We start from the raw sequence: 123512 nt of genomic DNA on the forward strand, positions 1-123512 counted from the left end.
TCTATACCAGGCATTTGCTCTATTCGTTCGCCAAGCAAAAACATGATTATTCTTCTGCAATAACAAAATAAGCTCTTGTCTCTCCGCTTCTGGAAGTTCGGTTGAAATAAAAGTAGTCTCTTTAGGGAGTTGGCCAATTTGAACTTCTAAAAGTGGATCGACTGTCGGGGGTCCTTCAACATTTCTATTAGCAGAGTAAAGTGAAGGTCCCGGATGCTGTAATTGCTATTTGACGACGTTGGAACTCAGAATAGTTCGTCCAACAACTTCAGACTTCTTATAATCATCGAGAACATTGTCATGGCAAATTAGAGATGCCAGTTGATCGATGCGCACCTTATAGACTTTTTTATTGAATGGGAACTTGATGGCTTGATGATATGTTGAGACGACAACTTCCATATAATGAATCCAATCGCGACCAAGGATGACATTGTAAGGGGATTTACAATCCATCAATAGGAAATCAATATTGACTTCCTTTTACATAAGAGTGACCGGGAGAGACACCTTTCCAACGCAATGAGTAGCGGTACCATCAAAACCAACGATAGGCGCATTTTCAGGGGTGACCAAGTTATCAATAAAAGGAATACTACGATAACACCCAGAAAACATGACGCTAGCTAAACTACCAGTGTCGATCATTATACGTTGTACGCGCATACAGCTGATATACGCAGTTATCACGACAGCATCATAATGAGGAACATGCACGCCCATTAGATCTTGGTCAGTGAAACATAATGGTTCATCTTCAATAGTCTCCGTGCGAAAACCTTCCACGAAATTGATCCCGTTAACTTCGTACAAATTAGACAGATATTTGACTTTAGAACGACGAGCAGTTTTCCGCTGAGTATTGGACAATGAATCAATGATGGCATGTCCAACCTTAATGACATTGTGATCAGTGATAGTTAAAGCTTGAGTTGTTACTTTCTTCTGCACATATTGATCAAGTTTCCCATTCTGCACAAGCTTTTCAATTCTTCCCCGCAAAGACCGACAATTCTCCGTCTCATGACCATAATCATTATGAAATTTGCACCATAACGATTTATCACGAGTTGTTTTAGTGTCGTCGCGCAAGGGAAACGGCGGAGTGAGCAGACTCTTATCCTTGATTTTGTCCTAAACTACCGCATATTTGGTATTAAGCGGAGTTAATTCAAAATCAATAAAAGGCTTTCCGGTCCTGATCGTGGAGTCTTCTTTCTTATCACGAGGCTTCGACCGGGTTCTTTGTTGATCAAAAGTCGAATTCTTTTGTTTATTTCGCTGATCATTGAAATCCTTTCCTTTATTATCTTTGTCACGAGAAGTTCGAGCGCCCGGTCGCCTTCAACATTAATAAATTGTTGAACTCATTTGGTATAACACACGCCGGAAGATGGAATATCCCGAACAAGAGAGTTGTATAACCCATCTTTATCAAACAAGATAGCTTCTTTAAAAGCGTAAACCACCATTAGATCGGATTGTTCAGAAATCTCAGCTGCAGCTTGGCGGAAATGAGCGATAAAACTACGGAGAGTTTCCTCACGTTGTTGCTTGATGTTGAAAAGAACTCAGACTCCATTTGGACATTTTAGATTATGATGAAAACGTCTTGAAAACTTTTCGGTTAAGTCCTTGAACCGATGAATAGAGCGCGGAGGTAATTCGCTAAACCATACCAACGCTTCTCCTTTTAATGTAGAAGGGAAAATTTTGTATTTTATAGCATCATCACCTCCTGATAAAACCAGTTTGTTTGTGAAATTAATCACATGAAGCATAGGGCAACCCTCGACATCATCATATTGATCAAACTCTGGTTGTTTGAAGTCTTTGTTATGAGTAGCCCTTTGGACGGCGAGAGAAAATTTGTCCAAAATACCATCTTCAACTGCCAGATTTTCTAGTGTCGATTCAAAAGGATCGCTGTCCAGAAGAGCTTTTTTAATCATTTCTCTGACACGTTAAGGAGTCATCAGATCCGTATCTGTTAGATCGTAATTATAGTCACGATGATGCCTATGGGAGCGAACAGAACGAGAAGAAAATGACGAAGATTCATCGTTTCCGTGTTGAGATGATTGTGGATGGTACGTTGGGCTTTCAGTACGATAATGTTCGGAATGATAAGAACCGCGTTGCTGAAGTGTTTCACCATACTGATGGTTCCGATCATGAGTGCGATCATTATTTTGTTCTCCACTCGAATTCCTCGGGACTTGCCGATAATTTGTAGGACCGTGGGGTGTAGTCGGACGATTATTAGCAGTACCTTGCCTACCGAGAACGTGACCAAGTGGGTGGAGATTTCTCGGCGGAGGTCGGGGAATTCGTCGCCCATTACTCTTAACTCGTTGATGGTTGTTGCGAATATCGCGAATCTCATCCTCACCACTTAAATGATCCCACACACTATTATGGCGTTGGCGTGTGTGACGTTGTGGTGTGACAGATACAACATCATCTGCGAGTGGAGCGAGTCGTTTAAGATAACGCCTGTAGTAATTATTCTGTTTGCGGACAGTCTTTAACTTTTGAAGAAGTGCTTCTCGAGACATATGACTTACATTATCCGCATCAGATACTGGAGAATCGTCAGAGGCAACAACCTCACGCTGAATAATTTGGCGATTGGTGGAACGACAAGTATTATAAGGTATTATGCTGTCCGCCAAGTTGTCCTTGACCATCATGTTCGTGATGATCGTCAGTAATCACATCGGGACTTTGAGCTCTTCGAGTATGCGTCATAACTTTCGCAGAACGTGGTCGTGGGTGTAGTATAAGAACCACAGACGGCGCCAATTATGTTTCGACCAGATATGATCAAAACATCAAGTGTTGATAAAAGAGACGAAGAACGTAGAAAAGTAATTGGAAAAATGATGGTGATCGGGGGAATGATGAGACTGTACCTTGCGGTTGCCTACGTACCCAAATTATCAATGGGATCAAGTCTCAAGAATGTAGTTCTGAATGAAAAACAGTTTGGTATTTATATAGGTAGAGTAGAGAATCCTTGTAGCTCAAGTAATCTTGTAGCTTGAGTAATTGTGATAGACTATAACTTTCAACTGATAATTATCTCTTTGATAAGAAATGAATCTGGACATAAATCAACGTACATTAGTGGCAAGCCATGTGGCTAAGGTTCAGCCTTAGACACATGAGTTAATGGGCCTGTACATTGATCCATGGTATTGCGAATTGGGCTTTAGCCCTGTCGATTAAACGAATAAAGTGGAGATTCCTACCAATGGACGTTCGCCACGTAGGTAGGGGTCGAAACACTTTCAAATTCTATTGAGTTGTAAATTGCAATTTTTTTAGACATCAGGTTGTTAAGGCAAGGTCGGATTAGGTTGAGATTTTGTTAGTGGGTAGACAAGTGTATGGTGGATATTGAAACACCATTGAGGAGTCAAGTTTATTAAAACCAACATTATGGTGGTTTTCCATTTTTTCACTTTGTTCCTCCTGGGTTTAATGTTTTAAATTTACGTTGTGACTCTTATAAGTGCACGCCATGTTTAGTTAGTTTCTTTGTAATGTTTATGGTGTATGTATTTGATTTATGCTTGATCAGTTTGCCGAATAGTTATGAGTTTTTATTGCGCCTTATGCTAATCGTTTATGAAACCGAGACGGATATTTTTCCTGTTGAATTTTAAGGCATTTTGACACATTTCCCATTTTCCCAGTTTAACGTATTGAATTTTCTAAATAATAGCTTCTGGAGAAAATGTCGAATCAGCAATTCACCGATCTCGACAAACTTCACACTCGAACAAACCGGTGGAAGATTAGGGTTCGAGTCACACGAATGTGGAAACCAATTAATTTGAAGAAGAATTGCACCATTAGCATTGAATTTGTAATGCTCGATTCTAAGGTAATGATTATCTGTTAGACTTGGGTGAAAAAAATATAATTTTTTCAGAAACCCATACAAAGATGCTTTTTCATATGTTAAATGATATGTCCTTTACTAAGCCTGTTGTATCTACATTTTCCTAAGTTTTCTTTTTCTATTCTCATTACAACTGTTCCGATAATATAAGTGAAACATTTGGAATACAAACCACCGATATACAAATTTAAAGGGACACCATTGACAATACAAGAAGGATCAGAACATTTAGCTGCCAGAGGAGCAATTGACTTATTGCGTCATGTGTATACATTAGAAGTAAAAGATTACAACTATGAAGAACTGGTAGAAATTAAAAAGACAAAAGCTTAGAATTGCAAAAGCTAAAACATCGTCCTAATTAATCTATGTTTCAAAATTGTCCAAAAAAAAAGTCGCCAGTTTTGCGTAGCAGATTGAGGATTTAAAATCGGGCATAAAAAATAATTTCTTACGCAGATATTCAAAGAAATATAGGTTCTATTATTCATAGTAGAATATTACACTATGTTAGGTTCAATTTTTTTTTTTTTTTTTGGAAGAACTTCTTTCCATTGAGAGCTTTTAGTAAGTCAATTCTGGTTGTCAGTTCTTATTCCAGTATGGCAAGTCAAAGGACACTTTTTTACATGGGATCACAAGGTGTACATGTCTTTAAAACATAATAAGCAACTCCATTCGATATATTTAGTGCCTAATAACCAACTGTGCCATAGGCACGGGTTATACCTAGTGACAAAAATATCAAAGCATTTACTCTTTGGAAGACTTTGAAACATGAATAGACGATGGAGAAGCCAAAATTGAAAGAAAATATTTTGTAACATCAAAAGCTGAAAACAGTTGCCAAATCTTTTTTGTAACACCGTACTAGTAAAGTAGGATGGAAAACTAAGGTCTTCACAGACCATAAATCCTCTACACAACCCTCTAGCAGTCAGAGCATCCCATAAATCACGACGCACCACAAATACGAATAGACGAAGTCACCTAGCTAGCCTAGTTCCTAATAACTCCTATAAAAGTTCAAAGATCCATTGATCAAAAGGAAACAGTAGACTAACACAATGCACTTATGTTCACCATTATTTGTACATTGAATTAGAAATGTTTATGTCATTGACCAAAACACTCTCCTCTATTCAACTCTACAACAAGACATGTACATTATGAAAACTAGCCAAAATGCACGTGGTTCAAGGTATTTAAGAGTACATGCTCCACTTTCTAAGTAATATAGGGGTTGGAAATCTTTGAAATTGGTAGCTAAAAGCCATTACAATAAAAACTTGTTCTTTATTTTCTTAGTATATTTTTGTTCGAATTTTCCAAGGTTTGGTGTTTGAAAGTTATACTCCACCACATGTTTGAATGGGCCTGTGTAAAACTTGGAAGGTTGCTAAAGGGCCAAGGATAACTAAGAAAAAACTGTTAGATGAACTCAGTGCAATACATCCACTTTCCTGCGACAACACCATTTCAATGGAAAAGAGGTTTCAACATCATAAATATCTTGATGAATATTAAAAGATGTTATTTGAGAAGATAAAGTCGGAAGTAAAGAACATACTAATAATAAAAATTCCAAACATATCCATTTTTACAATTTGTTTCTCTTTGTGAAAATGTAAACAAAAAATACCAGCTGAATATATTCCTTCTTGCTTAATTAAATGGACCTAAGGATGTCCATTCTGCCCGAAACCCGAAAAAAAAAACCCGCACCGAATCATGTCCAAACCCGACAAAATCTGAACCTGAACCCAGACTGAAATACATAGGGGTCGGGTTTGGTCACACTATCTAAACCCGGACTGACCCGAACCAAACCAGATAATTTGGCCCTAAACCCGTTAAAAGGGTTAAAAAGCCCGAAACCATATCCAGACCGAACCCGAACCCAAAACCCGGTTATAGAGGGTAAAAATGCCCGACCAAAACCCGAACCTGAACCAAACCATAAATTCCCAACAGACTCTATTTTCATTTATTATCTATTTATTTTCAACAAACTTTTGGTCTTTTGCTCATTATTATTTACTTTTTGGTCTTCAAGACAAATTACCTTTGATCGTTACCTTTACTACTATTCTCCCTCTTCCCTCCAACAACTCCCCAAGAACAAGACAACCTCGATCACACGTCCTCGATGAAGAGATTGGTGGGTTTGATGGTCTTCGCTAAGTTTGTATTCACTCAGAAAATCTGCAGCACCTCCTCAAATATCTCTTTCTAAATGTGGTCACCAAGGCTGAGCAAATCAACAGGTCGGATTCACACCACCACAAGAAGCCGAAACTCTCAAAAAGCCATCAATCTTATTGAGTTATTGTCTTGGAATTGCTTGCCTTGCTTGGTTTACTTTTGACTTCTTCTGTTTTTCAAAAAATGCAATCCTGTGTGCTTTGAATCTTTGATGACTATTGGGTGGCTTTACGATATTAAAGTTAAACAGATCAAATCCAATAAAAGAAGATGGCTTTTGATTAATTAGATGAAAAAGAGGTTTTTCTTGAGATCTTATAGCTGAAAATGACGTTCCTGATGAAGAGATCTAATATTCTTTTATTTCATATATTTCGGGTTTTATCATACCCAAAACCCAAACCTGAGCCCGACGGATACCCAAAATATAGGGTTTGGTTAGGGTAGGGTTACATGTATCCAACAAATACCCAAACCTAAACCCGACCCGCAAAGAACAGGGCCGGTCTTGCATAACCTAATACCCATTCAAAACCCGAAAAATCAGGTTCAGGCTGGGTCGGGTACCCGTTTGGACATCTCTTAATGGACCTAACTACATTGTATATTTATGTAATTAAGCCTAGTTTGATGCCCAGAAATTCATTTTTTCCCTTTCTCTTATAATAGGAAACACATATCTATAGTTTGATCCATAAACTTCATTCGGAGAATGGGCCGGGGTCGTTTTTCAAGTGGAGCCCTATCTAGGGGGACTGGGCTCCTTTTTCAAGTGGGGCCTACCTGGGGGGGATGCGCAGTACGGTTTCATACTTGTTTTCTAATTCTACTAGTTAACCCAAAAAGTAATACCAAATTATCAGTAAGGAAGGTAAAGGTTCAGAAAATGATAGACATAGGGGTGAAATAGTACCAATTTGATATACATGTCTAGCTATCATTTTCTACAAGTATGTGAACCATACTACGCATTGGTTTTTTTCAAATCTTTAAACCTGTCACTCTAACATTTTTAAAAAACAATATAAAAACATTAGGAGGGGTTGATTCTAATTTCAGTGAACGCTAATTCTAATTTCAATGAGGTGATGGAGTTTTTTGTAAATTATTTAAAATTGAGGGAGCTTATTAGAATAATTGAGGGAGGTGTTTCTAAATTGTAAAACATGAGAGATTAGAAATAGCTTATTCGGTTGAGAAGTGTGGTTCCTGATAACTGTGCTATCATATGGTGTAGAGATAAGAATTAGATAGTTCAACCGAGTCAGTAGGTATTTTTCTTTAATGGACCATGGGATTATTTTCTTAATGGGAAGCCCACAAGGCCTAGTGTGTTTAAGTCCAACCAAGGGATCAATCAAGATTCAAGAGGATCCGTTTCCTCGGTCTTTTTGAGGTAGGCTTGCTTATTGTCTTCTCGTGATGCGGTATATGTGGGTTACACTTTATTCGGGATGTAAGTATCATAGTTTTGTTATTAGAGTACAATTAGGGAATTAGTGTGCGTGCATGATTAGGGAACTTCTTCTTAGCTTCACCTAGCTATATATATTATGCCTTGTGATCTTGTAGAAGAACGTCGCCCTCTTTTCTTTCTAATAATAATATATCTTAGTAGTATTATCAGAACATATATATTACGATCTTCTCGCCTTAATGGATCGATTAAGGATGGAGAGGCAACATGCTTTGGAAGTCGCTCTTTTTCCTGCCCAATACCCCATGTGATGATGTTGTTACGTTGGTTGATCTGGTCGGAACTTCGACCATATTTTCTATGAAATTGGGTAAATTGGTCGATGCCAAGTGTTGGAAATAAGGTTGGATAGATTTCACCAAGATAAGGATAAACCATCGAAAGTATAGGACTCTATCCTATCAGATATTAGATGAGTATAGGACTCTATCCTATCAGATATTAGATGAGTATAGGACTCTATCCTATCTGATATTAGATGAGTATAGGACTCTATCCTATCATATATTAGATGAGTATATGACTCTATCCTATCAGATATTAGATGAGTATATGACTCTATCCTATCTGATATTAGATGAGTATAGGACTCTATCCTATCCAATATTGAGGAGGTGGGAACCTCTATAAATAGACCCCCCACCTCTCACATATTGATCATCCGAACAACAAGAAAAGCTCTCTCTCCTTTAATGGCAGCCTCCAACATTTTCTAAAGTAGAAGCCAGTAATTTGTGGAGATTCCATAGGTGGTATCCTCCCTAGCCATTGTCAGTTCTTGGTTCTTGGTTCGTGAAGAAAAGGTTGCTTCCCGTTCGTGGTTGGAACTTGACTCCAGCAAAGTTAAGAAGAAGAAGATCTTGAGTGTGCCAAGAACATCTTCTCCTGTAGATCAAAGCTTGGAACTTCAAATTGAAAGTCGCGGACCAAGGCACGATCTTCTGTTTCCGCGCTTATTTTATGCATGTGGTATAACGTAATTGTATATATCGTTGGAATCATGCATGAGATATCGATAAAATCCTACATTGGCATCGAGCCAGTTTTCCATGGTTTGCATACTTTTGTTTGCGATTTTGATCTTGTGATCTACAATTTTTGAAAAACTGCAGTTTTTTCAAAATCTTTTAATTAATTTTTAAATAATTAGGTTGTTTAAAATTAATTAGATATTGCTTAATTTTTTTGCAAAATAAATTATTTATGGGAAATAATTAGTGGAAATTTTTTTCTAGGAAATTTTTTTCTTAGAAATTTTTACATGGAAATTTATTTATGAGATTATTTCTCTATAAATTTTAAGTTTTTTTCACATGTATTTTTCCACAATTAAAAATTGACATTAGGATGTTTATTTTTACCATGCAAGAATTATTTGAATCTGGATTTTTACTATTGCATGAATATAAAATTGTTTGTTTTCTATCAACGGTCATATGAAAACTAAGGCACAATGCCTAAGTCACATAGACCAAACTTGTAGGAAAATCGAACGGATCTTGGGGAGGCGGGCTTCCAAGAAACGCATGATCGCTAAGCAATATAGGAGAACTTTCAAGAAATCTTGCCTTGAAATCGATAAGATAGAGACAGAGCCACCATCACCGAATATACACCAAAGAGCCCGGTCCCTATTCGGGATAGGAATGAGGCTCGACCACTTAAATCTCTCCTACATCGATTATGGGACGATGCTAAGGAACAAAATCCATATGATGTGTTATCGGGGTTTATTTTCCCACCTCACGGGAAACAGAGGAAGTGGCTAGTAATTTTCAAATGGCCGATAGTGATCGTGGAGGATGAGGATGACTCCCACAGGCACCCGGGACGCTTCTATGTTCATGGTTGACTAGCTCTGTTTTAGTTCTACATTGTTTTTGAAAGATAGGAAACTCTTTTTGTAGAAACAATTTTATGAAATGGAAATTTAAGTAGTAGATTTTTTGCATATTCTATGTTATTGATAGTCAAATGCATTGATTTTTATTTAATGGCTAGAATCATGCTAGTAGATTATCATGATCATCTCATATGTGAAAATGTGGATTACTTAGATTTAATTTAAGAGATGATTCTTATTCGTAGTATCTTATTTTGGAATTCAAACTTGATAGAATGGCACCCGATGGAAAATCCCCGCTTTTTGATGCTACCCGAAAAGGACTTGTTAAACGATAAGAATTACTTAACTTTGGTCTAGGAAAGTTAGGCTAATTACAGCGCGATAAGAAGGTCATTGATGTAATAACCGAGACAAGAGCGTAACCTCCATTTGAAGGATTAACACAAGTCGCTTATCTTTCGGCCAGACTTAAAAAGTACAATGAGTATACAAGCAAAGATAATGTTGCCCGAATTGCCATACTTGGCACCATGAGGAATGACTTCATGATGCGGTATGATGGCCTTGGATCGGCTAAAGAGCTATGGGAAGCAGTAAAGGCGGACCTTGGGGGTACGACTACTACACAGCTGAGGAGGCTACAAATGAGTTTTGACAAATTTATCAAGCTGCCCCATACCTCTATGACACAACATTGCACGGTGATGAGAAACATGGAACCATATCTAGATGGCAATGCATACCGATCACTGGTATCCACCTCCTTCACAACTAGCTAGGAGCCTATGCATTCAAAAGTGTAGGGCCTAAAATCACCCCTTGCCTAGGCTAGCGCCAATCTCGGAAGCTAGCCATTGTGCATTAAATTGCATACAGCATGAAATGATTTTATATGGGCCTCGGTGAAGAACTTAGGTGAGTAAGGCCAGGTCAACTCAAATATCACACTTCAAGCAAACAGAAACAAGGATTCAACAATAGAAAAGCACGTCTAAATTTTCAAAAACATCAAGAAGAATCGGTTATTCTAAACAATGGGAAAATCCAAGGATAACACCTGCATTAATGTTTACTCAAAATGTAAATCAGTATACAACTGAGGAGTTAAACCCAACAACAGCCTACAGTCACACATCCCCCTGTGCCTATTTCTACACGTCTTCTTTCTTCTTTCTACAGTTTCATTGACAAACTAAATCCAATTGGTGTAATGCATCTTTTTGGCATTTACAATGGTTATACTGCCGAAGTTTAGTACCTTGAATAGTACTCACCTCAGACAAATGTGTAGGCGTAGAATTGGTAAAGTGGATACTAAACTGAATTATATGAAGACAAACTGTTATCGAGACTAGGATGAGTATTCTCACTCAATAAAACGTCAAGGATCTTCATTCACCATAATTATACACATACCATTTATAACAGCTGATTAAGCAATATATACGAATATGGAGCAACTTATAAACGTTTAGTCATTCCCTCAAGCTCATTACTGTGAGAATCAAATTGATACGAAAGTAGAGGAAGGCCAGTCTGAAGTTTCCATTGTTAGTCAGACTGCTATTTTGCCACTTTTCTCAACTGATGAAACAACCTCTTATACAGTTCCACCTTTCACATCAGAAGACTATGATGACCAGTGGTTTTTAACATGCCATTTGCAAAGGAATGTTTAACTAACATCTGCATCCTCAACAGATTTCTTATATTCTGGCTTCAGCTCATATGCTCCTTGATTTGTTCCTCTCTTGTTGTAGACACAGAGCTCTTGCAGTATCTCTTTCAAGAATTGCTAACAAAATAAATAGAAGCTTCAATGAGTAAAAGATTAAGGTATATGCATATTACTTAAACAGATTATCCCCCAATCACTGCTACAAGAGTCTATAAGGTGATTGGACGATAAGAAGAAATACCTACAATAAAAATGCAAAAAGTGTTCTTTAATGATACAGACAAGACTCAGACGCATTGAACAACTCCATATCATTTGTTGTGTATGAAACACACTTTGCAACAAATCACGCTGGCCCATGGCTTGGATTACTCAGATTTTAGCTGCGTACAACAGGCGGGTTAGGGGGTTGGTATTAACTAGGTAACACCAGTGTGCCTTATTACATCCCCAGTCTTTCTTGGCTCAAGTCAGCCAGATAATTCGGAAACAACATATATGATAGTTCAACAATTCACTAGTTACACTAATTAGGAATTTCCGTAACAAAAGTAAAGGTAAGACCAGGAGACCAGTTGTACACAAGTCTTTGACATAAGCACACAATTCGTGTTCTTCTATGTAACGTGCATACCTCAGGTTGATCAGTTTCATGAACAAGCTTCTTCAACGACCAGTTTGGTTGCCTTTCAAATAGCTTAAACATAATATCTTCCAGTTCCCCACGGTCCCTTCTTGTTCTTTTCATGTCTGATGCCTTCACTGGTGCTGTCTTCTTCTTATCCTGACAAGTTTACAGAAGACCCACAAATTTATGAAAATTACATCATTCATTCATCTAATTTTGCAATAACTGCTAGAAAATTTAAAGAAAAGCAATTCGCAAGTCGCAACATACTTGGACAACAATACAACATAGCCCGTCCTTTATGAGGAAGTAACAGCGGATTCTTTAAGTAATATAAGAAACTAAAAGAAAAACTACAAAACCAACAGCAAAATATAAGCCAAGGGAGCAGTGGGGGATTTTTTTTTTTGTTTTTTCAGGCAACTTGTTAAATACCTTAGAAATGGATGAGATCAAACCAACTGTTCCAGGCCTAATCCTCATATGTTCTCCTCGGTCATTGTCAATCATCTTCCAAAATACACAGAACATGACCAAATTGAAACAGATAAATGTTAGATTTCACTTCACACCATATAGACTGGGGAAAAAAAAGGGAGGGAGGAAATGAAATTGTATTTCAGCAACCTGAATTTGCCTATTTTTAATCTTAGACTTGTCTGTCCTCTCACGACAAAATCCAATATTTTACAGGCTCTCAATCTCTCATTATAATGTACTACAATGTATTACGCAGAAACCAAGAACTTTGGAGGATAAAAAATGAGTCTGTAAATCATTGCAGATTGCAGCAAATGACCCAAATGAACTCAATACAAAGTAATGTGGAGCAAAGAATCAATAGGCATAAATACTATAGAAGGAGAAATTTATCAACTTACTAGAATCAAATGAATGAGATCTTTTCAGATCATATGATTCATAACAAAACAAAGGCAACAATGATCATAACAGCAACAAAACAAAAAATTCCCCAATTTTCCCAATCAATCTATATAGAACAGTACGAAACCAATGGAAACAATTTGGTAAAAAAAAATCTCCCCAGCTTCTTCAAGGCTGCTGCTGAGCATCCATATATCCAGCATCAACAAGAACCTTCTCCCTCTTGGCCAACTCCACATCTTCATCAACCATCATCTTCACCAACTGCTCAAACCCAACTTTAGGCTTCCACCCAAGAACCTTTCTCGCCTTACTCGAATCCCCTTTCAGATTGTCAACCTCAGCTGGCCTGAAATACCTTTTATCAATCACAACATGATCTCTCCAATTCAATCCCACATACCCAAATGCCACTTCCAAAAACTCCTCAACCGAATGCGACTCCTCCGTCGCAACAACATAATCATCAGGTTTCTCTTGCTGTAGCATTAACCACATTGCTTCAACATAATCACCAGCAAATCCCCAATCTCTGGACGCAACCAAATTCCCCAAAAACAATTTACTCTGCAACCCAATCTTAATCCTTCCGACAGCTCTAGTAATCTTCCTAGTAACAAAATTCTCCCCTCGACGAGGCGATTCATGATTAAACAAGATCCCATTACAAGCAAACAACCCATAAGCTTCTCTATAATTCACAGTATACCAATGTGCAGCACATTTCGAAGCTGCATAAGGCGATCTAGGATGAAATGGGGTGGTTTCAGATTGTGGGGGTGGTGTAGATCCAAACATTTCTGAAGATCCAGCTTGATAATACTTAATATGACTCCTCCCTGTCGTCGCGATATGAGATCGGACCGCTTCTAGAAGGCGAAGAGCTCCGGTCGCGACGACATCGGCAGTGTAATCAGGAATTTCGAAGGATACTGCCACGTGTGATTGTGCGGCGAGATTGTAAACTTCGTCTGGGAGTATAGAATCGAACCAGCGGCGTAAAGAAGACGCGTCGGTTAAGTCGGCGTAGTGTAGCTTCATTCGGGCCTTTTGAGAGTTGTGTGGGTCGATGTAGATGTGGTTGATGCGTTGGGTGTTGAAATTTGAGGAACGTCGGATTAGTCCATGAACTTCGTACCCTTTTTCTAAGAGGAATTCTGTCAGGTATGAACCGTCTTGCCCTGTTATCCCTGCGATTAATGCTATTTTGTGTTTGGGCGTTTCTCCACCGTTTGAAGAAGATCCAGATTTGGGTGTCTCATTTTCAGATGCCATTTCTTTTTTTCTTTCTTTTTGTTTCTGTGTGGGGGGTTCTTACGGAAATTTCTTTCTGGTTTTGGAAATGGATATTTAAGGACAGCCCAAGCCCATGAATGTTATCTTAGTGGGCCCATGGAACATGATACTTGAGGAGAGTGTTATACACCGTTGGATGATTTGAAGATTCGGTTTAGGAGCAAGATAGATAGAAGAGGAGGACTACAAAATCAAGAGTGACTTTCTTGTTTGTTGTCGGTGACTCTGTAGAATCGATGGAAAACACAGAATATGACTACAGACTTACTGAGAGCATCCAGGAATATTGATGATTGATTTGGTTCTAAAATACGTAAGCTGTGTAGGAAATTTGGGGTAGAAAAGCTGCATGCGTGATGTGATAGTAAGTTAGTGACCATGATGATGAAGATGATTGTCATTCCTGTTACTTGACTACGGGAATCATTTGAGACATCATACTGCACTTTTATGAACAATAAAAGCGAGGCAACGACATTTTCCCTGTTAATATTTTGGTCTTCAAAATACGAAAAAACGTAATTTCTGTTTTGAAAACCAAACATCTCCTTTGTCTCCAATTCACAATCTTTCTTCTGGTTTTTCAAATTGTACAAGTCATCAACAATGCAGAGTTTACATAATGAAAAGGCTATGTTCCTCAAGCAGTCAAGCCTCTCATATTCACGCATCATTTGCAGCTCCTGTCTAATTTATTTTCCAAGCCTGCCAGTGCAAAATACAACATCCTTTATGACTTGATATCTAGCCCTAAGAGGCTAGGCTGCTTTGAGGATTAGATTACCAAATTTTAAATGAGATTCCCTTTCCGATCCAGATTTTTAAAAACTGAACAGAGATAATAATAATCGTAGAGGCACATCCGACTCAAAGCAAAGATGGATGTACGATCCACCGGGTTATGTGACTCCAACCTAAAATATAGGCACATAGCCAAACATTCGACATTAATAATGATGGTTTCATTCTTAATACTGATGGTTCGGTCAGCAAGGATATAGAGGGTGGATTTGGTGGCATCATACCAGATCAATTTGGGTCCCCGATCATGGTCTATACGGGTGGTGACCAGAACATGTCAATACTTCAACCAGGGGCTTAATGCTATTCTATATGGGATGAGTGGTTGTCTGCAGATGCATACCAAGAGGATAGCTATACACTTTGACTCCCTTATGGCTGTTAATCTCATTAACAGAAGGGTTGAAGCACCTTGGAGTTCAACTTTGTTAAACTGACCAAAATGAAAACCAAAAACTCCTCAACCGAAAGCGACTCCTCCGTTGCAACAACATAATCATTAGGTTTCTCTTGTTGTAGCATTAACCACATTGCTTCAACATAATCACCAGCAAATCCCCAATCTCTAGACGCAACCAAATTCCCGAAAAACAATTTACTCTGCAACCCAATCTTAATCCTCCCCATAGCTCTAGTAATTTTTCTAGTAACAAAATTCTCCCCTCGACGAGGGGATTCATAATGAAACAAGATCCCATTACAAGCAAACAACCCATAAGCTTCTCTATAATTCACAGTATACCAATGTGCAGCACATTTCGAAGCTGCAGCGATCTTGGATGAAATGGGGTGGTTTTAGATTGTGGGGGTGGTGTAGATCCAAACATTTATGAAGATCGAGCTTGATAATACTTAATATGACTCCTCCCTATCGTCGCGATATGAGATCGGACCGCTTCTAGAAGGCGAAGGGCTCCGGTCGCGACGACATCGGCACTGTAATCAGGAATTTCGAAGGATACTGCCACGTGTGATTGCGCGGCGAGATTGTAAACTTCGTCTGGGAGTATAGAATCGAACCAGTGGCGTAAAGAAGATGCGTCGGTTAACTCGGCGTAGTGTAGCTTCATTCGGGCCTTTTGAGAGTTGTGTGGGTCGATGTAGATGTGGTTGATGCGTTGGGTGTTGAAATTTGAGGAATGTCGGATTAGTCCATGGACTTCGTACCCTTTTTCTAAGAGGTATTCTGTCAGGTATGAACCGTCTGTCAGAATGATGATGTGGGAATAGAAATGGATGGTGATACCGATGATCCACCTCCAAAAATATCATTACATGCGATTGCTGGAATTCATGCACCTGATACAATACGAGTTATGGGAAGGTTGGGACATAAACCAGTCACGGTTCTCGTCGATTTAGGAAGTTCAGGAAGTACGCACAATTTTGTGTGTGCACGAATGGCAAAAAAAGCAGCATTGCAACCAACTTCATCTACCAAACTCGAAGTGATGGTAGCTTCAAGTGAAAGGTTAAAAGGTTAAGTAGTTCGGGTAAGTGTGCTCACACTCAGCTGAATCTTCAGGGTGTTCAGTATATACCAGAGTGGCTTCCATGACAGGACAGTTGTAGTTCAATGAATTGCGATAATATATGAAGCTCTTCTCCATAGCAAGACATTCAATTTGTGTAGCAAGTCATATGTGCTAGAAAGCAAATGCCATTCTAAGTGATAAAGTTAACCATGGCGAAAGCTTTTCAAAGAGATGCTACAGTACTTTCCCAACAAATTCAAAATTGAAGACCCACCAATATGCTCGAAGATAGCAAGTACACAACAACTGTTTCTCTAAATCTTCTAATAATAGAGGTGGAACAATTGGAATACGAACCACCAATATATAAATTTGAAGGGACACGAACAACAATCCAAGATCGAAGCACTGAAAATTCAGTTGCTAGAAGAGCAATTGATTTCATGCATCATGCGTATATGTTTGGAGTAGAATATTACAAATATGAAGACATAGTAAAAAAAGTACAAAAACTTGAAATTGCAAAAAAGAACACCGCTCTTACGAATCTTTGCTTCCAAATTGTCCATGAAATTATCAGTTTACAAAAGTAGATTGAAGATTTAAAGTCGGGCATCAAAAACTATTTTCTTACGAAGAAGTCTGAAGAATTATGGGTTCTATTATTCGTACTAGAAGATTAGATTCGGTTCAGTCCATTATCTTATTAAATGTTGGACGATTTTCTTTTTATTTGTGGCTTATGTTAGTTTTTTCTATTGAGAGCCTTATTAAGGATGTTCTGGTAGTCACTTCTTATTCTGGTCTCGATTACCTAGGTACGGGAACTTGAATGAAATATGATTTTTTGGTACAAGTTATTACCAATTCCTAGACTTATTTGCTTGAATATGATTCTAAATTGAGGAACATGCACCTCTAACAATGGTATTTTGCTTTGTGACAAATTTCTCACAAAGTTGAGCTAAAAGCTTATTTTGCACATTGGATCACAAGATGTACATGCCTTTAAAACATAATAAGTACCTCATAACCAACTGTGCCTTAACTAGTATGTAAAACGAAACATAAACACTTATCTACCAATATCAAACAAAAAAATAGTCAAATTCTTAAATATATCTTGAAAATTGAAATGCAGCGTGCTACCTCTATAGATAGGATCGGCTCTACCCTATAGCAAAACAAGCAGCCGCTTAGGGCCTCGTAGCCCAAGGCCCTCCCAATATATTCTAGCCCACGAACAGTCTATTATTGTTTTATTGCGAAAAATGACCCCACTATTGTTTTTCATTAATTTTAATCTGTTAAATAAACTTTTTTACATTGGAAAATTGGAAATTAGAAAATCGCATTAAACCTATTCATTTCCCTCGCGTTTTCACCTTCTCCAACAAATAAATAAGCACACCTCCATAACTAATTAAACTTCTTCATCACCTTATAACAAATTATCAAATGTGAAGCATTGAAGCCAGCACTTTAATCTTATCTTTATCATTCTTTTGACTTTTTTGGTTTTTCTATATTGTTTAATTTTTTTGCTTTATTTGGTTTTCTATACAAGAACTATATAATAATCTATACAAACTTAATAGGAAAAAGCTTTCTCATAATTGAAAATATCCCAAGGAAAAATCAGCCCAAACGAAAATATTTAACATTGTCAAAAGTTATTTTGAAATTTGAAAAATCTAAACCGTTGATAATTTTATATCATTATAAACAAATTGTAATACGTCTGGACATCTTCAAATGCATTGATTTTTTCTAAGATGATCTATATTGTGGGGAGAACATATCCACCAAAAATCAGCTTCAACTTCATTGTTTTTCACGGTGAATTTTTTTTTAAGTTCATATAACGGGTAGAGAAAAAGATGGCACAAGTTGTTTTGAATTGCCATTCTAGTTTAATCTAATGTTGTTTCATATTCTCATAAGAAAAAATACTCAAACTCGAAATCAAATCCAAGCACGCCAGCAACTTGAATGGCCATAGTAGGCTAGCAGCCGTACATATCTTCCCTTCTCAACTACAAAGGAATCGCTGCAGCATGTATGAAACTTGGATTGCCAAGACACAGCAATATGTTGCAAATCTTCCTCAATAGTATAGTATGGCCAGCAAAAGAATCAATGCTGCCATCTCTAGAGGAAAAGAGAAAGGACCTACAGTATTAATTATCAAACCTTCAAAAGTTTAGCACTTGATCATCCATCTCTATGAATGACCTGCTTATTTTATGAAGGTACGAGTATATCTCTGTTGAGTCTGGTTCCTCTATAACCGGGTACAGAGATTAATATCTGTAACCGTGTTATTTCACTATTAAAACTGTGTCGAGTATCTAATCGAGTTATAGAGGAGTTAAAACTGTTATAGTCGAGTATCTATCAAGTTATAGTCGAGTATCTAATCGAGTTAAAACTGTACCTGGTTATAGAGGAGACGGACTCATCTTTGTTAGTATCTAATCGAGTTAAAGTGTATAACAAAGGGAATGCAATTTTCAACAAACACATAGGTATAGTTGTCCTTCAGTCTTTGAATCTTTTGTTACGAACATCTTAGTTAACTAAAATATGAGCTATTAGTTGTGCTGACCAAATACATGGCACGATAAAAAATTTAGAACAATTATACGAGACTGTTGTGAATAAATTACTGCGGAAACAACGTTACCCACAACAAATAGATCAATCCTACACAAAGATCGATCATTCTCACTAGACAAGACTTCAACACCCTCCAAGTGATATCCCAACACTTCTCAATATCAAATAACAAACATATACAGTAAAGATAATAATGCAAAAGAGAACCAACCACAAGACAAAGATATATTGTGGTTCGGCAATTTGCCTACGTCCACACTGGTGAGATCCAAGTTTTACTAGATGTCCGGAGTAACAGATTACAAGAGCTCTCAATTCACTCACAAAGAATGAACACTCAACTCACTCAGAATTTCTCTCTTACAATTTCTCTCTTTCTTTCTTTTAGTTAGGTTAGGTTTCTACAGAAAAAACCTATATTTATACTATTTCAGAAAACTTTCAAAGAAGTCAAAATTCGTGCTGAAAAATGGTGGAGCACGGGTCGCGCCCTCGACCAGACAAAGTTGAGCGTGGGTCGCATTTAAATCACTGGAGGTCGCTAAAGCATGAGCGCGGGTCGTGCCTTGCCCAGGTGTAAATGGAGCGCGGGTTGCGCCCTTCACACCAGAATGAAAAACATCGTTTTTCTCTACAATTCTCCACTTCAGTAAGGTTTTAACACATAAAACTGAGCCGAACACATCCAACAAGAACACATCCATCCAGAAACTAGCAGTCCATCCGCCCCTAAGGGCCATGCCCACAAAGGGCCACCCACAAAGAGTGTCTTGCTCACAAAGAGCCACCCACAAAGAGTGTCATGCTCACGAAGAGCCACCTACAAAGAGTCATGCCCACGAAGAGCACGTCATGCCCACAAAGAGCTATCTTCACAGAGAGTCATGCTCACAAAGAGCAATTCCGCCCACAAAGGGTCATGCCTACGAAAGGCATCAATCAACAATGCATGAGCCTCCACCATTTGTGGAGTACCTCCAACCAATGTTGGAACTCAACTCCATAGAAAAATTTCTACAACCCAAAGCCTTTTTGCCTTTAGGCAATGAAACAAATTCCTAAGTACAAAACTTGTCACGAGCCTCTACCATTTTCTGCATATCCACCAACCAATCGCTGTAATGAGCATCTCTAACAGCTTCCTTGAAGCTATCTGGCTCATCATCTTCAATATTCAGGTCGCGTATAAAGCGAACCGGTTGACCATAATGCTTCACTGGCTTATCATGCCCATACTTTATAACTTGTTTCACACTTCTCTTTGGCTTTGATCTAGCCAAAGCTTGCTGCTCAGGTTGTTGTAACTCTACTTCTTGTTGAATAGTTCTTTCACTAAGAACATTACTCTCTTTAGCATCCTCAGACGCTTCTATCTCAATTACTTGAGATTCTATAAAATCACTACTACTTCTAGCCTTCTCCGGCCTGCTAAGATGTAGCATCGAAATCTCATCAAAGGTAACCTCACTGCTGACTAGGAAATTGTAGTTCTCTAGACCAATGCCCAAAATATCGAATTCGGTGAATATTTCGGTGTACCCAAAAACCGATATATATCGGATATATCGGAGATATCTCTTTTTTTGTTGACCAATCAAAATTTTGTTTTGTATGTCGATATATCATAAATATCGTCGATTATATCAAAAATATCATCGATTATATCAGAAATATCGTTAATATATCGGTCAAAGTCAACAATATTTAGTCAAAATCAACAATATCGGTCAAAGTCAACAATTTATATCGTATATATCAGTCGATATATATCGTTATATCGGAAATTCCGTTATATATCAGGAAAAAAGGGTTCAATATTTGGTGGATATATATCGGATATATCGATGTCGGTGTCGGTGTACCAAAAAAACGATATACATCGACGATATATCAGATATATCGGCGATATTTTGGGCCTTGCTCTAGACACCACAATCCGTATCTCTTTCCTCCCTTTGCATTGCCCAAGAATATTGCTTTCTTAGCTTTAGAATCAAGCTTACTATCCTTCATGTGATAATAAGCACTAGATCCAAATACGCGCAAAGTACCATAATCAGCTGGTTTCCCTGTCCACACCTCATAAGGTGTTTTGCAGTCTATCGCCGGAACTGGTGATCTATTATACAAGTAACACGTCATGGCCACTGCATTTGCTCAGAACTCTTTGCCAAGATTGGCATTAGAAAGCAAACACCTAACTTTTTCAAGCAACGTGCGATTCATTCTCTCTGCTAACCTATTCTGCAGCGGCGTTCCCCTCACTGTCTAGTGTCTGGCAATTCCCTGTTGCGCACAAAACTCTTGGAAAGGCCCATAGGTATACTCAGTACCATTGTCAGACCGTAGTGTCTTTACTTTCCTATTTGTGTGATTCTCAACCCTTGCCTTCCACTTCTTAAATGTCTCGAAAACTTCATCCTTGGACTTCAAGATATATACCCACACATAGCGTGTATAATCATCAATGAAAGAGACATAATACCGATTACCTCCCTTAGAAGCCACTCTAGAAGGTCCCCAAACATCCGTATGCACATAATCCAGGATGCCTCTCGTCTTGTGCTTGCTTGTACCGAACTTGACTCTACACTGCTTGCCACAGACACAATGCTCGCAGAATTTCATACTTGGTTTATCCAAGTCTTTCAGTAGCCCTCGCTTGCACAACTCAGACAATCCCTTTTGACTCATATGCCCAAGGTGCATATGCCACAATTTTGTGCACTTAGAATCATCATCACATGTACCCACTGCTACATCACCTATCACTGTACTACCCAACAAAGTATACAAGTTTTCAAGTTTTTGACCCTTCATAATGACTAAAGAACCACTAAGGATCTTTAGGACTCCACCATTTCCCACAAAATTGTGGCCTTTGGAATCCAAGGTATCAAGAGAAATAAGATTCTTATTTAACTCAGGAACATGCCTCACATCGGTTAAAGTCCTCACTACACCATCATGCATCTTGACCCGTATAGTTCCAATTCCTACCGTCTTACAAGCAACATCATTACCCATCAAAACGGAACCTCCACTCAAGTTCTCATAGGTAGCAAACCACTTCCTATTTGGACACATGTGGTAGGAACACTCGGAATCAAGAATCCACGTATCGATCATGTGGTCGTCTTGTGTAGACACCGAAAGACTTACATCATCCCCATCGAAGCCGGAAGCAAGACTTGCTTCACTAACATTCTCATTCTCAAACTTACCACTCATCTTGTTACTCTTTTTCGGGCTAGAGCAATCACATAGATAATGCCCATTTTCCTTGCAATTGTAACACTGTACATGTTTTAAAGGCTTCTTCGAACTACCCTTCCACTTGCTTGTGGAAGTCATCTCATTCGACATCATCCTCGCCATCTTTTCTTTTGCTTATTTATCAAACTTCTCTACTTTAAATCTAGCATTTGACATCTTGGGAGTTTTTTTTTCAAATCACACACAATAACCCAAAAAATATCTCACTTAGGAATTTTATCGAACACTTTGTCTACGCAAATTTCGAGCACTATGGTTATTTACCAAAACTCAAAATCATAGGTCGTATACCTCGCTCTAATACCAATTGTTGTGAATAAATTACTGCGGAAACAACGTTACCCACAACAAATAGATCAATCCTACACAAAGATCGATCCTTCTCACTAGACAAAACTTCAACACCCTCCAAGTGATATCCCAACACTTCTCAATATCAAATAACAAGCATATACAGTAAAAATAATAATGCAAAAGAGAACCAACCACAAGACAAAGATATATCGTGGTTCGGCAATTTGTCTACGTCCACACTGACAAGATCCAAGCTTTACTAGATGTCCGGAGTAACAGATTACAAGAGCTCTCAATTCACTCACAAAGAATAAACACTCAACTCACTCAGAATTTTTCTCTTACAATCTTTTTTTTTTTTTTTGGTTAGGTTAGATTTTTACAGAAAAAACCTATATTTATACTATTTCAGAAAACTAAGTCAAAACTCGTGATGAAAAACAGTGGAGCGCGGGTCGCACCCTCGACCAGACAAAGTTGAACGCGGGTCGCACTTAAATCACTGGAGGTCGCCAAAATATGAGCGCGGGTCGCGCCTTGCCCAGGTGTAAATATAGCGCGGGTCGCACCCTTTTTTTTTTATTAATAATAAACCTTTATTATACCAAACGTAATGTACATAACCCTAATACATCATAAAGGACTTGCATATTTACAACCATTGGGGGATCATGCCACCACACCGACGAGAAAGGCGGAAGGAAAGACAGATCTCGAACAGGTCCAGATGAAAAGTGTACATTGGACTGATCTGCCAGACTAAAATTCTTTACTTGATGAGCTACATGCGAAGCCAGTGCATCTGCAGCACCATTTGCTTCCCTATAAACCCAACTGAAGTGCACTTCGTGGAATTTTCGCAGCACTAACTTAATCTGAATAATAATTCGAGCTAATAACCAGTTACAATTCAGGATTTCATCCTTTAAAACTTTATAAAGCAATTGAGAATCTGTTTCTACCTCCACATTCCGATATCCCGCTTCTACCACAATTTGGAGTCTTTCTCTACAGAGACAAATTTATATGAGCAATTTATACGGGTAATACTGTAGCAAGAAGTAAAAGATAGGTCAATTATTTTATTGAATATATAATTTGAAAAGGCAAAGTTAGATAAAGTGCAAATTGTGAAGGATAATGTGCCAAATCAAAAGTTATTCCATTTAATAGGTGCAAAACTGTCAAGGCTCTAACTTGCGCCCTAATCCATTCAGAAAGAATGCATTCGCATGCGTGCACTACCCACACACGTACATGCAAGAGAGATAGAGAGTGCCGCAAGAAATTCCAATCAGCTACGATGTAATTAAATCTGAATGTTTATTCTTCACAACCTGGGATTTCCAATAACGGAAATACACAAATTGAATAAGTATCTGGAAAAGCTGTCAAGGTTCAATATATAGAGCTTCCACAAATATTTTTTAATTTTATATTTACATTAACTTCAACAGTAAAATCATATTTTCCTCCAGGACCTAATATTAAAACATTAGGTTTGTATTTAGAAACAATATCTATGATATCAAATGTTTCCTAATTAAATCAAGTATATTTTCTCTAAAAGTTTAATCTCCTAATATGATTATATATGTTAAAGTGTTAAACAAGGATACACAAGTGTCTAGAAGAACACATCCTCCTGCATCCACCAGCCAAGGAAGATTGGCCATAATTTTAGACCGTTCTATGCTGCTCACGAGTATGCTACAAGAAGCAATCAAGTTTAGTTGGTACACTGATAATCCATAAACCAGAACCCACCAACATAGAGCAGAAACGAACTGTAGAGAAAAACATGTAATGCTAGCACTCACCTTGCAACATAGGTCATGTTTCCAACTAAGGCAAAGATGAACATTAACGGACTAAGCCCCTGTATAATGAAAGAGAGAATGTTAATTTGTTACATGGTCTATATATAGCTATCAAAAAGACATAACCGTTCTCCCAACTACTCTAGGCAATTCAGGTACCCTGTCAATGTCCTTGTTCTTATTTTTAAATAACATCTCAAGTAAAGAATGGGAAAAGAAAATTAATTATGTGTTCAATAGGTCTTTATGTGGTGGGAGTCCTGATATCCCTGTGCTGAAAATTTTCACGTAAAATTTTCTTTACAACCAGAGTGCAAATTAATATTTCATTGCCTCAATTAGGAATTTCTATACCCACAAAGAAATGTTTTAAAAACATAATCATGCAACCAAAAGCAACTCAAACGCAAGATTTCTTTCCCATACAAAAGTTCTATTTACCAGAAACCCTGAATAATCATGAAAAAAGATCTATAAGGTTACCCATTAAAAGGTATATGATCTAAACCAGGATAATATCGAAATTTAAAAATGACCACAGCCAGTCAGCAGGGAATGGAGTCCCTTGGTACAATAACAGAAATCATGCCACAAGAAAGAAAGTCTTACCTCAACATTGCCTCTCTTAATCTGCAAAACATATTAAAAACCGAAACAAATTAGAACCAATACAATTCACTAGTGAAGATTTAAAAACTAGATAACTAAAAACTCAAAAACAAAAACAAAAAGAACATACAAAAACACCAACTAGAACCCTCACTCTTTCTCCTTTGATTAACCACAGTTATCAAGTAGAGGTCTAGTCGATAAGTGAAAAGTTGGAAAAAATTATCTTTTTGAAACAGAGCAGAAGACATTAGGAAAAAGGATTAAAAAAGTATTTCGAGTATCGAAATAAAAGTGTAACTAGTATAAAGATCGTTGTGGAATGACTAATGGAAGATGTCAGAACAGGACACAGGAAATCTGTTAAGAACGAAAAATGACTTCAACTTTATTGTAAGAGGAGGTCAAAACATAAGAAGCACACACATTTAAGCAAATTTGTGGAAGCCGGCCACCCATATAAATAATTGCCATGGCCCAACCAAAGAAGGTCCCGATCCCACTGCTCACATCGTCCCCATGCCTCAATACTGACGTGGCACTGTCCTGAGAAAAAAAAACACAAGAAAAACAGACAAAATATGAACAGACACTTCGCAAAAACAGGACCATTCCATTGCATACTACTTTATGGAATATTTATAGTAAATTAGTTTCCATTGCAGCTTGTGAATGCAGATATGGGCCACTCTTTGCGCTGGTCTCTTATAGATATATATTTAGGCTATCATGATGCGAAATTGCATAATTTGAATTGTTGAGAGGTAAAGACTAAAGACTCATCCAGATTTAAAAACAACCCCCCCTGGCCGCCAATCCCTCCCTTGTAATAAAGAACTAAAGCTATTTAATCACTTACCTGCAAGAGCTTTCTTCCTACTCTAATCACAACTCCTTGTGGAAGTTCCTCTCTTATTCTGGTATGTCTGTTAGTAGTGGAGATATGGAGATTAAAGCCACTAAGAAATAATGTGACTGCAGAAATCTGCAACCAAAATAAAGTTGAGACACAAAAACATTTCAATTTTATCAATAATTCATTGTATCCTCTATACTCACCACACATAGCATGCTTTTAGTGTTTGATGGTGGTGCAGATTGTGTAGAGACAAGGGCACCAAGCAAGGGCTCTTCTATGGAATGTGGATCATGAATAGCAACTGGAAGAGTTATCCCACAGTCACTTGTTTGTGCCAGAACAGACCCTGCTGTAGGTGTATGACTTTTTGATAAAGACCTTGCTGACCTGACCAATTCAGTGTCTCCAGTATATAAATATATGAATTCTATAAAAAGAAGAGTAATAAAAAAGCACGTAAATGCATGAATGAAAGATTCCATTTTAAAGAACTTTGTTGAGTGTAGTGGAAACTCTCAACAGAAGGGTTTAATTACTTTACTTCTTTTTTTCATTTTCCCTTTTACTGTATCCGGCAACCTTAGTTGATCTGTATTTGGCTATTTGCCACACAACAATCCAATTCCACTAATCAGCGGCGGAGCAGAAATTTGTTTTAAGGGTGACCACTTTGGAAACTAAATGTAGTTAGCCATTGTGTAACCCTTAATGCTAATTGATTTGACTGTGGCCACTTACTATATACTATATAGCATCTTGCGATAGCCAAAGTTATTGTCTAACCTTAGAGTCCTTACTACCCAGCAACTTCTACTACATGGGGTACATTACATCAGTATATGATCCTAATTACGTGCTGTACATCAGTATATAATCCTACATAGGCAGATATGTTAATAGTTGTTTCAAGCTAGTGAGGGTGAGAAGATGCTAACCCTCAGCCTCACTTCTGTCCACCATTTCCACTAATTAAATGGATTGTAGCTTTAACATGTCAGACAGTCTGACCAGGTACTATATTTCCATCACTCCAGTAAACAGAAGAAGAGCACAAATAGTTGGATGATAACGACGTTAATTGCAAGACGTTTTTTTTTCTATTCAAGTGTTCAAATTCCTTAACTATATAGATTCATTTTCGGTAGTCCAACGAATTATTTAACACCTGTTAATGCTTGAGATTGAGGTTTGTGATCCTTATTCCTGATCTCAGATTCTCAGCAGATTAATTTTACCAACATAGAATTGAAACAATTACATGTAGTACAGTTCTCTTCCAAGAGAACCATATCGTGGAAGAACAGGGGCAATGACAGGTAATGGTGAGCTTTGAGGTGCCCCCTGAGAGACATCAGACCCTCTCGTCCAGCTGTCCCCAAACTTAACCTGCTCCGCATCAACATTATTATCGATACAATTATCTTTATGCTCTGTCATGAAAAGGTTCAGGACCTGTATTACAGTCAAAAGGTTATGTCATCGCATAGACCATTAAGAGAGGAAGAAAACCCTCCAGCCAATGAATAAGGAAGAGTTTAAGCAACTACATTGATGTGACTTGAAGATGAATGTTCCAAATTGAAAATGTCATTTTTTATGTATATTGGCATTTTACTACTATTTCTATGCCTTTTCGTCTAAGTTCCATTGACACATATGTGTGTCCGTATCCGACACGGAGACGAAGTGTCTGACACGGTGAAATATAAAAAATTGAGGTATATTACATACAATATGTGTCTATGTGTGTCCGATACGGACAGGTGGATACGTATCCGAAATGGATTATTTTTTAAATATGTTGTGTTCGTGTTACATAGCTTTTCGTGATCCCAATACCTCGGGCACCAACTCCACAAGGCCTGACCAGCAGGCCACTAAATATTCTCCCCTATGGTTTTGGTGATAAATTGAAGACATTCTTCCAGCTACAGGAGATTAGTAATCTGACTCATACTAACTTCATTAACTCAAGGAACACGACTCCCTCGCAAACTATGAAAAGTGAGACATTAATCAGATAGTCACTTAACATATTTCATATCTGTCAAGGTTTTCAGACTTAATTTTCTCAGGCTCCAAGTTCTTCAAGTCTAAGCTTTCTTTAGAGACGCAAGTTGTGTGCATAAATGCAAGAATTACTCTATTTATTACAAGAATTCATGTTATTTCTAACATTTTGCATTGCTGGGATGGCTTAACAGACCCTACAAGAAGTAGAAAAAGAAGAAAGAAAAAAAAGAAAAACGACTTCCACGATATAATAATTCAAATCTAGAAAACCAATTTCGATTCATCACCTCCAGAGCCATGGACAGTAACTGAAAAATAGATGAAATTCCCAACTCATCAAGGAAGTCTATACCCTGCTGTACCTAACGCATGTTTCCTAGAATATATTCCAATAGAATTTTACTAAAGGATTCTTCATTTTAACTCAAAATTTGTTTGTTCTACAAGTAAAACCAGTGAACATATAAAGACTACAAAAGAAAGGACTAGTTATGATTTTAGAAATATAAGCTCAGCAACACGACTGATATTCCAAAAAACTCAAAGTTGTGAAATAGGATGCCAGACATTCATGGGCCCAAGCTGAAGTCCCCAGATTATGTGTTGGTAACTGAAATGACAATTTGTCTCAACTATCTGGGTACTACTTGAGTAAAAACTTTGGAGCTTCCAGACTAAAAACCAATTGGAAAAGAGTGGAGAATTTATGAACTATGAAGCAAGATTTTAAATGTCCCATGCGGGACTATATATTGCATCATTTTTTGGTTTACATTTATAAAAATGTAGGATAAATTGTGCTCTTCCTACAACGATATATGGCTGCAAATAGGCTTGTAGATGCAGAATAAATAAATGAAAAGTAGGCAAAATGTAACGCTGGATAAAAGCTGACCATATTGAGAAGACCTCGTTTGTTGGCTTTTGGATGGTGATAGATATGACCATAGTATATGGACTGTAACGCAAGGATCAAAGTAGTGATAGTGTACAACTGCAAACACAACGGAGTACAATAACAAGTTATCTTCATAATCTCTCATAAAGACATGAAAAAAAATGGTAAAAATAATGTAGCACAAGGACTGCTGCAACTAAGTAATACATAGGATACACTTCTCTAGTTCAAAAACTATGTGTGAAGTCCATAATTATTAATCGAACAACTCAGATGATCCTACCCATTGAACAGTTTTCCTAATTTGGGCATTTAAATGCGCAAAGAGATAACTTGAGTTAAGTACAGTTCACACTTACGACAATCCAAAATGTACCTTAATCAGACAATTCTAACGATCAACCGAAGCTAAGTACTTTTACATGGGTCAAAGAGATCTCTCCTATTTGTGAACAGTTCAAAACCCCATATGCTTCTTATCAATGGACTATAAGTCTGCCAGATTTATACTACCTTCGTATGTCTAGCAATAATTGCACTACTTGAACAAAACCTAATACTCTAAAAGTATGATAAAGATTTTAGCTGAAACTCTTACCATCGCCATATAGCGCTGGGTTGGAAGCTGCAAAATAAAGAAGAAATAGTTTAGTAAAGGTTATTTATAACCCAATTATCTCATAAGCCTTTTGTCTTAGAATGGGACTTTTGTTTTTGAGGAACAAAATTAAAGCTATAAATTGAATTGATAACAATCCACAAAGTTTTAAGTTGATAGGCAACTTGTTGAGTAAAATTCAATTTTAGAAATATTGCAGATTCAATTGACAGAGGTCATATTCACACAGTCAAACATCAAACGTATGTAGGAGGAAATACAACGTGCATGGCATCCATTTACATGATGAGGCAGAACAAGATATCGTATTTGATGAAAGGTAACATCCAGCCAATATTTCCAAGTCCTTAATTTTAATCATCTAGACAGTGACTCACTAAATAGATTTTTTTTAGCTATTAGATTGAAAAAATTTTGTTTTCATCATTCAGCCTAGTTGGTACTTCATCAGTCAGATTTAAGTACTTATTCATTAATCGTCCTGGTCAATGGCTTTCAGACATTGAATAAGAAATTCAGCAACTCATCCTGATCCATGCTCTACAATTCCATCTATCAGGTGAAGCTCTTTTGATTCATTACCCTGAACTCTAACCATTGATTCCAAGAAATTCCACCACTCAGTTTGCGATCCAACACTAGAATCAATATTTTTATTTATTAACCTGAGTGACAATTTTCCCAGATTCAAGCATTTTGTTATTAATAAGCCTGATTGGAACCATCCTACCTTTTGAAACTATTTTCAGAAATAACAGACGGTTTTTTTTTTTCCTTTGAAACATGAATAAATGCAGAATGTTGAGAATATTTATTTCAATCTCTGTTTGAGTTCAGTTGATCTAAACAGTAATTTATTGTGAATCATTTGGTGACAGCAAACTTGTATACCAATTCACAACAAACAAAAAATAAAATATTTACACGAAACACACTAGAACACTTTAAAACTTGAATGCTAGAAAAAAATGAAAAGGATAAACTTATCTAAGAGAACGAAATTACTTACAGTAGCTGGCTCCAGCATACAGCCAAAAAGGTTGAAAAGATCCCTGCAATGGAAGTAGTCAACAAAAGTCAAGAACTTCAAATGATTCTCATTTTAGTGGCACATTCACTGATTCACAACATAAGGAAAACCCATATACACATGGTGTAAGCTTGTACTTCAGTTTTCTTTCCAGAATGATTCGAAGAAACTTGTACAACGTTGACTCTAATACTGGAAGTTTTCCGAACGTGGCCCGTGGTTTTTCCTCCACCCATTTGAGGGAGGTTTTCCTCCATAATTCAGAATTTGGAACCTACACCATTTTGGATCACCAGACCCTAACAAGTAACAACTAAAACCGTCTTTCTCCACTCTTGGGTTAGGTAACCTTTGCCTTTCTTTTATTATACCCTAGAAGATGGCAGCAAAATCTTCAACAAGGTTAATAAATCTAGGACCTTTAGATTTAAATTCTGGTTTGGAGAATTTCTTGAAGGTCTGAATGCATAGTAAATGGTTTTAGAGTTCAAATTCTCTAGGTTTCAATGATTGTTTGAAGAATTTAATATGTTGAAGGTTTGCAGTTCAATTGCACTACGTTTATTGGAGAAAGCAACCTCCAAGATTTGGGACCTAAAACGATCAGTTGCGACTTGCGAGCATTGAACAAGTTTCTTCCGCTTGAGGTGGGTTAAAAGCACGAAATGTATTTGCAGAGTCACCAAACTTTACTCCCTACTTCTTCCTTTGTCTCACTTTGTTGTTGTATTACTTGTACATACCACTATAGTACAAAAAAAAAAGTGGCCAGAGGTAGGGGAACCTAGCACTTGGATTAAAAATAAAATGAACTTCCTCACACAAGAGAAAAGGTAGAGGAATAAATTATCAGATTGCTCATATGATCGTCAAAACTTAGAATCGCAAGCAAAATCATCTTGAAGAGAATGACATAGAGGATATGTTGCTAAGGAGAATATAAAGTGAGTAAACAATAATGTGGGGGGGAAATAAGTAATACATACCCAAGAATCCAAGTGATCAAGAAAGTAATAGAGAGGCCCTCTGCTGACTTCTGCCTGTAGTTTGTGAGGATCTGTGGGACCTCAGCAACACCCCAACTAAGAACACTGAGCAACCCCAGAGCTAATGAGATGCCATCCCTCCTAGTGCAGAGACAATACTTGATGTAGGTTTGGGCCCACTGAGAGCAGACGGTTTGTGCGACAAACGGGTGGGGAAGATCCTTTGAAAAAAACAGACATAACTTGCCTGCTTTTAAATTGAACATGCTGCTTTTAAAATCAGTTTGAGAAAATCCCTACATTCATACATTGATACATACATACATACATACCACTCTCCTAAAACATGTCTCCTCTCTGTTCTTCTTCTGTTAGTTAAATTATTATGATAAACATGAAACTACAGCAAGATCAGAAATTGCACGGACGAGATAAGCAGCAATAATATAATATGACTACGCTTGGGGGCTGGGGCTGATCATGCAAATAGAAAAAAGAGTTAAAAAAGTTTACTCACTTTTACTTGAGAGTTGAGACTTAGAGACGACTGAGATATATATCTCAATCAGCAGCAGCAGCCTTTATTGTTGTTGATGTTGACAAAGTTGTGCTGTTTGGAGGAGATAACGACGCTTCGTTTGTCTTTTTGTTTTAACGAATATAAAAGAAAGATAATAATGATAGAAAGGGCGGGCACCCTTTCCAACCAACAAGAGAGAGAGAGAGTATACTGCGAACTCACACGTTGCGTGCAGCAGAAACAGAAGAACGTAGGCGCTGGCTATTTCGCTGGGGGATTACCTTTTTGTTTTCTGCCAATAATATCGGATCTCTTATTTATTATTTCCCCAATTCCAATGTTACATTCAAATATTTTTTTGCCGCGCCAAACTTTGCCCCTAGGTTTCACCTTAATATTTAGTACTTGCAAATCTCGTACGGGTGTCTTAGGTGGCGTTTGTTTTAGCAAAAACTAGTGGAAAGGAAAGGAAGTCCGTCTTTTCCATAAGTTTGGTGTATTTGTTACAAAATTCTATAAATTTGGTGTATTTATTACAAAACTATTCCATGGAATAGGAAGGTTTTTTTTTTTTTTTTTTTTTTTTTTTTTTTTTTTTTTTTTTTTTTTTTTTTCCAAAATATTATTTGAGAGGAAAAGAAAGTAAAAGGATTGTTTTCCTTTTATTTATTTAGTTTTTGAATTTCGAACATTTTTATATATTTTTTTGATTAACAAACGTGTTTTAAATGAGATCAATACTCTTTGATGCTAGCATCCCCCAAAAGTTTGATTGACTTTGCTAGTTGGCACTTGCAAAAAGAAAAAGTTTGATTGAGTTTGCTAGTTGAGTTTAGAATAAAAACATTTACTGTCAGAGTTTTTGTGCTCGCTCAGTTTCAGTTTTTCCTATGTCGGGTTATTTTTCTCATCCTATGGAATTCTTAGGACTGGTTAGATGTTAGTATATTTATTTACTTAATCATTGAAACTTTGAATTTAATATGTTGGAGCTTGGACGAGGCTGTTAATGGCGGCACTGAGAAATCGCTAGTAAAATTTGTGTGAACTGTTTTTGTTGTTTTGTTGTTGATTGAAGATTAGTGGTAGTAAGGGGATGAATGTTGGGTTGCTGTGGTATATTGGTTGAGTGATGTTGGGGCAGTCGAAGCTTGGGAAAAAAGCTTGGAAATGGCATTAATGGCGTCGATCGCCATTAGTGAGCAGTGAGGGTTTTTGGGTTTTAAGTATACCCTAAAGTTTTGGTTGTTGTTGGGGATCAAAACCTAATTGTTTGGTGGTGGTTGGAGGTTGGCAGTGGTGTGGATGAAGCTTCGACAGGCGTTAATGGCGGCGCGATGGAGTTTTAGAGCAGCGAGGGTTTTGAGTTTTGATGGTACCATAGTGTTGGGTTTTTCATCATGATCAAAACCGCTGGGATGAATGGGGAGGAGGAGGAGAAATGGTGGCCGGAATTTGGGCTGGAACATGGTAGAGGAGAGCTGCTGAGGGAGACGATATTGTGTCTCTTCCCTTGGTTGGGCGTGGGCCTAAACCTTTGTTAGTTGTTGGGCTGAAATTAATCTTTTGTTTTGGGCCAGTTTAGATTAGTTTTCTTGGGCCAATTTGGTTAGTTTTGTTGTTGGGCCGATTTTTCTTTTATTTTGTGGGCTTGGTCTTTTTAGTTATGTGGATCCGGCTAACACTATTTGAATCTTTTGTTTGAGTCATGGGCTTGGCTAGTTGGGTCCGAACCATGACCTTAGCCATGAGCCCATAAGCCATGCACCTTTACCTTAGCCATGACATGAACTATAACCTTATCCATGAACCATGGCTATGACACTAAACTTGTTGAACATGGAAATGACATGTTGACTTTGACATTGACCATTGACTGTTGACCATTGACCATTGACTGTGGAATGTTGACTTTTTCCTTATTTTCACATATTTAATTTTATGGAGAATTGTAATAATAAAATGTTGTCAAAAATGGTATAACCTTGTTTGTTATTATCTAATTAAGATTTGACGTGAGAAGTGTGTAAAAAATATAAATATTGGCACATAACAAGAGGAGAGTTTTTATAAAACTTGGATATATACGTTTTTATGATAACTAGGGTTTGCCCGTGCCGTACGGCACAGATACCGGCGCCTTCGGCGCAAAGGTGTCTTTAAAGAGTTTAAGCAACAAAACATATCAACACCAAGCTAAAGCCAACCTTAAAAAACAATGGAAATTGTTTTTAGCTGTGGGCAGATTATGAATAAAAAATCATATAGAATTTGACGTTAACAAAAATAAATGTTTCCTCTTGATTTGCGATTTAGAACCATTTGTTTCAGATTTGAGTGTGTCATACTATATGCGTAAATGATGCGCTATAATATGAAACGTACCCTGTTTCATATTAATTAATCGAGGTGTGTCCCCTGTTTGCATCTGTTGATTTTATATGTTTAACCTTAATATTCACCCGTTACCGTTTAATGTCCAACATCTCCTTCATTCTACTTAATATATATACTCGCAACTTTTGTATTAAAATAGAGAAGAAAACTAAGACAACAACTTTACAAATTTATTGAAAAACAAGACATGTCTCTAGAATGAATGCACATATATAGTCATCGATCACTTGTCCAGATAGACAGAATGAGCTTGGAGTCGGATTGGAAGGCCTTTTTCTGGCATGGCAAGTGGTACAAAAATTGTTTTCTCCTTTGGAAGCGCTTCTTCCCACCTAAACTTGGTCACAAGATTGTGGATGAAAACCAACATTACTAACCAAGCATAGTCTATTCCAGGACACATACGCAGTCCTCCACCAAACGGTACAAATGTGTATGGAGCAGGACCTTTTCCTTCAAACCTTGAAGGTTCAAATTTTCAGGATTTGGGAAGTGTTTTGCATTTTTGTGTGTTGGGAATTTGTGCTCCAGAATATCTGTAGAAAAATAATTACTCCATTACATACAACTTTCTATAAATCTAGTAAATGACTTTTCAAAAATAAATTTATGAATAAATAACTGTCAAGCTACACTGCTACAGTTGAATTTGGGGTGTCAATGTAGCCTGAGCAAGCATTTCATCCAATCAAACTCCCGCCAAATGTCACAAGTATTTGCGATAAGTTTATTTTTTGTAAAATTAATGCGTAGATCAATAATGTCTTTCTTAAAACCCAAGTACCAGAATTAATTGGTAATACAAGAATTGAGGGCCAAACCCACCCAAAAAAAAGAGAAAAAAAAAGAAGAAAGAACATTCAGTACCTTCCACCCTTTTGGAATTGAAGACCCTGCATAAGTAAAGTTGGTTATTGCTTCTCTAAATGCTCCTTGAGAGGGAGGCGTGATTCTCATCGCTTCACATGCAACATTTCGTGAATACCTCATCTTTTTAATGTCTTCCCAGTTTAGCAGTTCTCCTTATTTTTTGGACTTCAAGATCTCCATTTGTTCTATAATGAAGCACACATTAGATACATTTGAAGTCCTAATGATTCCAATCATAGAATAATGTCGAATTCATGCATGCCCAAGCCCAACCAAAAGCTTACTTTAACCCGTTAGGCAGGGGATTAATATTTAAATGTTCATGGACAAATATCTTCAGTCTGCAGTCACTTTCATAGTAATGCTATCTCAATATTTAGTGACTTTTAAACGATACATCTATTGCATTTACTGCTCACTCATTATATATTATTCAAAGAAGTTTGTCGAGATGGAATAGGAAATAAAGGGAGAAAGTGACACATGAGAATAAAATCACTTGAAAGCTGTTACGATGCTGATGCTTAAATAAAAAAATTAATCAGCAAGACATATGTTAATGATAGATATAAGAAAGAAATGGCAACGGAGAGATGGACTTACCCTTTAAGACTTCATTGTAGATGTGAGGAAATTTTGCAAGATACTTAACAACAAAAGTAAGGGCAGTACTGGCAGTATCATGACCTCCAACAATCAAACCCAGTATTTTGTCAGCTATGTCCCGTTCCTCCATTGGCTGCCCATCCTCAAAGGTTCTTAACCACATATGTGACAATATATCCTGCTTAGGCGACGCCTTATTCTCAGCTAAATCCAACTTCCTCTGCCTTATTATCTCAAGAATATCTTTGCTTTTTATGTTTGATGCTTTACCCGCTTTATTCATTGCCGTTCCAGGTAAATCAATCGGTATACCACGATATACCCGCCAAAAAGCCAAAAAGAGCGAAAAGGATCGGATCAACAAATTTAGGTAGCTGAAAGGGATCCTCTATGCTCATGAACACCTTGCAAGCTATAGATATGGTGTAAGCTTTGGCTAGAGTGAAAGCCAGTACTTCCTTCTTGTCATCCCAATGCTCTTTTAGGAGTTTTTTGGCAATGGAGTCCATTGTTGGAATATACTTTTGAAGTGGTTACGGTTTAAGAAATTTTGGAAGCATCTTATGCATTTTACCGCATGTCAAGAAAGGAAATCATTAGAGGATTTGTTCAAAGATGAGATGGATTATAGCTTTGCTAACAGATACTTTTTTTCAAATAAAGCTAGGTGACATCACACTATTGCAAGAGGAATAGAGTAAACATCAGTGTCGGGTAGGTCTTTTCCACCATTTGCAATCAAGTAGTGATGGACCCACTATCTTGTGATAATTATTCCAAAAATTTATAGGAGGCGATGGGATTCCGTCAAGATTATCGGGGAGATTTGCCTGAGAGAGCTTTGTTAAGTAAAGCCTAAACAAAACTTTTGTGGCTAATATCTCTAAATATAAAGGAGATGGCAGTAGGTTTTTTATTTTTATTTACTAATAAAAGAGTATACCCAAACTTTTACCCTCTAAGTTGAGATAATGGACTCATAGGGCCGGTCTAGCTTGAGTAAGAGGCATTTTGCTTCCAAGGCAAATTTCGGAGGAGGGTATTAAGCTTGCAAATAAATGTGAGAACATAAAAAATAAAAGCCCAGATTTTTCAGTGCCATAACAGAATGCATATCTAAAATGGTACCCTTGCGCTTGCAAAGGTTAGCTATCATAGTAATGACTCTCAAAGTTAGCACACATACACACCACAGACACCTATAAAATATGCACTCGGGGAATTTTGACTTCTATATGCTAGATGGAGAGCATAAGATTTGATATGTGTGTCTGTGGTGTGTATAGACAATCTATAGATAGATTTAACTGATAAGATACCATTGTCACCGCATCCTTAAACTCATAGATCAACCTCTACGATGAAACCCAGGAACAATGTTCTAACAATTTTGAAATACTTCAAACCTATACGGAAGGCAAACTGCCATGCAAACAATCACACAATGGAGCTTATATAAACTATGAAGGGACCATGCATTAGGAAAGGGGAGAGAAAAACCCTAGCTATAATCCTTTCGGATCATAACTCTATGCATCTCACGAGCTTGGTTTGTACCAAACCAAAACTGCATAAAAAGGATTGACCCAAAATTCAATATATTACGTATTAAAAAAGATCAGTAAGAACATATGGCATTATGAAGTATATTGAACGCCCAAATTAAGCAAAGTTCAAGAGTCACGCAAGCTTGAATGTTGAATAAGAATTCGGGTCATAGAGAATTGCAACACAATCTAGAGAATATCATTAGCCCATAAAATCTAAATATGTAGTTGTAGTGTACTTTCTGACCTTGTAGTGCTGAATATCTTTCCTGTGCAGTGATGATGAGCTTTCAATCTCAGTCAAGGCGCACACGGCTCACAACAATCAAACAGTTGAACCACCAAATCAAACCAAACATTGCAGTAACCGACGGCAACTAAAATTTAATTCCGACCTTTCCAAAACCAATTTAAATGGGTTAAATGAAGAGTAAAGTAAACATCAAAGGTAGATGGATGAGGAATTGGAGTGAGGAGGGCGGTAGGGATGAGAGTGAGAGAAAAGAAAAAGGGGGAGGCGGTCTGCAGTAACTAAAGAGACATACCAGCAAATACCCTTAGATTCTGCCATGTCATAAACAGGGTGAAATGGTAAGAAGGTGTTTGGACCGTCGGATCATGCAATTGCCCAGAATTTCTTTCTCAAGTGACGGCGGCAGGAATGATAGGGCATACATAGTTTGTTTGAAGAATAAGATCCAGTAGATCCGAGTGTTAGGGCATAAGGGAGCATACTCTTTGGGATTGACTTATTTTGCCATGTCACAACTTAGAAAAGATAATGGTAACCACTGGATGGAGGCCCTGCGGGCCCCACACCATTGTGTTTTATTAGATAGATTAAACTACATACGGACTCAGATTCATGGACTTTAGTATTGGGCTTTTGACGGTTGATCAGTTTGACTTGACTTGTGATTTGGACTCGAATAATTATGCATGATATTTGGACTTGAGTTGTTCTTTCTTTTTTTAAGTTGTTTCATTTTGACATTGGTAGAATTGACATATATTTTGATTATTTATTTACTATTTATATTGTGCACAAATGAAAATAATGCATGTCTTTGATGGTGACTTGAGTTCACATAAATATATTGAGCGAATACATTATATTATTGATTACTATTATGAGTTGCTACTTAAATGAATTGTAGTATTTATGAATGCTTGAGATATTTCATATGGTGTAGTGCAATATAGGGTTGGCACGTGAAATAATAAGTTTTGAGATTTGATATAGAGATGCTTGGATATCATGCAATGAATAGTATTGGCACGTGATAATGTGGATTTTATTATAACGAGAAACGTTGAGTTTCAGTACAATTAAGTATACTGGCATGAGGTAGAACAAGAATTATTATGAGATATAAATGTATGACACTTAAATAAATTACGTAACGAAAATCCTAGAACCTAGCTACCACAACTTATGTGATTTGGCCTTTGTGATGGGTGTATGTGATATGATTAGCCCTTCGGGCGTTTCAGTGAATCTGAATGGCCCGTCTGGCGTAAGTAATTTGATTGGCCCTTCTAGCGTTTTAGTGAATCTGAATGGCCCTTATGGCGTAGCCGAATAGTGGCTTGATATTCCGTTCGCAAAATTAGAACGAGACACGCGATATTTTATTCCGAAAAGTAGCAGTACTCACATAATAACGTTCGTGTGAGGGTTACCTGGTATGCGATATCCCGCTTAGGGTAACTACGCACGGAGTGGTGCATTATGTGAGGGGAGGCATGTGGATGTATATGTTCGGCGTTGGGTAGCGATTGTGGTAGCCAGGGAAACTAGGTAAAACATAGAGACGACGTGATTCTAGAGACACTTGAAGAAACTCTAAACAATAATTGTGACAATATATCGAAGCGTATGTTAAATCGATAATAAATTATTTATGGTGGTTGTGAAATTGGTCTTTGAGATAGTTCTTGTGGGTTCAAATGAGATGTTTGGAATGAGGTATATGATATGCTTGTTCTATTGTAATGTAGGTTGCATTCACAAGGTTTTGCAGAAGGGTGGGTTGAATTGATTAGTTATGCAGGTGTGACCCACTATGTGATTTGGCCTATACCAGTGTAAGTAAAGAGTAAGTTTATGTTTGTTATTTGATTATTAGATATAGTTGATCTAGTACGGTTTGAAGCTAAGGCGCCTCGGTGGAGGAACTAAATGCCTTACTATTAATGAATTGGAAGCTAAGGCGCCTCAGTGGAGGAACTACCTGCCTTAATTAGTATATATATAAGAATGTTGTATTAGTCGTTGGAAGTTAAGACGCCTCGGGAGAGGAACTAATTGCCTTATGGATTGTGTATATATATGTATAAATATAATTTGTATTCTTAGGCTACTCATACCAGCATTGTTTATAATGCTGACCCGATTTGCATGTTTGTTTATCGAGTGTGTTCATTAAATGAACATAGTTGATAAGTCTTGGCAGGATTAGTGTTGAAGAAGGTTGGTTGCTGCTTGTGGTTTGCATTAGCTTCGCATTCAGGATATGTTTTGTTTTTCCTTAAGGTGTAATAGATTTTAGTTGAGACAATTGTTGTTTTGTATTTTCAGTTGTAATTATAATTAAAGAGGGTTGAAAGGAGATCTGTAATTTAATCATATTTGTGAGTTCTTGGGAAATTAAGAGAACTTTTGTTTATTTGAAAATTTTTATTGGTTTTTAATTATCCACGTATTTAAACTGATTATGGGTTTTTGGGAGTTGAGAGTGCATCACACCTCGAAAATCGAAGAGTCGGGAACAAATATTGTTTTTCCGAATTCTGTCGAAATTCAGGGTGTGACACTAATTCAGCTCGTTGACAATTCAGGGCTATTTCAGCTCGTTGGCAATTCAGGGCTTTTTCAGCTCGTTGATAATTTAGGGCAAATTCACCTCGTTGATAATTCAGGGCAAATTCAGCTTGTTGGAAATTCAGGGCTATTTTAGCTCGTGAGACATTCAAGACAAATTCAGCTCGTTGGAAATTCTCGGCAAATTCAGCTCGTTGATAATTTAGGGCAATTTCAGCTCCTTGGGCATACAATATACAATATGAAATCCACAAACTTAACATCCTAGGCCCTTCATCTTGCGGATAACGAAAAAGAACAAACAAAACATACTACACCACTTAGTCGGGCATACAATATATAATGAAAAATAATGTTCAAAATCGCAAAACCGCCCCACATAATCTCTTATCCTCCATTCTGAGCCACTTCATTTGGCGTATAATATACTCTCTATTCCTCAATATTCCTTGGTATATATAGAGAGGAAACTAAGGATAGAGAGTAGAAACCGCCAGGTTTGTCTCCACCATGGACCAAAATATCGTCGATATATCCGATATACCGCCGATATATATCGGTATTTTGGTACACTGACATCGATATTTCCAACATATATCCACTAAATATAGAACTCTTTTTTTCCCGATATATATCGGAATTTACGATATAAAACTTTATATCGCCGATATATCCGATATTTACGATATATATCGGTTGACTTTTTGACTATTTTTTAATATAAATCCGATATTTCTGATATTATATTTCCGATATATCTGATATATCCGATATTTTAAATAGTTTGAACTGGTCACCAAAAAAATATATATATCCGATATATATCGATTTTTGGGTACACCGATATATTCATCGATATCGATATTTTGGGCCTTGGTCTCCACTATTAAGGGAATTGGGAGCCATTGGACTCATCCTTAATTAATAACCAGGTGTAAGTGGTTTTTGCTCTAATATTATCTTCATACAAAAACAATATATATTGTCTCGATCTTAGAAGTACACAAGTAAAACTTCATCTAAAAAATGAATTCAACCCTAATTTTTTTTGGATATGACCTACTCACCATAAAGATCATCCCCACAAAATTACATATCATTTGAAAACCTCTAACCTAAGCAAAAGATGATTGCAAAAACTCGACATTTCTGGACCGTTAGATTTTTTTTTAAAGATGAAAACAATTTTTAGTTAGGTTAGAGGTTTGCAAATGAGCTCAAATTTTGTAGAGCTAATCTTTATGGTGTGTAGATAATACCCACAAAACATTAGAGTTGAATTCATTTTCTAGGTGATAGTTTACTTACGTACTTAAAATAAGTATGTACTTCTAAGATCGGGACTATATATATAATTTTGGGTTAGGTAGACTTACCCCCCCCCCCCCCCCCCATTTTAAAAAATATTAGTGATACCCCCCCATTTGTAAGATCCAACGGTCAGATTTCTTCATGAAAAAAAAAAAAAAAAAAAATCATCTCAGAGCGTTGGATCTTGCAATTGGGGTATCACTAATATTTTGAAAATGGGGTGTGTAACACTAATTACAACTATTAATGGGGTAAGTCTAACTAACCCTATTATATATTTATGCATGCAACTATATATGTTATACTCTTAACCAATGTCTCCAACCACCAAATATGATTGATCCATCATAAAAGTAGTTGATTAAGGAATGTAGAGGCATACCTGTGAAGCCTTTCCCAATATGATACTGAACCCAAACAAGTTTCGCATCAATTCAGGGTAATTTCCGCTCGTTGACAATTCAGGGCTATTTCCCTCATATTTTGTTGTTTGTGGGTGACTTTCAGGTTTGCTGGAATCAATCTTCGTTACAAGCAGTGGAAAATATATCTATCTAAATCATCTTTGCTTATTCTTTTTTGAGAGATGAAGCAAATGATTGCTCTAGGCTTTGAAGGTTCAGCAAATAAGATTCGTGTAGGAGTAGTAACTCTTGACAAAACCATCTTATCAAATCCACACCATACCTACATCATACTTCGTCACCTCCAGGTCATGGTTTTCTCCCACGAGAGACTACTGATAAGAGCCCAAAACTGTAGTTTTAACCCCTTAATAATACTACTTTTAGACCAATTATGCGAGTAATAAATAAGAGTTAATGATAATTATGTGTTTTTATGAATTTCAGGCATGGAACTCAATTATGTGCAGAAATGTGCCACTTGGGCGATATAAAGGAGCAAAAGGTTGGTTGCTAAGAAGTTCTGTGATAAAGGCCAAGATTCAAGGAGACAAAGCCTTTATGAAGCACGGTCAAACTGAAAAAAAGTCAACACGGTAAAGCTTGATTACACAAGTCAACAGAACTTCCAAAGACCATAACTTTGGACTCAGGCCTCGAATTTGGGCCTACCTTACGTCAAAACGACCGGCTCGGAAAGAGCTTTCCAATAGTCCAGGCTTTGACCCAATCAGATGAGTACAAGTGGACGAAAACTCTGCTGAAGTCAAAGCCAGCTAAAATGGGCTCTGTGGACTGAAGAAATTGGGCTTTGGGCTCGATTTTCTGGCCCAAAACATGAGACCTCAGCCCATGCACGAAATTGTGGATCTGGTCTCCTTCTTTACATAAAACAAGACTTAGCTCTGAAAAAAGATATAGTTAGATAGCTTAGAATAGAAAGTAGTCATTAAAATAGCTTGTAGATCTAGTTTTTGGAATTTCAATTAGTTAATTAATTAGTTTCATACATTGTTTTAGATTAGTTATTGGAATGATTGTTCTTCATTGATTAGATAAATAAAATAGTAGTTCTTAATCATTTCGATTTATGTCATTTAAATTTGTAGATCTAATTTCAATTCTTGTTGTTATTCAATTCTTAGTTATTAATTAGATTTGAAGTATTGTTAGTTAAAATTAGAAAAGTCCAAATCTTTATATTATGTCTAGTTTTAATTCAATGAAAAATGATAGTTTGACGAATCAAGGCTAAACCTCCATTAGAGGGGTTTGATGAAGCCTTGATGAAAACTTGATTGTGCAGTGTAGTATAAAATCGTTGTAAGAATCTATTCTACTCTAGAAGGTCGTTGATTCGCCATGAGAATGGGTGGACGACCTCACATGCTAGTTATGAATTGGTAGAAATGCCATGTATAATTAGGGATTAGAACAACCAATTCTTACCGTAAGAACGTAAGAATTGGTTTACAACAATTCTATGCTAGGTTATTAAGTTGGATTCAAGGTGGAATCAAATTCCCCTAATTCTTTATCTAGATTCAACTCTTAGCAATTTGTCATTTCGTTATTTGTAGTTTGTTATTTGAATTCACATCGTAGTATAAATTCCACCATTACTCTCATTAGACTTTGGATAGACTCGTCAATTGTACCTTAATGTCTAGCTTAGCCCGAGCCCATGGCAAGAGGCATGAGTACCTTCTTATGCCTATTTTAATTTGTCGTATAATGCTATGTTTCTTCCCTATTTTTAGTACCCGTTTCACGGATTGGGTTGGGGTCGACATTGTGAGACCTACTAATTGTATTACTCGATCGTTCCGTGCAATGACTTGGCAAGGGTGGAGGATACAACCTCATCAGGTTGCGCCTTACACCCCATCTGACCAAGTGGCACTTGACAGGTTAGCTATAGTAGACGATAAGTGGCGTGAAGCCTGGCAAATTACCATGGCATGGCAGGATGCGAAGGAACCTCATTTCTTTATTAAGGATGAAGAGGAAAATGAGAAGGAAAATGTTTAAATGGGAGTACAAGTAAGTTTTATTTCAGTTTGTGTCTGCTTATGTCCCAAGCAATCTATTTCTCATTAACCCCGTAACGGGTGGAACTCTTATAGAGTTACGTCAGTTTTTCTATATTAGTATGTTATAACCTTTGTTTTGCGAGATGTTCCGAATTTCCGCAGCGTTTCAATGGCATTTTCCTACCCTCTTTATTTAAAATACTTTGAGGACAAAGCATGTTTCTTGTTTGGGGGGGGGGGGGGGCATAGAAACACGTGTAATTAAGACATTTGTTAGGATATAGATATGTATAATATGCACTTGTTTTCTAGCTAAAAAAATTCAAAAATTTTAATATAAATAAAAAGTATGCTATACACTTAGAAATATTGGTATTATTTTCTTTCTCTATGCTCTCAATAATCTAGAAGTCTCACATAGCTTTTGCATTATAATAGTTTTTAGGGGGCTAATATGTAGGTAATAATCCTTGCATCTGTCTATAAATATGTTACATGAGTATCTATGATTGTTGGCAGTAAGTTTCTGAAATCTAGGCTAGAGTATTTATTCTACAAATCCTGTGAGAATATAGCCTAAAGCCTTATATGAGTGAACATTTGAGAAATGACACAAGGGAGAAGTAAAATCCGGATAGAGAAATCACACGTCCACTTGCTTGATTACTATACCATATCCTAAGCGAGAATTTAGGCCCTCTTTGGATCGATATAGCCAGAAATTCAAACCTATGAATTATTTTTCGTTAGTCGCCCCTCTGAGCCTTTCTTTAGCCTTTCATAAACCACAAATCTTTTACCTTGTTACAAAACAAAACAAAATAAAAAATCAACCTACCCAATTCTTTGAATAAGTCTGAGAATAGAGATGAAGAATAGAAAAGAGAAGAACTTTTGAAATCAAGAATTCGTTAGTCGCTTCAGATAAGAAAATGAAGTTTCCATCCAAATAAATAATAATAATAATAAATAAATAAAAGAAAATAAAGAGTTAGAACTCCAAAAAAAAAAAAATAGAATCAAAGGAGTCAAAAGCCAAAGAAAAGAAAAATATGGCTAAAGATGGAAACAAAGTGTAGAAGCAAAAGTAAGGAACAAGGTCTTCTCTAGTTACATAAAATGAAGACTCTATTATTTCAGACTTGTCCTTTTTGAATATCCATTTTCTTCCTTCTTAAAACCATCTCCTAATCCCCGCAACACCTAATAAAGACCTCTAACTCAATTAGGAATAGGTTAGTGTGATAGTAAGTGGCAGATGTGTTTGATCGACTCCGGCTTCCTTGTGTGTCATATAGATTGTAAGGTAAAGTGTGCCCACTGCACACTGGAGTAGCGAAACTTGAGCGGAAAAATCAGAGTGGTTTTTGTCTTGACATTTATGTGAGGACCTACTTAAGGGCGTTATTCGAGTTTTTGAACGGACCGCTAGTTCATCTCATAGTATTACTCATTGTAAATATGTTTATTAAGTAGATGATAGATTATTATGCATATATTAGCTTAGGTTTTGACTTGATTATTACGTATTCATTCTAGGGAGATGTATAGATAATTGAGACATAGATAAGGAAACAATAGTTTTATTTCGAGTCGTTGTAGTATAGATGAAGTTTGTGAGTACCTTTCACTGGAAAACTCTCACGAGGTTATAACTTCGTCCACTAGGGAATTCCTAGTGGTTTAAGGACTTGTTGCATATGGTCAATGAATCGACTTCGGCAAAACGAGATTAGTTAGAACTCCATTTTGGTCACTTATCTTTGATTTCACGAGGACAAGCAAATTGCTGTTTGGGGGTGGTTTGATAAGAGCCCAAAACTGTAGTTTTAACCCCTTAATAATACTACTTTTAGACCAATTATGCGAGTAATAAATAAGAGTTAATGCTAATTATGTGTTTTTATGTATTTCAGGCATGAAACTCAATTATGTGCAGAAATGTGCCACTTGGGCGATATAAAGGAGCAAAAGGTTGGTTGCTAAGAAGTTCTGTGATAAAGGCCAAGATTCAAGGAGACAAAGCCTTTATGAAACCCGGTCAAAAGCTGAAAAGTCAACACGGGCAGAAATAGTGCACAAGTCAGCAGAACTTCCGAATACCATAACTTTGGACTCGGGACTCGGATTTGGGCCTACCTTACATCAAAACGACCAGCTCAGAAAGAGCTTTCCAATGGTTCAAGCCTTGACCCAATAAGATGAGCAAAAGTGGACGAAAAGTCTGCTGAAGTCAAAGCCAGCTGAAACAGGCTCTGTGGACTGAAGAAATTGGGCTTTGAGCTCGATTTTCCGGCCCAAAATATGAGACCTCAGCCCATGCACGAAATTGTGGATCTGGTCTCATTCTTTACATAAAACAAGACTTAGCTCTGAAAAAAGATATAGTTAGATAGCTTAGAATAGAAAGTAGCCATTAAAATAGCTTGTAGATCTAGTTTTTGGAATTTCAATTAGTTAATTAATTAGTTTCATACATTGTTTTAGATTAGTTATTGGAATGATTGTTTTTTATTTATTAGATAAATAAAATAGTAGTTCTTGATCATTTCGATTTATGTCATTTAAATTTGTAGATCTAATTTCAATTCTTGTTGTTATTCAATTCTTAGTTATTAATTAGATTTAAAGTATTGTTAGTTAAAATTAGTAAAGTCCAAATCTTTATATTATGTCTAGTTTTAATTCAATGGGAAATGATAGTTTGATGAATCAAGGCTAAACCTTCATTAGAGGGGTTTGATGAAGCCTTGATGAAAACTTGATTGTGTAGTATATAATCATTGTAATAATCTATTCTACTCTAGAAGGTCGTTGATTCGCCATGAGAATGGGTGGACGACCTCACATGCTAGTTATGAATTGGTAGAAATGCCATGTATAATTAGGGATTAGAACAATTGGTTTACAACAATTCTATGCTAGGTTATTAAGTTGGATTTAAGGTAGATACAAATTCCCCTAATTCTTTATCTAGATTCAACTCTTAGCAATTTGTCATTTCGTTATTCGTAGCTTGTTATTTGAATTCACATCGTAGTATAAATTCCACCATTACTCTCATTAGACTTTGGATAGACTCGTCAATTGTAGAAAACTTAAATGCTAAAGGACTAGGAGTGGAACGAATTTTCTATTCCAACTCTACGTCAATAGATTCGAGAGTAGAAAACAAATATCTTTGATAAATCTAGTAACAGACTAGTTTATAATTTTACTTGCGTTTAGAGTTTCATCATTTTATTTGTGAATAAGACTATCTTTTTATGGTTATCAACTACTTATCATCACTTGCAACATGTTATCCCACTTGTCAAAGATGCCCTCAAATCTGTGCAGATCACCCCTGATTCAATTGATTGCCTTTGTTACACCATGGGACCTAGCATGGGTGCTCCCCTCCAGGTTTTTGCTATCGTTGTCCGCATTCTTTCCCAATTGTGGAAAAAGCCTATTGTTGGCGTTAACCACTATGTTGCTCACATTGAGATGGAGAGAATTGTCACTGGTGTTGATGATCCTATTGTTTTGTATGTTAGTGGTGGGAATACGAAAGTGATTGTTTATAGTGAGGGACGACATCGCATCTTTGGTGAAACAATTGATATTGTAGTTAGGAACTGTTTGGATCGGTTTGCTAAGGTTCTGACACTCTCCAATGATCCCAGCCCAGGTTACAACATTGAGCAGCTTGCAAAGAAAGGTGATCAGTTCTTGGATATCCCATATGTTGTCAAAGGAATGGATGTTTCATTCAGTGGGATATTGAGCTATATTGAGGCCACTGCTGTGGAAAAACTAAAAAAATAATGAATGCACCCCAGCAGATATGTGTTACTCTTTGCAGGAAACTCTTTTTGCAATGCTTGCGGAAATTACAGAGCATGCCACGACGCACTGCAACAAGAAAGATGTTCTTATTGTTGGTGGTGTTGGATGCAATGAACGATTGCAAGAGATGATAAGAATAATGTGCTCTAAAAGGGCAGGGAGGTTGTTTTCCACTGACGACAGATATTGTGTTGACAATGGTGCCATGATTGCATATACTGGTCACTTGGCTTATACGAATGGCATGTTGACACCATAGAAGATTCTACATTCACACAGAGATTCCGTACTGACGAAGTGCAAGCGATATGGAGAAAGAAAAGTATAGCAGATACAAATGGTCAAGAGAAAGACGTTTTTAAGCCAACTAAGGAGTCTTGAGAACCACTTGATGCAATGGATTTGCGGCACCCCAGTGAGTTTCGGTTTTCAAGCGTTAATTTTAATTTGTGCAAATGTTTCTATATCTCTTGATGGCTGTATAATTCGATCATTTGACAGTTGGAGGATAGAATCTTGTGAGCATGTCACTTTAGAGAATGCTTAAACTTTGATCTAGTGGATGTATTACTGTAATTTATCTTGTTAGTAAACATTGCTAAATGGAAGGTTATGATCTTATTTGGCATAGGGTTTAGGTGTAAATCTGTTGTGGCAGAATACTGTGATAATACATTAGAGGTCTCTAGTATTTTGTATTTGTGTTTTATTTTCTCTAGCTTCTATCCTACAACTTTTTCTTCTGTAGGGTATCATCATACTTCTTTTTTTGATGTACATATATTATACCGACATGTACGTATTGTGCATTGCATGGAAGTGACTGTTGGTGTTAAGGATTAACATGGTATAGTTGTGAGTAGGCAGAACCGTATTAGATTGTAAACCAATACCTTGAATGTTTGAAAGGTGTAACGGTATATGTTCATCAACTATACGTCATATGACATCCACTCCTTTTCCATCTTCTCACGTCACTCTCTCTCTATTCAATTTTGCCGAATAAAAAATTCCTAGTTTGAAAAAAAGTTCAAACAGACTCCCTAGTTTTAGTCCGTTCAAGGCCAGAAAACTTTTAAAGTATGCTAAAAGTAAGAAACTTGAATGTTCAAAATCCATAAGATAAGGAAATAGCGCAATATACTTCATAGCAATCTAGCATCTACAGATATTATCGCGCACATATGTAAGACAATAAGAGAAACCGTGCACCAAAAGTTCAAAGTCAAACAAACAAAAGTTCAAAGTCCAAACAACTAACAAATATACCAATGTCAATGAATCCATGCAATACTAAGTATATAGTTAAATTGTTTCAACATGCTCTCACTACTCTTGTTTGAACTAGCAATATTAGCATCAAAATGGCAAAATGAAATCAATAACCAAATGAAATAAACTAGCAATCGAAATAATAGAAATAAAATGAGTTCAAACTGCAATAACTCAATCGAACAATGAAATGAAATATGTATGTTACCTACACAGCAGAATATCAATCAACATGAACAACTCGAAATCTTCTCGAATTTGATGAAGAAAACAGATCGATCTGCTCGAAATTCAATTTGATCTACATAAAAACGTAAGAAATTAGTAATTATCACCATTGAAATCCCTAATTATCAATTTATCACCATTGAAATCCCAAATGATTAAATCTGAAATCCCTAATTTTCACTCGCCTCATTTTCGCTTGGTTTATGAGAAATGAGTTTTCTCTCTCCACAAAATAAAAATAGGTTTTCTCGATTTTATGTGAGTAAATAGTGAAAAATGGGAAAAAGAAACTCGATATAGGTTTTTCCTCGATTTTTTGGTCTCTAGAGTTTGGAAACCCGGGGAGTGATTTGTGCTTGTGATTATTTTTTTTTTTTGGTTTCACTTGCAGCATTCTATTTTTTTTATTTGGTAAGAGTTGAAATAGCGGGCAGATTACGTGCGCTACTGTATCAATTGCGAGCAGGTTAGGTTCGCTACTATTGCTAGTTGAAATAGCGTGCCCATGAGGTATAGTAGGCTATCTTATTGTTGCTACTTTTTGTAGTGTGAGAAACCTCAATTTATAATTTATATGGTTATCAAATATAATATTCTAACTTCACACATTCTCTCAAAGGGAACACATCAGTGCTTGAACAGAACCATGATAGATACAGGTAAGTATTCTAACACAGCAGCGTCCACATTAGTATGTTTCGTTCTTGTGATTTGTGACATCTGGTCTACTTTTCTCAATAAGAAATCATGTTTACCATGCCGTCTATTTTCGCTTAATGCAATTACTTTAACACTTGTTGCAATTGCAACAAAACTACCAGTAGATCTCACCACTGCAATGCCTAGTGTCCAGGATCAATTATCTAAGCTCACTGGTACTATCTTTATATGTGTATCAATGGGAGTTTTGGTACCTTCAGTTGGAACCAATAGGGAATCTGAATGCCAGGCAAACTTGGGGGCATTGACCATCTTTGTGGTTACTATTGTTGTCAATATTTGTGTACAAATGGGCACTGGTATCATATTCTCTTTCATTGTGGAACATGCCATTATCTTGTTCTACATGGTGGCGCTGCTCCTTATTTTGTGGTGGGAATCTTCTATTATAAATGTGTACAAGGGGTCTGCCAATGATCGTAACAGAGATCTCATTAGAAAAGGTGAAGGGAGTATACTACAAAGAATGAAAATCTATTTCTTGTACGCCTATCAATCCAGCCCTCAGTTTATAGCTTGTAAAATCCCATTTGATGATGTCGTGAGCATGATTTGCATGATCTGTTCAATGGTTCTAAAGAAGTTTTGCTTAGGATGTTTGCCTTTAAAAATTTGGATTTTTGTGACAGAGTTTCTGATTATGGATGGTCACCACTCTCTCTCTTTACGTACTATTTTACATTGAAAAAGGTTAGTAATGAAAACAACTTTAGAATTGCTAGCATGTTTTGTTTCAGTTTTGGTATATAGTTAGATTGGTTATTTGGGTTCATGGTTTTAATATGGTGCTAGAGAAAATTAATAAATCAAGTTTTATGAAAGAAGTTATGGTTCATATATATAAGATCTTTGTCATAATATTCGATTTCATTAGCTTATTTACACTAATTGTGATGATATATGACTTGAGAGTGGACATGGTAGTGTTGTTGTTTTGTTAATAGCTAGAAAGTGAGAAAGAGAATTCTATGTAGTCTTCTGTGTAGCCATTGGTATCAAAAATAATCAAAACTTCTTTACTATACAAAGAGAATTCTATGTAGTCTTCTGTGTTGCACGTATACATGTTTTTTCTGAGCAAAAAAAAATAATAAATAAATAAATTTCGGCGGGGGGGGGGGGTCCTAGCCATCTTCTAGGTCCGCCCCTGTATCGCCAGCAGAGTGTTTTAGGAACATTTAGATTATAATTTTTGTATATAAAAGCGGCAGTTACTGTGGTTGATATCTTATTTTTGTACATTTGTAATTCCTTTGGCTAAATGTTTATGGTAACTTATTCTAGGACAATTCATTTAGAATAATATTTTTATCTAACAAAAATAATATTCAATGCAAAAACGCCGATAAAACTGGTTGCTTCCACATTTGGTCTGAGCGCCCTCGTATTTTGTTGTTTGTGTATGACTTTTAGGTTTGTTGGAATCAGTCTTTGTTACAAGCAGTGGAAAATATATCTATCGAAATCATCTTTGCTTATTCTATTTTGAGAGATGAAGCAAATGATTGCTCTAGGCTTTGAAGGTTCAGCAAATAAGATTGGTGTTGAAGTAGTAACTCTTGACGGAACCATCTTATCAAATCCACGCCATACCTACATCACACCTCGTCACCTTCAGGGCATGGTTTTCTCCCACGAGAGACTGCTCATCATCACTTGCAACATGTTCTCCCATTTGTCAAAGATGCCAAGTTGATAAATAACCGAATCTAAAACAACCCACAACTTCACTTACAAAATTAATTAAAACCAATTTTTTTGTGGATATGATCTACTGACCATAAATACCATCCCTACAAAAATTCAACTCGTTTGACAATTTTTAACATTTGCAAAAGATTATTAGAAAAACTCAACATTTTTGACATCTTATTTTGACATCTACAACTTACACAATAAATATAGGGAGGGGTTCTAAGGACATATTTTATCTTGACACGTAAACAAACTCAAAATCGTTATGGCATTTATAAGTTTCAGATTAGGTTAATTTTTTGTAGATATGATCTCCTAACTATTCTAAACATTGTCACAAATAATAAAAAAAAAATCAAAAATTTCTAAACTTACCAAATATAGTATCGAAAATGGTGAAAATAAACGGTCTACAATTAACCAAATTTTGTAAATTATTAACTACATTTGACAAGTTTGAATTTTTTTTATTTTTTTTATTATTTGTAACAATGTTTAGAATAGTTAGGAGATTATATCTACAAAAAATTAGTCTAATCCGAAACTTATAAATGCCCTAACGATTTTGAGTTTGTTTACGTGTCAAGATAAAATATGTCCCTAGAACTCTCCCATAAATATATTATTTTGACACCTTATTTTGACATCTGCATTTGGCAACTCGTATTTAGACTTGTGCATTTATTTTGACGAAATTCCAGTCAATAGCAAGTATAACTGAAGAGCTGTGATTTGATTTCTTTGTCAATGGATTACGTTCTAGTATTGTCTGTGCATGTGTTCCCCATAGCCCGCCAAGCCCCAATTGCAAAACCATTATTGTGCGGAAAGCAAATTCAGGTGGCAAAGATGCCAAGCAGGTAGCTATATATGCATTATACTTCAACACATGGAACAGGACAGATGATGCAACAAAAGGAAGCTGTATTTGCTCGTAATTGCTTTTTGTATTCCATAACTCGCATAATATTACACTCGCATAACTCGCATCTTTTTGGGTATGCTAGTGAAGTGTATGTTAGCGGTTAACCTTAATGACATGTTCATACAAAGGTGGACTGTACGAAGATGAATTAATAATTGTTGACATGACAAGTCATCTTTCTTGTATTCTGCTTTAACATCCGTCGTATATGATGGACAGGAGTTCATTTTATAAGATGGGACAATGACTATTGAAGCCACGAGATTGTAAACTTGTTTACATCAGCAACTACGTTTACGTACAAGTTCGTTTTGTCATATACAGGAATTCAGCTTTCTTAAACTATCTTACTGAAAGTCAGTTACAGTTAAATAAAATGTAAACTGGATAGTCATAATCTTTAGGGTTAATTTGTCTAAACCCCCATATTTATCACCAATTTATAATAAACTCTCCACATTTATAAACATTACAATTTCTCCCTGCGCCGTTTTTCTGACTTCCATCTTAGTTTCGTTAGTATTCTAAAATTACTCCTAAAAAGAAAGAGTCATTATTACATTTTATTTTTTTCCTATTTAGTATTTACACTTGAAAAAGAGCTATTGTTAAATACCCGTTATACTCTTAGTTCAGAGATAATTTTGGTATTAGGTGAAATACCAACAGAACTGGAATAGAAATCAGACGGCGCGAGAAAAATCGTGATGTTTACAAATGTGGAGGATTTATTATAAAATGGTGAGAAATGTGAGGGGTTTAGAGAAATTAGCCCTAATCTATATGACTAGTTTTTCTCAATTCGTTAGTAAGAAACATTGTTTCTACTTTCTCCCACCTGTCCACATGTAAAAGGACTATTTTCGCATTGAGCAATAGTCATTAGTTATTGCAATCCCCCACTCCCGGAACAAGCAAACAAACAAAACAACTTGTACAGATTCTTGGGACATACAAATTATTCATTCACATATTTTTTTTTCTAATATACTTTATGATATTTGGTGACTAAACAAGAAACAGAAAATAGATGAATTTGCTTTGAGTGCTCTCTAGTGGGAAGTTAATTAACACTACAGAATAAATCCAGCCTTCACTAAGGTCTACAACGAACCAACAAGACAACGGAAGTCTCTGTCAAGCCCTACCACCCAACTGCCAGAGAACTAAATTTATTTCATTGCTCCGCAAATTTGATTCAATGAACATGGTTTTGCTGTTGTCATTGTCTGGTAGCATCACATTCTCTTCCCTCAATGATTTAATGCAGAACTCAGTTGGAGGTAGCACAGGGAAGAGAAGATAGGAGGGTCTGGGATTCTAGGAGGAGTATGCAAGGAACTATACTATAATGCAACAAGCACCCATACTTGAAATTTAAAAAATGTGTAATCAAAGTGAAATACAAGACAACAAGCCCATACAAATGACTCAACAAACACCAATACAAATAAATTTCAACAAACACCTATTGGGATATAGACATATAGTGGTCAGCTTTCTGTGGTACATTTTAGATACTAAACAGATTATAATCAAAATGAAAGTCCCTCCATATTCTCAATCCCTCACTCGATAGGATTGGTACAAGCCCATTGCATCAGACAAGAAAATTTCATCCAGACCCATATTTCTTACCTGCATATAATGGAACAAGTGAATACAGTACCTGCATATTGAAGGAATGCAGACACCAAATCTGCAACACTATAGACAACACTACATGATGTAATTCACTACATGATGTAATTTTTTTTATCCATAAAGTGAAAGTGGATACAGATGTCGTCAAAGGCAATACAATTTCATGTAAACTACGAAAACCAGACCACCATGGATAATTTACAACTATACATTTAATACTACATCTCACTTCATCTCGACTCAAATCTTTACTGAAACTGAAATTTATTTTACAATTCTGGACTGAAAGTAAAAAAAAGAACCCAATCAACGAAAGATGACAATTTCCACAGATTTGCAAATCTAGACATTTCAACAAACTCAGCTGACATAAATAGGTTTTGGTCCACTCTCACATGACAATTTCCGGCTTCAAGATGCTAGACTTGATCTCCTTGTGAGGAAGAACAACACCTCCATTGCTGTAGATTTCATCACAAACATGTACATCTTCTCCTAGGATGGTCATATTTTCAACACGAGCCCACTGCCCAACAGTGGAGTGCCACCCAATGATACTGCTTGAGATGCAAGCATGATTTTTTATGCGAGCACCACGCATTACAGTACACCGTGATAGTCTTACTCCTGATTCCACTACACATCCTGGTCCAATGGCTACATCTGGACCAATTAAACAACCTTCTCCAATCACAGCAGTCTCATCAACCAGAACATTTCCAACGATGTGAGGCCCCCTGGCCAATTTGGATGAGGTTTTCTTGCGTAACGAGTCCAGATACAGTCTTAGGCCTATGATGTAATCTCTTGGCTGTCCAATATCCATCCAAAAACCTGGTAGCACCATAGCAAAGAGCTTCTATTCTGCTGCAATCTGGGGAAACACCTCTTTCTCAATAGAGGTGGGCCTCAGCTGGATTTTATCAAGTACAGAGGGGTTCAAAAGATAAATCCCAGCATTAATCTTGTTACCTACAAAGATCTTAGGCTTTTCAACAAATTTCTCAACCTTCCCTGTATCCTCATCCAAAACCACCACTCCATACTTTGAGGGCTCATCCACCTGTAAGATAACAAAAGTTCAGAAATTAGCCTCATCTTGAAGACTAGAACCGGGATTTCCCTTGATGGTACGACTTCAGAAAAAAGATTAAGACTTACCTTGGTTACCATGATGGAGGCTTCTCCTCCATGAGATTTATGGAATTCAATCATTTCTTTTAGTGGATACTCACTAATAACATCACTGTTAAGGACAAAAAATGGTTCGCCGGAGCCATCGATTAGCTTGTCCCTGGCAAGAGCCAAGGGACCAGCAGTTCCCAGTGGTTCAGTCTCTTGCGAGCAAGTGATGGTGATTTCAACCTTTGCCTCAAACTCCTTTAAAAAGTTCAGCATGACCTGCAAAACAAGGTCTTTGCTAAGAGAATGGCACATACCAAACCTAAGATTTTCAGTTATGAGAGGATTTAGTGGTGTATAAGTGGGATTCTGGTTTTTTACCTCAGGTTGGTAATTAATGGCCAATACAACTTCAGTCACTCCGATAGCTTTGAGAGCCTCAATCTACACAAATTCAAAGACAAACTATTAGCCTGTGGTTCAACCCAAGCAATCCATGAAATACTAAGATGTGAGCCACACATCTGAATTTAGAATTGCCCAAGCAGGGGAACAAGGATAGAATTTAGATTCAAAAACAGAAAGATTAGTTTACAATACAAACCTGATGCAGAATCATTGGTTTGTTGGCAAATTCAACGAGAGGCTTTGGTACACTGAGTGTCAAAGGCCTCAAAGCGGCGTTCAAATCCTCCAACAAGAATAAGTGCCTTCATTGTGTAAATCCTTGTTTACCTATAGAAAACAATCAGTTTATCAAAAACAAACAGACATCCAGTCTAAAAAGGAATGTGGATAAGCAAACGCATCCACAGGGCCCAAAATATCGCCGAGATATCCGATATCTCGCCGATATATCTCGGTAAATTGGTACACCGATATCGATATTTCCGATATATATCCACCGAATATTGAACCCCTTTTTTTCAGAGATATATCGGAATTTCCGATATGAAAGTTTATATCGCCGATATAATCGATATTTCCGAGATAATCGATATATATCGGTTGACTTTTTGACCAATTGTTAATATTGAAATTTCCAAAATATCCGATATATCCGAGATACATCGGCAAGATATCCGAGATATATCGGTGAGATATCCGATATTTTAGAAACTTTGGACTTTTTTAGGGTTTAGGGTTTAGGGTTTAGGGCTAATTTAATTGAGTTGAGTAATCAAATCAAACTGTATCAATAGTTTCATACATCGTTCTACAAAGCTAAAAAAAAATATCTCCATCATTCAATGAGTGCATTTTCAAAAATAAAGTAGATGGATAAGAATTATTATGATTCATCATTTTTATGACAACCTACACACGCGCGTTCCGGGGGGGTTCCAAGCCGAGCGCCTCGCGGAGATCTTGGAAGAGCGGCATGGACCCCTTAAGATGGGTGACATCCTTCATAGTCTCCAAACGGAAGGCTCGCATAGTCCGTACTTTCGGGAAACTCAAACCGATTTTAAAATCCTCCGGGATACGGGAGGTACGGAGAAGCAACTCCGTAATGAGTGGCAAGGCCGAGATTAAGAATGTGCGTTGGTTCTACTATCAATTTTAGACTGTATAAAAGAAGGTGTACCTATCCCGATTGATAGAAAGATGGTCGGGAGCTGGGAGGGCCTGCCGTGAAATAAAAATAGGGGCAAGTATGTCATTTAGATTCAACACACTTTTTTCCAAAATATTTGGGCCCCAACGTGTGGCCCATGTGTACCTACTTTTTAGCTAAGTATAATTGTCCCTATGCTTTGGTTTATTTACGAAATAGTCATGCAAAAAAAAGAAAAAAACAATGTGCGGAGCACACGCATCATGCTAGTATATATATATATATATATATATATATATATATTCTTTCAATACAAAAGAAAAATTATAACCATCAAAATAAAAAGAGATGCCAAATAAAACAGATATGCACATGATCTGCCTCATCTATGGCCTCAGTTATTGTACTGTACATTATACAAAAGTTGACAAGTGTACTAGGATGAATGAAAACAGAAATTCCAATAACACCGACTAAATCATCCCAAGTTAGAATTTCAAGTGACAATAAGAATTATATTAATATATATCAATAAGCTAAAAGCCAAATCAAAGCCTTAATCTTGTCAATTCAAATAATACAAACTCTGAATTAACTGTCGCATTTCAAAGGGGGTTCAGACAATTTACACTGATCATAAATTTCAAGTCAATGGAACTGGTGCAAATCAAAGGGAATCAGGTGCAAGACTACAATACTGGCTAGGTGGTTGATCCTTGGGTGAGGAAAGGAGGCAAACTTTAAATACAACAATTAGGAGTCATAGTTCATGCATCAAATTTCTTCCAAAAGTGAATAAAAGAGGAGAATCCTCCCCCGGACACACCCACCGATGAGAGAGAGATCATGTAAAGACAAAGATGTGGTTTTGAAGTAATCCAAAAGACTTATTCAGTAAGTGAAAAGTATTACATTCCTGATTCCTATGCTAACATTTTACGCCAGTGGGAAACCTTATAGGAGTTATAGGTATACTATAGCCACTAAAGTTTGTGAAGAACAAGTGAACTTATACTACAGTGACAGGGAGGCAACAAAATCGAATGAGCCACCAACACGTCTTTCGTCAATTACAAAAGAAGTCCAACTAGTCAAACAGCAAGAACCCTTTCAAATTGAGAAACTTCACAGAAACTCCAAATTTCACAGAAACAGAGTGTCATGCTAATTATCAAACTTCACAGAAACTCCAAATTTAGACAAAACAGAGAATTATGCCTCAAACTACAAACCACCTCAATAAATTTTAACGACACTCCACAGTACACTGCTACAAAACTAGTACAGAACTATAGTGCTACATAGCTACAGAAACCACTACTACATACCTACAGCACCTAGGTATAAAAAATCTTCATATTTACATACTAAAATTTTATATTTTCAGTCCTAATAATTAAAATAGAACTTACAAATTAAATCGAATTCAAATTAAATTCTAAACCCCCAATTTCAAGGGTTTGAACAAACAATCATTCCAAATAAATTTCAGTAGTAAAAAGATGAATGCACTCACTTAATTTATCGAAAAAATCAACTCCTCACAGAATTCCCAAGTTGCCGCCGTTATTACGTCGAGATCGTCGACTTTTGCCGCCACTTTCTCCTCTTTTCCTTTCTCCTCCTTATATTTTCTTTCTATTTCTTCTCACTCTTTTTTCCTCTCCTGGACGTCCTCCTCTCTTTCTCTCTTTCTTTTCAAACTTCCCTTTCCCTCTCGCTTTTCTTCCTCTACTTCTTTCTTTATTTTCTCACACTCTCTTCATCCTCCTGGACGTCCCCTCTCTCTCTCTCCTCTCTCCCACTTCTGCTCGTCTCTTTCTCCCTATTTTGTTTTACTTTTTCTTTTTTTATTTGAAAAACCCAAGCCCAAAGTCAGACCGGCCCACTTTCTTTTTCTTTTTTTTTTTTTAAATAAACTCCTCGTAGTATTCCACTACACAGTATCCTGCAGCTATGGAGCGTGAGCGGAGAGGGAGGAGGGCGTAGAGAGTGGAGAGAAAGATGAAGAGAAAAAAAAAACGAGGACCAAAGAGAAATCTCACATTTTTGCCATATAACCTCTCTGCGGGCCGGCCCAAAACGTTCTCTCTGCTCACTTGATGAACTTAAGCCCTCCAATTTTCTAAAATTAGTTTTAGGCCCTCTATGTTTGAAAAAAATTATAAAAACGTCCCTGACATCCCATATAATTTAAAAAAAATCCTTAGAATCTTAAGTTTTATAGACGACAAATATTTTAAATGGATTTTGAAAATTAGAGTGTTCCATTCTGTTTGAGCAATTTCCTTAGACATAGTTGGACCTTCCAAACGAAAGGCAAAAATCAGCGATCAGCGACAAACAACAAATACAAATGACTGTTAACATACATTTACAGCATCATATGAAAAGTCAAAAGCCAATTACAACAATAAAGATAAGCATGTACACAAACAAGATATCCTACTGATACACATTTTATTATGAATAGAGCTACAACTACTACCATAGTTAGGAGTGTAAAAAAAAACCGTTGACTCATCATCCGGTAGGGTATCCGGTCTTCACTCGCCACCCAAACCCACACCGACCCAAAAATAGACCCGCCACCGTTTTTACGCGGTCGGTCTATGGGTGTAAGTTTTATGCTCAAACCCGACCCGTCAAGCCGCCCGACCCGCACTGTGTCAAAAGCCATTGACCCAACCCCGTTAACCCGCACAATTTCAAGACTCTAACTCTAATATTTTTGTATTTTGTTTATATTTTCTTTTAACTTTTGTAGGAATTTGGGAGATATTAATACAAATTTATGAGTTCAACATCAATTTCAAATATTCAAATTTGAACATTGGGCAAATATCAAAAGTTCAAATTCAACTTTCAAAATTTGAAGAAAATGAATCATTCATCTTTGTATTAATTTCAAATTCTTTTAGTTTATATTTTATTGTTTTGTACCATAGATCCTCGCTTCCATCTTCATTTTATCATGCTATGGAAAATAATCAATTTACAAATGATAAATCACGAAAAAAAAGTTTCAAATTTACAGATATGGTTTTGGGTTTTAGTTCAAGTTTTTTTTATTTTTGTTTATTTTTAATTGATTGATTCTATTTTTTTTTCTCTATGTTGTGAATTGAAAATATATTACTTGCAGAATTAGAAAGTTTTTTTCTGGGTGAAATTGGGTTAAAATGATAATTTCCACCCTACCCGGATGACCCGCCCCGTAAGCTGACCCAACAGGCAGGGTGATGGTACTAAGACATGACACTTCAACCCGCCCCGACCCATCACTATTTGACCCGTAGTTGACCCGACCCACCCCATGTTACACCCCTAACCATAGTACAAAATATCGCAATATATAGCCATATTTAACAAAAGATATATAAATATCACGATATGTTTAGAAATATATAAGATTGTAAATATCGACGATATTTTAACGATATTTACGATATTTAGTGATATTTGGGGATGTTTTAGCGATATTTTGTGTATGTAATAATTTTATTTAATATTTATCATTATATTTCAAATAAATATAAATTATATATCATGATATATCAAAAAATATCCATAATATCTACGATATTTATCAATATTTTAGATATATCTACGATATTTACATATGAAATAATGTCAAATATCTCCAAAGAGAAGGATATATCCACGATACATATCCATAAATCAGGAATTGATATTTTGTCATATCCTGATATTTTGTATTATGATTACAACTACAACAAAAGTGTTGTTGTTTACTCAAGACCACACTGATAATTCATTAAAACATGAATACAAGTAGCAAATCAAACATAAAAGGTTATGTGCTAAGAAGCTAAAGAGCGATTCATCTAATTTCAGTGCTCCCTTTCACTTTCTTATACCATCGTACTTGTTTTAGCATGAGAAGGAATATGCTGAATATGCTCTTGTTTTTGTACTTATGTTTGGATTTATCCTACTTGTTGGGAGTTCGAAACGAATGGTTTTTTTTTACAGGTAAATTTTATTGGAATATAGCTAATTAATTTTATTAGAGTCCACAACAAACTGATATAATAGTTGTATAAGAACAACAACTAGAATAGAACAGAAGGAACAGTGAACAACGAAGGCGTCGATAAGACTATCATCCTTAGGGAAAGATTTCGCCCCTTCCACTGGTGCAGAAAGGCTATAATGGCGTCTTCTTCTCATAGTATTCAATGGTTACAAAAGGCTGGTTTTACACTAATCAGACTTCTCTCTAGAACGGCATAATAACTCTCTCTGACGGCTGACAGTAAGAAGAGAAAGAGAAAGCTAGGGTTTTGTTTGTGTGAGATCTGTTTCTATTCGTATCTCTATATGGACGCACATTCCTGATTATATAGAGGTAAGGTCGGTTTCCAAAACAGAAAAGGAAACCTACTAGAAGTCCGAAACTTGCTACTAAAGCAAAACAAGGTTAGGCAATTGGCCAAGCCACTACCTAGACACACAGAAAGCCCAAGCCCGAACCCAACTCTACTCAGTGCAGGCGGGCGTGTGTGGCTTTGGGTGAATTCTCCCTCCTAACACAAAACCTTTGTACCCTAAGGGCACGCCCTTATGGTAGAGGAAGTCCTAATATACTCACATAGTTAGTGGTGGATATCTTCTATGCACTAAAGTGGAGAGAACACTCTTTGTTCATCTCCTTCACTTTGCACACAATAAGGGTGTGTTTGTTATGGATATGATGGAAACACTATGGAGAGGAAAGGAAAATAAGAGTGGTCCACCTTTTCCATAGTTTTTAAGGCGTTTGTTTACCCATGGAAACCCATGGAAAGGAAATGAGTTATTCCATATGGAAACAAAATCATAGAAATGGAAAAGGTTTTGTGTCCTTAGCTAACCCCTGAAATTTTTGTGGAAAGGAAAGGAAAGGAAATAGATAGATATGGACTTACTACTAATACACCCATGACCCAACAATACAATTATTCATTTCCATAGCTTTTGCAAACAAACATGATTATTCCTTTCCCCAGTTTTTACTTTCCTTTCTCCAGTTTACCAAACACATACCATTTAAAATTATTTCTTTTCCATTCCATTCCATAGTGTACCACCACCTATTTTATTTCCTTTCATTTCCATGAGTTAAAATTTAACAAACACACCCTTAGTACTTTGAAATACAAGATATTCCAACACAAAATTGTTCAACGTGTTGCACAAGATTCATACAGATAACTCACATGTTCAAAGCATTTACTCATTGTTTCATTCCCACAGTACTAAAACCCATAATTAACGTGTAACAGGCAACAATACAAGATAGACATCGGTCCCACATTTACCAACATACAAACAAGTGGAAAGGTACTCGCCCGAAATCATCAATTACTATTCAAACCATTGTTTCATGGCTAAATCTATGGTGCGCAGGTCGTATCAAATCTGGGCCACTCATACCAAGGGGTGCGTGTGTATTGCATGGCAAAAGTACTGATCCAAAGGCCCACATTACCTGCGCACCATACGACCTGCGCACTGAAGACATGCTCTTGTTTCATAACTTACCATATTATTCAAAAGAGGTTTGAAAATATCTTCCAAGGAATAAGACTCGAAAAAGCTTCTAGAAAAAAAGTCATTTGTCTTCAAAATAGCATAATGTGATGTTACTGCAGAATATACGTTTTCCCATTAAATGAAGCAACCTGTGTTCAGATATTAGGTTACTGCTAGAAAATCATAAATCATCTGAAAGAGTGAAAGACTATAAGGTTAATGCTTTAAAAAAAAAACCCTTTAAGCATTTTTCAATGCAGCATGGTTGATACGCTCATCGTTCTCTAATTCGAAATAACTATTAAAATTTCCTTCTTTTTGTTAGAAACCTCCACTACAAAAGAAACGACTTTACCCGACTGATAATGACTGTCGCTAAAGGTATTACCCGACAGACCAAAACTGTCACACAACCGTCGGAAAACGCTCGGTCGGCATAGGCTTCCGACAATTATTAACAGTCAGAACAAGCCGTCGGGTTTGATGATCTTTGCCGATAGCTATTCCCACTGCCTTGGACCGTCGGGTATGCCTGCTGTTGTGAACCGTCGGATATGGACTGCTGTTGTGAACCGTCGGATAAACCTGCTATCACTAGCCGTCGGATAGGACAGGTGTTATAGGCCGTCGGGTAGGTCAGGTGCTAGTGACCGTTGGGTATTCCAACAGTTGTTGCTGCTGTTAATGACTGTCGGGTATTGCTTCTACGCGACAACCTTTGTCCGTCGGATATTAGTTTTGTTTATTAAAAAAAAATATTGGTCATTTAAAAAAATAAAGATTCTTTCAAGTATCCCAACATCACAATTATTACAAAAAAAAAAAAAACTCTTCAAATAATCCATCCCAACATCACAAGACCTTCAGAAAACGCTCGGTCGGCAGTGGCCGTCGGTGTTGACTCTAAGAAGAAATACCCACTCCTAAATAATAAATGTTGCGGACAAAAGAAGACCATATAGCAAAGTTTCCCCAACTAGATCTCGCAAGTCCTCTGTTGAGTTCACTCCTTGAAAGCATGAGAGTGAGACCCCAAGGGAAACCTCTGAAAAAATGCCTAGCCCAAAAGTTGTAAAGGCCGAGCCAGGAGTTTTGCCCCACATTGTAGACAGGAAGGTACTTAGCCTACTCTTACTGCTGCTATCATTGATACTTCACCTGTAAACTAGGACTAGGATTCCGGCTTTGACAATTCAGCCTACGACGTTGATCGTGGGTATCTCTTCTTTAAGTACATCATAATCCAGGATAGATGCTGCATACATGTTAAGAAAGAATTAAACAATTATTCACTTCACTTGAGAAGATATGGATCCAAGAAATCCCAGCACTACAAAAGAAAGAGGGTACCAATAAAAAAAAATAAAAATCAATGAATAGCTTATTTAGAGAGAACATAAAGCATAACATGATAAAAGCTTCTTCGTAAGAGCTTTGCAGTGTTAATATACACTTACAATATACTTGGTGGAGAGTAATCGCCACAAGGATTCTAAAAAAGGATCCTCATGAAATAGACTCCTAATGTTCATAGGAGTTTGGTTCGTTCGTTACGACTGTTAACTTTATGATTCTAATGTTAGAGTTGATTAGTTATATATTCTCCTTTCATGAGGTACTCATCAAGTTAACATTTTGAACTAGTGGCACAATGGTGCTTACCTGTTTTAAGGTTAATGTCACGAGTACACTCTTCACAAATGCTCTAACTGTATAATTTGTTGGACTAAGGTAAGAGATTTTATTTGCTGCAAACTGTCCACCTGTTTACTCCCACGAGACGGGCATGGAGAGCTTTCTGTACATCATTTCGGTTCAAATAATTTACAGTTTCATCTTCAATGCATACATCAACACTCTGAGTGACTTGCTGTGGATTAGAAGGAAAAAGATATATTGAGGGACAAGAAAGAAAGAGGGGTAAACTAAATCAGTTCATTAGAGAAGAGTAGAAATACTATGGATCAACTCACTTGGGGACTGATAATCTTGGATTGTGAGAAGACCGATGATGTGCAAACATCTAGGGTGACATCGTACTTATCTACAAATCTACTTGCTTCTTTACCCACTTGGGACATTACCATTGAGCATATAGGGGAAACAGATTCCCTGTAGTATTCGCTCACATATCGACAATAATTACAAGCTGATGTGAAAATTTTGTATGTAGCATCTGATATCAATCCAGACCAGAAGTACTCAGCTCTTGAATTGAAATCTGTCTCAAATTCTAGCACAGGATTGCCCAACTGGAATGGAAAATTAAGACATCAGCTCAAACAAAATCATCCAACAAGATTTATGTTTAACTTATTATCATTTCAAATAAACTCCTTAAGTTGAATTCTTTTAGCTACTTACAACAATTCCTTTCAAATTAAACAACATTTTCTTTTTGTTGAATTGAATCATCATCTCTGCAAGTTGTGGGATATAATGCCCTGGTAATTGCAACATTCTCGTAATCAGTCTTGCTCTTATGTTCTACGATGAACAAATGACGATGAGATTGACAAACATTCTAGTTTTACCTGCATAGCTTTCCCCGGTAATAAATAGTTCCGTTTGCTGTACTGCGGAAACTTATCAAACCAGTGTAGCAAAAACAGAAGATTATCCCTGGCTTACAGTTTCCTCAAAGAGATTTTTGGTAATCTAAATACAAATGGACTTTAATTTGAATCCAAGTACGTAGTAGCACTTAAAATGTATCACAAACTCACTTGATTTCAAGTACTGTCAATAAGTAATTGTTCAAAGTGATGAGACATGCCTGTTATCTTGTCATATATAGTCTCAAAAGAGGTTTGATTGGAGAAAGAGAATCCAACACCCACTGGTCTCCAAGTATAACATATTTCCTTCTGCAGAACAAATGTGAATCAAGTATCAATTTGCAAAGCTGATCTTAAACCACTCATTGTACATAAATGTAAAGAGAAAGTACATTCAAGAGATATTAAATGGATACCTGTATTCCAGCTATGCTCATTTCTCACCAAAACCTTTCCACTTGGTCTAAAAGGCCCATTTTCAGAAAATGCTCCAACACCCAAAGAAGAACAACCAGGACCTACAAAGAAAACAAAAAGATATTTGAATCTTCTCATAGGAACATAGAAAAAGAAAAAGAGTTTGCTCCTTCTTTCCCCTACACATAAACGTCTTATAATTAAGTGAGGCGGAAGTGCTGACCTCCGTTCAACCAGAGAGCAAGAGGCTTTGAAGCTGGATCCATCTCTGCTTCAACAAAGTAGTAAAATAGAGATCTTTTTTTCTTCACATCTATAGTAACATAGCCTGAATACTGCTGGAAGCTAACATGGGGTTGCCCAGGCAGCACAGTTATTTTGTCAGATAGAGCTGGAAAGGACTCTGCCTTCATAAAAAGCATTGGCTGAAGCAGTGCTAGTACTACAACCAACACCATGGTTTTCCATTACAGTGCATGCATAATTTCAAATAGAAAGAATGTAGTAGGAAAAGGGAAGTGTAGAGGTAAATAAAGATTTGAGATGCTGCCCAGTGTGAAGCGTGAACTGTGGAGGGACTTCCAATGCTAACTCTAGGCATACATTGACTTCAAGCTAACTCTACGCATACACTAACCTAATATTCAGTACCAAAATAGAGTACACAATTAGATGAAACTAGAGTCAAACACATATTAATACATCTTTTAAAAGGAAAACACATCTTAAATAATTTCCCAAAAAACCACATACTTATGTTTTGGAATAGATCAATGCAATGAACAACTTATATTTTTCGCAATTATATTAGATACAAACAAGCTAAATATAAAGTCATCTTATAAGTTATAACCATTATACATGTATAAAAAGCTAATTAGTCTACCAAGAAGTTAAAACATAATAAACAAAACCTTAAGTTGGTTTATGACCATCAAAACACAAGTTTCAACAAATCTAAACCATTTAACACATAGTAATCCAAAAAAGAAACTAAACCCACAGTTGGTATTACTTAAATCCTACTTATAAAACACTAAAAACACAAAACAAACATAACAGTAGTACTTTAATGAGGAACAACAACAGTAGTACCGTCAACAGTAGTACTTTCATGAGGCTTAATCAAGTTACAGAAAGTTTACCAGAAAACTGTAAAACATGTAATGAAATAAAAAAAATAGGTTCAATCCAATTTCAAGAACTAAAACGTTGATGAAATATTTGTTTAACAGAAGAGGAACGTTTACTTACAGAGGTGAAGTTGTACAACACAACTACTACAAAAAAACCAAATGCAAAAGGAAAAAAATCAAATTTTAATCAAAATAATCAAATTTATTACCTTGATGGCTTATAAATTTTAACCAATTATTTACCTTGATGGCTTCAACTTGATAAAGTGCTACAAAGCACCCTAAAAAACACCGAAACAAAAGAAATCAAATTTTGATATTGAGAATTAATGAATTTAAAATTAAATGTTTAAGATTGAGAGTGGGTCGTTACCTTTTCGAGTGGAATTGTGAGAGTGAGAGTGAGAGAGGGATGAAGCGGCAAAGTTATTATTTTGTTTTTCTGTTTTTTTTAATTATTATTTTGTTGACCTAATTTGTTGGTCTGAACAAATTTATCTTGGGAAACGAAATTCTTGATGTAACAATGAAAAATAACAACTTGTCAAATTTCATTCGTGAGTTATAGAGATAAGAAATCTTAGCTCATATAGCTTGTGCATTTAAGTTGTTGATAAATTTTGGTGACATATACTTTGCAAAGTATTCGTCAAAACACAGAAAGCAAATTGGAAAACGTACTTACCATAAATTATGGCAACGGAGTTCCAGTTGAACTCAACTACAAAAAAAACAAATGCAAAAAAAAAAAACTCAAATTTTAACTAAACCCCATTTCTGAAATAATCAAATTTATTAAAAAATACTCAAACTAACCCTAATTATTTACCTTGATGTCTTCAACCTGATGAAGTGTTACAAAACAACCTACAAAATCGTCAAAACAAGAGATTATTCGTATTAATGCAATTAAAACTTGATTTTACATTGAATTGAATGTGGGTGAGAGAGAGAGCGAGTGAGAGGGAGTGAGGGATTTGAGAAGGTGTTACCTTCTTGAAGCGTGAGTGAGGGGAAGGCAACCTACAGCAGGCTTGAGTGAGAGGGATAATAGGTAGGGTTTTCTTTATTTTTTGATTTTTTCAGAAAATTTAGAGTGGGAACTGAAATTGGTTTGGCGCCTCATAATTGGAATAGATATGCCAACGGCTGAAACTCGCATGAACAAATCGGACGGTTAATAAGTACAACGAAAATTTAATCAACAGTCGGCATATTTATGGCGTCTGTCGGAAAGAAATGAGGGTTAAAAACCGTCAAACTATCCGATGGATAAAAGCTCTCGCACAACTGTCGGTTATAACCAAAACACGTGAAGTGCTGGAATAACTCACTGGACGGATGGCAAAATAATACCCGACGGATAAACTTTGCAGGGAACGTCCTACAGATGGGAACCGTCGGGTAATCTCTATGGGGTATGTTGGGTAAACTCATTTTTTTGGTAGTGCTCTTCACGTGTTATGGGAACACAAGCACTCATTATTCCGTCCCATTTCAATGGATTGAGTGTGATAAAGAAAAAATTAAAATGTAATATAAGCTAACCTGTGTTCATGAAGTATCTTCTCAAACTCTTTTCTGTGGGGCTTTTATCTGCCAAAATATTCACCAAATTAAACTTGCACTGTGGACAAGTTAGACAATACATAAGAGTTACTAATAGTTGGAACAAACACGAATAGATGGACAATTTGATTACATAAGTTGTTTTGCAAGCTTTATTAGCACTGCCCAGTCACGAATGTAACAACCTTCCTTTATGTAGTTTACATGAGTGTCAAAATTGGATTCATGCCATCATCTACCAGTATCAACAACTCGACATAGAAGAAGATGAGGTTTAGCCTGCGATTTGCGATCCCAGGTAAGATCGGCATCTTGCTATAACCTAATAAAACTAGCATGGACATTATAATCTAAAGTCTAATAGAGGCTGTCATTCGACAGTTTAATTTTTGCTTGCACACGTAGTAGAGACATTTTACAACTTCCTTATGATTTTGCATGAATCCACCTAAACTAGATGAAACTGGTGAATATAGGGGGCAACTGAGATTGGGATTGGGAGACTGGACTCCGGAGAGCTGCCTACGTACCCTTTCGGATCAACTCTCAAACAAGATGATGATCTGATCAGTGTTTGGTGGTGGATAATGGAATTCCAAACGTATGTTATGATCTTTTCTCTACATGATGAGATCGTCTATGTTTACCACGGATTCCTACTACGCTCCTAGCTAGTTGTGAAGGAGGTGGATACCAGTGATCGGTATGCAGTGCCACCTAGATATGTTTCCTTAAGAACAGGTACGCTGAGGAATCTCCCGAGGCAATTCTAAAAGCACAAGATGGGTCACTGTCTCTGAAGACTAACGAAGAAACTCTTGACGGTTTCTCTCATATCATGTTTGCGACTGGGCGTAGACCAAATACTAAGGTTATTTTGATCTTGTTGTGGACACCTTTTGTTTTTCGCTCTACTTTCCTTTAGAAAACCTGCTTTTAACTATTTTTTTCCCTTGGATTTTTCTGTATCCCAGAACGGCAGAACCTAAGACTAGAGGATGCTGCCATGCTGGGGTGAAAATGAAAAAAAATGGAGCTATAGAGGTAATTAGTATTAATTGGCTTCTGAGTTTTCTTTCTTGTTATGTAGGATCAAATTGCATACTACTTAATTGTTTCATTTCAGGTTGATGAATACTCCCGCACTTCTGTTCCTTCTATCTGGGCCGTTGGTGATGCTACTGACAGATTGAATTTGACTCCCGTTGCATGGTATCTTAATCTAACACATTTTATTGTTGTGTACATCAGATTTGTATTTGTAGTGACAATTGGAGAGCCCCCTATTTGTAAAGTTTGTTGATCAAAATAGAACTAGAAATAGGGTGATCTGAGGGTTTTGCTTGTCTTGTAGGTGTTCGCACGACCAAATTATCCATCAAAGAAAATGCAAATACAATAAAGAAATAAAAACCTTGCTGCCATTTGAAAACTACAAAACTTTGAGGGTCTTTGCAGCTTTCTCCTAAGGTGATATTGGTGGAGGATTAGGTATCTAGGAAATTGAAAAATAAACCCCTGAATCACCTTAGCTTAAGTTCTATCTTTATCTTTCAATCTTTTGCCGAACTTGCAGGTTACCCACTAGAACGTTCTCATGGCCTTTTCTTTCACTGTACTCAAACTTTTGATTGATTAATTGTATTTGTTGTGAAATTAATTAGTCTTCTAGTAATACCAAAACAATTTCAATAGTTTTCTTATTAACCAATATAAGAGCCGAAGCGAGTGCTCTGGAATGTAGAATAAAGGTTCAGAATAGGTAGTGTTTCAGAACATTGAACAGTGAGGACTCATTGAAAGTGTGCATTCCTTTGAAGAATTGAAGAGGATACTAGGCGTGTTGGATACATGCATGCTGTTCATTGCTCACTACCGGAATAACATACATTCAGTACAACTTTCCTTTTCCTGTTTTTTCTTCTTTTATTTGCCTACCATTCAGTTTTATCCTTCGTCTTTAATGATTCGCCCTGGTTCCCCCCTCTTGACTTCTTGAGATAGAATCAGGTGACACAGAACTAGTTTTACTGTCTAAGTGTTTAATGGGCTTTTTTATTGTTTTTCTTATTTTTGGTAGAAATGTACCATCTGCTTTCTTTTCTCAACCACCAATTGGACAAGTCGGTCTTAGTGAAGAACAGGTGACTCAAATATCCTGCAAGGCCGCAATATTTTCAAATGTTGAGATTGGTTTTCGGGTAGGTTACATAGACACGCCATATTTTGAAAAAAAATCTATCGGATACATATTCACGTGTCCGTGTCGGACACATATTGTATGTAATTTACCTTGAATTTTGATATTTTGCCATGTCCAACAATTCGTATCCGTGTCCGATACGGACACACCTACCCATGTCAATGTAACCTAGATAGTTTCTATTTAGACATGTGAATTGCAGCCTAATACAATGAGGCAAGGAGCTGAAAGTTTGGCTATTGCTAGTAACTTATTAGCACTGCAGTTTACACGTCCGAGACCATCTAATTTAATAAATTTATAATTATTAAAAAATTAATTAATTATTCCTATCCGTATTCCCGTGTCGATCTTCAACTGCTCGCCGTATCTGTGTCGGACACTGACACGTGTGCCCGTGTCAATGTAACCTAGGTTTTCGGACCTTCCTGGTTTCCTAGACTCACATTGTTTCTCTCTTAAAAACTTATTTCATGGTTTGCATAGAGTATTCATTAGAGGGAAGGTCGCACACATGTTTGTAACAAGTAGTTTTCTCATATGAAATGATGCTAATCGCGAAAGCCTCTTGAACTAATATATTCCATGTATTTTGGCACATTTCAACTGCATCTGCAAATAACAGTGGATGCGGATAAGGGATTGCAGTTTTTTGCTCCTAAGGATGTGATGCAGCACAGCCACTGCCAATGGCGTGCCAAAGCAGAAAAACTCACACACCAGTCAAACAAGCTTCTGACGTTTGTTGACTACAGACAGCATTTTCCTTTGGCGAAATTATGCCACTCCGAAGACTAGAATGCTAGATTAAGATTGAAAATATAAGTTAATGTGTTTGGAATGTAATTGTTTGGGGAAGACTAATTGGCGCACATATGTCAGCCACTGGCAGTGGTAGTGGTAGTGGCAGTGTCAGTGGTGTGCCACAATCCTGCTAGAAATTCTTAAACTTTTCACCAGTCGATATCTAAGACCAATTCCTTCTTGTTTATGAGTTTATGCCTCATGGTAGCCTTGATTTCCATCTCTTTAAAGGAAGAACTATGCTAACTTGGGTTTTGAGGTACAAGATAGCATTAGGCTTGGCGTCGGTACTGTCTTATATGCACAAAGAGTTGAATCTGTGTGTTGTGACAGAGATATTAAGTCCAGCAATGTTATGTTGGATGAAGATTTCAACGCAAAGCTTGGCGATTTTAGGCTGGCAAGGTTTGCCGACCATGAACGTGGGCTAAATACAACCAAAATAGCAGGGACACTGGACTACATGGCTCCTGAGTGTGTTGTCACCGGAAAGGCTGGTAAGGAGTCAGATGTTTACAGTTTTGGGGTCGTTGCATTGGAAATTGCTTGTGGGAGAAGAACTGTTGAACATAAGGAGGAAGAAAATAAGGGAGGATTGGTAGCATGGGTTTGGGAGCTCTATGGAAGTGGAAAACATCTCGAAGCTGCTGACAATAGACTAAGTATGGAATACGACAAGCAACAAATGGAGCGCTTGATAGTTGTGGGTCTATGGTGTGCTAGCTTGGATCACACACAAAGGCCTTCTTTGAGGGAAGTATTTAATGTTCTCAGTTCTCAAACCGATCCTGTGCCAAATCTCCCCTCCAAGATGCTAGTGCCAACATATGCATCGTCTAGTAATGCTTCAGACCAACAGAGAAATCCGAATCCCAACTCTTTAGATTCAGGTAAATCCACCTTGTGTTCTACTCATGCACTTTTCTTGAACTTGGTCCCAAGATGATAAAACTGCCTCATACTTGGTAAGACCAGTCCTGCTCTAAGAATAGACATACTGAATTATTCAGGCTTAGTAATGATGCTAGCGTGGTGATTTGTCGATTCGATATCCTTCTGTTTGTGCGATTTGATACCATTGTGTGTTCTGTAGCTCCACAACTATTTGCTTTGGCGAGTGGTTTCTGGCATATTTATTTGTATTTATTTTGAGACTGGAAACAAACTTGGGTTTGAGATTTTCGGAAAGAAGCAAGTTTGAGGGCTTCTATGGTTCTACCATAATAGTTATTTACTTCTGATGTTAATAAAATATATATATATATATATATCTTCAACGAATTCGAATTTGGTTCCAAAGACAGACTGAAACTGTCAGTGCATATAACTTGTTAGGAAATTGGTAGTTCTACTCATTTTTTGTGTATTTATTTGTCAAGGTGGTGGACATACTTGCTCAACTAGGATCGGTTTACTATCGGAAAATAAAACTAGTGGGTTGTGGTTCTATTTCAATCCTAAGTACTGGGTTCAGATTAGAACAAAAATATACATTCAATTAAAGAAACAGGGAACACAAAATCCCAATATAGTCGACCTATTTGTGTTTGGTGGGAAGTATAACATATACACGATTAGTTGAAACCGACTTCCTGTATAGCGTGTATCGTGTTTGGTGTGTTTGGAGTGTGTAAGAGAAAGAAAGTGAAGTGTGGAAATGAAGAAACGTGTTTTAGCGAATCTTAGCTTCCTTTTGGACACCAAAATTGAAGGCGAGAATATGTTTGCTCTACCCAATATGTGACAGGACACATGTATTGCATCCTAAAAACCTCTATTTTTGTGTCTTTCTTCTTACCTGATATAAAAGGGTCAGGGTGAAAAAGACTACCAAACTTTTAATATGTAAGCAGGGGCCTATAACATGATCCAAAGAAAACCTCTTCTATGTCCTATATCATGCTAAGAAAATATAGCAATCCTGCAACTGAGCTACAAGAAACTAGGGCAAAGAGGGTACCTGTCAGTTCTTAAGGATGCTTATAACTGCATACTGTGCCCTGTCCTGTGTCCTACATCGATAAATAAGTGAAGCCATTGCATCATATTAATGGTGAACAAAAGTGATAGTGACCCATGCTCACAATTTACAATTGTGAAAGGATTGTTGCCGCAATATAGAAAAGCAGAAGCACAGACAGCGCAGATAAATGCAGACAATGGGTTCCTAGATAACAACATGAGTTCCAAGTAAATGAAAGCACCGGCTAATGGCTATTCATGTTACAGAGGTACAACATGCTTGTCTACAATACTTATGTCAAATATTAAAACAGAGTGAATGCAAACAATAACTTCCAAGATTACAATGCAAGTTCTAAGTAGCTGAAGAGTGGCTAATGACTATTTGTGTTACAGAAGTACAACATGCTGTGCCTAGCAATAAGAATGTAAAATTTCCAAACAGGCAAAACAGCTAAAAGAAAATTTTACAACATACATTTTCCCACGAGCAAAACTTCAGATCTCAGAATAGATACTCTAGTCATGTATATCAATCAACTGGTTGCACGGCAAGTGTTAATACCATCCCTGCAGATCATTGAAAGTTTCAACTTGTTTCTTCCCCCTCAAAAAGACCTCAGTATCAACTGACACCCTCACGTAACCATCAAACTCGACTGGGTTCCCTTTGTTGAGGTTCATGGTCTCTGCATACCAGTCACTTTTCTCATCCCAAAGATCCCTGTAGTAATCAAGGAAGTGGGTGGTGTACTTGTCCTTCAAAGGGTCAAAGAAGGACGTATCAGGCTCATCCGTTGCAATGTATATGTTCCTTCCATCTTCAATTTTGTACTGTAGAGATGAGATAAGAGATTCAGGCGAAGTATCCACTGCCAAGTTAGGCCAGAGTTGTGTATTTTTCGCCTTTTCCCCTCACACAACATGAACACAGTCATAATCCTAATTCATCCTAGAAGTAATCCTTGACACAATATCCATCAACCGTCGGGATTTCCAAATCATGTGCCATGGCCGTTGGAAAACAGACTCGGTCTCCGCTTCACACACCCTATACCAGTTATCTGGCTCAACTGACCCAAACTTCCTCATAATCAAAGTATCCTTCACATCTGCAAGCTTCATCGGCGTAATCTTTAAATCCTCTACAAGATAAAGACCCAACGCGTCTTGCTTCTGCCATTTCCCCCAATCAGACCAAAACTAGGTCTGGTCCAACACAGAAGCCGATTCTTTCAAATGTTCGAAATCAAAGTAAAACCTGAAATCCTTCCCCTCCTCATCCTGATTCAAAGTACTGTATACTGAAGACAAACACATACTCAAATCTATGACCAACGTCCTATTTAAATACTGAGCTTCACCAAGAGCACACAAGAAACTCCATAAGAAATGGTCCATACTCTTGCATCTATCTCCACCACCATTATAAAGCAAGTACTTCCCACTACTAAAGGAATCCTCAGATTCCACCACGGGAAGCGCGTCATTCACAATCTCCCCAACCACAGCTAAACTACTCGCCCCATTTCCTTCTTCCTTCGCAACCAGCGTTTTCTTCTCAAACCCTTTCTGATTCTTCTTCCTTTTCCTCGCATTACCACCAGAATGATAATCCCCAATTGCCACAACAGTAAAATTACATTTATTATCTGTCCTAGCAATAACAAACCTCCTATAATCCTTATAAAACGCCGTTGCTTTCCCTTCCTTAGGTCTAAACCTCCATGCCATATCACAAGTACTAGCATTAGATCCTTTTACCGGCTTCCCAAACAGGTAAAAATGTATATCCTTAAAATGCTCTATGGGGGGGAGATGAACAGCTAAGGCAATATATGTAAATAAGGATATGAAGAGCATGTTGAGGATAACCACACCAGTACTAATTATGAATCCACTACATCATAATTGAACAGCAACAAGTTGTCTTTAAATTACAGAATGAGCAGCACTAATAATACTTCACTAGTTTGTAAGAAATAAAAAGACATCATCCATACAAGAGTTAGATATCCATACCATATCTCAAAGTTGTTCGCTAGTTCTCCCGATCATGTAAACAGGGGGATAAGAAGAATAAAGATGTCTGAGTTGCCTCCCTCCAGACTCGAATCTCTAGATTTGTCTTCTGCGGCCACAGTGTCAAATCCCAAGTTCCTTTCAACTCAAAGAAGAAATGTCTTAGTGATCTTCATCTGCTTCCCATTGAAATTCTTTGCCTTCGTGTGTATCCTGCTTTTGCAATTCTTCATCTGCCCTCCTCAAAAACTGATCCCAACCACTACCTGGGCTTGTATCCAAGTAATCATACGGAACTGCAGTCTTTAGACTTGGTCGAACAGCACACTGACTCTCTACAACCCGGAACTGCACCAGCTCCTCTTCTCCAAAACTATCTTGCAACTCTTCCCAGCTGAACAGCAGTGGCAAAGTGAAGGGGGCCCAAGGATTAAAGTCTAAAAGCTTAACCCGTTTATCCCTAGTAACATAAACATCAAATGTGTAATTCACTGATTCAAACTTTTGCTGCACATTCTTTTCAAAGAAATCCCGGATTAAAATTTCAAGATCACATTTTTTCTCCAGAAGAACAGGATAAAATCCAGTGACCTCTCGCTGGCAGACTGCAATAAGATGTTGATTTTGAACGAAGCAACGAAATTCCATTTCAGGATGGAAAGATGAGTACCACTTTCGAAGGGCAAGAAAAAATGTTGGAGGTCTAGATGGAGTCCTATCAGTGCAAGATTCATATGCATGCCAAAGATCATGAACCAATGATACTGAGGATCGTAACAAAAGTGTGATTTCACCGAAGGAGGTGCATCTAAGGTTTCCAGTTGTACTGATCCAAGCAGAATCTTTTGGGGCACTCCAATTTAGCTTAGGGAATACAGCGCCACCAAGTGTTCTGATTGACTCTTTGATACCTAACTCAAATTCTGGGAAACTTGGTGGTGAAGGAGGTTGCTCTGATTCATCTTCAGATCCTTCAGAAACTTGGAAATCCTCCTCTTCTTCAGGATTGTAGATTCTTCTAGGTAAGGCATCTTCACCAGATATGGATTGGGGGAGCATGAAGGGTCCCGAATCATTCCGAAGGTAATGAACAAAGGTCTCCGGGATCTCATGTATTAAGGTTTTGATTGAAACTGATTTGAACTTTGGGTACCATTCTTGGATTTGGCATCTGTTCACTTCTTCTTCCTTCATATTAAGAAGTGGTCAATGAGTCTCCCAGGAGTTGCCACCTATTAAGAAAAAAATGTGAAGGAAAATAGACACCTTATGAGAATATTGATTAGGGAGAAAATATTGATTCGTGTTCATTTACAAATGTTGCATCTAGATTTTGATTATGATCAGATGAAACCATGGCCCATTGCTGATCAACTTGAGTACCAAAAAAAAAATTGTGTACCAAGTAATATGGTGAACTTGTCATCAAGTTCGAGAAGGGTAATCTATCATATAAAGTGAGCTATACCAGAAGGTTTTCTTCTCTCATAGTGCTTAGACAGTGCTTTAATTTAGTTGTATTTTTTATTATTGGAATTTTGTTGTATTACTGCAAAAGGGGCAATGTTCTAAAAAACGCTAGGCGGTAGTCGGACGGTAGGGGAGCGCCTAGCGCCTAGGCCTTCTAGGCGGCGCCTAGACGGGCAAGGCGCTAGGCGGTTTTATTTAATTATTTAATTAATTAATTTTTTAAATATATATGTATATTGTATAATTAATTTTTTTTTCTCTGGATAGAACAGGTTATTTCACTTATTTGATACGTGGCAAGACCTCAAGACTTAGCTTGATATCAAAGTTGTTGGAATTGAAAAGGCAAAACGAAATGGAAAAATGGGTCATCGTTTTTCTTCTTTCTTTCATCTGTTTCTCTTGGTTGAAGTGATTGTTTTTTATGTAATTGTATTGTATGGTAAACTGTATGAATTTATTGCAATGGGATGAACGACTTTTAATGAAATCAATATTTTCCTTTTGCGGTTGAATTCGACATGAATTGAATACTTCTTCATAACTGCTCCACTAAGAAAATAGAGCCTGTGATGCTGAAGACATAGTTCAAAACCTATCTTCACTGATCAGTGATCACTACACACCGACAGAACAGAACAATGGCTACTCAAAGCATGCTCAATACAAATCAATTTTCAGGTGAAAGATAAATCTGACAGCGCCACTAAAGACTCAATGATCTCCAATACGACTATAACCTATTTGTTTATTGTTTCATACAAAGTATTACATGAGTGCACGATGTTCAACCCGTGAATGGATACTTACCCATCTACAAGACCTTTACCAAAATTCAATCAAGAATTGGTGCCTTTAGGAACCTAATAAGATATCTAAAATTCTAAATGCAAAACAAAAGGAAGTTGTGTCTACAAAAATTCAGTCCCCTGGTTCACCAGACTTCAAGACTTCAATATATAATTTAAGCAGATACATAGCTTATGCAACAGTTTCTGATTTACAAGTTTTTTACTGAGCAGCTATAGCAGTACGGCTATAACAAGTTTTTTACTGAGCGGCTATAGCAGTTGAGCAGCTATAACTGAGTTCTATATCGTAAACTAAAGAAGATTTTTACTAAGTTTTTTTTCATATTAGCCCAACTCAGTTTTTCATATTGTTGACTCAGTTTCATATTAATTTCATGCCATCATATTTTTACTCAGTTTTTTTTCTACCAAACTTAGTGAATTGACTCAGTCAAAACGAATTAGTGAATTGACAGCCAAGAGCCCAAGAAGAGTCTTAATTTATTTTGGTTGCTGCCTTGCTGGAGAGAAGAAAAAAAAAAAGAGAAGAAAAAAAGAGAGCAGAGAAGAAAAAAAGAGAGCAGAGAAGAAAATACATACCGAGAATTGCAGCTGATGTTTGTTGAAGAGTGACCGATTGTTTGTTTGTTGATGATTGTTTGTTTGTTGTTTGTTGATGATTGTTTGTTTGTTGAAGAACTGAAGAAGAGAGAAGACCGATTGTTTCTAAGCCCTATCGGGCTTTTTTAGTTTTTTTTAACTTAAGCCCAGAGCCCCAGAGAGACCGATTGTTTTTTTAATTGGGCTTGTAAACCGTCCAGCCCGCCTAGACCGCCTAGGCCGATTAATCCACCGCCTAGTCCCGATTAATCGGTCCACCGTTTTATCAACCGTTTAGGGTGAAAATCAGTACGGCTAGGCACCGCCTAGACGGCCACCTAGGCCGTTTTTTAGAACACTGAAAAGGGGGGAGTTCGACCAAGTAAAATGCGGGATAAATAATAACTTCGTGATACTTTCACATTCAACATGATAGAAGAATTTCGCTATCAAAAAAAAAAACAACGGAAAATAGAGGCGGTTACCTTTAATTGGGAAAACGTCCTTACCTGTTGAAATTGGAGATGAGGAGAAGTGATAAAGTGATGAAGACAAATGAGGAAGATGAAGAAGGGGGCTGCTCTTTTCTCCTGGCTCTGTTTCGGTTCTCTTTTTTTTTTGGGCTTTTGTTTTCGCTAAATCTATGCTGCGCGAGATGGCAACCGGTACTCATTCTGCAAAATGGCAACCGGTAGAATAAGTTTACAAAAAAGGGTAAAAAGGGTATATCACTTTCAATAAAAAAAAATAGCGTATTAGATTTTTTTTATTGCACGACTCCACCAAGTTTCGTCTCCCTAAAAAATTTCTCTTTCTCTTCAATTCATGGACCTGAAAAGCGAAGAACATGGTGATTAAATAGAGAGTTCTCATGATCAACTTGTAGCAATTGGAGTGTTTACTGGTCGGAAATTATTATTCTTCATCTTACCAGAAGTATAGGAAATGTGGCTTGTGATTCTCCCAAATGCCGAGGTCTTGTTCTTGGCCATGGTGTCTTGATCCCATTGCTTGCACAGTTGAATGAGCATGCCAAGCTTTCTCTGCTTGGAAATGCCACTTCGACTTTATCAAATTTTTCCAGGGGGAAACCACAGTCTCCTTTCGAACAGGTTGAATATCCACATAGTATATACATAGTGACATAGATTCTAGTAGATATTTTACTGTGGTGTAACTTATTTGTGATTACTTTTGGGCAGACAAAACCTACACTCCCTGCTCTTGAGCGGCTTATTCATTCAAGTGATGAGGAAGTACTAACATATGCATGTTGGGCACTATTTTATAAAGATTCTTATTTGTCTGATGGTAAATGACAAAATCCAAGTTTGTGTCTGTCCTCGGCTTGTTGAGCTCTTGCTGTGAGTGCTGGATTTCATTTAAGTTCTATTAAAAATATATCAACTGATGAATTATCTGCGGTTGATTGAAATTTGAACATCTGCATTCTTTCTTTCTCAGTCATCCATCGCCTTCATAGTTAATCCCTACCCTTCGAACAGTTGAAAATATTCTTATGCAGACTCAGGTAATACATATAGTGAAAGCATCTCCACCGTTGATGATTTTAGTTAGGATGATAACACGTGGCAGTTGAGTGAAAGTTGAGAGAGGTTAGTTTGGTAATTTTAGGTGGACAGGAGTAGTTAATGTCATTTAGGAGTAAACCTGACATGAATATCTGCCGTGGAAGATAACTTCCAACTGTTCCTAGTGGTTGTGGATGTGGTGTGTTGCACATTTTCAAAAATAGCGTCTAACATTTGCACCATGATCAGTTGATCTGAGACCAAGTAGGAAACCAACAAAGTGGAATGATATAAAAGAAAATTAAACAACGCTAAATACAATCAATTTGGATAAAGTCCAACATTTCTCAAATTCTGAATAAGAAAGTTTTCTTTTTCTTTTTTGTTTGCTTTCCTTTCTACATTCTTACATTCTGACAACTTAGAGCATCTCTAGGTGGTGGTAGCATACTCTTCAAATTTGAAGAATGCTACCACAGAATTTGATAGCAAATTTCGACCAACTCTAGGTGGTCGCAAATTCGTGGTCGCAAAATTCATTGGAGATGACCTGCTGGCGACATTAATCGGGCGGCGCCCGATATCAACTTGTCGTAGCGACATTACAACTGCCGCCCCAAGTAAAAAAAAACTCACGCGACATTCCCAATCGCCGCATCAAATTGAAAAGTAAAAAAAAAACCTTGTGCGACACATTAGTGGTGGCGCCCGATTTCACCGGGCGTGGTGTTGGTCAAAGTCAAAAAAACTTGGGGCGACATTAAGATTGGGCGCGACATTACTATTATTGTAAGCTCCGATCCAGAGATCCAAACCTCCATATTTGCGAACAAGAATGCGAACAGACAGGTTATGCGACCACGAATGCGACCACCTAGAGTTGGAATTCCGGGAAATTCCGACGCATTTCTTCAAATTTGAAGAATGCGACCACGGATACGTCCACCTAGAGATGCTCTTACATGTACAAATAAGACAGACCGCATGCTTACAAGAAACGATCACCTAAAAATACTGTCAACATAAAAAGATACGCTCAAGGACTCTCAACTCACTGAAACTGCTGAAAGGTCAGATTCTGTAAAATACATCTTACTTGGATAGCTGCAACAAGGGACAATTGTCTATTAAACACAAACACTTAGTCTTCTACTGCCGTAGCTTCTTCCATGATGGATCTGATTGCGGTTCACCCTGCCAAGAAATCATGTTAGGTAGACAAAAAGAGTACTTAAAAAGTTGTTCAAGCACACGCACACATACACACTCAACTAATGTCTGAGACAGGTGGCCACAAGAAGCTTTTGGCATTCCAACATGACTTTATACTATCGGTTATTTTAAGGGTGTTGACGTGTTGTAGCCAAGGAAAACCACTATAGTGCGTGCAAGAACACAAGTGATGAATTACATGATAGATGATGGAACAAAAAATCATAGCCAGACCAATAATCGAACTCTCTTTCTTTACATACTTCTTTAGAAGACGGTGCCTCTATTTTTCTCTACAAACACAGAACTAACAGTTTCTAGTTTGTCCTGTAGTCCGCTTAAATTATTAGCTTGACACGCATTGACCCATATCATATCACACATTCCTTACACTTTTCAGAATAAGTCCAGACTGCTCTTCTTCATTGGAGAGAGGTAATGGCAATTGCAATCCAAATTAATTCAATTATAAAGACTTAAAGAGAACATCTTCTTGAGAGACATAATTCTCAACTTCATAATTGCCGGAAAGGACACAACAGCTACAACCCTTTCATGGTTCCTATACATGCTCTGTAAGCATCCCCAAATACAGGAAAAGGTTGCACAGGAAGTGAGGAAAACGACAAAGCGAAAGAAAATGAACCGTTTAGTGAGTTTGTCGAAAGTATGACAGAGGAAGCCCTTGAAAAGCCATGCAGCTCTAAGCCTCTGAGACTCTAAGACTCTATCCTGCAGTTCCTGTGGTAAGTGAATATACTACCTTAACATGATACTTTATTTAACCGACAACAGCTTTTCCAACCTCTATGCAATGAAAATTCAAGGCCATAAATCCCACCCCGCACCCCAAAGGGTCCAACTCTTCAAAGGCTTGCCAACGAACCAATAGATACGTCCACATTCACACTTGATACTATAATGTGTTTAATCATTTGAGCCACATCATGGCACACAGGATGCAAAACTCTGCTTATCAGACGATATGTTTCCAGATGGATTTAAAGTAAGGAGATATGGTGGCATATCAACCATATGCCATGGGTTGAATGGATTCCATATGGGGTGACAATGCAGACAACTTCCGCCCAGAAAGATGGCTAGACAACAATGGTGTTTTTCACATTGAGAGCCCGTTTAAGTTCACAGCCTTCCAGGTGATCTGAAAATATATTTCGACTCTTTTCTGCTTCCTATTGTTCTCTTCTCAGCACCCCTTTTTTTATCCCTCAAATCCCCCTTTCAACTTATATCCACAATACACTTGCCCATAAATCCCCCACAGCCCACCAGTCCAAAATATTGGCGATCAATTACTGATAAATATCCGCTTTTTGGCCAGCCAAAAGCAATATATAAGAGTAGTATGAAAACTGGCAACGAAGCACCGATAATCAACAATATTTTATCACTTTACAATAGGATCGGTCTAAATACCGCCAACATATATTGACATCTGGAAGACCAAATATATACCATAACATATAAACCTTGAGTCCTTGACTAAAAAATAAGGAAAAAAAAAGAGGGGAGGGGGGGAGGGGATAAGATAAATACCATATGCAGAACATAAAACAAGCTGTGAACTTAGTAACGATTGAACATCAATGAACATCAACTACGCAATGGTCTAAATAAGGGGGATTGTCACCTGATACCCCATAGGCAAGGAACCTGTTCTGGATCCTTGGTATATAAACTATAGTAACTATTTATCACATACTAATGTCGAAGCCTCTTGAAGGACAGCCTCGCCCATGAATGATCTAACATACTCACTAACAACTATTACATTTCCTTCAACAACAACAAGAACACCACATTGAATCCCACATCAATCGACGCAAAGAAAAACCAGACCATATTTCTTCTTGTGTGAGAGACTGACTTATCATCAAAGAGTTAGGGAACCCAAAGCATCCCGAGAACCAATACCTATGTGTAAAATCCAGTCTCCTTTAGATAACAATGATAATTGCAGATAGAACATGAATTCATGAAAAAAAGAAACAAAAAACAAAAACAGAGGTCCTACTGATATAGAGATCTCTCAAAGCAACCTACAGAGACAACCTAAAGAAGCTTAGAAGATGAAATGGAATCAAAAGATTCACAGAACTATGAAGTGTCACGGTAGTAATTAGTGGGACTAGGCATTACACTTGCTAGAGGAAACAACTGTGGCAAACTTAGCCACAAGAAAGATATACAGAATTAAGTAATTTGCTTCCCTTAATACTGTCTTTCCTTTTGCTTTTCTAAGTTTGTTTGTTTGTTTGTTTGTTGTTGTTTTTTTTTTGTTGCTTTCTTCATTAGCTGTTTCATATTACTATATCCAAGTTCCAACATTAGAAGGAAACTAAAATCACAAAGAGTAATGGTTCACAGGCGGGTCCACGCATTTGCTTGGGAAAAGAATTTGCTTACAGGCAAATGAAAATATTTTCTGCTGTCCTCTTAGGCTGCTTCATGTTCAAGCTAAGCGAGCAAAAGAAGGCTGTCAATTACAGAACTATGATCAACCTTCACATTGACGGGGGCCTCCATCTTCACGCTGTCCACAGATCATGAAAAAGAGACATCTAGTTGCTAAACATCTACTCAATCCATGTGTACAAGGAAAAGTGGAAAATATTTGACATGGAATGATAGAAAATTTTCAAATGTAGCTGTAATAGAAATATACAGTCAAGCCTACAAACTACTTAAAGGTATAATGGCCATGTTTCCAGGTATTATATAGTTCCTTCCCGCATCAATTGAAAATTCTTGGTCATTGAGATTTATGGGTCATTCAGATGTCAGGCAGGTGCAACATACACATCGGGATTAAGTGAATGAGACACTCCTTAGTCCTAATTTATACACACCAGAAAAACTGTAAACACTCTTTCCATTTTTCATGTATCGCGTATACCAAGACTTATACATGCAATGCACAAATATGCATACAACAACACATAAGAAAACCTATGTTACATGGACAAGACATATTTTAGAAATAATCCGTGTCATATACATGTTAGCGTCACACACGACTCACACAAATTGTATGTGATATACCTCAATTTTTTATATTTCGCTATGTCGGACACTTGGTATCCGACAGGTAACCATGTTAGTGTAACATAGTAGAAAAAACGTTTAAACCAATTAAGATGAGAACTACAATTTAGTTTCCATGTAACATGAGAGCAGCTTCCAAGTAATGTATAAGTACACGTATGATCTATGATGCACGGATACAGGTACGGGTACCGATATGGGGACACCGGTACGGGATACAATACGACTTTTTTGAAATATTAGGATACGGATATGAATATTTTAAAATATGTGTATTCTGAAAATTATGTTAGTAGTTCTTTGAGTAAAGTTAGTCAGGAACATGTGAAAAACTATTATAACACATGTCAAAGTCAATACTGCATGAAACCTCAAGAACAATTTGCATTTCAATGGAGTAGAACTCGGATCAAGTCTATGTTAGGAATTCCAGTACCCTAAAAGTATCATAGAAGTATCCAAATCGGTGTCGTAACTGACCGATACGGGTGCAATGACATTTTAGGAGTATTCGTGCATCATAGCATATGACCATAGACCCACTTTCATTAGACTTTCACAGTTTCACATATTGAGGAAAAAAACTAAACAGATGGATGAACTCATATTATTAACATAGTACTAAAATCTTATTGGTACACCTATAAGAATGGTGTATATAATTGTATGGTCGACCCATTTATATGCATATGTGCATCATATGCTCGTACTTGATTTGTGTACTTGTCCCTCAAAATAAAGTAATAAACACAAAATCAACAAAGTAAAAAATAATGCAGTTAACTTCACTCTTAACCCCCGTAACAATCTCTGTTTATTTTTATTAGTAATGTCATCATCGTTAGCTAATTCCCCGTCTGAGGGTATAGAAAACTCTCAGAACAAATGGTTTCACATTTTCACTTCCTTAGAGAAAGATACAGCAAGCTCTTCTTCGAATTCCCTAAAACTTCACTAAGAAAACCGAACTTCTTGTAACTTTCTTAGGAAATGCTTCTCTAACTTAAAAAAAAAAGGTTGATATGAAGTCCTTAAAAGAGCTTTTAAATCTCATTTGTGAGAAGGGTGATGCTTACTACTATAGTTCGAAGTCTATATTTTTTTCTATTGAAACAGTCAAGAATAGACATTGTATCTTGAAGTGGGGTGCATCTTCAGGTTTTGACCATCTTTGCCTCTGCCTAACCCTCTCCCACTTGACCAAGTGAGGTGCATCGTCGGGTTTTGTGTCTGTGTGTGAGAGAGAGAGAGACAGGGTACCTTCTATAAGAACCAAGAAGATTCATAACAAGCAGAAATCTTTTGCTATTATGAGGTCTATCAATATAATGCATTGTATAACATGGTAAGAAAAAACTATGTGGGTGAATTGATATAATTACTTACACCAATTAAACCGGAGAGCTTGGTAGCATTGGAGGAAGGTGGAGTCCAGGTCTTGACTCCCATCCTTTGCGCTTTCTATATGCTTCAACAGCTTGCAAACGAAGTCTCTCATGCGAAGCGTCTTGGACTTTCTTCTTTAATGGCTTCAAAAGATCAGAATACCTCTCTTTAAAATACAGAATAGAGCAATCGCAATTTCACATCAGTAACATTAAAACCGGAAGACGTACTACCTCTCCTATCTTGCCTTTCTTATGCTTCTTTTTATTTGTTTCCAAGTACCTACATAAATTCAATTTCCATGTGTTAACATGTGAGATTTATAAAAGAAAGGAAATGAAAGAAGAGTTATTACTTTTAGAGGTTCAAACCATTGGACTCAGCATAGGCATTCAGCAAGGAAATGAAAGAAAGGAAATGAAAGAAGAGTAATAACTCATTCCTTTTAGAGGTTCAAACCATTGGACTCAGCCTAAGAGAGAGACCACTACATCTGTTTTTATCTTCTGCTTCTTATTATTAGTCTTCTTACTTTCAACATCATTTGAAACAAAATAATCAGTTAAATAACGTTGCCAGAGAGAGAAGAAGAAGAGGAGTCGCACGTTCATTGGTGACGTCAATGAAGCGGCGTAGTTTTGAAGGAAGAGCATCGATCTCATTAGGAGGTGGTGGAAGACGAGAATACCTCTCATTGATCACTATCACTATGCATTAAGCCCGGTGACCTACACGGCTACACCCCACACCGACACACTGTATTTTAAATTGTTATTTTCATTTTTACTTGTATTTACTTAATTAAATCTGTAAATAATTATATCACTTTTAATCCTAAACGTCTGATCGGCCGGGTTGTGATTTTTGTAATTCCTAGATTATGCTGTCATCGAAAGTCGGTAAAAGTGTTTTTTTTTTTTTTTTGTTGGTACCTGTTTGAGTAATACTTACTGCCGACTTTCCTTCACAAGAGTTTGCATATCATAGCACTTCTGGCATTTAACAGCATGCTGTTATCAGAATTGGGGAATAAAGATCTAAGGAGAAGGAAAAAAAAAACAAGCATGTTCTAAATTAATGATATGTAATTATCACTGTTAGGGTCATTTTAGTATTAAAACGATGCAATATGATTTTGAGCTTAGTTATGATTTATAACACATGTCTTGATTTTAGCATTGAGCTATTGGTTAGGGGTATAAATAGTTATTTTGAGATCATACTGATAACATTTGAAATTCACATGAAGTGTCATTTCAATACCGAATGCCTGCAATATAGAACAACTTAATTACTTAATTAGTTTATTAAATGCATGATTTTTGCAATCAGGGTCATTTTAGTACAACGTTGCAATATATCTCAATGTGGACACTATTTATTTATTTTTTGGAAATCACAACATCATATACTGCAAGTGCTATTTTTAGCAGTTAAAAAGTAGTCTTGATATTTTGACAACCACTCAATATTTGAACCAAATGATTTACTGTAATGTGGGCAATCAGTATTTGTTGTAGTAGATTTTTCATTTCGTTATTGTCGAACTGAATTTTCAGAATATAGATGATGGGAGACTGAAGATGAAATCACATTGTTCCATAGTAACAGATGTAAGGTTGAAGGAGCAAGCAATTCGAGTGCTCATGTGTTATAACCCTATTTGGCTTCGTATTGGACTATACATTGTCTTTGGTGGTGATTCTTTGTTACCAAATGGAGATGTGAATTCTGATAAAGAAGTTGGGTTTCTAAAGATGGTTGTCGAGAGGCAGTTGTTTTCACATTCAGACCTTGCTAGAGCATATGCATATAACAAGGCGGTTGAGGGTCTGTACAGACCAGGTTATTTTGAGGCTTTGGGGAATATTATTTTGAAGAGGTTCTTACTGCTTGTTCTTATACTTGATAGAGCTAAGTCTCAAAGTAGGTTGCCTATCAAGTATGGAATTGATGGAATTGACGGAGGTTCAATTCCCCTTTATTGTTTGGCCGACAGTCTAATATCAAATCTACTAGACAAGTTATCCATGGTAATTATTACACCTAAACATGTGTATTAATTAATTCACTAGTTAGTTAACTACTTGTCTGGTTACATTTTGTTTTGGAATTTTAGTTTTGATTTTGATTGCTATATTGTAGACTTCTTATCATCGGAGGTAATGCATGGAGAAGGTGATCTTCTCGCACACCTGGTGATTGTAGGGTACAAGGTGTTGTATCAGCAGGTACATACTGTCTTCTCTTATTATTCTTTATGTCGGGTTTTGTCTTGATATATCTTTGTAGGTTTTCGAGCTTAGGGCCATCATTCTTTGTAACGTTGCAAATGTTCCTTTTCAATAATCACTCATGAAACTATTGCTTCGATTTTGCAGTGTCCTGTCCTTGATTATGACTATAAAGTGAAAGATTTGTTTGATGATCTTCAAAATGGAGTGAGGCTTTGTAGAGCCATTCAACTCTTGAAATGTGAAACTTCAATGCTGACGGTTGGTTAATTTTATATTCAGGGTTCATTTCTCTTCTTACAGATTTTCAAATTAATTTACCACTTAGTGACTTGAACTTCTTCCTATGGTATGCTATGGACAGAAAATGGTGGTTCCTTCAGATACCCACAAAAAAGATTTGGTGAATTGTGGTGTTGCCCTACAGTATCTGAAGCAGGCTGGAGTGCCATTATTTGATGAAGATTATTTGATGAAGATGGTGCAAAAATTGTAGCAGAAGATGTTGCTACTGGAGAGAAAGAACTTATACTGTCCTTGCTATAGAATATTTTTGTTCACTTACAGGTTTGCTTCTCTTTAGCCATTTTTCCAATTATAACATTCTAAAGTTCCAAAGTCCTTTTTATCTTGTGGTGGTCCAATGTATCACTGCATTTACTTGAGTTGATATTATGGTTGCCACTGAATCACTAAATGAGTCAACATTTTAAAACATTATTTTGCTTGTGCTTGCTTTATAATTGTTTTTTTTTAACAGAAACAATGTAAAAATTCTCAAACGGATAACACGTTGGTTATTTATTTATTTGATTGAAGCAGATTCATGCCATAATTGCTGCTTTTTTATTGGTGTTTTCATGTGTTTAAATTTATCCTCATATTCTGGTGCTGCAGCTTCCTCTTCTAGTCGACAAAACATTGTTGTTTGAGGAAATATGTAAACTTAATGGAGCCGATACAGTATTTCCTATGCTATGCACTACTCTAATAGTTACTCCATCTACTTTCTTCTATTATCTCACTTATCTTCTTCGACATATAGGATTATATGAAAATTGATGGTCTCAACCTTTTTGAGATGATTTTACAGTGGATTCAGGTATTCTATTGTACAATCTGTAAAATGTTTGCTTCTTAAAATTTTCTCTATGGAGATAACGAAAGATATGGACTATTTATGCCAATGACTCATAGCATGTCATTTATAATGCATATTTCTACCTTTTTTGTCCTGCATTGAGGCGTACATGAATGTCACAGAATTCCTACTTTGACCCCACAGGCAATTTGTCAAAGATACAATATCAAGATTGTTAATTTTGCGTCTTTGATGGATGGCAAGGCAATGTGGTGCTTGATAGACTATTACTTCCACCATGAACTTCCTTGTTCTTCTTTTTGTAAGGTATACTGTTTATGTCGCTTCTCTGTCGCTGAACGTCCTTTATCCTTTGCTCATCATATGTCGTTTGCCAAAGGCTCATGTTACAGGCTGTGAAGATCCAAATTTTTGGTCTACTCATTGTTCAGATGCAGTACGCAACTTAATTTTGTCCCAAAAGCTTATGACAATGTTGGGAAGTTTTCCTGAGGCAAGTGCGTATAATGTTTGTAAGTAGGATAAGTGTACAGTACTTTGAACTTTATGCTAATGTGCATATGCATCTATCAGGTTCTGCAAACTAGTGACATACTTGAACATAAAGGTGCCTGTGGTAGTTTTGTTGGTATTCCTCTCTTCCCAACTGATTGGTCGAAAAAAATGTGGTAATGCCTGAAACTTTTGCAATGAGGTGATTGGAATTTTTCTAAGTTACATGGACATGCAATATTTTGAAAATAATCCGTGTTGGATATGTATGAGACACATATTGTATGTGATATTGATGTATCTTTGTCGCGGAAGCAAGAACAATAGATACACAATGTATAAAAATACCCAAAACTAGGGTTTAATGAATAAAAACGAATTCTCTTAATTCAATAATAATAATCAAGTCTGAAAATCTTAAGGTTTACATCTGCTTATATAGAGAACTAGTTAACAAATCCTAATCATAATAGAACTTGGGAAACTAAAATAGAAGCTAGTCTAATTCTAATTAACTAAGGATTTAAAATAGAAGTAGAATAAAAGATAAACTCTAGCTGTAGCATTATGCATGTGCTGTACACATGATAATCTATTGTGTCCTCGCATCAATCCCCCCAGCTTGAGAAGAGCTCGTCCTCAAGATTAAGTCCTTGTACTTCTGGTAGAAAGTAGGATCCATGAGTTGAAATGCAGCATCAAAAATCCATGAATTTTCTGAGAATGGACGGTCACACCACTTCACCAAATAACGATCATAAGTACCCTGGCGAGTCGTACTAGTAGAAACATCAATGGCGGTTTCAATCCGACCAGAGTAGCGATGGCGGAACAACACTATGATCTGGTAAGGGAATAGGTGGAATACTATCGCCAACAAAAAGGAGTGAGATCCGCTACATTATGAGTCGCGAGATATACGCGATCGGGGGGAGGGAGGTCCAATTCATAAGCATTTTCTCCATGACGGGCGACAATGGGAAATGGGCCAAATCGTCGCATCATTAACTTGTGAGATGAAGGCCGACATTCTTTTCTCAAATAAACCATCACCAAATCACCAACCTCGAAAGTCACCAAGCGCTTGTGTTTGTCTGCATTAGTCTTGTACATGGCATAAGATTTCTCCAAACGCTTCTTGACATCCTCATGAATAAGGTGAATCCGGAAAGCAAATTCCTCTGCGGATGCACAAACGGGAACAGTCGATGGAATAAGAGCAAGATCAAGAACAATAAGAGGAGTTATTCCAGTTACAATCATGAAAGGAGAAAGGCATGTAGAACGGTTGACAGAGTTATTATAAGCAAACTCTGCTTGTGCTAGAACAAACTCCCAAGATTTGGGATTATCATCAATCAAACACCTCAATAGGTCACCCAAACTACGATTTACAACCTCAGTCTGCCCATCAGTCTGCGGGTGGAAGGCTGTAGAAAATTGGAGCTTACTTTTAAAAATCTTCCATAATGTTTTCCAAAAATAGCTAGTAAACTTGACATCTCTGTCAGAAGTGATAGTGCGAGGTAAACCATGCAAACGAACTATCTCATGGAAGTATAAATGAGCAACCTGTGCAGCATCTGTAGTACGAGTGCAGGGAATGAAATGAGCCATCTTGGAGAAACGATCCACAACCACAAAAATAGAATCTTTTCCGTGTGTAGAACGTGGTAAACCCAACACAAAATCCATGGAGACATCAACCCAAGGTTTGTCGGGAATAGGAAGTGGAGTATACAAACCAGCATTAGTGTGCTTACCTTTCGCTATCTGGCACACATAACATCGTTCAATAAACCGGTTAATATCTCTACGCATAGTAGGCCAAAAGTACTTCTCCCTGATAGAGGCAATGGTCTTTATGATCCCAAAGTGACCACTCAACCCCCCATCATGCATTTCAATCATAATCTGATCACGGAGGGAAGAAACGGGAATACAAAGTCATGAACCCGAAATATGAAACCATCATGGAGAAAAAATTCACCAGATACACCATGATGTACTAAACAGTCGGCATGAATAGGACTAAAATAGGCATCTTGAGCATATAAGTCGCGTAACTCATCAAAACCAAACAAAGAGGTACGGAGAGTAACCAAGAGATTCGAACGACGACTCAAGGCATCAACAACTCGATTATCCTTTCCAGCCTGAAACTGTAAGTGGAAAGTATATTTCTGCAAGAAAGAGTTCCACTTGATATGTCGAGTACTGACATCCTTCTGAGTATTAAGATAACGAAGAGCTTCATGGTCAGACTTTATGAGGAATTCATGATGAATAAGATAATGATGCCAATGTCGTACAGCTTGGACAATTGCATAATACTCCAAGTTATATATATAATAATTTAATTTAGCACCAGTAAGTTTCTCACTATAGAAAGCAACCAGCTTGCCATTTTGGCTCAAAACAGCACCAATGCCGTACTTACAAGCATCACATGTTATCTCAAAGAGTTGAGTGAAATCTGGCAAAACTAAAACAGGAGCAGAAATCATCTTCTTCTTAATCAAGTCAAATGCCGCATTAGTTTCAAGAGTCCATTTGAAAGCTTTCTCACATGTCAAAGCAGTTAAAAGAGCCATAATACTGCTGAAATTATGAATGAACCTTCTATAGAAAGAAGCTAAACCATGAAAACTACGAACCTGAGTCACTGTAGAAGGAACAGGCCACTCAATAATAGCCTGGACTTTGGAATCATCAACACGAATACCATCGGCAGAAACCACGAAACCCAAAAATACCACAGAGTCAACCATGAAAAAACATTTCTTAAGTTGTAATTAAAGCTTTCAAGACGCATAAAACACCCAAAAAATCTCAATATGCTTGATATGTTCGGATTTCGGAAAAGAATCTGTAAATCAAAATATCATCAAAGTAGACAACACAAAATTTATTCAGATAAGGCTTCAAAACCTGAGTCATAAGACGCATGAAGGTAGAAGGAGCATTAGAAAGACCAAAGGGCATGACCAACCACTCATATAAACCGTCTTTTGTTTTAAAGGCAGTTTTCCATTCATCTCCAAGGCGGATACGAATGTGATGAAATCCAGATCGCAAATCAAGCATGGAAAACACCTTAGCACCATGCAATGAATCAAGCATATCCTCAAGGCGTGGAATGGGAAAACGATATTTCACAGTGATTTTGTTAATAGCCCTGCTATCAACACACATCCTCCAACTCCCATCTTTCTTAGGAGTAAGTAAAGTCGGAACACACAAGGGGACATACTCTCTCTGACAAATCCCTTAGCTAATAACTCAGTAACTTGCCTCTGTAACTCGGCGTGTTCAGAAGGAGCCATGCGATAATGTTGTAAGTTAGGGAAGGGAGCTCCAGGAATAAGATCAATAACATGTTGGATATCTCGTAAAGGGGGCAATCCTCCATTAGCAGGCTCAGTACAAACATCAGAATAAGAATCTAGCAGTGGTTGTAACACAGGTGGTATTGTGGTAGGGTTTGCAAGATGGCCTTGATAAGAGCAAGAAACATACCGCAATGACGTCCGTCTGCTAGAAAACCTGGTTTCAATGGTGGGCGTGGTTGAGAAGGTGGGCAAAATGGAGTCAGTGGTGCCAAAACAATTTTCTCGCCACCAGAAGTGAAAGTATAAGTGTTCTCACGCCCATTATGAGTAACAAGGAGATCATAACGCCGGGGGCGACCAAGTAACAAGTGGCATCGTCCATGGGTGCAATAGAACACCAAACATCATCCTTGTATTTAGGACCAATGCAGAACGAAACTAGACAATGGCGAAAGTAACCTTGATCGTGGCACCATCCCCGTAACCAAGAAATAGTATAAGGTAGGGATGGATGTGGCTCATCCTTGAGTTTCAACTTCTCCACCATATCTTTAGAAACAATATTATCACCTGGAACCGGCCATCAATGATAATATTACACAACATGCCATTCGGGCAAATGAGTACGGAAGATATTATGACGAAGCCATGACGTAGGATCATGCTTAATAACTGGAGTAACTAAAGAACGACGAACAATCAATTGGGGACAACCGGAATCTGCATAAGTTAAAAAGCCATCAATCTCAGTGACGTCTTCTTCCGGATGGTTGAGATTTTCTTCATCCTGTGTTAAACCCACGCGTTTGCATTTAGGACAGTCACTACGAACATGTCCAATTTCCTTACACTCATAGCATGTGATTAGACCCACTCTGGTAGGAGGAGGTTTGGATGACGAAGGAACATGGGTAGAAGTGGCATTAGCAGTAGTTGAAGGGGATGAGCGAAGCAGATCTTCAGCTTTGAAAGCATATTTAATAGCATCGGACATATCATAAACATCTTTGAAAGCTAATGCCTCTCGAAGTGGTTTTCGCAACCCATTCAAATAACGCCCAATTTTTTGATCGACGGATTCAGACAAATCAGCCCGTGTGCACAACAAAAGAAACTCCTCAGTATACCCAGCCACAATTTGAAGCCGTTATTTCAAGTTTTGGAGGCGCATGAATAAATCCCTTTCATAGTCATGAGGAATAAATTCTTTTTTCAACTCTCGGCGCATCTTATGCCATGTAGTAATCTTATTGTAACCCAATTTAGCACGAGTCAATTGAAGTTCATCCCACCAAACAAGTGCATAGCCCGTTAATTTAGTCGCAACTAATTTAACACACTTAGGATCCTCAAAAAATTTATAATCAAAAACTTTTTCCATCTTATTTAACCAGTCGACAAAAGCATCAGGCTGTAATTTTCCATTAAATTCAGGCACGTCTAATTTAATATCACCCATCTGATTCTTCTCTAAAATGCGCAATAAACGATTAATATCAAAATTACTTGGGGGGTGCTGAAAATTTCGATGCCGTGGATTTCTCCGATTTCTCCTATTGCAATGAGGTGGTGATGGACTAGATGAGAAGTCTGAAGGATCAGGTGGATCAAAATCAGGAGCAATGCGGTGGGGCTGTTGTCGATTTTGTCGTGGAGAACTTGGTGGTGAAGCTCGTCGGCCACGGTTAATGGTAGCATCCTGGTGGCATCTCAAATTCTGGTGGGCGTGACCATGAGGATTGGGCCTGAAAGCACATTGCGGTCGGCCGTGGGCCTGGTCTGGATAAGCCCACAGTTGGTTATTAGGTGCAAAATTAGAACTTGGTCCAGTGCTAGTAGCATATTAGGCTTGGTCAGTAGAAGCCCAATTTGGGGTTTCAATCTCACGAACAGACATAGAAGGATGAGGTCTTCTTCCCCGAATTTAACCGGCCGTGGAAGACGATCGCCTTTGGAGCAAAAGCTTGATCCGTGGAGGTAAGCTTTGTTGATTTTCTTGGCGACCTCCTTGATTAGCTTCGATGGTGGTGGTTGTCAACTTGATATGGAGGAACCAAATTCGAACTTGGTGGTGGTGAGTTCTTAGATCTTCTCTCTCTCCTTCAAAATCAAGATTTTTGTTCTTTGTAAGTTCGCGTGATTTTCTCTCTAACTCCATGGGTGTGGTAGGGAGTTTGAATTCCACTAATTGGAGATGGTGGGTTCGATATGCTGCGATTGTGGGGGGTCTGCAGCAGCCACCCATTGAGCAATACGTTCCGTATCGCTAGAAACCGGGGTGAATGTGGTCTAGAAGGTGCGTGGCTACGTTGACGAGGTCTTTGGAGGGTCGCGATACATCGACATCGGAACTGGAACTATGCAAACCGTGATCACTAGGGGCATCGTCTTCATCCCTTGGCACGAAGTTGTTCTTCAACGGTTCGCGATGCGTCGATAATCGCACGAAGTTGCGACAACATCTTCTTAATCTCTCGCAATTCCATCTTGCTACCTTGTAGTGCTTCTTCTACACGATGTAGTCGTGTATTTACTCTTGGTGGTAGATCCGCGATCCTCTTTGTAGCAAAACCGGGGAAAAACCTAAAAATCTTATACCAATTTGATGTATCTTTGTCGGAAGCAAGAACAATAGATACACAATGTATAAAAATACCCAAAACTAGGGTTTAATGAATAAAAATGAATTCTCTTAATTCAATAATAATAATCAAGTCTGAAAATCTTAAGGTTTACATCTGCTTATATAGAGAACTAGTTAACAAATCCTAATCATAATAGAACTTGGGAAACTAAAATAGAAGCTAGTCTAATTCTAATTAACTAAGGATTTAAAATAGAAGTAGAATAAAAGATAAACTCTAGCTGTAGCATTATGCATGTGCTGTGCACATGATAATCTATTGCGTCCTCGCATCAGATATACCTCAATTTTTGAAAATTCGCCATGTCCGACTCTTCATATCCGTGTCGGATGCGGACACACCTATCCTTGTCAATGTAACTTAGGAATTTTTGTATGCCTTTAACTCGGATTCACTGTCAACATTCTTGTTTTATTTTCTAGGACCATTTTAATATTCACAAACTGTTGGGATGTGTTTCGACCCCCACATACGTGGCAGACGTCCATTAGTAGGGGTCTCCATTTTATTCGTTTAATCAACAGGGCTAAAGCCCAATTTGTAATGCTATGGATCAATGTACAGGCCCATTAACTCATGTGGCTAAGGCTGAACCTTAGCCACATGGCTTGCCACTAATGTACGTTGATTTATGTCCAGATTCATTTCTTATCAAAGAGATAGTTATCACCGAGCGGTTATACTTATCACAATTACTCAAGCAACAAGATTACTTGAGCTACAAGGACTCTCTACTCTACCTATATAAATACCACATTATTTTTCATAAGGAACTACGTGGAAACTTGATCCCTAGAGAATAGATCTTGGAGTGCGGGCAGTACCATTATCTTGGTTCAGTTTCATCTCCCCCAATATCAAATTCCTCTGTTTCTTAGTGCGTTCTTTACCATTGCTCTCGTTGTGTTGAAGCAGTTTATTGCCGAAACATAATTGGCGCCGTCTGTGGGGACAGAGAACTCATTATCACGTGAAACAATCAAGATGGTAAGCACGAGAAGTAGACCAAATAGTCAACATATTCCTCCTACTAACAAGAATCGCAACCCTCGAAATTCAAATCGACCGATGCATGAACCGTTGAACAATCAAGTTGCTCCTAGTAGTAGGATCAATTCTCAACTTCCGATCAGTAATAAGCCACACGCCTCCGCCTCCGCTTGAAAAGGCGATTACAAGTGCCGCCATCCTTAATGTGACCTTGCAACAAGAAAATCGACAAGTCGGTAATCCTCCATGCGGTCCGCCCGTCGTCCATGTCGATCCTTCGGTTGACATGGATATGGGCGTGGACATTACTCTCCGCCAACTAGCGGAAAAGGTGATAGTAAGCGACCAATTCACCCCTAATACGGTTGAGCGAAGTTACGACGAGTCAAAAATTTAAATAGGAATTTGAGAAGGAAGCGGCAAAGAGGCAAAGGCGGTGGACGATGTTGCAAATTCAACAACATCAAGGCGACCACGAAGGGGACGCAGCCATTCCAATGTATGGGACCGTCTTTGACGATCCACTTCGTCGTCCTCAAGAACGTGCTATTTCTCAAACCACAATCAACCGGCACGCTCTCTAGAGTAATGACCCTATTACCCGTACTTATGGGGAGAATCGGATTGGCGGGGATAACTACTACCCTAGACATGTCCGATCTTAAAGGAAAGATTTACCTTTGAGAAGCAATTTCAGGAAAGACCGCCATCCGAGATATGTCCGACATGACTGGGAAGGCGGGCATCCCAGACAAGAACAACAAAACATGGAGAAGTGGTATAATTATACCGACCACCCGGCCAAGGGTAACTACCGCCTAGACGCCGGTTACTGAGGGATAGACAAAGACAATCACCGGGTCGGTCGATCGTCGCGCATACCGCCAAAGATCTCTAACTCCAATAAGAGATAATGGAAGGTATCCTTCTCCACATGGGCACGACCGGGGGCATCCAGTTGTTCGAGCCAATATTTTAACTCTAACAGAATAACAGTTGAAAGAGTTGATTACAAAAGAACTTAACAATAGAGAGTCAAGGGATGTAAGAATGAAAAACTTGACAGTCAATGATGGCGTACTTGATAAGTTTTCGCTCGACATTCAGGAAGCTTACCACCATCCCAACTTCAAACAATCCGATTTTGAACTTTATGATGAGTCGGAAGGAGATTCTGGCTTGCATGTTCTATCGTTCAAAAATAAGTTGGTGTTATGGGGTGGAGATGATCCGCTCATGTGTAAGCTCTTTCCATCAACTCTAAAGGGAGAAGCATTACGCTGGTTTAGTGAGTTGCCTTCAAGATCAATTCACCAATACAATGAACTAGAAAATCAGTTTGTTAATCGTTTCCGCCACAATTGCAAGACACCAAAGGATGTCGACTCATTTTTGAACATCAAGCAACAACGTGACAAAAAGTTACGTACTTTTGTTACTAGGTTTCGGAAAGCAGCAGCACCGCCGCCGCTGCTACCGCAAACGGCGGTACAAACGCCTCCGAAAGAAGGCGTCGCGGAAGAAAGTATAAGGAAAAACTTCATCCCAGATTGGACCGACCTGACAGGGAAGGCCGACCTTGTAGATTTGCGGAAAATCGCCATCCTAGACAGGTCCGTCCAGACAGGGAAAAAAGGCGTCACGGAAGAAAGTATAAGGAAACACTTCATCCCAGACTGGACCGACCTGACAGGGAAGGCCGACCTCGCAGATTTGCGGAAAATCGCCATCTTAGACAGGTCCGTCTAGACAGGGAAAAAAGGCGTCATGGAAGAAAGTATAAGGAAAACCTTCATCCTAGACTGGACCGACCTGACAGGGAAGGCCGACCTCACTGATTTGAGAAAAACTGCCATCCCAGACAGGTCCGACCAGGCAGGGATGGAAGGTGTCACAGAAGCAACTAGAGGGAAGATCACAATCCCAGACAAACTACCGACATAGATAGATTGGTTACACGCAAAGAAAAAGACAATCTCCAGTCGGACCCGAAAGTGTGTACCGCCTAAAATCTCTAACTCTTGTAAGAGGTAATGGCAGGTGTCATCTTCCACATAGGCTCGACCGGGCGCCAATGCATTTTTAAATCTTTTGGGTGAAATGGATTTCACTCTTCAATACAATTTTTTCCGATCTGCTGGGAAAAATAATTGAGGCTTATATCGATGATATAGTCGTTAAATCGAAGGATACGGGTGATCATCTTTCCGATCTTTAACTTATTTTTTATAGGCTTAACAAATATAACATGAGACTCAATCCTGCCAAATGTTCTTTTGGCCTCTCTTCTGGAAAATTTCTGGGATACCTCATGACTCGTAGAGGTATTGAGGCTAATCCTAATCAGATACGCGCCGTTATTGATATGCCATCACCCAAAAATAAGAAGGAAATTCAACGACTTACTGGTCGGCTTGCCGCTCTTCATAGATTTATTTCTAAATATTTCGATCGTTGTCATCCCTTCTTCCAGACTTTAAAGAGGGCGGCAACTTGGAACATTGATTGTGAGATGACATCGCAACAACTGAAGAAATACTTGGTCAGTCCTCCTATATTGACAAGTCCTTCAACGGGTCAACCTAGTGGCATATACCTGGCAGCTACAACTCAAGCTGTTAGTGCTGTTCTTTTCATTGATGATGGAAAAATCTATGGAAGACGATTCGCGCCGCTTAACCGGGCTTATTTAAGACCAACATGAAAACGCAATTCCTAATCCCATTGACCTATGGATTGTTTACTCAGATGGCTCCCATAGTAAATCTGGGTCTGGAATTGGATGTGTTTTTGTGAAATCTGTGCGACTTGGCTTCGCCGCTTCAAATAACGAAGCCGAGTATGAGGCTGCCATTTGTGCCTTGAGAACAGCTTTGACACTTGGGGCGCGAAAGCTCCAGTTATACACGGATTCTCGCCTTGTTGCAAATCAGTTTGGTAGGTCTTTTGAAGCAAGAGATGAGCATATGACGGCTTATCTTAGTTTGATACATAGTCTTGCTCGAAAATTTGATAGCATCTCTATCACTCAAAGACCCCGAAATGACTTACGTCATGCAGATTCATTGGCTTATCTCTCCGCCGCCGTTAGAAGCAAAATTTGACACATCACTTTTGCAGTCATCTTTTCGTCAGTCTAAGTTTGAACGTTTTTACGCTCGCTTAGTTCATTACTATCATTACGAAAAAATCTGACGGTTACCACATTTAGCTTCGTCAGTTTAAGTTTGAACGCTTTTTACGCTCGCTTAGTCATTACTATCGCTACAACAAAATTTGACGAAGTTACCACATTTAGCTTCGTCAGTTTAAGTTTGAACGTCTTTACACTCGCTTAGTCATTACTATCACTACGACAATATCCGCCTAAGTCACCGGGTTTCGTTTTGACAATCGAAGTTCTAACGTTTTTACACTCGCTTAGTCTAATTTTGCCGAGTTAAGTATGCATTGGGGGCGTTTTTCTCTACGTGGGGGCATCTCGTTCTATTTCATTTCAACTGCATAAATCTACAACATTGTCAGTTTTCCGCAGGTATGTTATCTGACACAACAACAATATTCAATAACAAACCCATCTTTATTTTTATTTTTCATCAAAAGAAGTTTTAGCTCTATGGTATTACATTCACATGATTACCTAATCAATTGTCTCTGTCAATTGTCTTACGGTTGTTCGATTAAATCTTAATTTTCATCTTCGAAATCTGCATTCGCTTCGCTTAGCGTTTTCGGTTCACTATTTTCCGCAGTCATTCCTTTTTTTAAGGCATTGTGCCGCTCTTTCTCAACGACACTTCTGTCAGCTTTTTTAATTCATCTACGACATTAATTGACACCTTTTTGTGCTAAACTTTTCTCCGTCAACTCTTTATGAATATAATTTGCTCGTAATATCGCCGTTTCTCCGTGCGGCGAGAATTCGCATTACGTCAACTTTCTTCGCGAAAACTTTATTCAGCTTCATTATTTTTGTAAGGCATTGTGCCGATCTTTCTACGAAAAAATTTCAGAGCGAAAATTTTCGTCAGTTTCATTATTTTTTCTAAGGCATTGTGCCGATCTTTCTACGAACAAATTTCCGAGCGAAAATTTTCGTCAACGTCATTATTTTTTTTAAAGCATTGTGCCGATCTTTCTGAGGCATTATTTGACAGCTTCATTATTTTTTTTCTGAGGCATTATTTTTTGTATTCTGGCATACTAAGAGCTATACTAAGACATTGTCGGTTGAGGGAGTGATCTATGTTGGCTGAATCCTTCTGCTTCTTGGCTGTTGGTTTTATATGTAGTATTCTGGCATTGGTCCAGCAAACTAAACTAATGGAAGTTCCTTCTTTGGTTCATATGATATCCTTGAAATCTTGGGTCCATAAGCCCCAAGTTTATGCAACGTGCTATTTAGTGTACAATATACTTTGAAGACTACAATTCAATCGCAATCTGAAATCCGGCATATGATCTTGAATTAATGAGAGAATGTACCCAACCCTGTAACCTTAAGTTGGCACTAGACATTAATGAATACTGTTTGTATTACTACAACAAGGTACACACTTAGTGTTTGAGCTTATATTTCCTCACCATTTCTTTATACTCCCCTGAGCGTAAAAGATTGAGTGTGTAATGTTTTTGGTATCCACATTGGGGTATCACTTATGGCAAATTACTACCCTCCTTAGTTCACGTAGTAGATTCAAGTGTTTCAAAAGAAATAATGTTAAATTAAATCTTCATGATGGGTAAAGAGAACTTGCCAATTATTATAGTAGTTCTAAGTTTTTGTATTTTGTTATAATTTGTGAAGGTTGTTGTGTAAACTTATAGCTCCCATCGAGATACACTGGGTGGATTAATAAAAAAGACTCCTTAATATTAAGTTTAGAATTTGCATCCAGTTTTGAGCTGATTTTGAGAGCAAACTGAGCCTCAATTGTTAAATTAACAAGGAGTAGTTTATCAATTAGCTTAAACTAGAAGTTGTTTCTCTTGAGTTTTGTACTTATAGTCATCTCTACCAATGAACTCAAATAATGCTTATATGTGTCCCTCTAAGTACATATTCATTGTTTTGTATTCAAGCAGATGCTGCGAGAAAATCTACGGTAGATCACTTATAATGGGTCATTACGGGCCATATACTTACCCCTAAAGAATGTATTAGCTATACTGTATGTGAATAAGATCCTTAATTCTTTCCTTTTTGTGTGTATCTGTTTGTTTGTGCATATCCCTACGCATTTAGCAAGTGAAGAATTGATTTCTTATTTGGTTCAATTAATTGTTCAATTGCTGTATTAAGGGTTCATTCATCTCGTCATATACTTTTAAGCTGTTCGGTAATGCGCACCATTTGGGAATTGTGATGCAAATGCGACTGTTTCTGACTTAATCCAGAGCCATTGGCGTGGTTGGTTGATAAGGAGAAACTTTCTACGTCAAAGAGATGCAGCAATATCAATCCAGAGCAGTCTTCGATGCCTAAGATGCTGTTGGGAATTTCAGTCTTACAGGCTGGCAACAATTCAAATTCAACAATTTGCTCGGGGACAAGTTGCTCAAAATAGGCTTTTAGGTATGTGTGGAATTTGTTGATGTGGTTCAGTTTAGTAGTTAGCTGTGTCCATCGTGATAACATATTCATTTTTCATCATTTTTACTTGTATGGTAGAAGTGTTGTGATTTCTGATTGTGCTGTTAAGGACTAAACTGAAGGTTAAATTTTATCATTTGAGTACTGCTGCCCTTTAACCTTTTAGACTTTTGGGTATCTCATTCCAAAGAATGTGTGGTGGGTAATAATCTCACTGCCTGCTGTTTAAATATCAATCATAATTTTTTAAATTAGTGATAACCTCCAACAGGCGTAGGCAGCAACACAATTGTTAAATTAGTTTATTTTATACCAGTTTTAGTCCCCTTGGGGACACCAAGTGGGTCTAGACTCTATATTAGCAATGCTTAGATGCACCTATTTAAGGTGGTACATGCAGTGGAAGTTGATCTGTTAAGTCGAAACAGCCGAAACTTGATAATTGTTTTCCTAATATAAGACTGTAGTTTATCAGTTTGTTCCTTTGAAAAGACCTTCTATGTCCTTGAACAAAAACTTCTTCATATAATCATATGTACCTGATGCCATTTATCCTGATTTCTTATTAATGCAGGTGCCTCATCCTATCGCTCCATTTGTTCCACGGATCTGATTTCAAAGGACTCCCTTATGAGCTTCGAATTGAAAATTTTCATGTATTATACTAAGAAACTGCAAAGGTGGTGGAAAAGAGTTATGCTGCGCAAATTGGAGACTAGGTCAGCCATCATCGTGCAATCTCATATTCGTGGGTTGATAGCTAAATGAGAAGCTTGTAGAGAGAGACGGTGTATTGTTGTGATTCAAGTAAGATATATATCCATAATAATCCTTTGCTTTCCTGAAGTTCTTCCAAGAGAAGAACGATTGAGTATTGACTCTTTTTACCGTTTTTAATTTTTTCTTTTCGGGTTACAGTGCAACAGTTTTTCTCGAATTCCTATTTTTAGAAACTATTTTTACATGCTTAGTTTTATGAAGATGAAATAGTTTGTTTACTTTTAACGTCTATTTAACTGGTCCTAGGGTGGCTCTTTCATTAAAGACATCAACGCCATAGTATCGAATCTTGATCAACTCATCCAAGACCAGACCATTGTGTTCTTCGAGGTTCATGTTAGCAAGAAGCAGCAATGTATTATGCTACAGAACTGAAAAAATTGGCATGTTATTTGCAAAAGAATGTGTATAAATATTGTTAGTTAAGCAACATTCTTTTTCATTTAACATCTGATAAATTATGAAAAGATGAATCAGTAACAGGTCGATAACCCTCCTCCTTCATTTCTTTAGTCAATCTCTTTACCTCTGCACGTATTTCTTTAATCTGAGGATGCAACTGATCTCCAACAACAAATACATGAAGCTGGTTCTTGATATCAATCCAGCTACACCCTGGCTCCTTTGACACTCTTTTACGTTTCATTATACTTCTCACCCTTTGAACATCTTCCCATCTTCCCATGGAAGAATAGATACTAGACAGCAGTACATAAGCAGAAGATTCTGGTGAACCCAATGCCAATAATTTCTCTCCAGCATATGCTCCTATATCATAACTACAGTAGTTCCGGCAAGCACCTAGTAAAATCCGCCACAGACACAACCCATGGTCGATAGGAACCGATTCAATGAATGCTTTGGCTTCATGGAGCTGCCCAGCACGGCTGAGGAGATCAACCATGCAAGCATAATGATCTACTTTTGGGTCTAAGCCATAGTCATCAACCATCAACTTGAAGTAACCCTGACCTGTTCCCACAAAGCCCATGCGACTACAAGCTGAAAGTAGGTTCACAAACGTGACATGGTCTGGTATTGTACCGCTCAATCGCATCTCCTCAAAGAGTTCTAAAGCTTCCATACCACGTCCATTCTGAGAAAGCCCAGATATCATAGAATTCCATGATATAACATCTCTCCCAGGCATTGTTCTAAAGACAAAGCTTCCATCATCAAGGTTTCCACATTTTGTATACATGGATGACAATGCACTTCCAATCGGAAGTTCCAGACCAAATCCATACTTGATCGTACGGGCATGGACTTGCTTCCCTTGCTCCAAAGCAGCAAGGCTTGAACAGGCTTTGAGAATACTAGCCATAGTTACCTCATTTGGCAAAATTCCCTCCATCTCCATTCTACAATACAAGCCCAAAGCCTCTTCGTTCTCTCCATTTTGCACATACCCTGCTATCATTGAAGTCCACAGCACGATATCAGCTTCGTGTAACTGATCAAACCCCTTTCGTGCATCACAAGTGCAACCACATTTAGCATACATGTCAACAAGTGCGGTTCTTATAAACACTTGCGATTCAAATCCCAACTTCAGTAAGAACCTCTTCAAAATAATATTCCCCAAAGCCTTAAAATAACCTGGTCTGTACAGACCCTCAACCGCCTTGTTATATGCATACCCTCTAGCAAGGTCTGGCTATTCAAATTTTTTTGTGCTTGCCTGATAATAGCATTTAGGTTTGTATGCAAAAGAGAGTGTATTGCGAGAATGCTCTAAAAATGTAAAATTGAGTACTCTGTAAAGTTTGGTACATTTCTTTATGATAGTACACCTTACATGATTATGATGTACAGATCAATAAATTACATTCATAGCACTGTAGGAAGATGCTTTGATCACTAGATGAAATTGGATACAGCACTGATCCATATCAGGAAGGCTTGCTCTTAGTTTGTGGTTTCACGTAATTGAACTGCAGAAAGCGTCCTGGGTAAATGTGGGGTGATTGGCATCCCTATCAGGCTATCAGAAGCTTAAACATTCTTTCATCTGCGAAATTGTGATTGGTTCTCAAAAGGTAGCTCAATGAGTGTGGCATTGGCATAAAATTCTTCCAAGTTGTAGTGAGCTCGTTGTGGGGGAAGAAATATGTGGACAACCACATCACCTGAAATACGTGGCAGAAAAATCTTCAGTTTGTTTACTATTCTCAAATGCTCATTTTTATATCCTTACAGATACAAATGTACCAAAAGAAGAAAAACGGAGAGCTGAGAAATACGCTTGAACAGGTAACATATATAATAACTAAAACAGACATCAATAGCACACTTAACTTAGATATACTGAGTGGTTTGTTATGCAAGCAAGATTTAAAAGCAGAAAACTTTACTTGCAACTCTACCCAGGTTGAGGTACCTCCAATCCGTAACGATTAAATTACTTTCACACATACACCCCTAAAAGCTACTAGTGGGACGGATTGGACGGATTTTGATTCACGAGTCAATGTGTTTATAGATGAGTGGACTGATTCGGTGCCAATAACCAGCTCTGCATTCTTGGTGCATAAGGAAATGGGAAAAGACTTACCAAAGTCTAGCAAAGTCCATGAATTGGGCTTGTAATCTCCAGTTGCAACTCTTTTGTATTGCTTCTCTGCTAGATCTCTTATTCGGGACCTACACATCACATCACCCCAAAATAAATCTCAACGCTAACTAATTCTTAGTACATCCATACTTTGATCAAGAATCTATGTAGAAACAAGTTTGAGTTAAGATGTGTACCCAATGGCATCAACCTGAGGGCGAGAAAAAGCAGTGGCAATGATGAAAAATCGAGTCCAGTACACCAGAGGTTTCACAAAGAGTACACGTATATCATCAGCCTTTACCTCACTTGCAACCTTGGCCAGGGCCACCGCAACTACATGAATGACAGGAAACAGTAAGCTCTATGAACTAGTGTCTATCTAACATTTTCAACTTTCAAATCTGGTAAAGCATCAAGAAACTCTGCCATGTGTTTTCAATACATTTTTTAACCTTCGACAATAGGATCAGATATGAAGGGCTATCCCAGTGCAAAAGCTCTAGCCAATGAAGGGTCTGGGGAGAAGGGTTAAATGAACACACTTCACTCATCACCCCCCTGCAAGCAAAAGGTAGTTTCCGCAATTTATGCTCGTAACTTCCAAGTCACAATGGGGCGACCTTAACATTGGAAGGAATGCCTAACATTCAATGGGAATTATGTGTTGATTAGTAAAACAAGACATGTTGTTGCCACCTAAGTAGTTCATTGCCTCGAGATCACACAAGAGTTAGCACCTCTACAAAGACGACTTTTTCTTGTGTCCACCTCAGCAGCCACGCCTTTCCACTACCCCGAAGGCCAACATCAGCAACTCCAAAGGGTAATTGATTGAGCCATTACCCAGGTCAGAAGGGTACTTTAAGTCTGTGATCATTCCCGTGGGCCTCAAATAATTACACGAGCAAAAACTCCCTAGGCCATGGAAGTGAATTTTAATACCTCATGTGGGGATGGCACAATTTTCTCTGTCTATTACACTAACTCAACATTAAGGGGAGACATGACTAATAGAGCAATATATTATTGTGGGCATACTAGATAACCCTTAAAAAACTGTCGTGACAACATACACAAACTTACATGACAAGCTTTCAGCATCATCATCAACCTCAGCACTAGGAGACTTTTGATCATTTGTTGTGTAAACCACCTTCCCATACTTATCAAACAACTCATCAAATATCTCATCCGGGTCTTCATCATTCACATTCTACAAACATTTTCCCAAGAAAATTTTCGAAATTTAGCCCCAGTTAGTATAATAAATACCAAGATAAGTAGAAAGAAAGAATGGCAATTTAGCTTACATTATCAGGTCGTTTTTGGGCACGTGTAATTAACGAACGAGTCCGGTGGTCTGGAAGTAACAATTGAGACGAATTATTCGAGGAGCGTCTAGTCTTCTTAGTTGTTTTAATGTAGTCATTATCTGGAAGTGGAGAATGAGGTGGGTTGGTTCTAGGGAGTGCCATATGTGAACACGAACAAGAAGAAGGAGAGATTATAAAATGGAGACCTGCTAACATGTGCATGGTGTGAAGAGCAAAGAGAGAAAAATGGAGTAGTCTATTTTCTTTGCTTTTAGGGAGAAGAAGATAGAATTATTTGTTTCAGTTGCTCGTGCGGGTAGTGGAGTTCATTCGGGTTCTTTTGAATCCAACAGTGTTGCCCATTGGCCCAAATCCACAAACATAGCAAACCTTTGTTCTGTTTGCGAAGCCTTTTTTCTTTAATCAGACAGGAGGAATCAAACGTTTTATTTTTAACGAAACTGGTATCTTCAACCAATTGAATACCATAGCACCGGTATTACTCGACCTGCAAACTCTATTAGATTTCCTACTGGTAGATCTGTTTGTTTGCAGATCATACCACATCCACCAGTTAAATGCAAATGTAAAAAATATGACGAATAAATGAAAAATGAGAAATCATTCAACAAATAATTTACACTTAAATAAGCGTCTTTCAAGTTTCAATGTCTCTACATACTGACAACCTGAAGCAGTTTCTATCAGTGCTCTGTTACAAAACAGAACCTATATGCTTCAAAATTCTAGAGGATTATTAAAGAGGCAGGTTTGTATGGAAACCCTTTGCTTTGCTGCCTTATCAATCATGTACAGAATGTGGAATACATAGAGGCACTGCCACAAAAACTACTCCCAAATTGATTTACAGATCAACGTACAGTTGGTGGCATAAGAACTATAGCTACAGCATCCCTGTTCAAGGTTTGGTGTACATTGGAACTGGTTGATCAGAAGGCTTGTTTAAACTTTCCTGCTTGACTTTTGCACTGACTGGTTCTTCAATTGACATATAACCAATATCTAAAACCTGGTGGTAGGGGAGAATAATAGTTAGCTTTTAAGAGGTGGATGCATATCGATGTGTTTGTGTATCAGATAATTCGTCGTTGCATTCCCCAATAGGAGCACAATGAAGTCTTATCCTTCTGCCATGAACAATTATGCGGGGGCCTTCTGCCATGAACAATCATGCGGGGGTCATTTTAGTGGAAAGAAAACTGTCGTCAAAGTTCTTCAATGCGGTTTTTATTGGCCGACCCTGTTTCAAGATGCTCATGCACACTGCAAAGCGTGTATTAGATGTCAACAACTTGGGCATATTATTCAACGTAATATGATGCTCTTAAATCTCATTCTTATAGTGGAGATTTTTTATGTTTGGGGGATTTATTTCATGGGCCCGTTTTCCGTTTCGCATGGTTTCATTTATATTCTTGTAGCTGTAAACTATGTTTCTAAATGGATTGAAGTTATGGTTTGTCGTAGTAATGACCATAAAACTGTAGTATTGTTTATGAAAGAGTATATCTTCTCACGTTTCGGCATACCTAAGGCCATCATTAGTGATAGAGAAAAATATTTTTGTAATAGAGTTATCAAAGCTTTAGTCAAGAAATATGGAGTTACTCATAATTAAGGTGGCGACTCTGTATGATCCTCAAACTAGTGGTCAAGTAGAGGTGTCAAATAGATACATAAAAAAGATTTTAGAAACAACAGTTAGTCCTGATAGGAAAGACTGGTCTAGACGCCTAACAGATGCTTTATGGGCATATAGAACGACTTTTAAAACACCTATTGGTATGTCACCCTACCACTTAGTTTTTGGTAAACCTTGTCACTTGCCTGTTGAGTTGGAATATCGTGCCCTGTGGGCTATTAAAAATCTTAATTTCAATATTAATGTTGCTGGTGTCAAGCGCAAATTACAATTAAATGAGCTTAAAGAAATCCGTAGCGATTCTTACGATTTAGCGAAGGATTATAAAACTAACATGAAACGTATTCATAATAAACATATTTTGCGTAAAGAGTTTGATCTTGGTCAAAATATTTTGTTATATAACTCACGTTTGCATATTTTTTCTGGTAAATTAAAAACACATTGGTCTGGACCTTTTCTAGTTACTGATGTCACCCATCAAGGGGCATTACCTTGGTAAATCTCAAAGACAACAATACCTTTCAAGTAAATAGCCAACGCTTAAAACATTTCCACGAATTAAGGTCGTTTGCTGTAGAAGAAACCCTTCTACAAGACCCTATTTATGAGGACTAACCCTCTATGATTAGTGTATTTCCTATATTAATTCTATATTTTGGGAGTGCTCCATTAAGGTAACCGAACCCTCCTTTAGAAGTGTGTGGTTGTAAGTGCCGGATCCTTAGTCCACGTTCATGTAATTCACGTATTCCTTTCTTGCACTTTTTCTCGTTTATTTTGAGTAGTGTTTTTCTATGGAGTGATTTATATTTTTACTTGCTTTGTTTATTTTATGCTTTTCAAAAATCCTTTTTCATAAAAAATAGAAAACTATAAAACCCATAAATATTAGATAGATTAGAAAGTCTAGGGTATCTGACTTTAAAAGACCCACATTTTCACTATAACAAAAAAAATTCATCATATTCCAAAATTTTGTTTGGGGGTGGGTGATCACCCCACCTTGTTCACTCAATTCCCTATATTTTTTTATGTTGCTTTTCGTCAAATTGATTCGTGTGACGCAATCTAGTCTTCTAGATTTTCCTCCGCCCTCATAACTTATGTCATTTACGCATTTAGAGGCGTTCTTCCACCATTTCATATGTCACCCACAGTTAGATTTGAGTTTTTCCTTGATTATTAGATAACATTCTTCATGCTAATCATTTTCATAGCTCATTCGCAAAAATTGGACCGCTAACGAATCGGGTTAACTTTTACGAAGCATCAGGACATGATGGGTATTTTAGAAAAGATTTGGGCTTGGGCCAAAATTCATTTTTCCACCCAACCCATGATATTTATACCCCACTGACCATCCCATTTAACCTTTCACCCCGACCCATTCACTTCATCTTCCCCAACCAAAATCAATTTGACCTAAATCGAGACCAGCGCGAACCGCGCCTATCCAAAACTAAATCCAAGTGCGCCATGCGCCTTCATCGAAACAGACCTTTTCAAGTTTTTTTTACAGCACCTTACCCTAATCATCCCCTACTTATACCCCTACCCGTATTCAAAATTCAACCTACCAATGGCCAGACCAGCAAAAATCATGCCAGAATTCGCATTCAACGCGGACCAATTCCAGCCATTTTATGGTATGGAGATGCGTGCTAGAGGGTGGGATAGAATGTAGTACTCTACTGATGAGTACTAGCATGAAGATTTGGTGTTGAGATTTTATCGTAATAAAAGGATAACTCCATCAGGGAGGTTGTTTGTGGATTTGGACGGAGTTCAAATGGATGTGACACATGATTTGCTCTCAACCATCACTGGGATACCCGCAAAACAAGTCACCCTGACCTTACAGAGATCCCAGTTTGACGGTGTGCATCAGTTGATGCTAGAGACGCTGCTCAAGGGTCGTTACAACGATCGTTCTCACTGTGTCAGGCAACAGTCGCTTAGGATTAACCAGCTGGCTGTGACGCAGTGGCTAGGCAAGAACCTTTGCAGCACCTCGAAGCAGAGTGAAATTAGCTTGTAATTCCTACATGTCTTTTGGGTTTTGCAGAACATGAGGTATGGTTTGTTGCCTCATTGATTTTCCGTGTGAAGAGTTTTTGGTTGTAGGCCTGACCATGGCACCTCTACCTGTTTTAGTTACTAAGATTATGTTATCTTGGGGTTGCGTACCTGAGTCACCTAGGACTCATATTAAGCTTCACTCGAACACAAATGCGTACAGTGACTGTGTTCAAAGGCATTGGACACTGCCTGAAGAGAGGGATGATAGTATAGATCAGGATGAGGAAGATGATGAATATCCTGTTTGTTTTGATGAGAATGCTATGGATCGTGCTTCTTCTAATTTTGCACGTTTTTCACTACTCCATAGCGAGATGTGTACACTTTATGATCATCAGCGAACCCTATCTACGCTCTGTGAATCAATACAGAAGCGCCAGGGTTCCATTTAACGTCATCACCAAAACTTAAAGCAGAACATTCGAACCATAGTTGACAACCACACTGACATGCTTAATACTATAGAGAATATGGAACAGGCGCAGGCAGCTTTTCAGGCCGAGGTTTTAAGATGTTTGCCCCAGCCCGAAGGTTTGCCTTCTTCTTCTGACTCTAGGCGTGAGCGTCGTCATCGTCCTTCTGATGGTTTTGAACCATCTTCTTCCCAGGGATAGCTTATTTCTTTTAGATTTGTTGTGATGCATTTGATTTAGATTTATTTTTGTTTTGTAATAACTATTTAATTTATGTACTTGTTTCAATTTCAGTACCTTAGTTTAATTATTTGTGTTATTGCATTCTGTATTTAAGTAGTTAATATATTTTGTTTATGTGATTATCAATCTATGCACGTATTGTTAAGTTTAATACATGATTAATCACATATTTTTATTTTACTATATAGTTTTAACTTCTGCCTATCAGCATGTTTAGGTATTTTACTAAACTGTTGCATGAACCCCAACCCCCTCCCCCCCTCTCAAATTGTTTGGGGGTGGTATATTTTAATTTAGCACAATGTATGTGCACGTATGAAATTGCATGCCTTAATCACATTTCTATAAAGTTTTGGGACCAAAATATATGAACCCTTAATTGGACCTTGTTTAATTTAATTGCAATCCATAATGTAATTAAGAACCTTAAATTTTGTGGAATATCAAAATTTCAGGGAATTTCATAAGCTAATCATATATAGAAATTCCAAAAACTGAAATAGATCGAATTCATGTGTAGAAAACTATTCTAAAAATATGTTTTTTCACATTTTTTATTTAGCAACCATCCTGCCTTAGACTTAGCAACCAAACACTATAAAAACAATCTCTAAGCATGCTCTTCCATAACTAAAATTCCTAAACACATTGCTGCATCTTAGAGCACACACGCGCCCTATACAAGAACAGATATAGTGCGCACCGCCCTCATATAAATCTGTATCAACATTACTTACTCGCCCAGCCCCTCAAAGGTATATCTCAGCTTGGCACTTCTCACCGCACATAAGCTTCCGGGTTTCGGGTTTTCCGTGTTTTCTTCTCTAACTTCCAGTACTTAAATTCATTACTTGTTTTCTATGTCTACTCCAAAAATTATACCGAAACAGTCTTTTGAGGATCTATTTCTCAATGACAAGTACGGTACATACTTTGATGATATGGTAATGGAGCATGAATGGGAAACTATGCTGGTAAGACCTGATCAAACTTATTCTCCTACCCTTACTAAATATTTTTATGAGCATTGTAACGTCCGTATTTTAAAATACGTTTTTATCTATTTAATTAATTAATTTAATTATTTATTTTCAAAATTCGTTGGATTGGACTCGAGACATGTGGGCCTAGTTTTTGGGCCCGAGTCTGTGTTGGGCTTGGGTTTCGGACCCAAGTATATAAACACATTGTTCTAGAGAATAGGGTTTTAAAAAAAATAATAAAATAATGAAAATGGAGGCAGAGCTTGAAGCTTGTTTGCTGGAGCGGTGGAGCGCGACGATTCGGGCTAGGAGGATTCGTCGAGCTGTTAATAAAGGTGAGTAGCTATTTTGCTATTTCACCGGATTTATGGTTTTCCGTGTATCGGAGTATACCGACTAAGGTTTCGGCCTATTAATACTGTTCATTATACTGTTGTATTGGACTTCGTGCCATTTGTATTATTAAACCTTGTTAAATTTCGGATTTGATATAGAACTGTCGAAACTTTGGTAAAATTGGTTTTTGAACTGTCGAACTATGAACAGGCGTTCATGGAGGCGCAGCCCATGAATCTTACTGCCTTTATTATTTTGTTGTTTTGTTTTGGGTGGGTTATTGTTGGTTTGAAGATTGGTGTTAGTGGAAGTTTGGTCGGTGCTGTCGGCACTAATGGCGCCGGTGGTTGGGCCGTTTTTGGTTGGTTTTATTTGGTTGAGTGATAATGGGTTGAAGGGGGTATGTTTGAGTGTGTGAGGACGTCGAGATGGGATTAGAGTGTGTTGTTGGAGCTTGAGAAGTTTTAATGGCGCCAAACGTCCATTACTGTGTTACTGAAGGATTTGTTTTGATGCGTTTTTAAAATAGTTTAAACTGTTTTGTTGTTGTGGGTTGGTTGAATGATGTTTGGTGGTAGTGGGGATGGTTGGGGGCTGTCGAGTGGAGGTGGAAGAACCATTAATGGCGGCGGTAAGGTTTTTAGATCTAGATTTGATGAAGTTAGGATTGAATGATTTGAGGAATTTTGTGTTTGTTAAAGTGGTGGGGGTTTACACCCTCTTCATTTTCGGTTGGTTTGATTGGGTGGTCGACCGGAATTGGTGGTGGCCGGTTTTGGTGGTGGCTGTTGGAGAAGATGACACTGTTCATCTTAGTTGGGCCTTGGTTGGTTTTGTTTTGGGCCGGCTATTTTGTTTGGTTGGGCCGGTTTGTTTTGTTTTGATTGGGCCCGATTATGTTCTAAATTGTTGGGCCAGTTCTAATATTTGTTTTGTGGACCAGTTCAATTTAAAGTTTTCGGACCAAACTCAGTTGTGTTTTGGGCCAGTTCAGTCTAAAGTTTTTGGGCCAGTTCTAATATTGCTTGGGGCCATCCATAGGACTTAAAATAGATCTATATGGGCCTTTCAACTTTTAGACTTTCGGGTTCTAAGGTTTGGGCTTGGCCAGTTGGGTCCGAACCATTACCTTAGTTATGAGCCCACGAGCCATGCACATTGACCTTAGCCATGAACCATGGCTATGACCCTGAACCTATCGAACATGGAACGACAGTTTGACTTTGACAATGACGTGTTGACTTTGACCACTGACGGTTGACTTTGACCGTTGACCATTGACGGTTGACTTTGACCTTTGACCATGGCATATTGACTTTGACCTTTGACCATGGCATATTGACTTTGACCATGACATGTTGATTTTGACTTTGACCATGATGGGTTGACTTTGACCATGATGGGTTGATTTTGACCATGATGTGTTGACTTTGACCATGATGGGTTGACCTTTGACGTTGACCATGACGTGCCGACTTTGACTTTGATCGTTGACCGTTGGCTTTGACCGTTGACCATTGACTGTGGAATGTTGACTTTTTCCAGTTTTTAACATATTTGATTTTATGGACTATTATAATAATAAAATGTTATCGAACATTATATAACATGGTTTGTCATTATTTAATTATGATTTGGCGTGAGTAGTGTGTAAAACATATATATATATATATATATATATATATATATATATATATATATATATATATATATATATATATATATATATTGGGCTTTGATTGTGGATTTGTGAATTTGTTTAATTGTGTTACGTTTTATGTTGTATATTATATAGACAAATGTAGTAATAAAATGCTGTGGAAGCTTGTATAAATTTGGTTGTCATTTATCTAATTAAGATTTGACGTGGATATTGTGACACTATGTAATATGTGGGATATATATGTTGAATGCAATAGTTTTGGAGACATAGATTTATATAAACGCTCCATTATTATATATGTGAGATGCTACTATGAGGTAGTATAGTATTTGTGAATATTTCCCACGGGACTGTGGCGTAGTGCAATAATATATTGGCACGTGAAAGAATGAAAGTGGTTATGAGATATAATTGAGTTATTTCTAAATATTATGGCTTAGTGCAATAAGGTAATTGACCTGCACGTGATATAGTGGAATTATTATGAGTCATAGATGTATGACACTTAAATAAATTACGTAACGAAAATCCTAGAACCTGACTACCACAACTCATGTGATTTGGCCCTTCTGGCGTTTCAGTTAATCTGAATGGCCCTCGGGCGTATGTGATATGATTGGCCCTTCTGGCGTTTCAGTTAATCTGAATGGCCTCGGGCGTAAGTAATGTGATTGGCCCTCCCCGGCGTTTGGTAAAATTTGAATGGCCCTCCGGGCGAAAATAATAGTGGCTTGATTATTCCGTTCGCAAAATAGAACGAGACGCGCGATATTTTATGCCGAATAGTGGCATTACTTACATAATTGCTTCCGTGTGAGGATTTACCTGGTGTGCGGCATCCCGCTCAGGGTGGTTACGCACGGAGTGGTTCATTATGTAAGGGGAGGCATGTGGATGTACATGTTCGGGTTGGGTATTGATCATTGGGTAGGTAGCGGGGAAACTAGGTAAGACATAGATACGACGTGATTTTAGGGACACACAAAGAAAGTTTAAACTAATATAATTATGGTAATATGTTGGTAAATGATATATCTCTAGATAGATGATTGTATATGTTTGGATGGTTAGTAGTTTAGTTAGAACCTAAGGCGCCTCGTGGAGGAACTAAATGCCTTTTTATTATGCGTATGGTATGTTGTATTAGTTGTTGGAAGTTAAGGCGCCTCAGTGGAGGAACTACCTGCCTAGATTATTGAACTTAAGGATGTTGTATTAGTCGTTAAAAGTTAAGGCGCCTCGGTGGAGGAACTAACTGCCGTATGGTTTGTGTATATATTGGTATAAGTATATGTTGTATTTTAGGGCTACTCACACCACATTTTTATAATGCTGACCCGATTTGCATGTTTGCTTATCGGGTATGTTCATTAAATAAACACAGTTGATAAGTCTTGACAAGTTTAGTGTGGAAGAAGATTGGTTGTTGCTCGTGGTTTGCGTTAGCGTTGCATTTCAGGATATGTCTTGTTTTCCTTTGAGGTGATATAGATTTTCAGTTGAGATAAGGTTATTTGCATATTCATTTGTAAATTTTGTAATGAAGAGGACTTTTGTTTAAGTTAAAATTTTTATTGGTTTTTAATTATCCTCATATTTAAACTGTTTATGGGTTTTTGGAAGTGGAGAGTGCGTCACACCTTGGAAATCGAAAAGTCGGGAACAAATAATGTTTTTCCGAATTCTGTCGAAATTCGGGGTGTGACAAGCATGTTGAATTCTTTATATGCTCCCATGGAGAACAAGCCCTTAGAGTAATGTTAGATGACGAACCCTTTGAATTGACTAAGTACTTAATTTCATTTTCATTAGGAATTCCAACCCCTACCCAACACACCCAAGGCCAAGTAATGTATCCTTAGGAAGCATGGCCCTTAATACGGGCCTTGATATTCTTTTCCTTAAGCTTAATGCCTTAGGAGATTGGCACTTCAAATCTACAGATTCCCACGCATGCAACGCCTTCATTGCTTTAGCAGAGGGGCGTTGGTATTATGATATATCCAAAACAATAGTGGCTGGTCTTGCCAGAGCACAGACTGTAAGGCATCAATACCTTCTTATGCCAGTCACAGTCACTCGTATCATGACATTTTTCTTCCCTGAATTATGTATATGTTTCACCGATTGGGTTAAGGTTGATACAATGCGCACGACCAATGCTATAGTCCGTTCTTTACGTGATATGGTTTGGCCTGGCTGGCGCCTCCAACCTCACCTAATAGCTCCATATATCCCGTCCAACCAAATTGCACTTAATAGGTTGGCGAGGGTAGATGAAAACAGAATGAAGGCATGAAAAGTAGTCATAGAAAGATGAAAACAGAATGAAGGCATGAAAAGTAGTCATAGAAAGTCAAGACTTAAAGGAGCCCCATTTTACAAATGAGGACAAACTGGAGGAAAACGCATGATTAAAAACAACTGTATATAGTAATATTTATAATTTCCTGTTAGAGTCCGCTTATGTCCCAAGCGATTTTTATTTCCTGTTATCTCCATAATTGATGGAACTCATATAGGAGTTGCGTATGAAATTTAATTCTTTATATATTTGTATCGTTTAACTTTCTTTTATTGGTGCTCCCATTTCCAAGCACATTTCTATGATACTCTCTACCATTTATTTTCATTCTATACTTTGGGGACAAAACATGATTCTGTTTGGGGGTGGTATAGAAACACGTTGTAAATGTTTAAGCACATATTAGGTTGTATATTACGTATTATTTGTCGTATAATAAGTAAAAAAATAGAAAAACATAAAAATAGTTTATACTATGCACTTAGGATAGTGGTATTATTTCTTTTTCCATGATGATATTAGTGTAGAAATCTCAACTAACAATAGAATTAAACATAGTTTTTAGAAACTTAGGTTAATATGTAGGTAATAGTCATTGCATCTTTTCATTAACATCTTGCATGAGCATGTATGAGTGTACTTGGCAGTATTTTTCTGAAACCTAGGTTAGACTACTTTTACATATCCTGTGAGATTCTAGCCTAAAAGCCTCATAGGAGTGAGTATCTGAGTGATGATACAAATAGAAGTATAATATGAGTAGAGAAATCACACATCCACTTGCTTGATCATCATACCATATCCTAAGCAAGAATTTAGGCCCTCTTTGGATAGATATATAGCTAAAAATTCATACTTATAAGTAATTATCCGCTAGTCACCCCACTGAACCTTTTCATTAGCCTTTTCACAACCACAAATCCTTTACCCATATTTAAAACCAATAAAAATAAAAATAAATAAGCCTACCCATCTTGAATGAGTTTGAAAAATAGGATGAGTAAGGAAAATAAAGAGAAAGACATGTGAAAAACCAAAATTAGTTAGTTGTTTCAGAAAAGAAAAAGAAAATAAGTTTCCATTCAAAGAAAAGAAAATTAAAGAAACTTAAAATAGAAATAGAAATAAAATAAAAAGTTAAAACTTAATAAAACATAATAAAATTAAAGGAGTCAAAAAGTCAAAATGCTAAAGATGGAAACTAAGTGTAAAAGCAAAGTAAGAACAAAGTTTTCTTTAGTTACATATTTTGAAGACCCTATTATCTCAGACTTGTTTATTTGAATATTCATTATGTTTCTTCTTAAACCATCACTTCAGCCCCGTATCACCTAATAAAGACCTCTAGCTAAATTAGGATTAATTTGGTGTGATAGTAAGTGGTAGATGTGATTAATCGACCTCGACTCCTTTGGACGTCATTGAGATTGTGATGAAAAGTGCGCCCACTACACACTGGAGTGAGCAAAACTTGAGTGGAAAAATCAGAGTATTTTTGTCTTGACAAATTATGAGGACCTACTTAAGGACGATATTCCAAAAGTTTCAGAAATGGACCTGCCATTGCATTTCATAATATAGTTCATAACTTGCATGTGTATCTTTAGATGATTTGATTATTATGCATGTATTAGCTTATGTTTCAGAAGTATTGTTCTTATTATATTGTTATTGAGATGTATAGATATCTGAGATTAATTAGGAAATTTTATTTTTATCTCTTAGTCGTTGTAGTATAAATGAAGTTTGTGAGTACCTTCTCTATAAAACTCTCACGAAGCTATAACTCGTCCACTAGGGAATTCCTAATGGTTTAAGGCCTTATTGCATATGGTCAATGCAATCGCACTCTGCGGCGAGATTAGTTAGGACCACATTTTTTGCCACTTATCTGTTTTTATTTCTCATTTTTGCTTGAGGACAAGCAAAATGCTGTTTTTGGGTGGTGTGATAAGCACCCAAAAGTGTATTTTAAACCTCTTAATAGTATTCTACTTAGGCCAATTATATTTATAATAAATGAAAGTTAGTACTGTTTGCGTGTTTTTGTGCATTTCAGAACTTGAAGTTGATTAGGTGACTAAATGCACCACTTTTGCATGGAAAATGAGTCAAGATGATTGCAGAGGAAGTTCTACATTTAAAGCCCAAGTATCATAAAGAAAAGCATTTTTCAAGTCTAGTCAAAGTTAATCCGGGTAGAAAGAGAACAAAAAAGTCAACAGAACTTCAACAAGTCGTATCGTCGGACTCAGGCCTTATAATTGGGCCTACTTTATGTGAAAATGACCGTCTCGGAACTAGCTTTCCAATGGACCCAGTCTTGCCCCAATCAGAGCTGTAAAAGTAGACAAAAAGAGCATAGAAATAATTTCCAACAGCTGTAGCCTCTTTAGACTTAAGCTAATAGACTTTGGGCTCACATTAGAGGCCCAATCAGAGCTGTAAAAGTAGACAAAAAGGGTTTAGAAGTAATTTCCAACAGTTATGACCTCTTTAGACTTAAGCTAATGGACTTTGGGCTCACATTAGAGGCCCAAAGTCCACTTTTTTACCCATGCACGAAAATGTAACCCTAACCCTCTCTTATATAAAGAGGGTTAAGGCTAAACACTAAACTCCTCTTCTTTTCTCTTAACCACTTAGTTTATAATTAGTTTTAATATAGTTTAGGGTTAGAATAATTTTAGTTTGTAGCCACCATTAGAACCAATTCAAATTAAAGTTTTGTTTCATTCTCAATTTGATTTCTATAGTATTATGTCTTTACTTTACTGTTTTGATATTGTTCATCCAATGAATCGCAGCTAAAACCTCTATTAGAGAAGGTTTATAAAGCCACGTGAGGATGAGTAGCCATTAGTTTAGTATTGTTTTGCATCAAGAACTTCAAGTTCTTCGTTGTGAGTATCTAGAGATAGAGTTAGCTCATAACGGAGAACTAGAGTTTAGAGCCACCACCAAAGAGATTTGTGGTGGAGCTAAACTCTCAAGCTAGTGAAACCTTAATACGAGATAGCTTGGTGTCCATAGGGATCAAATAAGCGACTCAATACTAACAAATAGTCAATCGAATCGTGGTGGATTAAATCCATTCTAATATCTTCTCTCATCATATAAATTCATTGTTTTCACCCTTAAATCAACTATTTTTAATCTCACTCATAAAACATTATTCTAATCTAGACTTGCATTCAAGTAATGTACGACTAGAGTGGTACGAACACGACTACTCTTCCCTCTATCACATGATTTAGAGAGTTTTATATCTTGATAAATATTGTTTCTTCATCTCATAATTATTGTTTTCTAACCTAGTTAAATTTTATCTTATCAAATCTCTTTCCTTATCTCTTCATGCTTTGAAGACAAAACATATTTCTATTTGGAGGTGGTATAGTAACATTTTGCAAAAACTAGGCATTTCCTATAGTAGATATAATATTATATTTCTTCCTTTCTACAAATTTTTTTGAAAAAGACCAAAAATATTTTTCTGTTTAGTGTTAAAAAGTCTTGTTTCCTTTTCTATGATGAATAAAAAATTTAGAAGTCTCATTATAGTAATAGAGGAAGGATTCGTTCTTCGAACTTAGACTAATATACGTACAATAGTTTTTACATATTTTTATGAATGACATGTATCAGCATTTGTTTGTATATAGCAGTGAGTTTCCGAGACCAAGGTTAGAACAATTAAGTTCCATATCCTGTGAGAATCTAGCCAAAAGTTTCATCTGAATGATTATTGAGTGATGACACAAAGAATGTCCGGAAAGAAAGACCACACGTTCGCTTGCTTGATCACCACACCATATCCTAAGAGAGAATTTATGCCCTTTTTGATTGATACAGCCAAATAAACATTAAAACCCTAAAAAGATAGTTTTCCTCTAGTTACCCCTCTTGAGCCTTCATTAATTTCTAAAAGCCTTTTTATTCTTCGCCATAAATTTCTAACCCGTTATCACACACAATAAAAAGCTTACCCAGCTGACGAGTTGAGAATTGGATGAATATCAGAAAAAAGAGAAGAGGAGACCTTGTACAAAAATATGTCAATTAGTTGCTTCGAAAAGAAAAGAAATACCCACCAAAAACCAAAACTCCAAAAAAATTCAAAGGAGTCAAAAATCGAATCTCCCAAAAGTTCAAAATCAAAAGGAGATGATATCATAAACAAAAACAAAAAGAAACAAAATTAAGCAAAGTTAGAACTCCCAAAAATTCAAAATCATATGGAGTCACAAAGTCAAAGGGCTAAAGAATCACAATTCGGAAGCAAAGAACAAAACGAGGTTTTCTCTGGTTACAAGTATCTTGAAGACCCAATTTCTTAACTCATCAGATTTTGCTTTTCCCTTCTTTTTTCTTTCTAAACCATCACCCTTGCCCCGTAACTCCTAATAAAAGATCTCTAGCTCAATTAGGAATATAATGGTGTGATAGTAAGTGGCAAGCGTGATCAATCGACCCCTAGTTTCTTTGGACGTCATTTGTGTATGTGAGGAATATAAGTGTCGGCTGCATTTGAGAGAACAAAACTTAAGTGAATTTATCAGAGAGTTATGATTGCAACACACCCTTATGAGAACCCACTTTAATAACGTTCTCCAAAAGTCTCGGAAATGACTCTGCTTTTGCATTTCATTGCTCATCTCATTATGCATTTATATTTAGGTGATTAAATTACTGTACATATGTTATTCAAAGTTCAAATGAGCTTGTCCTTATTTCCTGCTAATGAGATGTATGAACTTCTGAGAATAAATAAGGAAACAAGACCCTTTTGTATTAAATAGAAGAAGTTTGTGAGTACCTTTACTGGAAAACTCTCACGAGGCTTAAAGCTCGTCCACTAGGGAATTCGTAGTGGTTTAAGGCCTTGTTGCATATGGTCAATGCAATCGTACCCTGCGAAATGAGATTAATATAACTTATAATAAATCACTCATTTGTGATCTTAGTTTTTCTCTCATTCTTACTTGAGGACAAGCAAGATGTTATTTGGGGGTGGTGATCAACTCCCAAATGTGCGTTTTATTACTCTTACATTACTGCATTATAGCCCTTCTTACACTTAATGAAAAGACAACTCATAGCTTTTATTGCCTTTTTCAGGTTATAGAGAAATTCTGACCACTTATCATAGAAGCTGCGTCTTAGCACCAAAAGGGGCCTTAATTACGCTTATTATGAAGACTCGAAGTTGCTATAGAAAAGTGCTAAAAAAATCAAAGTCAAAGGTCAAAGGTCAAGGAACATAACCAAAGAGCTGAAAGTCAAAGTCCTCAACTCAGAAAACCAGAGATAGATGTCCTTAACACAAAAGATGGCTTTCTCTAAAACCTATCTTGATCAATGATAAGCACCTAAAAGTGTAGTTTAAACCCCTTAATCTACTTAGGCCAATTATGTTTATAATAAATGAGAGTTAGTACTGTTTACGTGTTTTTGTGCATTTCAGGACTTGAAGTTGATTAGGTGACTAAAAGCACCATTTTTGCTTGGAAAACGAGTCAAGATGATTTCCAAGGAAGTTCTACATTTAAAGCCTAAGAATCATGGAGAAAAGCCTTTTTCAAGCCCAGTCAAAGTTAATCCGGGTAGAAAAAGGACAGAAAAGTCAACAGAACTTCAATAGGTCATATCTTTAGACATGGGCCTTGGAATTGGGCCTACTTTATGTCAAAACGACCGGCTAGTAATCATCTTTCTAATGGACATGCCCTTGCCCCAATCAGAGCTATAAAAGTAGATAAAAAAGGTATTAAAGTAATTTCCAACAGTTATGGCCTCTTTAGATTTAACCTAATGGACTTTGGGCTCACATTAAAGGCCCAAATTCCCTCTTTTTGGCCCATGCACGAAAATGTAACCCTAACCCTCTCCTATATAAAGAGGGTTAAGGCTAAACACTTTCACGTCTCTTCTAGCTTAGCCTCTTAATAATTAGTTTAGTTTAGTTTTAATTAGTTTTACTTTTATTAGGGTTAGCATTGTAGCCTCCATTAGAACCTATTAATAAAAAGCTTAGTTCTTTAATATTCAATTCAATTCTCTTTACATTATGTTTTTTTATTATTGTTTTTATGTAATGATTCCTATGACACTAGACTAAACCTATATTAGAGGAGGTTTATGAAGCTATGTGAAGATGAGTAGCTAGTATAGTTTGTATTGTGTTGCATAAAAGAACATTAAGTTCTTCGCTATGAGTAACTAGAGATAGAGTTCATAACGGAGAACTAGAGTATAAAGCCACCACCAAAAAAATTTGTGGTGGAGCTACACTCTCATGCTAGTGAAATCTCGATCCGAGAGGACTTGGTCTTCACTAGGAATTAGCAAAGCAATTTGATACTAACTAATAGTCAATCGAATTGCGTGGCAGATTAAACCCCTTCTAATATCTTTATTCATCATTTAAATTCATTGTTTTCACCTCATATCTACTGTTTTGACTCTCATTAGTGAAACATACTTCTAATCTAAACTCGCATCCAACTAGTGTACGACTAGAGTGAGCGAACATGACTACTCTTCTCTTTATTTCTATGATTTTGAGAGTTTTATATCTAGTATTTTGACAAGCTTTATCTACTGTTCAAGCATCTCTAAATCACTATTCAAACATATAAATCAACACTTTCTTATCAATCAAGAAGAAATCAAAAAGCAAAAGCATAAAGCAAAGAGTGAGGTGTCTCAAATGTAATGGAGAAGGGCAAATCAGTCATTTGTATAAAGTATAGTATAAGAACTAAAAATTAGGGAGAGAGAATGCACCGAAACTTATTCTAGTGTCATGTATGATTTATTTTTTAGTTTTTTTTTTCATTCGAGTCATTTATTTTATTGCTCTTTATTTCAATCTTATTATTTGCTTTTGTTATTCAATCAATCAATCTTCTTTCTTGTTGTTCTTTCTTTCAGTCAATCATTTCCTTTCAAGTTTGTGTTCTTTCAATCATTAAAACAACTTAAACTTTTCAATGTTCTTCATAAACTAGTTAACCAATACAAGTCTTAAAATTAAAGATTTTACCTTCCTTTCTTCTAAAACTCCCAAAATCATTTGAGCTCCAAACAATTTATGGTGAACCACATCAACAACTTTGAGATATTCACAACTAGACTACATCATTGCCCCTTAAGTAGTTCATTGCCTTGAGATCACACAAGAGTCAGCACTTTACAAAGACGACTTTTTCTTGTGTCCACCTCAACAGCCACATCTTTCCACTACCCCGAAGGCTAACATCAGCAACTCCAAAGGGTAATTAACTGAGCCATTACCCAGGTCAGAAGGGTACTTTAAGTCTGTGATCATTCTCGTAAGCCTTAAATAATTACACGAGCAAAACCTCCCTAGACGATGGAAGTGAATTTTGATACCTCCTGTGGGGATGGCAAGCATCCATGGCACAATTTTCTCTATGTCTATTACACTAACTCAATATTAAGGGGAGACATGACTAATAGACAATATATTATTTCTCTCTCTTTCACTCTAGAATTTATGTTGCTTTGTTTCTATTTCGTTTCGACTCAAAGGTGCATTTTTTATGATTATCTTTAATTTGTTTGTTTGCTTGCTTGAATTTTGGTTGACACTGTATCGATTTTGATTGAAATTAGGTTTTGTCCATTCAATTTTGGTGGTCCTGGGTGTTTTTCCATTGCTTATGGTATTGCTGATGAAATTGGTCCTTTTCGTATTCATCCAGATGGAAACACACATTTCTTGAATACTTGTGCCTGGAACAAATATTCAAGAAATGTGTGT

At 37.3% G+C, this 123512-nt stretch overlaps 7 protein-coding genes, 1 long non-coding RNA gene and 7 pseudogenes across 36 annotated transcripts; 3 read left to right on the forward strand and 12 right to left on the reverse strand.

The window, feature by feature from the left end:
* Window positions 1-10888: 10888 nt before the first annotated feature.
* LOC147514197 (transcription initiation factor IIF subunit beta-like) lies at window positions 10889-12490 on the reverse strand. The gene is made up of 4 exons (XM_086581476.1): window positions 12372-12490; window positions 12180-12254; window positions 11751-11900; window positions 10889-11233 (listed from the first exon to the last, which is right to left on the reverse strand). Exons 2-4 carry the CDS (start codon window positions 12252-12254, stop codon window positions 11114-11116), a joined length of 345 nt encoding a protein of 114 aa, XP_086437602.1. The 5' UTR covers window positions 12372-12490; the 3' UTR covers window positions 10889-11113.
* Window positions 12491-12569: 79 nt separating this feature from the next.
* On the reverse strand, window positions 12570-13957 carry LOC147514198 (GDP-mannose 4,6 dehydratase 1 pseudogene; annotated as a pseudogene). Its single transcript, XR_015206977.1, has one exon. The product of XR_015206977.1 is annotated as a GDP-mannose 4,6 dehydratase 1 pseudogene (transcript).
* A 1143-nt stretch (window positions 13958-15100) lies between these two features.
* Window positions 15101-15988, reverse strand: LOC147514199 (GDP-mannose 4,6 dehydratase 2 pseudogene; annotated as a pseudogene).
* Window positions 15989-22961: 6973 nt separating this feature from the next.
* Window positions 22962-32024, reverse strand: LOC147514200 (vacuolar histidine transporter YPQ3-like). Of its 18 annotated transcripts, none has more exons than XR_015206984.1 (14): window positions 31225-31731; window positions 30218-30260; window positions 29188-29214; window positions 28587-28685; window positions 26937-27130; window positions 25879-26065; window positions 25679-25804; window positions 25246-25365; window positions 24820-24840; window positions 24211-24269; window positions 24010-24100; window positions 23648-23769; window positions 23353-23398; window positions 22962-23265 (listed from the first exon to the last, which is right to left on the reverse strand). XR_015206984.1 is itself a non-coding variant. In XM_086581542.1 (14 exons), exons 2-14 carry the CDS (start codon window positions 31552-31554, stop codon window positions 23689-23691), a joined length of 1305 nt encoding a protein of 434 aa, XP_086437668.1. In that variant the 5' UTR covers window positions 31555-31592; window positions 31742-32024; the 3' UTR covers window positions 23454-23688. The 18 variants fall into 18 exon arrangements, 16 of the variants coding, with proteins under 16 accessions (XP_086437635.1, XP_086437645.1, XP_086437668.1 ...); XR_015206994.1 differs by having other exon boundaries at window positions 23353-23439; XM_086581542.1 differs by lacking the exons at window positions 22962-23265; window positions 23353-23398 and adding an exon at window positions 31742-32024 and having other exon boundaries at window positions 23454-23769; window positions 31225-31471; window positions 31545-31592.
* A 2316-nt stretch (window positions 32025-34340) lies between these two features.
* Window positions 34341-36186, reverse strand: LOC147514201 (beta-amyrin 28-monooxygenase-like; annotated as a pseudogene).
* Window positions 36187-41574: 5388 nt separating this feature from the next.
* LOC147514202 (uncharacterized) lies at window positions 41575-47948 on the forward strand (annotated as a pseudogene).
* Window positions 47949-54148: 6200 nt separating this feature from the next.
* On the reverse strand, window positions 54149-55889 carry LOC147514203 (mannose-1-phosphate guanylyltransferase 1-like; annotated as a pseudogene). Its single transcript, XR_015207042.1, has 4 exons — window positions 55778-55889; window positions 55555-55617; window positions 55213-55452; window positions 54149-55114 (listed from the first exon to the last, which is right to left on the reverse strand). The product of XR_015207042.1 is annotated as a mannose-1-phosphate guanylyltransferase 1-like (transcript).
* A 5992-nt stretch (window positions 55890-61881) lies between these two features.
* On the reverse strand, window positions 61882-76134 carry LOC147514204 (uncharacterized). Of its 3 annotated transcripts, none has more exons than XR_015207059.1 (4): window positions 74941-76134; window positions 72917-72968; window positions 67929-67976; window positions 61882-62241 (listed from the first exon to the last, which is right to left on the reverse strand). XR_015207059.1 is itself a non-coding variant. In XM_086581623.1 (1 exon), the coding sequence occupies exon 1, from the start codon at window positions 76132-76134 to the stop codon at window positions 75103-75105; it is 1032 nt and encodes a 343-aa protein (XP_086437749.1). In that variant the 3' UTR covers window positions 74783-75102. The 3 variants fall into 3 exon arrangements, 1 of the variants encoding a protein (XP_086437749.1); XR_015207057.1 differs by having other exon boundaries at window positions 61882-62418; XM_086581623.1 differs by lacking the exons at window positions 61882-62241; window positions 67929-67976; window positions 72917-72968 and having other exon boundaries at window positions 74783-76134.
* On the reverse strand, window positions 63006-65706 carry LOC147514205 (serine carboxypeptidase-like 45; annotated as a pseudogene). Its single transcript, XR_015207062.1, has 8 exons — window positions 65468-65706; window positions 65244-65345; window positions 65046-65136; window positions 64804-64895; window positions 64634-64713; window positions 64243-64521; window positions 63932-64139; window positions 63006-63524 (listed from the first exon to the last, which is right to left on the reverse strand). The product of XR_015207062.1 is annotated as a serine carboxypeptidase-like 45 (transcript).
* LOC147514206 (L-type lectin-domain containing receptor kinase IX.1-like) lies at window positions 67794-71902 on the forward strand. Its single transcript, XM_086595034.1, has 4 exons — window positions 67794-67798; window positions 68924-68993; window positions 69076-69161; window positions 71188-71902. The coding sequence occupies exons 1-4, from the start codon at window positions 67794-67796 to the stop codon at window positions 71900-71902; spliced, it is 876 nt and encodes a 291-aa protein (XP_086451160.1).
* LOC147514207 (uncharacterized) lies at window positions 73221-74781 on the reverse strand (annotated as a pseudogene). The gene has a single exon (XR_015207047.1). The product of XR_015207047.1 is annotated as an uncharacterized LOC147514207 (transcript).
* Window positions 76135-80386: 4252 nt separating the features above from the next.
* On the reverse strand, window positions 80387-85409 carry LOC147514208 (uncharacterized). 2 transcript variants are annotated; one of them, XR_015207153.1, is made up of 3 exons: window positions 84998-85409; window positions 82973-83099; window positions 80387-80527 (listed from the first exon to the last, which is right to left on the reverse strand). It is a non-coding gene; the product is annotated as an uncharacterized LOC147514208 (long non-coding RNA). The 2 variants fall into 2 exon arrangements; XR_015207147.1 differs by lacking the exon at window positions 82973-83099 and having other exon boundaries at window positions 84998-85381.
* A 47-nt stretch (window positions 85410-85456) lies between these two features.
* LOC147514209 (uncharacterized) lies at window positions 85457-103616 on the forward strand. 5 transcript variants are annotated; one of them, XM_086581634.1, is made up of 13 exons: window positions 85457-85755; window positions 86557-87030; window positions 87143-87228; window positions 87379-87492; window positions 87596-87798; window positions 88129-88194; window positions 88277-88333; window positions 88517-88639; window positions 88713-88826; window positions 88907-89027; window positions 101190-101367; window positions 101960-102192; window positions 102412-103616. In XM_086581634.1, exons 7-10 carry the CDS (start codon window positions 88283-88285, stop codon window positions 89003-89005), a joined length of 387 nt encoding a protein of 128 aa, XP_086437760.1. In that variant the 5' UTR covers window positions 85457-85755; window positions 86557-87030; window positions 87143-87228; window positions 87379-87492; window positions 87596-87798; window positions 88129-88194; window positions 88277-88282; the 3' UTR covers window positions 89006-89027; window positions 101190-101367; window positions 101960-102192; window positions 102412-103616. The 5 variants fall into 5 exon arrangements, with proteins under 5 accessions (XP_086437760.1, XP_086437764.1, XP_086437761.1 ...); XM_086581635.1 differs by having other exon boundaries at window positions 85458-85755; window positions 88907-89001; XM_086581637.1 differs by having other exon boundaries at window positions 85460-85755; window positions 88713-88830.
* Window positions 102538-103771, reverse strand: LOC147514210 (pentatricopeptide repeat-containing protein At2g33680-like). Its single transcript, XM_086581631.1, has one exon. It carries the CDS (start codon window positions 103667-103669, stop codon window positions 102605-102607), a length of 1065 nt encoding a protein of 354 aa, XP_086437757.1. The 5' UTR covers window positions 103670-103771; the 3' UTR covers window positions 102538-102604.
* A 115-nt stretch (window positions 103772-103886) lies between these two features.
* Window positions 103887-106360, reverse strand: LOC147514211 (Lojap-related protein). Its single transcript, XM_086581632.1, has 5 exons — window positions 106033-106360; window positions 105806-105935; window positions 104917-105055; window positions 104720-104808; window positions 103887-104294 (listed from the first exon to the last, which is right to left on the reverse strand). The coding sequence occupies exons 1-5, from the start codon at window positions 106255-106257 to the stop codon at window positions 104173-104175; spliced, it is 705 nt and encodes a 234-aa protein (XP_086437758.1). The 5' UTR covers window positions 106258-106360; the 3' UTR covers window positions 103887-104172.
* Window positions 106361-123512: the final 17152 nt, after the last annotated feature.

Source organism: Coptis chinensis, chromosome 2 (assembly GCF_015680905.1).
Source record: "Coptis chinensis isolate HL-2020 chromosome 2, ASM1568090v1, whole genome shotgun sequence".
Taxonomy (NCBI): Eukaryota; Viridiplantae; Streptophyta; class Magnoliopsida; order Ranunculales; family Ranunculaceae; genus Coptis; species Coptis chinensis.

Excerpts from the sequence above, each read along its gene's own strand:
- LOC147514200 (XM_086581509.1), bottom strand. The coding sequence starts at position 31,490 with ATGTTCAATTTAAAAGCAGGCAAGTTATGTCTGTTTTTTTCAAAGGAT. Across the intron at positions 29,215-30,217 it reads GTATGCTGGAGCCAGCTACT|CTTCCAACCCAGCGCTATAT; the intron begins GTAAGTAATTTC and ends TTTATTTTGCAG. Across the intron at positions 25,366-25,678 it reads TAGGAAGAAAGCTCTTGCAG|GACAGTGCCACGTCAGTATT; the intron begins GTAAGTGATTAA and ends TTTTTTTCTCAG.
- LOC147514209 (XM_086581634.1), top strand. The coding sequence starts at position 88,283 with ATGAAAATTGATGGTCTCAACCTTTTTGAGATGATTTTACAGTGGATT. Across the intron at positions 88,640-88,712 it reads CTTGTTCTTCTTTTTGTAAG|GCTCATGTTACAGGCTGTGA; the intron begins GTATACTGTTTA and ends CGTTTGCCAAAG. Across the intron at positions 88,827-88,906 it reads TGTTGGGAAGTTTTCCTGAG|GTTCTGCAAACTAGTGACAT; the intron begins GCAAGTGCGTAT and ends TGCATCTATCAG.
- LOC147514211 (XM_086581632.1), bottom strand. The coding sequence starts at position 106,257 with ATGCACATGTTAGCAGGTCTCCATTTTATAATCTCTCCTTCTTCTTGT. Across the intron at positions 105,936-106,032 it reads CCCAAAAACGACCTGATAAT|AATGTGAATGATGAAGACCC; the intron begins GTAAGCTAAATT and ends AAATGTTTGTAG. Across the intron at positions 104,295-104,719 it reads ATGGACTTTGCTAGACTTTG|GTGATGTGGTTGTCCACATA; the intron begins GTAAGTCTTTTC and ends CACGTATTTCAG.
- LOC147514206 (XM_086595034.1), top strand. Across the intron at positions 68,994-69,075 it reads AAAAAAATGGAGCTATAGAG|GTTGATGAATACTCCCGCAC; the intron begins GTAATTAGTATT and ends GTTTCATTTCAG. Across the intron at positions 69,162-71,187 it reads AATTTGACTCCCGTTGCATG|GAAGAACTATGCTAACTTGG; the intron begins GTATCTTAATCT and ends ATCTCTTTAAAG.
- LOC147514204 (XM_086581623.1), bottom strand. The coding sequence starts at position 76,134 with ATGAAGGAAGAAGAAGTGAACAGATGCCAAATCCAAGAATGGTACCCA.
- LOC147514197 (XM_086581476.1), bottom strand. The coding sequence starts at position 12,254 with ATGATTGACAATGACCGAGGAGAACATATGAGGATTAGGCCTGGAACA. Across the intron at positions 11,901-12,179 it reads TGATCTCATCCATTTCTAAG|GATAAGAAGAAGACAGCACC; the intron begins GTATTTAACAAG and ends TAAACTTGTCAG. Across the intron at positions 11,234-11,750 it reads ATGAAACTGATCAACCTGAG|CAATTCTTGAAAGAGATACT; the intron begins GTATGCACGTTA and ends TTATTTTGTTAG.
- LOC147514210 (XM_086581631.1), bottom strand. The coding sequence starts at position 103,669 with ATGTATGCTAAATGTGGTTGCACTTGTGATGCACGAAAGGGGTTTGAT.